The sequence below is a fragment of the Balaenoptera acutorostrata genome, chromosome 12 (genome assembly GCF_949987535.1).
Source record: "Balaenoptera acutorostrata chromosome 12, mBalAcu1.1, whole genome shotgun sequence".
NCBI classification, from domain to species: Eukaryota; Metazoa; Chordata; class Mammalia; order Artiodactyla; family Balaenopteridae; genus Balaenoptera; species Balaenoptera acutorostrata.
Window position 1 is genome coordinate 13,639,149 of NC_080075.1, and position 144,179 is coordinate 13,783,327.

Here is a 144,179-nt window from a genome sequence, read left to right on the forward strand (position 1 = left end):
ATCAATAAAAAAGAATGAACTATCGATACGTACGACAACATGGATGGACCTCAGAGCATTACACTGAGTGAAAAAAAGCCAATCTCAAAAGGTCACATACTGTATGATTCCGATTAAAAAACATTGTCAAATGACATTATAGAGATGGAGAGCAGATTAATGGTTGCCAAGGTTTAGGAGTGGTGGAAGGGAGAGTTGTGAGTGCGTGTAGTGTAAGTAACTGACTATCAGCTTTTTTGATTGTGAAATGTAAGTGTCCGACATTAAGCTTTCGATTGCTGAGGCATCTACTACAAAGGCATTCATCTTGAACAAACACACTGCTTATTACACAACCAGATAAAGAGCCAGTCTGCCCCAACCATGAAGTTCCCCTTTTGGAAAGCCCTGGCTGACCTCAACAACTGACCATTTGAGTGAGCGACCCCATTTTCCCTTCCCACACTTTAATTCCCAAAAGAGTAAACCTGAGAAACCCTAGGCAACCCATCCTCGAGCCCAGTAAAGGCAGAACCCCAGGTCCGTACTCTCTTTCTCTCTCTCTCTCTCTCTTTCCCTGTGACCTTGCTGTGTGGCCCAGGCATGCTGTGTACCTTCCAGGACTTGTGGGTAATAAACCTTGTTTTTTCAAAGTTCCCTGATGGTTGTTGATGAGGTGTGTCTTGTAATCATAATAAGAACCACAAAGGCCAGTCCAGCTGCAACACTGCTTCCAAAAGGGGAAACGTCTGAGGGGGCTTATCAAGAACATTATAGCCTAGGCATTTCTAGCCCAAAGCATCACTACCTGTAGGCTGAGAGGTACACAAAACGGCATGATTTTCAGGAGTATTTGTGGTGATGGAACAGTTCTGTCTCTTGATTGCAGTAGTGCTTACGTGAATTTTTACGTGATAAAATAAAAAGTGCACACACATGTACTGTAGCAATATCAATTTCCTGGCTTTGCTATTGTTACTGTAGTTAGGTAAGGTATAAAATGTTTGCAACTTCCTGTGAGTCTATAAGTATTACAACATAAAATGTCAAACAGATATAATTATGTTGTATGTAAACTATACTACAATCAAGTTAATTTTTAAGTGATCTTTTAATTGTTTGGCAAAATGCAGTGTAACAGCCTGAATTCATGCTTTGGAGCCAGCAAGAATTGTGCTGTACCCATTATTTTCTTGTTTAATCTTGGAGTAATGTCTTAACCTCTCTGAGTATCCATTTCATCACCTGTAAAATAGATATAATAATACTATCCATATTACAAGGTTGTTGTGAGGTGAAGAAATTTACATAGAATGTTTAGTTCACGTTAAGTGCTCCACAGATTTTAGTTTTCTTTATCTTTTCCTTTATCCCATTATGAGATTTCTTAAATAAAAGAATTCAAAAATCATTAAAACATTTGTCAGGTTTCTCTGTTTTATTGGTTAGAAATATAGTCATAGCATTGGGACTCGCCCAGCCCTTACCTTTCCTTCGGGAATTCTACGCCCAATAAATTCACCCAACACAGGAATTGTTTACCAGGGAGCAATGCTAAGAGTTACCACTAGGTGACAGACCATCCTCTGTATTAAAGGATCAATTTCGTCGCCAGAGGTGATGGTAACCCGCTATATTTCCACTCTGAAGTCTTGTTCTATTTACTGCTGTGAAGAATTTCTGGAACAGCCCAGTTTCTCCAGATTTTCTGGCCCTGCGATTTTGAATATGATCCAACCCTGTACTCAGTTAAACTTGGTTCAACAGTATATCAAATATTTATCAAGCTCATATGACAAATAATTGTGCGAAGGGCTGAGGGACCAGAGCCGTAGGCTGTATGGCACTGCTGCTTTTAGATTGTGTGTGTGCGTGTGTGTGTGTGTTTATTGCAAGGTGGTTTTCCATCAAATCCTCCTATATAAATCACACAAGGTATTGCAAAAAGCATTTGTTCTACTTTGCACCCAAATTGCTATGGCCTGGGCAAAGCTAGAAAGAATAACACCAAGTGGGCAAAAGTGATTCAGTTGGATTTCAAACCAACTATTGTACCTTCTCAAAATATCTGGGGTCGTAGAGTAAACAATCTGTCCCAGCTTTCCCAGGACCTTCCCAGCTTTAGATCTGAAAATCCCACATCCCATGAAAGCCCGCAGTTCCAGGCAAAATGGAATGGTTGCATCCCTTACCTGGGGATGACCTTGCTCTTCCTCCCAGTCTGAGGGGATTTCAGAGTGACCTTTTCCTGGGTTGTCACTAAGCTGGGCTTGTCATGAGGCCTGCCAACCAGGGTTCTACAACTAGCTGTCAGGTAGACCTAAATCTATCCTGTGCACCCTGGGATGGTGTACCCTTGCAAATCTGAGTCAGCAAAGCCTGGGGAAATATAGTCAAGTCCAAGGAAGGCCACTCTGAGGACACAGCAGCTGAACTAAGCCCCAAATGGAAAGGAAGCAGCGATGCAAAGTCTGGGGGAAAGCCTTGCAGACAGAGAGCAAATGCCAAGGCCCTGAGGTAGGGAGAAATTTAAAGTGTTGGTGAAACGACAATACACTCTGTGTGGTTGGAGGAGAGTGAAAAGGGGAAGGAGGGTAGGAGGTGAGTGTGTCAGGTGTCAGGACCAGATCAGGTGTGGTCTTACGGGCCTTGGTGCAGAGTTTGGATTTTGTTCTTAGTAAAGAGAAGCCATTGGAGAGTCTTGGAGTGGCGGGGAGCACATCATACAGTTCTTGCTGCAGAAAGATCACCCTGGCTGCTGTGGGCAGAGTGGACCATGAGGCAGCCAGAGGGAAAGCAGAGCACTTGGGAGGTGCCCACTGTTTGAATTAACTCATAGTGTCAGACTGGCAAGAACCTCCATGCCATCATCTGAGGGTCCAGGGCATGGGACGAGGGAAGAAGGCCGCCACCAAGACAGCTTCAACCAGACTGTCACCCCACTTTCCCAAGCCCAACTTTGTAGCTAAGAAGCAGCTCAGGCACCCATCCTCAGGCCTCACAGAGTCTGTGGTATGGATCCAGGATGAGCCCCCCAAAGATAGACACCTAGCCCTTAGAACACGCTTGTCTACACCGCTTCACCCTGAGAGCCAGCAGAATAAGGAAATTTGAGAGAGCGGGGAGACATGAGAGAAAAAGAAGAGAGGGACTTCCTTGGTGGTGCAGTGGTTAAGAATCCACCTGCCAATGCAGGGGACACGGATTCTAGCCCTGGTCCGGGAAGATCCCACATGCCGTGGAGCAACTAAGTCCATGCACCACAACTACTGAGCCTGAGCTCTAGAGCCCGAGAGCCACAACTACTGAAGCCTGCATGCCTAGAGCCCGTGCTCCACAACAAGAGAAGCCACCGCAATGAGAAGCCTGCGCACCACAATGAAGAGTAGCCCCTGCTTGCCACATCTAGAGAAAGCCCGCGTGCAGCAATGAAGACCCAACACGGCCAAAAATGAAAAAATAAAATAAAAATAAAGGAGAGAAACAGGAAAACAGGGAACACTTTTGAGCACCTTAATCCTGAAGGGACACTCACTGCCCAATTCCCCTAACTTGTCCCTTGCTGTCCAGCCCGATGCCAGAGCTGAGCAGAAAACCATTGGAGGTTTCTTGCAGAATCTCAGGATGCAATTGCTACCATCCTTGAAATGGATGGGAGCATGAATGTAGGACCAGACAGCCTCCCCTGGCATGGCAGGTACACATTGACCACGTGCCAGGCCACTGGGGTGGGCAGGTTCCAGCGAGGAGTGGAGCCTGGGTGCAGCCCCAGGTGCTGGGTGTTGGGGAGAATTTTGGTAGCAAAGGCTAGAGCTTTGAGAGAGAGAGAGTCCCCCAAAGGGTCACGCTGCCTGCTCTTCTGGGAACCTCATTTCACCTTTGGAATGAGCATAGGCAAACGGACAATGATTCAGGCATGAAACTTGGGGGAAGCAGAGGCAATGAATTGTTCAGCTGATGCTAATAAAAACACTCAACCACACATAGTCTTCAGCAATACCACCCACTGCAACACACACATACACAACAACCCTCTGAGGCTAATGAGTGTTTGGATTACACAGCTCTGTATTCTGCTCTGTATCCGGTTAAGCGTGGTAAGAGCAACCACCAATTACATGCTTAAAATGAGTTATGAGGATTGTGCAAACTTGGATCACCTGGGCCAAGAAAGCTGTCACCTGGAGCTGTCATTGGAAAGCTGTTCCAGTGCTGGGAACAAAGAGGGACAGTGGGGTAGACAAGCGCGCACAGCCTGTACATCAATAATGGATACGCTGCAGTGACTGCGACGGGTTTTCAAGGGAAACAAGCCTCAGGGCTCTGTGGACAATTGCCTCTGTGGCTAGTGTGTTTGATCTCGCAGGGAACCAGAGCGGGAGCAGAGAGGCATCCCATGATAATGACTCATAGCACCTGAGAACGGCAGCACCTGGGGAGGGCGGGTGAGCAACCATCCAGCAACCCTCAGGAGAACCTAAGTCTAGGCTGGGTGAATCATGAGGCACTGTCAACAGCGTCATCCCCTCCTCCAACCTCAGTGAGATGCAGTCATTTCCTGTGTCATACTTAGGCTCTGAGAGAACAGATAGAGATGTTTATAAAGATAAGTCTTCCTTTGTCTACTCTTTGGTTAGCCTGAAGTAATGTTTGTATAGGAAATGAAAGATAAATGACTGAATCTTTCTCTTTTTTTATAGATCACTGTCACTTTCAACATGGTCCTAATTGACAGTGCCCCATCCTGATACTTTTACCCCTGTATTTGGTCACCAATATATTTGCATTTCTCCCTCACTCAACTGCGAGCTTCCTGGGGGCAAAAGTGGTATCAATCATCCTCAGAGATACGAGTTCTCTACCTGCCATATAGTTGATAGCCAAGACTGTTTGTTGAATGAGTGAATGACTGTATTCCAGTCCAGGATTTTGTCTGTGTTTTTACCTTTATGCTGCTACCTCAGATACCTTCCAAGTGGGACTTCTCTCGTACTTCTCTGACCTGGAATCAGAGACAGGATGGAGCCTTCTTCTGTTTTTTTTTTTTTTAGAGATCCATTTTTTTTTAAGCATTTTTTAAAATTTATTTATTTTATTTATTTATTTTTGGCTGCGTTGGGTCTTCTTTGCTGCACACGGGCTTTCTCTAGTTGTGGCAAGCAGGGGCTACTCTTCGTTGCGGTGCGCTGGCTTCTCATTGCGGTGGCTTATCTTGTTGCGGAGCACAGGCTCTAGGCGTGCAAGCTTCAGTAGTCATGGCACGCGGCTCAGTAGTTACAGCTTGTGGGCTCTAGAGCACGGGCTCAGTAGTTGTGGCGCACGGGCTTAGTTGCTCCAAGGCATGTGGGATCTTCCTGGACCAGGGATCGAACCCGTGTCCCCTGCATTGGCAGGAGGATTCCTAACCACTGCACCACCAGGGAAGCCCTGGAGCCTTCTTAATAAAACCAAAACCCAGGTTCCAAACTGGATACTAGACCAATAATCTCCATGTGAAGTGCAGGCAGCTGGGCCCTGAGGTTGCACCCTTGTTCAGACTCCTTGGTCTTTTTCCTTGCTTGCCCAGCTGTGAACAAACTCTTCCTATTAGACCTTCTGAAACAGCTGTGAGCAAACAATCCCTACTTCAAGAAGGAGTGGGCAATGATATCAATACTTAAGTATGAGGGCTCTTTTTTTAACTTATGTAAAAAAAAAAAAAGCTTGTAGATCTCTACTTGTTAGCAGTTGTTTTTTCCAGTATTTGTGAACCAAATGAAACTCACAATGAAAAATCTGCTATAAATTCTTCAGTGATTTTAAATATCTTTGAATTTTATTAAAGATGCCATTTCTACATTTATTGGATTGTCATATATGTGTGTGACACATTGTTTATTCTACCTACAGCCAAAGGCTTGGTGATTGCATGGGTTTTCAGAAGTCTGGCAATAATTCCTTGGTCCCTGAGGATCAACATGTGAAGAAAGCGGAGGTAGCTTGGATCCAAGTTACAGCTTGATCCCAGACTCAAGAGACTCCCCCATTCACATAGGATCCTGGGAAAATAAGGGAGTTTCCCCTTCTTAATCTCTTAACGCTTCTTTCTTCGATACCAGTTATGAGTCTCCCCACCCTTCTAGAACGATGTTCCTTCAGGATCCCCCAAAGAAACATTTGATACCTCCAGGAGTTCTTAAGGGCTAGATGCCAGTTCAAAGGTCTTTGACTTTGAAAAACAAGAAACAAAAGGTGGGGGACTTTCACATATAGGGGAAGTCCATGTCCTTACAAGGATCCTGGATACCGTCAGGCTTGTCCATGGATGTCCTATGGCTCCACCACTCGTCTCCTTGTAAGCTACATCTGTTTTGACCCTGCTTTGCCTGTGTTCCAGATGTTACCCTTGGCTCATTTAGTGTTACTGGTTTGCTATCTCTTATTATAATTTTGATACCTGGTATCTGGGTCAAGGATTAAGCTCAAAGAACAGAACTGGCTTATGCAAAAAAAGGATTTAAGTTGGAATATTTTAAAGCTTACAGCATTGTTACAAGGCTTGAAGGCACAGGGTCTAGAAGGCTGGACTTTCAGGAACAGCTCCCAAATCCATGCTGAGGAAATGGACCACCAGAGACTCTGCCGCATTGGTAGCCTGCCTCACCCCCCGGCTCTAGAACACTTGCTACCATCCACAGAGCAAGATGGGTGCCTCTTATCTTGTCACCTCTCCCACTTAACTCAGTCCTGAGTTCAAATGTCACCTGAGTACTTAGGATTGGAGGAATGGGAATCAGATTCAGAGCCGTAGATGCAATGGGAAATGTGGTTTTTAGGTTTCTTGTCTCTACCATACAGGAAAGCACCCTAGAAGAGGCTGGAACTGTTGGGGAGGGACACAATTCACAGCACCCTCTGCACTTGGCCACACTTCATCTTGGCTTTTACCCCCATTGGAAGTCTGATATCCCACCCAGATTCTCTGGGACCTTGTTTTATTTATTTATTTATTTGGTTGTGCCGGGTCTTAGTTGCAGCAGGCGGGCTTCTTAGTTGCAGCAGGCGGGCTTCTTACTTGCTGTTCGCTGGCTCCTTAGTTGCGGCATATAGGCTCCTTAGTTGTGGCATGTGAACTCTTGGTTGCGGCATGCATGTGGGATCTAGTTCCCTGACCACGGATCGGACTCAGGCCCCCTGCATTGGGAGCACAGAGTCTTATCCACTGAGCCAGCAGGGAAGTCCCTGGGACCTTGTTAATCTAGTGTGAGCTGTGGACCAACATAATCAACACTGCCTGTGAGCTTTTAGAAATGCAGACTCTCAGGTCTCACCCCTACTTAATTAGAATCTACATTCTAACAAGGTCCCTAGGTGGTTTGTATGAATATTAGAGCTTGAGAAGGACTGCTCAGACACTGGTTCTCAAACTTGGCTTCATGTTGGAATTACGGGGAGAGATTTAAAAACTACCAATGCCTGGGGTGGCAGAGGGATGGATTGGGAGTTTGGGATTAGCAGATGCAAACTATTATATACAGGATGGATAAACAACAGGTCCTACTGTCTAGCACAGGGAGCTATATTCAATGTCTTGTGATAAATCATAATGGAAAAGTATATGAAAAAGAATGTGTATATATATATGTATAGAATGTGTATATATATACGTATAACTGAATCACTTTGCTGTACAGCAGAAATTAACACAACACTGTAAATCAACTATACTTCAATAAAATAAACTTTAAAAAACTACCAATGCCTGTTTCCCTTCAGATGTTCTGATTTTGTTGGTCTGGGATACAGTCCGAGAAATAGGATTTCAAAAATCTAACAAGCAGCAAAATTAGAGAACTACACACCTGGACAAAAAGAAACATTTCATCTGTGCTTTGGCCATAGTGCTAAGCATTTGCACTGGTCTCATTGAGACTGGATGCTAGGACCCTCTCTCTTAGCCTGTTAAGGGTCTCAAGCAATCAGTTAGGTTACTATCCCAAGTTCTTGCTATTTAGTTGGAGAGACTATGAAAATGAGAAAGGGGCTGAATATTAAAATTCCCAAATTACCATGAGAAATAAATTCCAAGACAAGGGAGTTGCAAACTCGACTGCGCCCTTTTCTTAAAGTCTCCTGCTTAGATGTTCAGCACAATGTACCTAGTACATTACACATGTCCATTAAACGGCCACAGAATAAAAATGGATATTGATGATGTACTATTTCTTGATGGGTACAAATGCTTTCAGACTGGTCATATTCATAAGAATATGCACTGCACAAGCAATTAAGACTTGGATTAGAACACAGTTTCGGTATGGTGGTACTCTTGGGCTCTGTGTCATGATGTCTGGTGAAGGTGTGGTCCACTGCATTCTAAAGCAGTTAAATGCCTGGCTTAGTTCCAAGATGGACCCATATTATCACAAAATTTTTTTAAACATAACGCATTCCAAAAAAAAGTGATGGTAGGGATGTATGTACAACATTATAAATTTAATGAACACTACTTTTTAACAAGGTCCCTAGGTGGTTTGTATGAATATTAGAGGTTGAGAAGGACTGGTCAGACACTGGTTCTCAAATTTGGCTTCATGTTGGAATTACGTAGGGAGATTTAAAAACTACCAGTGCCTGGGGTGGGGGAGGGATGGATTGGGAGTTTGGGATTAGCAGTTGCAAACTATTATATACAAAATGGATAAACAACAGGTCCTACTGTCTAGCACAGGGAACTATATTCAATATCCTGTGATAAACCATAATGGAAAAGAATAGGAAAAAGAATGTGTGTGTATATATATATATATATATATATATATATAATGTGTGTATATATGTATAGAATGTGTGTATATATATGTTTAGAATGTGTGTATATATGTATAGAATGTGTGTATATATGTATAGAATGGGTATATTATGTATAGAATGGGTGTATATATATGTAAAGAATGTGTATATATATGTATTGAATGTGTGTATATATATGTATCGAATGTGTGTATATATATGTGTATTGAATGTGTGTGTATATATATGTGTATCGGATGTGTGCATATATGTGTATAGAATGTGTGTATATGTGTGTATAGAATGTGTATATATATGCATAGAATTTGTATATATGTATAGAATGTGTATATATATGTACAGAATGTGTATATATATATGTATATACATATATAACTGCTGTACGTTACATATGAATGTTGCTAAGAGAGTAAACCCTAAATTCTCATCACAAGGTAAAGGATGTGTTTTCTCCTTCTTTAATTTTGTCTCTGTATGAGATGATGGATGGTCACTAAACTTATTAGGATCATCATTTCAAAATGTATGTAAGTCAAATCACGATGCTGCGTGCCTAAACTTTCACAGCGCTGTCTGTGAATGCTCTCTTAATAAAGCTAGAAGAAAAAAAGTGGTGTTCTGAGTTACAGGGTACATACATCAATACAGTGTCTTCTCCAGAAATATTTGTACAACTGGTATTTCATTCAGAGCTGGACAGATGCCACATAAGTGAACAATGTTGTTCATTTCCCAAAGTGTATCTACACCGGCCCTTCCCCACCTCTCTGGCATTAACCTCACCATGGCCTTCTTTAGTCTGTAGTGAGACCATTTTAGGTTAGACGATATAAGATTTAAGTGGTCCCACCCTCCTTAATCCCCTCTATCTACATTGTTAGTAACCAGAATTAGAAAAGTTAACATTTCACAATGGACCGATGTTGCCTGAGCTAGTTCACTGTGAAAAGTAAACAAGCAATATCAAAGTCAGTTTGGGTGACTAGTCACCAGGAACTATTTAGTGACAGAGGCCTGGCTTCCAAAAAAGTTCTAACATTGGCATCTCTGAAGAGGAAAGACTGAAAGAAAAAAAAAAAGAGAAAGAAAAGAAAAGGGTAAGGTTTTAGAATGGGAAGCGAGAAGTGAAATTTAGAGAATATTTAGTAGACGAAATCATAAAATCTCACCCCCAAAAATAGTTTGAATGAATCAGAGGTTAAGAGTCTATGTAGGTCTAACCAAATCACTATGGCTGAAAATATTCTCTGCCACATTTGGACCCACAGAGAATTACACAAGTTCCCTGGCTGTGTACCACCTATTTTTTCCCATTATACATTGATGTCCCCAAAATCTCCTGTCCTGCTCTGAACTCAGTTTTTTTGAACATCAAGGCTGTTGGATGGTGTGGCTGTCTTCCTTTATTGTCTGGTAGCCAGAAACTTACTTTCCATTTCCATGTTGTCATTCTATTGAGTTTTTAAATAAATAAACTTAAAGCTTTCAGTGTTTGAAGAATGAAGAAACTCTTTGGAAAAGGGGTTTTAATACAAAATTACAACAGATTATGCAAACCAAAGCTGGTTTGATGGGTTTAAGAGAAGGGTTCTGTCTACTTTATACACTACCTCAGCTGTACCTGAGTTAAGAGTTTAGCTGGGGTCTGGCCCCTTGGATGTCAGATGGCAGAGAGGGGCAAGCAGCCCGAAAGTCACTGCAAGTGACCCAGGAGCCTGGCAGAGTGAAACCAACTCCACATCACACCTGGTTGTGATGGTTCATTTTACATGTCAACTTGGCTACGCCATTGTACCCAGGTTTTTTGTTTGTTTGTTTTGTCAAACACCAGTCTAGATATCACAGTGAAGGTATATTTTAGATGAAATTAATATTTAAATCAGTAGACTTTGAATAAAGCAGGGTACCCTCCATAATGTGGGTGGGCCTCATTCAATCAGTTGAAGGCCTTAAGAGAAAAGACTGAGGTCTCCAGAGGAAGAAGGAATTCTGCTTCCAAACTGCCTTTGGACTTGAGACTGCAACATCAAATCTTACCTGGGTCTCCAGCCTGCCGGCCTACCCTGAAAATTTCAAACTTAGTCTCCCATATCACGTGAACCAATTCCTTAAAATAACTTTCTCTTTCTCTCTCTCTCTCTCTCTCTCCACACACACACACACACACACACACAGAGACACACCTTATTGGCTCTGTTTCTCTGGAGAACCCTGCCTAACATAGGAGGTGATTCTCCTCCCAGGTCTGATTTTCCCCATTACACATATCCAGGATGTTAGTGTGTTTAATGCTCTGAGAAGGGGAAAAGGTATAAAAAAGGGGAAAACTATGATCTGGGCACCCTGCAGTTCTCTTAGGAGCAATCCCTCTGAAATGAGCTTCCCTGCTGGCCAGAAAGGAGACAAACATGACCAAGAATCATCTATAAGGTCTCGTGAATGAGGGCAGGCAGCCTACAGAGCAGGACCATGTGAGCTGGGCGTGGGTCTGAGCATGGTCCCTCTAGCCCTTTTGTTCTCCTAAAAGAGAGGAAAAGGACCTTCACTAGAATCATAAACTGGCCAAGCCTAGAGAGCTCTGGGACTCTACCTGTAACATCCCAGGAATATTTGCATGGGAGAATCTCCAGAAACCCAAGATTTCTCTTAAGAGGCGCTGAGCATTGAGTTTTTAAAATATTACCATCATGGAACTTTATTTGGAGGTCACTTGCTGTAGGGTTTGAACATGTGAGTTATATTTGCCTGATACTAAATTGATTGGACAATATTCTGGTCCAGATAAAAAAGCTACCTATAGATTCATTGCTGTGAGATGGACTCGAAAAATTGAATCAGTTTCTCATCAATATACTCCCCCTTTTTTTTTCCTCTCCCCCTGGATTAAGCAGAATAAAATCAGTTTCTTATGACATCTCAGAGACTTTAAAACAAATGTGCTTAATGAATCTCCAGGAGATTCCAGGACTAGAGTGGACTGGCTTTCGGAAACTTATTTGTCTGTGTGACCCTTTTTTTTAAGAAGCATTTCTTGAGATTAGTGCTTCGTGGGACACATGAAATAACTGTAAAGTAATCTTCTTTAAAAGATGCTTTGGTCCGGGAAGATCCCACATGCCGCGGAGCATCTAAGCCCGTGCACCACAACTACTGAGCCTGCACTCTAGAGCCTGCGAGCCACGACTACTGAGCCCACGTGCTGCAACTACTGGAGCCTGCATGCCTACAGCCCGTGCTCTGCAACAAGGAAGCCACCGCAATGAGAAGCCCGCATGCCGCAATTAAGAGTAGCCCCAGCTCGATGCAACTAGAGAAAGCCTGTGCACAGCAATGAAGACCCAACGCAGCTAAAAATAAATAAATAAATAAAATAAATTTGTAATAATAATTAAAAAAAAAAAAAGATGCTTTGCCTATTACTCCCCAGCTTTCTGTTCTTTTTGCTTGCAGAACAAACCTCTCAGTCTGACATGAGAGGCCCTTCACAATCTGTCCCCTGCTCTATAGCTGTATCTCCCACAGTTTCTGTTCAGTGATGAAGCCAAATTCACCACTCCTGGAACCCATCAAGTCCATGCCCATCTTTTGTTCATGAAAGACGGATTTATTTGGTTTGTATGACAAGAAAGGCCTATGTACAAAGTCCTATTCTAGTATGTGCGCACAAAGGGCCTTTTGCATTTAAAAAAGAAGTAAGTAAGGCTACCAGTTCTGTGAGGCCCTTACAGCTCTGGGAAACTTAATATGAACTAAGAACCAGTCATATGAGCTGGGGTTTACATTCAAAGGGCTTTTCTGAAAGCTTCTGTCTTCGTGGTTTTGGTTATTTATATGCTTTGGTTTTGCAGAGGACCAATTAGAGTTTCCTCCTTTAACCATCACAGACAAGCAAAAGGAAAAAACAAAGTCTCTGGTGTTACCACAAGCTAAGAAATACACTCAAATGCCTGCAGAATGATACCATACCGTAGTCAAGGCTGGACCAGAGTTGAGTAGGCGCTTGTAGACGCCCTTCCATGGCAGAAGTTTGCTGTGCTTGAAAAGTTTCCCATCAGAGAGAAGATTCTCTCTCCCACCCTGAAAGAACCTTTAGTTGGGGGTTATCTCTGCTCCTCCCTGCTGAACTGCTTATGGCTGGCTACCTGGTACACATTCAAGTTCATGACGTGCTTGGCCTTTTGACTTAGAAAAACAATTCTGAGGAAATGTGGGAGGCCTGAACTCTGTGTGGAAGCCACCCTTCCTGCCTTCTTTTCAGAACTAAGATCAAGGTTTTCTTATGAAAGGGGGACTTCCCTTAACCTTCCCAGTGGTTAAGACTCCGTGCTTCCACTGCAGGGGGCATGGGTGAAGGTTTCGGGGAACTAAGATCCCACATGCCTCACAGCCAAAAAAAAAAAAAAAAGAAAAAAAGGTTTTCTTTTGAAAGGGCAGTTTTCCCCCAATTTAGCAAAGAGGGAGATGGTCATCGGAGAGGTGGTCAAAGGGATAAGGTGGAGGACAGTCTTCCACCTTACAGCCTCTCTCTGATCTCCACTTTTTAGCTTCTGCCAATTCTTCCAAAATAAACTGGTAAAGGAAGCACAGATCCTCCGCGCCCCACCCACTAGCAGCCTGGCCACAGCCCCATCTGCCTTGGGATTTCAGAAAAACAGATCCATATCTGAGTCACTGTTGGCCTCTCTGAGTGAAACAGGGGCTGGCCTCCAGGGTCAGGTGATTGTCACACTACTGAAAACATAATCACCAAGCCAATAGGAGGAGTTTATTATAAGCACACATTCCCTGCTTCTGGAGTTCAAGAGCTTTAAGGAAGCTGCTTTCAAAGTGAAAGGAGGATTTCAGGATGCTGCAGGCTGCTGGGAAAGGAAGAATAGGGAAACATCTCCTTACCTCAAAGCACACCTGCAAGAGAGGAAGCCTGAGTTTCTACAGATGGACCAGAGGAGCAAACTTAGCGGGCTGACAACCACCTACTTCGCTCAGTCGTGGTTGATCATTTCTCTCAGAATGTGGTTGTGAGGGGAAGGCTGTAAGGTGCGGGGTAGTACTGGCTGTGACTCCTCCTGTTTCTGGGGGGCTCTCTGAACTCAGCACTAAGGGAAGGGTGGAGGCGCCCAAGGTCTCAATTCCAGAACAAGTGCAGGAAAACACCACTCTTTCTAGTCATTCATTTAATCATAGGTCATTTCACATCCTTTCACCAATATTTATCATTTATTTATTTATTTATTTATTTATTTATTATAAATTAATTAATTTATTTATTATTTTTGTCCGCGTTGGGTCTTCGTTGCTGCGCGCGGACTTTCTCTAGTTGCGTCGAGCAGGCGTTACTCTTTGTTGTGGTGCGCGGGCTTCTCATCGCAGCAGCTTCTCTTGTGGAGCACAGGCTCTAGGCTCAGTAGTTGTGTCACGCGGGCTCAGTAGTTGTGGCACATGGGTTCATTGCTCCGCGGCATGTGGGATCTTCCCTGACCAGGGCTCGAACCCGTGTCCCCTGCACTGGTAGGCGGATTCTTAACCACTGCACCACCAGGGAAGCCCAGCCAAATAAATTTTTAAAAATTCAAAAAACCTGATGAATAAAGGTAACAGCCACCCATCCTCTAAATCTCAACATCCAGGCTTCAGAATGTGAGAGCCAAGAATTACACAACATGTCAGAGAGGCATCAAAATTATAATTGAAAGACACATTCTAGTTTCTATTTTTACTTTTTGGCTCTTGAGAGAATAAAAAGCCTTAGGACTGGAGGCACCCAGAAAAGACATCTTGAAGTTGATCTTTAGCTGCAAATGTATTGTATATTTACTGATATCTAAGGAAGAAAATTTCATTGCTTCCTGGATGAATCACTCTGGCGTTGAAGAACTTCTTTAGCTTTCACCTACATCTAGTCTCCTGAGTTTATCTAAGACGCTCTCGTTTTGTGATCAGGAGTGTTATTATTCTACGTTTTCACAATTCAACATCACCACCATGCAACAACCCTCAACAAGCCATATAAGCCTCTCAAACAGGGGGATTTATGTGGTCGGTGGGCTCAGGTGAACTGGGGAGACTGAAAACACAACCTTCATCCACTGGGCCAATGGGTGGAACCTTCTTTGTCGTGAGCAGGTAGCAGAGCCCTTGCCTTGAGCTACCGTGAGTCACCGCATGTCCTCCTGCCCAGGAATCTTTCGTGTTGTTTCTTCTCTGTTTTTACTTTGAAATCTGCTTTCTAATGTCCAGGTAGTTATTTATTTATTTATTTATTTATTTATTTATTTAAATTGAAGTACAATTGATTTACAATGTTGTGTTAGTTTTGAAATGGAGTAGGACCCTATGGTCCTTCCCCACCATGTCCTCAGCCTGCCTTTTGTCTATGGAAAAACTTTAGCCAAAGAATAAGTTTAGTCAGAGAAGAGAGAAAATGCAGGAGCAAAGAAAAGCAGTCAAACAGGACAAAATAATAATAGGTTAGTCAGTAAGCAAAGTCAAGGCCCTTTAGTTCCTTCTTAAGGGCTATAGATAATATTCTGAGCCATATCCTGTGAGCTGTCTTATAGATACTGTAACCCCCATCAGGTGAAAGAAGTTAACTACATGATGACCAGACTGTAGCCATGACACAAGCTGCCGCAATTCCGAGAACTGGCCTCAAGGAAATGGGAATAAATCGACCCTGGAACTGAAGATTAACCGTACTTAAAACAATCAAGAGGATGCTATCAGACCACCACGTGGCTAATTTCAAGATGACTGTCAGAGCCGACTGTGCTGTTTCTGCCCATAGCCCCCTCCCTCCATCTATAAAAGCTCTTGCTCCCTGATTGTTGGGTGGGGGCAGGAGTTGGCCTTTGGACAGGAGTCCGCCCTCCCCACCCCCTTCCCATGTTGCCAGCATCTAAAATAAAGCAAACCTTCCCTTCCACCAACCTTGCCTCTCTATTGGCTTTTGAGCAGTGAGCGGCCAGACCCAACTTTCGGTTACAGTTTCTGCTGTACAGCAAAGTAATTCAGTTATACATATATATATATATTCTTTTTCAGATTCTTTTCCATTATGGTGTATTATAGGATATTGAACATAGTTCCCTTTGTTATACAGTAGTACTCTGTTGTTTATTTTATATATAGTAGTAGTTTGTATCTGCTAATCCCAAGCTCCTAATTATCCCTCCCCCCCTGTCCTCTTTGGTAACCATAAGTTTGTTTTTCATGTCTGTGAGTCTGTTTCTGCTTTGTAAGTAAGTTCACTTGTATCATATTTTAGATTCCACATATAAGAGATATCATATGCTATTTGTCTTTCTCTTTCTGATTTACTTAGTATGGTAACCTTTAGGTCCATCCATGTTGCTGCAAATGACAGTATTTAATTCTTTTTTATGACTGAGTAGTATTCCAGTGTGTGTGTGTGTGTGTGTGTGTGTGTGTGTGTGTGTGTGTATACACCACATCTTTTTTTTAAAATATATTTATTTATTTATTTTTTGGCAGCATTCGGTCTTCATTACTGCACACAGGCTTTCTCTAGTTGCAGCAAGCGGGGGCTACTCTTTGTTGTGGTACGCAGGCTTCTCATTGCAGTGGCTTTTCTTTGCTGTAGAGCACGGGCTCTAGGCACGCGGGCTGAGTAGTTGTGGCTCGCGGGCTCTAGAGCACAAGCTCAGTAGTTGTGGCGCACCGGCTTAATTGCTCCGCGGCATGTGGGATCTTCCCAGACTAGGGCTCGAATCCGTGTCCCCTGCATTGGCAGGCGGAGTCTTAACCACTACACCACCAGGGAAGTCCCTATACTGCATCTTCTTTATCCATTCAGATGTACATGGAATGTCCAGGTAGTTTTAAAACCTCCATTGAACAGGAAAAGGCAGGACAGTCATGGGGCCTCTATTTCTCTAGTGCAGCTCTTGTTTCTCAGGTTTCATCAATGAAGAGAAAATCCAGGGCCCAAGTCATAGCCCCAGAGATTGATCCTCTAAGGCCCACTAGGTCTTCCTGGAACTCCAGCTCCACAGATGGCCATGCTAAGGCCCCATCCTAGAGTTCTTCCTCTCCTCAGTACTAGACGTTTGTTGTTTTTGTCTGCCCAGCCTCCATCCCCTCCTCGGCTGACAGAAGAACACTGATTTCCTGTAGGATCATTCCCTTCCCCCAAATTACCATATGATCCAGCAATCCCGCTTCTGGGTCCATACACAAAAGAACTGAAGGCACCTATCTTCATAGCAGCATTATTTACAATTGTTAAAATGTGGAAGCCACCCAAGTGTCCATAAATGGATGAATGGATAAGCAAAATATGTTATATACATACAATAGAAAATTACTTGGCTTAAAAAGGAAGGAAATTCTGACGTATGTTACAACATGGTTGAACCTTGAGGATATTATGCTAGGTGAAATAAACCAGACCCAAAAAGACAATACTGTATGAGTCCACTTATATGAGGTACTTAGAATAGTCAAAATCTTGGAGACAGAAAGTAGAATGGTGGTTGCCAAGGTTATTGTTTAATGAGTATAGGGTTTCAGTTTTACAAAATGAAAAGAGTTCTGGATATGAATGGTGGTGATGGTTGCACAACACTATGAATGTGTTTAATAACATTGAACTACATCCTTAAAAATGGTTAGAACATTAAATTTTATGTTATGTGTATTTTACCATAATAAAAAAAAATTGGAAAAAAGTCTCTTGGGAGCTTTTAACCAGTCTGAAGCCCAGGCTGCATCTCTGACTAATTAATTACATTAGATTCTCTGAGGGTGGGATCCAGGCAGCTATATATATATTTTTAAAGCTCCCCTGGCAATCCAAAAGCGGTTAAATCTGTATCCTAGTACACTAAAGGTATAGTATATGTCACTTCTCCCTTCTCAAACTTTTCTGGAACAACACTGAGTGGAATGTTCATTAGGACCACCTGTACATTAATAAAATATAAAAACCTGTATTATTTAAGTGGTTATTTCTCTTGTATCATCTTTCTCCACCCCCTCCCACTCTTGCTTCTTTCCCTCATCTTCTCTTCCTTTCTGCCAAGTATAATTTGTGTAAGTTCAGTGTTTATATGATGCTCTGTTCCCCCTCTATCAAGTTGTCTTCCAAAACAGAGATTCACGCCTTCACTGCCTTTCCACCTCCAGTTTGTATCTTGTCTCAAGTTCTAGTTCTAGTTCCTAACTTCCTGCCCCCCTTCTCCTTTACCTTTCATTCTGGAGGAATATAGCTCTCATCCAAATAATATGCCTGAGGACCTCCCTTGTTTTCCAGCATTCCTGAGATGGCCGTGCCCACCAAGTCCTTCTGGAATCCTCATTTTCTCATATTTATTGCATAGTGTTGGGTACTCAGGGCTTAGTAAAACACGTCCATATGTAGGAGGCAAGTTCCCTGGGGATATGAGGGGGAAGACCTGGACACCAGGGCCTTGATCTTTTGAGGAGTTCCCCTCCATCCTCTGATTATTGGCAACAAAGTTTACTCAACCAGTTGACGGCAGGGAATAAGTCTTCTTTGGGCTCTCTGTAAATGTGTGTGGGGTTAGTTGTTGCCTGGGTTGGGTGGGTGTTAAAGGCAGGACTATTAAGGGAGGTAGAAATGGGAAAGCTCCTTCTGTGCACCAGGCCCCATTAAAGGCCCTAGGGACGCAGTTTTGAAAGGTACAGTACCTGCTCTAAGGAAATCACAGTCTAAGGGGCAGGCAACTAATTAGACAGGTGATTAAAATACCTTATAAGTGCTGTGCTAGAAGTGAGCATGGGTATTATGGAAACTAACAGTGTTTTAAGGGTACCAAACCTACCATGGGGAGATGAGGGAGTAGTCAAGGAAGGCTTCCTGTAGGAGGCACCATGAGGACGGTGTTTTATTTTTAACTTAAAAAATATAGAGGTAACATAGGTTCACTGTAGAAAATTAGAGTGAATTAAGAAAGGACACTGAAGATAAACATAAACACCTTTTTAAAAATGTTCTAACTTGGGCAAAGTTGAAGGGAGTTATGAGACTAAACTTGTGATCACACATCCTGTCCTGGGATGCCATGCTTGGTGACAGGTGCCTGAAAATGCTGACAGAGTGCTGTGCACTCAGTGCTCTGCAAAGAGGCAAGTTCCCTGGGGAGACGAGAGGGGAAAGATCTGGATCCCAGGCTGTGGTCTTTTGAGGAGTTCCCCTCCATCCTCTGACAACAAAAGGTACCAACCGGTGAAAATCCTGAGGGGTCCTTTGGCCTGAAGTGTGCCTTGGGCCTTATTTTATTTTATTTTTATTTTTTAACCAAGAAATGGAAAATTTTATTCAAGCCAACCTGAGGATTATAATCTGGGAGACAGTCTTTCAGAAAGCTACCAAGGACTGTTCCTGGGCACCTACTTCAAAAGATACAAAAGGAAACACATTTTAAATTCTCCTTCCTGGTTGCACAACTCTGTCAATATATTCAATCATTGAATGCTACACTTCAAATAGGTGAATTGTATGTTATGTGAATTACATCTCAATAAAGCTGCTAAAAGAAGGAACCAGTCTTCCTCCTATCCTCCCACCCTTGTGCCTTGGCCAACCTGTTTGTTTTTCCTGAAGCAACCTTGGGACCTGTTTTCTTCTTCCAGAGAGATACAGATATAGATAGGTATAGAAATATATATTTATTTATATTGAAATACATTTATATATATAGAATGAATATATCTATCTATATATATATATCTAGATAGATAGATAGATAGATAATCATCCTCTTTTTAATACAAAATCCTAGGGCAGAGTCCTAAAAGAATTAGGGGCCATAGCCTAGGGGAGAGATTGGGTCCGACTACCAGGACAGAGAATAACAGCCACTGTGGTCACAGAAAGGAGGCGCAGGCAGGCAGCAGAGCTGTAAATTGGGTTATCAGACAGTGAGTGGAGTTGGGGCCGTGTTGAAAGGTGGGAAATACAGCAAAACAGAGACTACAAGGAAGCCTAGGGCTTATCTGTGACACACAGGATCCCTGGTCTTTTGCTGCCATAAAAGGGGACCAATATATCCTAGTTTGCCCAGAACTTTCCCTGTTTTAAAACAGAAGATCCCAAGTCCCGGAAAATCCCTCAATCACAGAACTGTTCAATCATCCTGGTGGGTTGATCCTCCCCCGCTCCCCGCCAGGAGATGGTGAGTTTTATTTTATCTTGCCTGAATAGAGGTTTGATTTGCTCTCGAATGTTCCAGGGCAGAGAGAGGCTAGGAGAAAGCAGAGGATGTAGAGGTCTATTCGTTGTAATCATCGCCCTCATTTTCATCTTCACTATCAAAGGAGAGAGTAGCATGACTGCTTGCAGAACTGAACCTGAAGGCTGGATTTTCTTCAGCTTTCTTTGGCTCAGGCGCAGATCAGGAGTCTGATCCTTTTTACCATCCTTCCCACCTGACTCCTCTGGTCGTCTTTGTTTCCTCCCTGTACTGGATTAGGGCTGGAGTTGCCACGCTGACCTTCTGGGACATTCACCCATCTATTTTCTTTTCACCTTTCCTGCTGGTCCTTCCTCAGATGGCTGAGCCAGAACTACTGTGGTTACTCTATGTCTGAGCTCTGAGATCAGCTTCCCCCAAGCATTCTCCTTTGGTGGAGGGGCTGGCATTACCTTTGGAGGCTGCTCAGGTTTTGGAGGCTTGGAAGTTGGAGTGGGACAATCTTCCTCCTTATTGAATGTTTCCTTTTCTAAAGACTTCTTTCTCTTTTCTTCGTGCATTTCTGCCAGATGCGGCTGAGGTCCGTCTGTGATGACTTACTTCCTCTCCTCAACCCTTCCCTTTCCTGAGTTTCTTCACTTGGGCAGCTTTTGTGTCTCTCCCGAGGTTGAAGTTCTAGTTTTGGGGGACGTGTCTAGCGATTGTGACAGTTAGGCTTTGCCCCTCTACAGATAGAGGCTGCTCACGTGGTCTGCAAGGTGCTAGCAGAGGAATCATCTTCCTTGGGAGTACCCTGAAGCTTTACATTCACGTTGGGTCTGTGGGTGGGAGGACCTCTATCATCATGCCTATGTTCATCTCGGGAGCTCCACGACCGGTCATCTTGTCTGTCATGTCTGTCTTCATAGTGGTCCCCTCTTTCTCTGTAGGTATCATCCTTATGGTGCCCATGACCAAATGGTCTTCCTGCCACCACCTGTCCTGTAATCACAGCCTCTGTCATAGTCTCTACTGCCTCAGTCATCATAGCAATCCCAGCCCCCATATCAATCCATATCCCGGTGTGCACCATCCGACTGCTCATCCTGACACGCATCATGATATCAGTGTGAATCACAATGATCTCAACTTTTGTGTCCAAAGCTATCATCACTTCTTCTGGGTGGGTAGTCATCAAAGCTGTCTGCAGCAGGATGGGCCCTACGGTGTATATCTGTTTTGTCAGAATACCGATTTCTGTCTTGGCCAGAAGAACGATCATTCCTGTATTCATCCTGTACTTGATCAGCAAGACCCATTCGAAATCCCCTGTTCCCTAGAAACACTTCACAGGTGCTCAGCACTCTGATCAAGGAATCCAAACTCAGGTCCTCAAACTCAGTAGAACCAAAACCTTTCAACCTCCTTGCTGGGTTCACGGGGTAAATGCATCGGGCTTGGGGTGAGAATGATGAATCAATGTAGGTTCGCTGACTGTAGCAAATGTACCACTCTGGGGGGGACGGTGCGGATTTTGATAGAGGGAGTGGCTGTGGGTATGTGGGGAGAGGAGATATTTGGGAATTCTGTTCTGCTCAATTTTGCTGTAAACCTAGAACTGCTCTTAAAAAGTACTAAAGTCTGGTTTTTAAAAATGTTAAGTCATTTTAAAAATCAGCTTTTCCAGATATAATTACATCAGCTTTCTTTTTGCTACTGTTTGCATGTACAAGTTTTGCATGTACACCTTACAGGTAAGGTGTGTCTCTTACCGTTTATCTAGTCTGATAAGCTTTGTGTTATAACAGGAGTACTTATCCCATACATGTTTAATGTAAGTACTGATATACTGGCATTTATATCTACCACTTACTGTTTTTTTTCTCTACCTGTCCCACCTGTTTCTTGTCCTCTTTTTCCTATTTTCCTGCCCACTTTGGATAAATCACATATTTTTATTATTCCATTTCCTCCCTCTGTTAGTTATACAACCTTTATTATTCTTTAAGTGATAACCCTAAAATTGTAACATGCATCCTTGACCTAATACAGTATAACATAAATTAGTACTTTACTTTCCCAGACAATGCAAAAATCTTTGACTGCATTAACTGCATTTGCCTACTTCCACATTTTGTGCTATTGTTAAGTATTTTATTTTATTTATTTATTTTTAATTAATTTATTTATTTTTTTAATTTTTGGCTGTGTTGTGTCTTCGTTGCTGTGCATGGGGCTTTCTCTAGTAGCAGCAAGCAGGGGCTACTCTTTGTTGTGGTGCACGGGCCTCTCATTGCAGTGGCTTCTCTTGTTGCAGACCACAGGCTGTAGGTGCAGAGGCTTCAGTAATTGTGGCACGAAGTCTCAGTAGCTGTGGCTCACGGGCTCTAGAGCACAGGCTCAGTAGTTGTGGCTCACGGGCTTAGTTGCTTTGTGGCATGTGGGATCCTCCGGGACCAAAGCTCATGTCCCCTGCATTGGCAGGCAGATTCTTAACCACTGGGCGACCAGGGAAGCCCATGTATATTAATATTATGTACATTTAACTCCTATGTAATACTTAAAGCTCCAAAAGACATTAGCATTATTCTACAGAACATAATTTTCATTTATATTTATCCCCAAATTTACCCTTTTCAATAAGCATTAGTTCTTGTGCCCTTCATTTTCAGATTTCCATCTTGGATCATTTTCTCTCTATCTGGAAAGCTCCCTTCAGTATTTATTTTACTCTAAGTCTGCTGACAGCCAGGTCCTTTTATTGTTTTTAATGTTTTTGTATTGCTTTCATTTTTTAAAAGACTTTTTCACTGAGTACAGTATTATAAGTTGTCAGTTCATTTCTTACACCACTTTAACATTGTCATGTCTTTGTCTAAGTAATCTGTCAATCTTACTATTGTTCCTTTGAAGGCAATGTGTATTTTTTCCTATGGTTCTTTTTAAGATGATGTCTTTAACTTTTGGTTTTCAGCAGTTTCACTATGATGGGCCTATGTGTGGTTTTCTTTTGTGTTTAAACTGCTTGGGGTTCATAAAAAATCCTCGAATCTGTAGCTTGATTTTTTTTTTTTACCAATTTTTTTGAAATTCTCAGTATTTCTTCAAATATTGCTACTATCATTTCTCTCCTGGAAAACTCCAGTTATACCTGTGCAGACTTTTTCATAATGTTCTGTGAATTTCTTAGGTTTTCCTTTTATTTTCCATTCTTTTCTCTGTTTGTTACTCAAGTTGTATATTTTTCCCCCTGAGAAAACTTCGAGTTCACTAATTCTCTCTTCTACTGTTACATCCGTGTACTAAATTCTTAATTTCAATTAATTAATTTTTCTTTTTATTAAATAATATTTTTATTGAGATACAATTCACATACCATAAAATTCACACTTTTAAAGTATACAAATCAATGGTTTTTAGTATAGTTGCAGAGTTCTACAGTGACCTCCATTATCTAATTTCAGAATATTTTCATCACCCTAAAAAGAAACTGTATACATTATCAGTCATTCTCCATTCTCTTCTGTCTCTAGCCCCTGGCAGCCACTAAACTACTTTCTGTCTTTATGGATTTTCCTATCTGGAATATTTCACATAAATGGAATAATATAATATGTGACCTTTTATGACTGGCTTCTTTCAGTTAACTTAATATTTCCAAGGTTCAACTGTGTTGCAACATGTATCAGTATTTCATTCCTTTTTTATGGCTGAATAATATTACATTTTGTGATCACATAGCACAGTTTTGTTTATCTATTTATCAGTGATGAGCATTTGGGTTCTTTCCGCTTTTTGTCTATTATGAATAAAGCTACTATGAACATCTGTATACAAGTTTTTGCATGAACATATGTTTTCAAGTCTCTTGGGTACGGACCTAGGAGTTGAATTGCTTGGTTATAAGGTAACTCTATCATTAACATTTTGAGGAAGTGCCAGACTGTTTTTCAAAGTGGCTATATCATTTTACACCCCCAGGAATGTATGCAGGCTTAAATTTTTCCATGCGGGTGTTTCACTGGACAACATCTGTTATTGTCTGTTTTGTTTTGTTTGCCATCCTAGGTATGAAGTGGTTTCTCATTGTGGTTTCAACTTGCCTTTGACCAATGACTAATAATGTTGAGCATTTTTTCAGGTATTTATTGACCATTTTTATGTCAATTAATTTATCTTTATGTTCTAAAATTTTCACTTTGTTTTTATATAGATTCCAGTTCTTTGATGAAATTCTCCATGTTGTCATCTATTTTTAGGACATTAACTATAATTATTTTATAGCCTGTGTCTGATAACTCCAATCTCAATCTCCAATGAATCTGATCTATTTCTCTTTTTTATTCTAACTTTCTGCCACTTGGTTCTGTTTATTGACATGACTTGTAGATTTTTGCTCAAATACTAGACAATATGTATGAATAATTGTAGAAGTTCTACATAACACTTTCCTTCTGCAGAGATCATTTAATTATCTTCTGGCAGAGTTGGGGCAGATCACGCTAATCCAATTAGGGAATGTGGTACTTTAAGGCTGGGTTTTATGTTTTTTGAGGCTATTTTATTTCCACTTTGTCTTTACTCCTATCTGCAGTCTATTTGAAAGCTGAAAGACCGGGGGGATTTTTCAGAGCTCCGACTCCTTGCTGGGCCTTGACTTCCCATTTTTGACTCCTCAGCACAAGAAGACTATTTCACTTTTTAGCCTTTTCTCTGCCTCTTTCTGCTTGGGCTTTTGATCTCTAACCTGCATAGCTTAGGAATCAGCAAAGGCCTTGATGGGAAAAGTGAGGTAGAATATCAGCTCACTTTTCAACAATTCCCTTTTCTCTCCAATCTGAGCCCTTCCAGTCCTGGCATTCTTCCTAGGCCTGACCACCACGTTTTGTTTTGGTAGCCCTGTGAGACTCCTAGAAGTTCGCTAAGCTGCAACTTCTGCTTGGACTCTTGTTGTTTATAATTCAGCAAATGTCTCAAGGGGAGAAATGATGGAGAGTATTATCTTGATCTCACTGCGTTTTCTTTCTTTCCCATTCTTAGCCTCTCAAGTCCTGGAAGGCTTGGCTACTTTCTGATACCTTCAAAGGATTTTTTTTTTTTAATTTAACTTTACAGTCATCCTCGGTAGAATATTTGGTCTAAAACTAACTCTTATGTCAGAGCTGGCAGCAGATGCTCAAATACTGACAGCTAAGACAGTTTTCAGTCAGGCCCACTTATAAAAACTACATGTCGTGTGAGGATCTGAGTCTCACATCACTTTTCTGTATTTGAACCACGTGGAGCACTTGCTCTCAAAGGGCAATACCTCTTTTGTGGTTTTATTTGGCAGGAATAAATCTTTCTATATAAATATGTAGCTTATTTTCTCCCTGTTGCCTGTGACAATGAAGATAGTATTACTAGGTCCTAATTTGTATTTTTTTTTACAGTAGGTCCTTGTTGGTTATCTATTTTAAAACTAGAACTGACAGTTAGTTGCCAATACTAGGTGCTAATTTGATAGACACAAATACAAGCTTGACCTTAAATGCTGAAGAGGTTTAGCTAGATGATCCTATGATTACATTTAATTTTAAAAATCATGCAAATAAAAACACAAAGTTAAATATATATACTTAATACATATATTTAATACATATAGTAAATACATATATTAAATATATATAAAATATATATATATGTATAATTCCATACTTACTAACCTTTAAGAATATACTGATGGCCCTCGTGTGAGAAATAATTTCATCTATGGTTAGTGATACAAAGCGATCCTTTGTGCTTGTGTTTACTTGTTGCTACCTAGTTATTTAGATTTTTTTTAATTGTAAACTTGTGTAAATATTCTCTGTAGAAAAAAGAGGCATAACATTATGTAAAAATGGAACTGAAATGAACAAAGAGAGTCCCTGGTGCATGTGACCACTGAGAGCTCCTGGTACAAGTGACCGCAGAAGACGCTGTGAGGCTTAGAGAGAAGCAGACTGCCCCAGAGCACACAGCGAGTCACTGGGTGTTCCAAAACTAGTGCTAATTAGTGCCTCTATTTCATCCTAAATTAGAAGCATTGTATACAACTGGAGGAATAAAATCTCTCCTTCCCCTTCGCCCAGAGAGAAAAGGAAAGCAATGAAGACCTTGAGTAAGAATTGTCCTGTGCCAGGGTTTCTGTGCATTTAAGGGAGTATGACACTTGGAGGTACAGAGGCCCGGCTCCTGGCTGCTCTCTTATTCCTGGCAGGCCCCCAGACGTTTGATGATGAAGAAGAGGTAAGGTTGAAGAAAAGGCACTGATACTTCTCAGCATAATGTAAAGTCCGCATATCCTTATGAAATGGGATTCTTTGCAATTTATAAAGCAGTCGGGAAAATCTTCTTTCTACTTAAGAATTTAGTAGAAAATCTCTGAGACTAAATTTATTTTTGGAGGAAAGGTGTGCATAACTGGACATGTCCACATGCATGTACAAATATATATTTGCCTGTGTGGGTATATATACAGGGACTTGTTTCTGCATTTCTGCATACATGCCTGCAAATCCCACTTTTAGGGAGATTTCCAAAAGGACCAGAAGGAATCATCCACATCTGTCCAGAACTGGACCAGACCGTGTAAATTCAAGAGTAATAATTATGGGCTTCCCTGGTGACGCAGTGGTTGAGAGTCTGCCTGCCAATGCAGGGGGCACGAGTTCGAGCCCTGGTCTGGGAAGATCCCACATGCCGCGGAGCAACTAGACCCGTGAGCCACAACTACCGAGCCTGCGCGTCTGGAGCCTGTGCTCTGCAACAAGAGAGGCCGCGATATTGAGAGGTCCGTGCACCGCGATGAAGAGTGGCCCCCCGCTCGCCGCAACTAGAGAAAGCCCTCGCACAGAAACAAAGACCCAACACAGCCAAAAATAAATAAATAAATAAATAAATAAATAAATAAATAAATAAATAAATTTAAAAAAAAAGAGTAATAATTATCAGTTACTGTCCTGGTGAAGCCTCAAAGCATTGCTCTGGACTCAGTCTCTCTGATAAGGGAACAAATACTCATGATGGGCGTGGGAGACTGAATGAATGGTCACAGGTCTTCTCTCCCATGTGGTAATTATACGCAACCATACTCTAGACATGGCCTCTTCCCCCACTCCTCTTTCACTTTGGACTTGGCTATGCATCATACCTTGGCTACAGGGATATAAGCAGACATATAAAAGCAGAGGTTTGAACTATGCATGTGTGGTGGGACTTGCCCTCTTACATAATAAGAGGAACATGCCCCAAGTAATCCATTCTTCCAAGGAGGATGAGAAACTAGCAGAGTAGAACTGGATCCATCAGTTTCGAGCTAACCCCCAGCTGCCATGCAGATGCATAAGGAAGAATAACTGACTATTTAGGGTGCTTAGTTATGCAGATTATGGTGACAGTAGCTGACCAACACCATGAGAAAGACAGAATCCAGTACTAAACCAATTCCTGTGTGTAGGAAGGGAAAAAGAAGCAAAAGTAGGCATACCCAAGACATGATGGGTTTAACGTTTGGGGTTCTTTCCTCTTTATTAAAAAAAATTTTAACATAAATTTCTTAAATATCCAGAAATCCATAGGATAATCCATACCTCAAACAAGTGGTCTGAATTTATTTATATCACTCATCCAACACCTAGTACACTTGGGAACCTTCTGATTTATATGACTTTAAGTATGTCCAAAACTATGTGAATTCATAGTATTCCTGAAAAAAATTACAAATTTTTACTACTAACTCAAGTCTAAAAATAGTTGGTTTAATTTTTTTTTTTTTTTTTTTTTTTTTTTTTTTTTTTGGCTGTGCTGCACGGCTTGTGGGAGCTTAGTCCCCTGACCAGGGACTGGACCCCGGCCCTCTGCAGTGAAAACATGGAGTCCTAACCACTGGACCACTAGGGAATTCCTGGTTTAAATTATTTTTAATTTTAATTTTTTATTTTTTATTGAAGTGTAATTGACTTACAACAGTATGTTGGTTCCAGGTGCACAACGGTGATTTGATATTTCTATACATTACAAAATGATCACCACTCTTTTCTTTTTTTTTTTTTTAATAAATTTGTTTATTTATTTATATTTAGTTTTGGCTGTGTTGGGTCTTTGTTTCTGTGCGAGGGCTTTCTCCAGTTGCGGCGAGCGGGGGCCACCCTTCATCGCGGTGCGCGGGCCTCTCACTGTCGCGGCCTCTCCCATTGCGGAGCACAGGCTCCAGACGCGCAGGCTCAGTAGTTGTGTCTCACGGGCCTAGTTGCTCCGCGGCAAGTGGGATCTTCCCAGACCAGGGCTCGAACCCGTGTACCCTGCACTGGCAGGCAGATTCTTAACCACTGCACCACCAGGGAAGCCCCACTCTTTTCTCTTTAATTACCCCAACCTTTTGGTAAAGTTTGATCAGCACATGCAATCTTATGTGGTGGCTGTAGAGAATAAAGTCTGAGCTGGAGGCCGGAGGTGGAGAGCAGCCTCCTATTCAGGAGCTGTGTCCAGGAGCTCCAGGCAGTGACTACGGTGAAGTGGCCGTAAACCACAGTCAAGCTGCAAGCAGCTGAGATGGACTCGCAATGGCCAGGAAGAATTTTCTAGAACACCACAAAGGAGAAATTATAGGCCCTTGAATTGGGGGTTAGTGGGAGTAGAGGTGGATGGTCAGGTAACACTTCAATGGGAAGGATCTTTGGTATAAACTAGGCACATGTAAACAAATTGTAGGTATTCAGAAAAATCATGAATTTCACAGCATCCACACTATAACAAACATATTAACTCCAAACTACCATATTCCTCAAACTTTAGTGTGTGTAAGAATGTTGTAGGGAGTTTGTTTAAAATGGAGGTGCTTGGGTAGGGGGAGGGATAAATTAGGAATTTGGGAATAACATATATATATATACTACTATATATAAAACAGGTAAACAGTAAGGACTGAGAACTTCCCTGGTGGCACAGTGGTTAGGAATCCACCTGCCAATGCAGGGGACACGGGTTCGAGCCCTGGTTGGGGAAGATCCCACGTGCTGCAGAGCAACTAAGCCCGTGTTCCACAACTATTGAGCCCGTGAGCCTAGAGCCCGTGCTCTGCAACAAGAGAAGCCACCGCAATGAGAAGCTTGCACACTGCAACAAAGAGTAGCCCCCGCTCCCTGCAACTAGAGAAAGCCCGCGCACAGCAACGAAGACCCAACACAGCCAAAAATTAATTAATTAATTAATTTAAAAAAAACAAACAAGGACCTACTGTATAGCACAGGGAGCTATCTATACTAGATATTTTATAATAACCTATATGGGAAAAGAATCTGAAAAAGAATATATATATATAAAAATATATCTGCATCACTTTGCTGTACACCTGAAACTAACACAACATTGTAAATCAATTATATTTCACTAGAAATTTTTTAAATAAAAAAAAAATAAAATGGAGATGCTTGGGCCCCCTTTCCTGAACTTCTAATTAAGTCCATCCAGGACCACACTTAGAGAAACATTGATACACTGCTTGCTCACTACAGCTGAACAACCCCTAGTCTCTAGGGGTTGGGATCCTCTTTGGGGATCCCAGTCCCTTTTTTACATAGGCCTTAAGTGTAATCATCTTTTTAAAGGTTGAAACCGTCACCAGAAACCCAGGCTTGTTATGTGCTCTGCACTTCCCAACCAGAACCTCATGAATTCCTTTTTCCATCCTTGTCATCTAACCTGCACCAAGCAACTTCTAGGGCTTAAGAAAGGTGCACCCCCAAACTGCTTATTTACACGTCATATGTCAAATCAAAGAAAGCCACATTGAGTTTTGGCTTGTCACTTAACTGGCTAAGAATCATTGGAATGTCAGTTGTCAAATCAAATCTCAGTTTTCACATCCTCTTGCCTTTTTCAGGAAAAAATGGAAGAGAAAAGGTCTATACCATTTTTTTGTTTGTTGGTCTTTAAGGTCAGATTTATTAAGGTACGATTTCACTTAGTACAATGCTTTTGAAATGCATCCATGTCATTCATGGAACTTGTTCCTTTGCATTGCTGAGTAGTATTCCATCATATGGACGTACTGCAGTTTGTTTATCCATTAGCTAGTTGATAGACATTTTCTGTGTTTCTGGTTTGGGCAATTATGAGTAAAGCTGCTACACACATTTGCATACAGGTCTTTGTGTGGACGTGTTTCCATTTCCCTTGGATAAAAACTTGGGAGTGGGATTGTTGAGTCATATGGTAAGTACATGTCTAATTATACAAAAAACTGCCAAACTGTTTCCAAAATTGTTTTACCATTTTGCATTCAGACCAGCAATGTATGAGATTTCCAATTGTTCCACATCCTCACCAGCACTTGATATTGTCTTTTTAAAAAAATAGCTGTTCTTGGGACTTCCCTCATGGTCTAATGGCTAAGACTCCACACACTCCCAATGCAGGGGGCCCAGGTTCGATCCCCGGTCAGGGAACTAGATCCCACATGCCACAACTAAGTTCCTGCATGCCGCAACTGAAGATCTGGCATGCTGCAACTAAGACCCGGTGGAGCCAAATAAATAAATAAATATTTTTAAAAATAGCTGTTCTAATAGATATGGAGTGGTGTCTCATTGTGTGTATGGCTTTGAAGCAATTGTTCATGCTTGATTCAGGTACAGATATAATTGATCACTCCCATAGCAGTTGTGATAGATTCTATTTTTGTTCTCCAAAATCATGAGTCCTGTTGTGTAATTTGCAGTTTCTCTGCAGGGCCTGTTTTCCTGCCTCACTGATGTTGGACTCAGTCATATGCTTTGCCTTAGCCTAAGAAATGTGGGTGGAAGTAATAGTACTCCTGTTCTTTTTTTTTTTTTTTTTTTTTTTTACTTTTTATTTTATATTGGAGTATAGCCAATTAACAATGTTGTGATAGTTTCAGGTGCACAGCAAAGGGACTCAGCCATACATATACATGTATCCATTCTCTCCTAAACTCCCCTCCCATCCAGGCTGCCACATAACATTGAACAGAGTTCCCTGTGCTCTACAGTAGGTCCTTGTTGATTATCCATTTTAAATATAGCAGTGTGTACATGTCGATCCCAAACTCCTAACTATCCCTTCCCCACATACTTCCTCCTGGCAACCAGAAGTTTGTTCTCTAAGTCTGTGAGTCTGTTTCTGTTTTGTAAATAAGTTCATTTGTATCATTTATTTTTAGATTCCACATACAAGGGATATCATACAATATTTCTCTTTCTCTGTCTGATTTACTTCACTCAGTATGACAATCTCTAGGTCCATCCATGTTGCTGCAAATGGCATTATTTCATTCTTTTTAATGGCTGAGTAATATTTCATTGTATATATATACCACATCTTCTTTATCCATTCCTCTGTTGATAGACATTTAGGTTGCTTCCATGTCTTGGCTATTGTAAACAGTGCTGCAGTGAACATTGGGGTGCATGTATCCTTTCGGACCATGTTTTTCTCCAGATATAGGCCCAGGAGTAGGATCGCAGGGTCATATGATAGCTCTATTTTTAGTATTTTAAGGAAGTTCCATACTGTTCTCCATAGTGGCTGTACCAATTTACATTCCCACCAACAGTGTAGGAGGGTTCCCTTCTCTCCACACCCTCTCCAGCATTTATTGTTTGTGGATTTTTTGATGATACCCATTTTGACTGGTGTGAGGTGGTATTTCATTGTAGTTTTGATTAGCATTTCTCTAATAATTAGCAATGTTGAACGTATTTTCATGTGCCTCCTGGCCACCTGTATGTCTTCTTTGGAGAAATTTATATTTAGGTCTTCTGCCCATTTTTTGATTGGGTTGCTTGTTTTGATGATATTAAGCCTCATGAGCTGTTTGTAAATTTTGGAGAATAATCCCTTGTCAGTCACATCATTTGCAAATATTTTCTCCCAATCTGTGGGTTGTCTTTTCACTTTGTTTATGGTTTCCTTTGCTGTGCAAAAGCTTTTGAGTTTAATTAGGTCCCATTTGTTTATTTTTGTTTTTATTTCCATTATTCTGGGAGACATTGAAAAAGATATTGCTGAGATTTATGTCAGAGAGTGTTCTGCGTATGTTTTCCTCTAGGAGTTTTTTAGTGTCTGGTCTCACATTTAGGTCTTTAATCCATTTTGAGCTTATTTTTGTGTATGGTGTTAAAGAATGATCTGATTTCGTTTTTTTTTTCATTTTTTTCTTTGGTCCAGTTTGCCCAACACCATTTGTTGAAGAGACTGTCTTTCCACCATTGTGTAGTCTTGCCTCCTTTGTCGTAGATTAACTGACCACAAGTGCGTGGGTTTATCTCTGGGCTTTCTATACTGTTCCATTGATCTATATTTCTATTTTTGTGCCAGTACCATACTGTTTTGATGATTATAGCTTTGTAGTATAGTCTGAAGTCAGGGATCCTGATTCCTCCAGCTCTGTTTTTCTTTCTCAAGATTGTTTTGGCTATTCAGGGTCTTTTGTGTCTCCATACAAATTTTAAGATTTTTTTGTTCTAGTTCTGTGAAAAATGACATTGGTAATTTGATAAGGATTGCACTGAACCTGTAGATTGCCTTGGGTACTATAGTCATTTTGATGATATTGATTCTTCCAATCCACGAACATGGCATATCTTTCCATCTGTTTGTATCTTCTTCAATTTTTTTCACGAGCATCTTATAGTTTTTGGAGTACATGTCTTTTGTCTCCTTAAGTAGGTTTATTCCTAGGTATTTTATTCTTTTTGATGCGATGCTAAATGGGATTGTTTCTTGAATTTCCCCTTCTGATCTTTTGTTGTTAGTGTATAGAAATGTGACAGATTTCTGTGTATTAATTTTGTAAACTGCAACTTTACCAGATTCACTGATGAGCTCTAGTAGTTTTCTGGTAGCGTCTTTAGGATCTTCTATGTATAGTATCATGTCATCTGCAAACAGTGACAGTTTAACTTCTTCTTTTCCAATTTGGATTCCTTTTATTTCTTTTTCAGTACTCTGGTTCTGACTCTAGCCTGTAAGTTTCCACCCATCTTTTTTTGTGTTTCTGCCATTGCCATAAGAATAAAGTGTTTTGGTTACATCATTCAATCCTCAGGCACAGGGTGTGAAAGCATAAATTTTTTTAAGCCACTTCATTGTTGGGATGGCTCCTTCTTCTTATTATTATTATGGCAATAGCCCACGGACACAGCATATTTCACTGTATGGCAAACTCAGCTGGGTGCCTACCTATATAAATTCTTTCGTTTATAAATGCTTTGAACAGATATTTCACAAAAGAAGATATATAAATGTCCAATAAGTACATTAAAAGATGTTCAAAATCATTAGTTATCAGGGAAATGCAAACCAAAACCACAATGAGATGCCATTGCATATCCACTAGAACAGCAGATATTAAAAGACTGACAATATCAAATGTTGGTGAGGATTTGGAACAACTTGAGCTCTCACACATGGCTGGTGGAGTGTAAAATGGTACGACCACTTTGGAAAACTATTTGGCAAATTGTCATATAGTTAAAAATACATCAATCACATGAGCCAGTAAGTTTACTTCTAGGTATTTACTCAAGGGTTATAAAAACCTATGTTTCCACAAAAGAGTTGTACATGAAAGTTCATAGCAGCTTTATTTATTTATTTTTAATAATATTTATTTATTTAGTTATCTGGCTGTGCTGGGTCTTAGTGGCGGCACATGGGATCTTCTAGTGGCGGCATGCAGGTTCTTAGTTGCGCCATGTGGGATCTAGTTCCCTGTCCAGGGATTGAACACGGGCCGCCTGCATTGGGAGCACAGAGCCTTAACCACTGGACCACCAGGGAAGTCCCAGTAGCTTTATTTGTAATAGCCAAAAATTGGAAATATCCCAATGTACGCCACTAGGTGAATGGATAAACAAATGTGGCATAGATACAATAGAACACGCCTCGGCAGTAAAAATGAACAAAGTATGGCTACATGCATGAATTTAAAAGTATAATGAGAGAGGGCTTCCCTGGTGGCGCAGTGGTTGAGAGTCTGCCTGCTAATGCAGGGGACACGGGTTCGAGCCCTGGTCCGGGAGGATCCCACATGCCGCGGAGCAACTAGGCCCGTGAGCCACAACTACTGAGCCTGCGCGTCTGGAGCCTGTGCTCCGCAACAAGAGAGGCCGCGATAGTGAGAGGCCCGCGCACCGCGATGAAGAGTGGCCCCCGCTCGCCACAACTAGAGAAAGCCCTCGCGCAGAAACGAAGACCCAACACAGCCAAAAATAAATAAATAAAGTAGTTATTAATTTAAAAAAAAAAAAAAAAGTATAATGAGTGAAAGAAGCCAGACACAAAAGAGTCTATACTGTATGATTACATTTATTAAAAATTCTAGAAAATCTATTGTGACTGAAAACAGATCAGTGATTACCTGGGGGCTAGGGAGTGAAAGGAGAGACTAACTGCAGAGGGATGTGAGGATGCCCTTGGCGGTGATGAAATATTCTGTTATCTTGACTGTGGTGTATGCATTTGTCGAAACTTATCCAAGCATGCGCTTTCAATAGGAAGAGTTCATCGTACATGTACTATACTTCGGTAAAGCAGATTACAAATTCCCTCCTCATCGTCACTAGCAGAACCCCAGTTTTGTTCAGAGTGGCAGTATGCTATCCTAGCAGACTATGTGACATGGTCTGGACCTTTGAATTGTAAGTGGAAGTCCTCTACTTGGGGTTTCCAGGAAAGTTCTTGGAAAGAGGGCAAATTCAGGTGGTAAATGTCTTCTGTTGTTCCCCTTTTCCCACCCATAGTAAAGAAATGATGCTGGGCATGCCATCCTGAAATCATGAGATGACAAGCGCGAGGGACAAAAGTCATACATGAAGAATGGAAAAACAAAAGGAGCGTAAGACTAAATAAACCAATTGTGGAACGGCCGTGTCACTAAGAAAAATAAATCCCTTCCTTGTTTCAGCCATTATGTGGCCGGTTTTTTTTTTTATTAATTACAACCAGATACAATCTCAACAGATACAGACATTCTCTGTTCACGGACTGAGCTTATGATACTAAATCTCTAACCTGTTTTCCTGACCTTCTGGACCAAGCTGTTTTAGAATCTTAATTGTTCTGGGCAGCCCTGGCTCAGGTACCGAAACACCAGCTTCTTTTCCTGGCTCAGACTCGTTGATCAGCATCATGCCTGGTCCCAACTTTTCAGACACTTCCCTGAGGTGCTCAGACTCAGTTTCCAGAGCTCCCATGAAGTCACTGTGACTCTGCACGCTGTCCTAAAACTGACAGATTCTCTTTTGCCTCCCAGTTATTTTCTTCCCACTCAGATGACCATGACTCAGGACTTTTCTTCTTTTTCCAAAATGGAAATATTTGCATGTTTTTTTTTTTTCTGAGTATGAAGCTTGACTCTCCTGACATTTTCCACCACTGCTCTTCTGCCTGTGCTTTTTTCATCATAGCACTTGTCTTGGTTTTAATAATATATTATTAAAGTAGTGTCTGTCTCCCTAACTAGATAGATATTAAGCTTCAGAAGGGCAAGGACCATGCCTGTTTTGTTCACATCTTTATTCCCATTACATGCAGGTGTCTACATGGTACTCCCTGAATGGTAAATGAATACATGAATGAACAAAACTTCCACATCATTTACAGGTGGCAAGCAGATCCCTAATTCATTAGCTCAGATTACTGCTCATGCCATGATCATTTTTTGAAAAAGTTACGAAACTGTGAGGATTAGGTCCACTAAAATATATATATCAATACTACCTAATTTCAAATGAGCCATTACAAGTAGTCAACAATCATTTTTTCACCTCAGGTTAATTTTCTGACACCTTCCTCTTATAACCTCTTACTTAGGAGATCTTATCTCCTGTTTTGAGTAGACAGTGATCAACTAGTTTGAGCTCTCTCATCTATTTTCTCTTCATTTCAAAGTAATTTATTCTCTAGGGGTACTCTCTAATCTCCACTTTCAACACGGAAGGCATAGCAGTCTCTGTTTTCTCCAGATACTCTGGGATCTTGCTTCCTTAATCGCCCCCTTCTATCTACAGCAACTACAATCTCTTCCATTTATCCCTTTCCCTTCTGTCCTCAGATATTCATTCATTCAACAAATATTTATTAAACACTTACTAAACACTTTGTATTGTTTTTAGGCTCTTTGAATATATCAGTGAGTAAATGTTCATGGAATTTATATAGGAGTGGAGGGAGACAGACAGTAAACAAGTATGTAGAGTTTTTAAGATTTAAGGAGACAAATAAAGCAGGGGAGGAGTTTAGGAAGGGTGGTCCTGAGAGGCTTCACTTGGAAGGTAACAGAGCCTTGAAGGAAGTGAGGGAACAAGTCTCACAAGTATCTGGGTGTTACGGGCTGAATTGTGTCCCCCCTCAAATTCATATGTTCAAGTCCTTACCCCCAGTACCTCCGAATGTAAACTTATTTGGAGAGAAGCCTTTCAAAGAGGAGATTAAGTTAAAATGGGGGTGGTAATGAGGGTTATGATTTGGCCTACGTGGAAGCAGGAAAACCAGTGAAAAGTGTTTTATACAGGGAAGACTGATGTGCTGGGTTAACTATAGCTGATAAAATGAAGATGGAGAATTGTCTTTTGAATTTAGCAATGGTGGCCACAGCTAGAGCAGTTTGGTGGAGTTGTGTGCCCAAAAGCCCGACTGTAGTGTGTTTGACAACGAGAGAAGAGGAATTAAAGACAAAGAGTCCAGAGTTTCACTGTACTGAGCAACAATGAAATGTGGGAGGTGGAAGGCGAAGTGGGGGGTTTTGCTTGTTTTGCTTTTGGACACAAGAAATTAAGAGCATGTTTGTATGCCGGTATCTTAAAAAAAATCTTCAGAATTTTGATGGGGTCATAGCCTCCCAGCTATAGCTGCCCAACCAGTCTTCTAATCTTTGATGCTCTTCTTTTGAAAATACTGCTGAGGAATCCACAGCAGTTGGTTGTTCCTAAACCACAACTCTTATCACTTCACTCAAAAATCTTCACGGTGTCCTTAACTTCATGAAAAGTTCTAAAGCCTTAGCCGAACATTCAAATCTTCTCCAATTTGGCCTTTTGCGGTTTTAACTCTTTCTTTGCTCTAGAGTAAGGTACAAAGCATGGCAGACCAGGATCAGAAGGCTTGGATGAAAGTCACGGTTCTGTAAATAACTACCTACGTGACTTTAGACAAATGACGTAAGTGCACAGGGCCAGGGCTCCTTCTCCTTTACAATGAGGAAGGGGCGTGTCGGGTAGACTGGATCACGTAGGTCACCAGCATCTCTAACCAGCCGTAATTCTCAACACCGTCGCGGACACACGCAGGATCGTCTCCTCAACTCACGTTACCCCTTCCACTTTCAGGAACTACATGTTTTGTGCGGTCACTTATTTTTCCTGCTCTTCTTTTGCCTATCCAAAAGAACCAGTATTTACAGCGGTAACCCCTTCAAGGTCGGCCGCCTCCCCGCCACCAGGGACTAGCCTCCCACTCCTCCTTTCACTTGAGACCTTCCTCTCCACATTCAGAATCCGCCACGTAGTAAGTGCCGCTTCCAACCAATCAAGAAGAAGTTATCTCAGACTTTTGAGGGGCATCCTCTTCCACCAATGATCTTCAAGTGTTCTCTAGCGCCTCGCTTTGAGGGGCAAGGCCAACCAGCACAATGGCCAATCTGCTCTGGGGAACGGTATTCTGGGAACTGCGGAGCTCATCAATCAGGTAAGAAGGTTGCCGGGAGGAGCGTTTCTCATTGGTAACCGCGTCCGGAAGAGGGCCGGGCCTCGGGCTAAGGGAGTACAATTTGATTGGCAGGCGTGCTGTTGACAACCAGGGAAAGCCCACCTTCTCCAACAGGACTAGCCTGGGAGCCCAGAGTGGCAGAGGCCGTAGCCAATCAAAGAGCAGATGCGCGGAAAGTTTGCTCAATGGGCGATGTCCGAGGGAGGCTGTCACTCAGGTGGCGGTGGCTGAGGCCGGGCTGAGACGTGGCCTGAGGAACGCGGCTGGACGTCCTGACCATCGGGGCGGCGGCTGGGGTCCCTAGCGCGTCCTCGCCCTGGTCCGGGGCTCCGAGCGGCGGGAGAGGCGGGCGCCGGCGGCTGCACCTCCATGCCCGCGCGCGGGGCGGGCCGCTGATGGAGCGCGCCGCCCGCCCGGGGTCGCTGGCACGGGCGCTGCTGCTGCTGCTGCTGCTGCTGCTGCCGCCGCTGCAGCTGGGGCTCGTGACGGGGACGGTGGCCGCGCGGCGCGCTTCCGACCTGCCCGCATCGACAGTGGAGGCGGCGTTCGGCCTGGGGGCCGCGGCCGCTCCAACCTCGGCCGTGCGGGTGCCGGCGGTGGGCGCCGTGACTGCGGCGGAGGTGACGGTGGAGGACGCCGAGGCGCTCCCGGCGGCCGCGGGCGAGCAGGAGCCGCGGGAGCCGGAACCGGACGACGAGGCCGATCTTCGGCCGTGCCGCAGGTGAGGGGCGCGGGCAGAGCGTCCGGACCGCTGACCCCGGGAGTCTACTTGTTTATGCGCGTGCGCCGCGGAGTATCTGGTGGCCGCGGTCCCCCCTCGGCCACGGCCTCTCGCTGGCGGAGGACTGCTGCTGACCTGGGGGAGAGCAAGGGGCCGCCTTCCCATCCCCTGGACCGGAGACTGGCCTCGCTCCGCTCCCCGGCGCCCGATTCTAGCTCCGAGGCGCAAGCAGCATCCTCGAAGGTACCTGGAGGATGCTCGGAGAATGGAGGTCGAGGTGGGAAAGAAACGTCACTTTCCCTCTTGCATTGCTTTCGAGCTTTACTAGTACCCCAAGGAACTTACAGCCCCCATGTGTTTTTTTTCGTGAATTACCTTATGTCTGTGCTGGTGTGACAGCTGTTTGGGGAAAGGACTTCACAAAGAGATTTCAACGTTTCCCTTTAACATACCCCTGTAGTGCCCACGGAGCAGGGTTGAGGTCAGTATTTCTGTAATTGAGTTCTGCGGAACACCTGCATCAGAACCACCTGGGGATGCTGGTTAACTGTACAGTTTTCTAAGTCCGACTCCAGATTTACTGAATTAGACTTTCTCAGGGTAAGAACCTGGAATCTGCAAATTTAACACGCACTCCAGACAATTCTTGAACACACTAAAGTTTAGGAGCTATGGGTGTGTTCTTGAATTTTGGTAGTTCTCTGATATTTATAGGGTTTACTATATAAACATTTAATATAGGGCTGTCTTGGTTGAGTTGTTTCATCTCCTTAAAAACGTTACTTCAAGATACATGTTTTAAAGCACTTTTCAAAGTCTGGACACAAATGTAAGGCATTTTAATGGTAAAATATTTTGCAGACGGCTAATCTTAGCACACCCAGGGAGAAAGTGATTTAATAAATGGAATGATAACAGGAGCATTCGGTAAATTAATCCAGAATCTGGATTAGAAAGTATTGTAAATTTGCAGTGTGGTAATTACTAGATTGTGACAAATTAGGTTTAAATTTTCAGTTAAATATCAGAACCTTGATATTTTGCCTGGAGACTACCATAACTAGGATAAGTACTAAAATTCTAGAAGCACCCCTTGAATGTTTATACGTAGATGTTTTTAAAGTGGCAGGCATCTGGCAAAATTTTCATAGGTTTTGCTAATGAGTTAGCTATCCAGAAAGAGTGTTTTTGTGTATCTTAAAGAAACTTCTGAAGCACTTGCTCAAAGTAAGTTACATGAAGTAGAGAAACATGTTTCATTTTTCTTAAAATACACATCCACTGCAGCAGGTATTTATTGGCACTTAAGAGGCCCCCAGGATGCCCTGGGGTTACAGAGGTTAGGCAGATAGCCCCTGCCCTCCAAGAGGTAGTGCAGTTCGGCAGTGAGGATTAAATAAGGGGACCCATAATGACTTTACAGGGCAGAAGCCATGCAAATTAAGTGCCATCAGTGTCCCAGGGTTTTTGTAGTGTTCAGTGGGTGGGGTACCCAGGTGAGGTAGAAGAGAAGATGAGAAAATGTTGTGGCAGAATGAGTTGTTTCCTGAAAAGTGGGTAGAACTGTGATGGGCAGAGGCTGGACTTGAGGAGACAGCAAGAGGCACAAAACCTGGGAAGTATGTTTAGGGAACATTATTTTGTTTGTATGCATCTGTGTGTGTGTATGTGTATGTCTGTGACCTGTGCGTACGAGAGAGATACAGACATACATACATGTGTGCTGGGCAGGGAGGGATAGAAGATTAAGGCTAGAGAAATAGTTTGGGGCATGTTGTATATATACACCATATGCTAGTAACATTGTCATCACTTGGAAACATGTTAGAAATCCAGAATCAGGTAACGCCCAGATCCACTGAAAGAGTATCTGCGTTTTAACAAGGTCAGCATCAATTCACATACACACTACAGTTTGAGAAGTCTTGGTGTAGAGTATCTCGAATGCCAGACCTGATTGAAGTTTGTGCTTAAGGAATATTTCTCCAGCAATCCCATGTCCTGAAAACTTGAGGAAAGGATACCAAAAGGAGCGTGTTATAGCGGTGCCGATGAGAGGTGTACTGTCCAGTGGATATAGAACAGAAGGGGTAGATTTGAGAGATCGGAAGCAGAACCTTGGTTCCTGGCAAATGAATTGATTCCTCCTCCCTGGGTACCGGTGTCTGAAGATGGAGACAGGGTGGCTAGAAGGTGAGAGCACAGGTGGGAAAGTGGAAAGATTTAGGGGAGCAGGGAGGAAAAGGTAAGGGGTTTGGTGTTGGACATGATGACTTGGAGGTGCTGGCAGGACATCCAGAGGGAGAGATTAGGTAGGAAACAAGCGACTGCAGTTGGAGAGACATCAGGGTAAATGGTTGCAACTGTGTGAAGAGGAGACTCGTGATAAAAATCTCAGGAAATGCCGTATGTTTTAGAGACGATGAGCCAGCAAAGGAGACAAAGATACAGCTGGCTAGGCTGGAGGCGTAGGGTGAGGACTGAGAAGATGAGGGATTTGGGATGAGCACAATTATAGAAGGAGTTAGTCATCCTTTTGGGGAATTCCCTGGTGGTCCAGTGGTTAGGACTCTGCACTTCCACTGCCCAGGGAACTAAGATCCTCCAAGCCACGCTCTGCAGCCAAAAAAAAAAAAAAAAGATTCATCCTTTTTGGCTCCACTTCCTTAGTCCCTCACTGTTAAACAACCTGATGGGACCTCTGCCTCTGATCTTCTTTATACATTCAGAAGGTGGGAGCCTATACAGACAGGTTGAAAAAGAAAGGAATAGAAGAGGAGGCGAAGGTAGTTGGCAAGCAAGAGGACCACTTCTTTCTCAGAAAGAAGAAGAGTGAAAATAGAGGAATTTTGCCTGCCAGAGAGTAAGTGATCTTTGGCAAACAGAATTGGCTGGGAAGAGATAGGCCAGGGTTTAAGGGTCTGCCTGGTAACTTAAGATAGTGTGGAAAGTTGGAGAAATCTTGAGTAAGTAAGTTGGTTGAATCAACAAGAGATGAGTATGCGTTTGTAAAACTTTTGTTTTTAAGTGCTCTTCAGAAAAAAGTCAAAAGAAAAAGAGAATATCAGTTCTATAATAATAGACCAATATCCTGTTTATATAAAGAAGGAAGATTAGGGGAACAAATTTGGATTAACCAAGCCTTTATTGCAAACAGCTGTGAAAAACCATGGTCCTTGCAAAACTTTTTAAAAGAGGGAGATGCGGAATGAAGGTCTTTGTTTTTGCATGTTGTGTTTTTTTTTTAAACTTTGGATTTATGTATGTATGTATGTATGTATGTATGTATATGTATGTATGTTTGGCTGTGTTGGGTCTTCGTTTCTGTGCGAGGGCTTTCTCCAGTTGTGGCAAGCGGGGGCCACTCTTCATCGCGGTGTGCGGGCGTCTCATTATCGCGGCCTCTCTTGTTGCGGAGCACAGGCTCCAGACGCGCAGGCTCAGTAATTGTGGCTCACGGGCCTAGTTGCTCCGCGGCATGTGGGATCTTCCCAGACCAGGGCTCGAACCCGTGTCCCCTGCATTGGCAGGCAGATTCTCAACCACTGCACCACCAGGGAAGCCCTATTGTTGTTTTTTGATGCCAAGAAGCAGAATGAGACTCGCTAGTTCATTTTTTTTTTCTCTTGATGGAATTTTCATCGGTTTCGGTCTAAATGCTTACTCTGCATCTCAAACATGTGAATGAGTGAATAAACTACTTTTTTCCCCTTTAAAAAGTAGCTAAAATAAACTTGTTTTCCTGGTAGCAGTCTTGTCAGTGCTTGTCCTGTTAAATATTACATTTAGTTGAAATTTAAATGAGATGGTCAGTGCAGAAAGTTGGGAAGAAAGTCAAAATCTCACGTCACTGTTCGGTTTTATGCACGCACCTTGGCATAAGTTATGAGTTACCAGTTTTCCAACTTCAGCACAAATAACAAGCTGCGAAGTGTCACTTGGGGTTCTTGTGATGGGATGAGCATCTTCATATGGACATCTGACAACCCCGGAAGTTGTAAAGCACTAGTTTTAACTATGATACTAATTTGTAAAGTAGGTGTTCCTTTTGCCTCTGATTTCCCTCTAACAAAAGTATTACTAAATTTGACATTCATCTATGGTGCTTCTTTAATTTGTGCATCTGTAAACTGAAATTTTTGGATTTAATGAGTTGTAACCTGAAAATACTTTGCAAATGTAAGATGATTTAATTTTATTTATTTTTTATACAGCAGGTTCTTATTAGTTATCTTTTTTATACATATTAGTGTGTATATGTCAGTTCATCTCACTGCCACACCCCCGCCACTTTCCCCACCTTGGTGTCCATACGTTCGTTCTCTACATCTGTGTCTCTATTTCTGCCTTGCAAACCGGTTCATCTGTACCATATTTCTAGATTCCATATATATGCGTTAATATATGATATTTGTTTTTCTCTTTCTGACTTACTTCACTCTGTATGACAGTCTCTAGGTCCATCCACGTCTCTACAAATGACCCAATTTCGTTTCTTTTTATGGCTGAGTAATATTCCATTGTATATATGTACCACATCTTCTTTATCCATTCGTCTGTTGATGGGCATAGAGCTTGCTTTCATGACCTGGCTATTGTAAATAGTGCTGCAGTGAACATTGGGGTGCATGTGTCTTTTTGAACTATGATTTTCTCAGGGTATATGCCCAGTAGTGGGATTGCTGCGTCATATGGTAATTCTATTTTTGGTTTTTTAAGGAACCTCCATACTGTTCTCCATAGAATTCCCTTTTCTTTCTTTCTCCTCTCTGTCCTTTTACAAATTGATCTGATCTGAATCAATGATACGTAAATCTGTGGTCTTCCTCAGATCTTCAGATTCATAATCAAGCCTTTTTTTTTTTAAACTAAAATGACCATTGAATAATAGAGTCTTAAGATACACTGTTGAAAGGGAACTCAGTTATCTGCTCACTTTTCTGACCCCAGACTTTTAAAATTGACTACAAATCACACTGAAAAAAGAATTTGTGCATAAGTATCAAGGCAGGCTGTAAGCCAAACTAAACATGCTTTAGGTGAGTAATGGATTATCCTTCCTGTCTATAATTGTCTTTTTTTTTTTTTTAATTTTTTAATATTTTTGGCTGCGTTGGGTCTCCATTGCTGTGCACGGGCTTTTCTCTGGTTGCCGCGAGTGGGGTCTACTCTTCGTTGCGGTACATGGGCTTCTCATTGCTGTGGCTTCTCTTGTTGCAGAGCATGGGCTCTAGGTGCACGGGCTTCAGTAGTTGTGACTCGCGGGCTCTAGAGCGCAGGCTCAGTAGTTGTGGCACATGGGCTTAGCTGCTCCGCAGCATGTGGGCTCTTCCCGGACCAGGGATCGAACCTGTGTCCCCTGCATTGGCAGGCAGATTCTTAACCACTGCGCCACCAGGGAAGCCCCTATAATTGTCTTTTTAGCTTAACTGACACCTGGACTCTGGATATGATTTGTGACAGGATTGAGGAAACGGTTCTGTATTCACACTCCTGGGCACAGAAGGCAACCTGTCTTTATCAGCTGCTGTGAGCTGTGGTTTCCACATGGTCCTTCATTTCCTAAATACTGCCTGGAAACTCCATCTGCTTTTTTCCCTTTTTTTGTAAGAGAGGAGCTGCCTGTACATTTTTATTACAAAACGTTTTAAAATACAGAAAGGAGAGCTGGTAGGTTTCAGAACTAAATGTGAGAGGGGAGATTAATTTTTAATTTTTTTCACCCTGCTCTGTCACTAACCATTTTATTTAAAAGGTTTCCTAGAATAAAGCAGAAAAAGTGCTGCGAAAAATGTTTTAATCTAACTGGAAAAGGATACCTGCCGCTCTCATGTGGTTTATAACATTGAAAACTTAGATTGTATTTCTTTAAGATTTAGGTGGTATGTCAAAGTTATATAGTTAGTAATTTTTGGCACTATATTTGTTTGGATTTGGGGCATGGCTAGTCTTGTGACAGGTTTAAATAAAGGAAGTTTGATTCGAAGATTTACTTAGTAGGTGAGGACTAAGAAGTAAAGTCCAATTAGTATGTTTGTTTTTCAACAAGAATATATGCTTCTTTGAGTGAGAGCATGTATTTTAGGAAGAGGATTCTTGGTTACATCAAAAGAGCAGATTTAACCCAATCACATTTTTAACTTTGTGACTTTTTTTTCCCCCACAACAGGAAATGTACAATTTCAAAATAAGCAGTTGTTACTGTAGAAACCATTTAATTGATACAATGTTCTACTGTCACCTGCATCTGTTTCACCTGGGAAATTTATACAGGCATTAAGACCCCTTCAAAGTTACTGTATGAAGGAATTCAGCCTTTACTTATCAGACTCAGATAAACTTAATTGTAAATAGCCAGGTATTCTGGGTGACAGAAGTCAGAGCAAACAAAATTTTTTAAAAATTGGGTATTCATTGTGGCCTAAGGTCATTTCTGCTCAGTTACGGGCAAAATCAAAGCAGTAACAGGATATGTGGCATCTTGATGAGACTTCTGGAAGGAATAAAAACTGCACATTATAGTAATATAAGAGTTGCCACTTATGCAGACATATAGCTAACAGAACGATAGAGTTAAAAACCCTGAAATTTATGCTTCAGAATTCTGTCCAAAACCTCTTATTTTGGTGCCTTAGGCAAGTCGCATCTTTTCACATCTTTCTTAGCTTCTTTTTTGTTTTTGTTTTATGTGAATAGTAGTATCTGCCTTAGCAAGATTTATGCATTCAACAAACATTTATTGCGTTTTATTAGGGGCTCTGCACTGTTAGATGCTGAGGGTAGATAAATGGGCCCCTGGGCTGTCCTTGAGTCCCAGGTCTGAGAGGGAGATACATGTGTTAAAGAATTAGCTGTACTAGAATGGATGAAAAGTGACATAAGAGGAGTTTGAGAGTGAAGAGAATGGAGACGTCAAGTGAGTGAGTCCTTGAAAGTGAAGTGTCAAGGACAGTCTCAGCTGCAGTGATGACGTGAGCAAGGGCTCAGAGCAGTGGTTTCTGAGCCAGGGCTCCCAGACCCCTATGCACCTGCCTATGCGGGATCCATGAGATTGTCCTTATTTTCCAAATAACCTAATGGAAATTGGACATTCACTGAGGAGAAGGCTAATTAAAAAGTCAAGTTTCTCGGTTTTGAACTGGAATTATACCAAACTGAATTAGTAATTTTAGCTACTTCTTTCCAGAAGTCTTGAATATTTTGATTGGTACTTAAATAGTTCCTCTAAAGATGGGGGGAATTCATTAGAAGTGATGTTTTAGGGGCACACGAAATCATTGAAGACATGCGACAAAAACCAAATTAACAGGGGAACTTTGTTCAAAAGGTTAGAAACCTAGGTTATGCCAGATTATGTGCTATACCAAGCAGTGTGGCCTTTATTCAGTGGGCACAGGGAGCTTCGGAAGTTTATCAGATCTCTATTATAGAGACAAAACTGTTGGGGGAAAAAACCCCCCCAAAAAAACAAAAAAAAACTGTCGGAAGAGCAAGGGGCACGAGACCAGGGGCAGAAAGTCTTTTTTTAAAAAAATTAATTAATTAATTTATTTATTATTTTTGGCTGCATTGGGTCTTCATTGCTGCCCGTGGGCTTTCTCTAGTTGCAGCAAGCGGGGGCTACTCTTTGTTACGGCGTGCAGGCTTCTCATTGCGGTGGCTTTTCTTGTTGTGGAGCACGGGCTCTTGGTGCACAGGCTTCAGTAGTTGTGCACGCGGGCTCAGTAGCTGTGGCTCACGGGCTCTAGAGTTGTGGCGCAGGGGCTTAGTTGCTCCATGGCATGTGGGATCTTCCCAGACCAGGGATCGAACCCGTGTCCCCTGCATTGGCAGGCGGATTCCCAACCACTGCGCCACCAGGGAAGCCCGGCAGAAAGTCTTTTGAAGATGTTCTAATGAGACATGTGAATCTGTTGTAGGACAAGGGCAGTGAGACTGAAGAAGAATGAAAAGATGTAAAGGAAGCTATAGAAATAGAACCCAGAGTGCATGACTGTCGTCTAAATGTAGAGGGTGAGGGAGGAGGCGGATCTGATTTCTGATTTAGATGTTCAGTGATGGGATGGATGCAGAAAGCTGGAAGAGAGAAGGGAAGTTTTCTGAAGGCTTTGTGGTGATGCCCTGCTGAAAATGCAGAACTAGTGTTCTTATATATACGTAAGACATACGCACATTTTATTGTTGGATTTTTTCTTTGTTTTGAAACTGAAAGTTAGAAGTTTACCATTCTTCTCTGTATATACCTCTAGCACAAGTAACTACATATTCAGAAAAAATACAGCTTTTGTATTTGGTTATAAGTAGCTGTCAGGTTACACATAGAGTAAGCGGCGGGCTTTGGATAAAGCTGGAACTCCTCGGCCTGCTTGTTAGAGATTGAGAGCTGTCAGGATGGCAGGTGAGGAGGGGGCGAGGACTGAGCCAGAATGGGAGGCAGCCAGTGGCCCCGCTGCCGCTGCAGGGATGACCCTGATGAGGGGATGAACCTGGCCATCGGATGAGGTCATTGCAGACCTTTCTTGAGAGGAGCTTTGAAGAATGGCGTTATGGGTGAGAGAATAGTGCTTGCTGTTGAATCATCCAAACAAATGCCTTTGTAAACAGAAGCAATGTGTTAAGTGAGAGAAGTTTCAAAAAGGTTTGCTGACAGAGTTGATCAGTAGGCCGTCTTCATCCAGGTAATGGATTATTTCTTTTACTCCTAGGCAATAGCCCTTTGAGATAAATCACTCTTTGCCAGACTGACCTTATCCTGAGACTCACCTCAGGTACTTGTTAAGCTATCGTCTCCCAACCCTGTTCTGGGGAGGGGACCTGTGAACCTTTACTGGTTTTTAACAAGCACTCCAGATTATTTTGATAATCAGGCAAATTTGAGTTATGCTGAGCTGAGTGAAATAGTCCTGTTTTACCCATGAAAAAGCAATTCGAATGGAGCCGGGAGCAGAACAAGATCAGAGCCATGGGGCTGGGCACACAGGGCTGACTTCAAAGCTCTGATTCTTTCCACAGGAAATGCTGCTTCTGCAGTTCCTTTGATCTTTAAATAAGTTAAGAGTTTTTCATCTTGCTCATAGAAACCTCCAAATAGGGCGAGTGGATTGTGGGGAGATAAAGGGCCTTAGATTCTCCCTGGTTTTTGGTGGGGGGCGGTGGCAGGCTCATTATTCAGCTCTCACTGATGTTTGTTCTAAATGCCATATCTTATTGCCACCTCTGACTGTCCTGCATACACCCCGAGGACTTTGTTTTTCAGCAGTGTCTGTCTCCTTGATGCTTCTCTCACCCAACAGTATGTCAGAGCATCTCTCTCCAAGAATGTGAGAAGGTGTAACCATCTAAATCGTTACATATCTCCTTGGCCCAGTGGAGCTGCTCAGTTCCAGCCACGGCAGAAGGGGAAATTCCCTTCCAGAGACGTGCTTGGGACAGAGCCCATAACTTGTAGCAGAGGAGAATGAAGAATTTTTTTTTTTGATACCTGACAGGGCTTGTTATGGGAGTTTCTGTTATTCCCATTAAGAGAGGTGAAAAGAATTAAGGATGCACCATTCAAATCAAAGAACCAGATTATACTAAATATCAGTAGCAGTTAAGAGGGTGATGTACTTAATTGTTCCTGCCCGCATGTTTGTCTTTCTTTCAATTATTGCTAGAATTCACACATATTCTCTAAATATAGTAGTTCATCATCTGAAAATACCTTGTTTATTTTAAAAAGCAGAATCTTTGACTCAGTTAAACGCACCTCACATTATAGGTTTTCAGTGATAGTTAGATATTAAACTCCAAATTACTTATTAAAATGTGTTTTATATATACATAAGACATATGCATACTTTATCGTTGGGTTTTTCTTTGTTTTGAAAATGAAAGTTAAAAATTTACCATTTTTCTCTGTATAAACCTCTAGCACAAATAACTACATATTCAGAAAAAGTGTAGCTTTTTCGTTGTTGTTGTTAACAGTGGAATGCCTAGCATGATTAAATGAACAACATTGGTTCTGAATTTTAAAAAAATAGCATCTGAAGTGCTCCAATGGTCTCCTTAATTCTTCATGGGTTACACTTTGCGTATACTAAATTTTGTCTCAATTAGAGGGTTTTTCATTCTACCATTTATTTATGGTTAATGATTGTTGAACAGAAAAATTGGATCTTTTTGCAGTGGGACTAGGAAAGAGTTGACTTGGCTCCAAACCCTTGATCTCTAACTGAATTAGAGTCTATTGCTTTTATTTGTAAATTGGCACGTCTAAGGTATGAGGGGTTTTTTTGGAAATTTTATTGACGTATAGTTGATATACAATGCTGTATTAATTTCTTCTGTATAGCAAAGTGACTCAGATGTGTGTGTGTGTACATATACATACATATATATGTATATATTCTTTTCATATTCTTTTCCATTCTGGTTTGTCAGGTATGAATTTTTTTATACCCTTCATCATAACATAATTTTTTGGCTTATAGTCTCCTCCTCATCCAACTCCCAGTAGATCTCTTTAGAATGCAGGGTAATGCATGGGGAAAGGAGTTGAGTTCCTTTTCTTTTGGTGTGTTATTGAAAATTACTAGTTTGTAGTGTGGCAAAAAGTCTTTATTTTCACAGTGTAGACTAAGAGTTACCATTTGAAAAATTCAAAGTGAGAATTAGTGTATAGTTGGGGAACTAAATTAACACTTTTATTCACTTGATAAGTTTATTCATTTGCTAAACAATTAAGTTCTTTGAAAGGTTTCAAATGAGTGTACTTGAACTGGTTTGTCTTAATCGACTTGTAGCTTTACTTTGAATTTGTATATATTGTATATGAAGTAGGATAGATAAAAGTTACATTTTATACAGGAACATAACTATATGTGCTTGGAATTTGCATGGTCTTTCAGAAGCAGACAGATATACCTAACAAATTCCTAGAACAATTATTCAACAAATCCTTTCATTCCACAAATATTTATTGAGAGCTTGTCATGTATCTGGGGTATATGTTCCAGGATGCAAAGGAACAGTAGCTGCAAAGTCCCTGAGGAAAAATCATGCATGATGTGTTTGAGGAATTGGGGGTATCAGTCTGGGGATATTGATTTTGGATATGTGCACTTTGAGAAGCCTGTAGGACAATCTGAATCTGGCAGGCAATGGGACTTCCCTCGTGGCGCAGTGGTTAAGAATCTGCCTGTCAAGGCAGGGGACATGGGTTCGAGCCCTGGTCCGTGAAGATCCCACATGCCGCGGAGCAGCTAAGCCCGTGCGCCACAACTACTGAGCCCATGTGCCACAACTACTGAAGCCCGTGCGCCTAGAGCCCATGCCCCACAACAAGAGAAGCCACTGCAGTGAGAAGCCTGCGCACCGCAACGAAGAGTAGCCCCCTCTCGCCGCAAATAGAGAAAGCCCGCGTGCAGCAACAAAGACCCAACACAGCCAAAAATAAATAAATAAAATAAATAAATTTATTAGGGAAAAAAATCTGGCAGGCAGTTACACATGTATGCCCAGAGTTCAGGGAAGGGGCCTGGAACCAGAGGTACAAATTTGGAAGTTGCCAGTATATAGATGATATTTTCATCTATGAGACCACCAAAGAAAAGTACGTGTAGGTAGAGAATATTTTCAGAGATAGGAGAGATGAAGAGGGACCAGGAAATGAAACTGAGACAAGGAAGCATTGAACTAAGAAAAAATAATCAGGAGAAGATGGTGCCCTGGAAGCCACGTGAAGAGTGGTTGATAGAGGATAAACAACAGGGTCCTACTGTATAGCACAGGGAACTATATTCAATATCCTGTAATAAACCATATTGGAAAAGTATATGAAAAAGAACATACACACACACACACGTATGTATAACTGAGTCACTTTTTTGTACGCCAGAGACTAACACAACACTGTAAATCAACTGTACTTTAAATTAAAAAAAAAAAAAAAACTTAAGTGAAAAAACATCAATAAAATAGAAAAAAAAAGAGTAGTTGATGGAGAGCAGGAGAAGTAACTGATCACATGCCACTGGATGGTCAAGTGAATGGGATTTGTCTGTGTGAAGGTCAGTGGTGAGTCCCACAGGAGCCTGTTCATGAAGGGGTAGAGGGAAAAACTTGACTAGAAATAGTTCAGCACAAAAAGGGGGAGAGGATTTGGAGACACAGACTACATAACAACTCTTTCAAGGAGTTTTGTTCCAAAGGGGGGCGAGCGATGGATTGGAAGCTGGAGCGGGGAGAGTGGATCATTATATTTAATCTGGTTGGGTTTTTAAGTTGGGGGATATAATGGCAGGTTTGAAGGCTGAGAGGAATGCTGTGGTAGAGGGGGAATAATTGATGGGAGAGCAAGAAGAGAGGATTTAGAGGAGTGAGTCCCTATGTATGCACAGGCAGATACCTATTGCCTAAGTGGAGTGTTGGTAGTGGATGGAGTCGTGGACAATTCACCTGCAGTAAGAGGAGGGGAGGTAGATTTCATGGGTCCAGGTGCTGATACATGGAGAGATCGGATGGTGGGATCTCTTTTGATTATTTCTGTTTTCCTTAGTAAACACCTATCTAGGAAGCATAGTCCCTGAGATGCACGAGCTTGGAAGAGCTAGGGTAGGAAGTTTGAGGGCAAAGGCAAAATGAAATAGTTAACCTAGGACAGTGGGAGAGTGGATAGACTAGGGAAACGTGTTATGATTGTGGAGCATCATTCGAGCCCTTTTGTGATGTTGATGGTCATGAGTAGAGTGACACCAGTCAGCATGGTTATATTTTTCTTCAACCGCACAGATGCAAGATTGAGTGAAGGCAGAAAATTGAACCAGGGTTGGAGTTCTGCTAGTTCAGTGTGAGATGTAAGAGAGCGGGTAGGGAGCTGAGGGCGTGAGCAAGGAAGTGCTTAACATGAAGGACTATGGGAACTTCCCTGGTGGTCTAGCGGTTAAGGCTCCGGGTTTCCACTGCAGGGGGCATGAGTTCGATCCCTGGTCGGGGAACTAAAATCCCACATGCTGCACTGTGCAGCCAAAAAGTAAAAAAAAAAAAAAAAAAAAAGGACTATGGAACTTAAACTGGATAAGAAAGAAGTGAAGGCATAATGGTAGTGAAGTTCAGGGGACCAGTGGTAGGATCAATGGCTGATAGGGTTCTGGTGGGGTCAGAGGTTTTTTGGAGTCAAGGAAGTAGAGGAGGTGAGCTGGAAAAGAGGGGTTGGTGACTGGGGTTGGAATGCTTGAAATTTCAGTGGGACAGGGAAGTTGTGATTGGTAATGACGAGGGCTTAGGGACTGAGGCGAGGTAGACAGATAATGAAAACCCACAGAACATGTTAATAGTGACAGTGAACCGGAGCCAAAATCCTCAAGGAATGGGGTTAGTGACCCAAGGGTCAGTAGACAATTATTAGGAGGAGTAATGGATGGAATGACATGATCCTGAGGATTTTTAGAGAGGAGAGAAAGAAAATAGTTCAGAAATGGTAGCGAGGCGCGAGGAGTACGCCTACACCATCACTGGGCCTGGTAAGGGTTATGGAGAAGAAAATTCTCATAGCTTCTGAAGCAGCGTCCTCAGGGAGAGCCAGGTTTCTGCCAGAGCAAGAAGGTAAGTGAACTTTCAGGGGACGCTGTTTCAGGGCAAAGGCTTTAGGAGTTGGGGAAATGGAAGAGGACAGAGCAGGGCATGTCGAATTCCATGTGGGGATTAGAGTGTGGGAAGGAGGGGTGACCTCGGAGTCTGGGGCTTTTCATAAGTGGAACAAACCCATAAAGGGCATAATGCAGTTGTCTTGGAGGGCTCAAGACAGAGAGTGGTGGAAAGACTACAAGTGTCGTGAGGAGGTACCCCCCCCCCCTTACAGATAGCGGCCTGGGGAGAGGCTGGTTCCTTTTGAGTGTATGTCTTCGATATCTTTTTAACTCTGTCCTATTAATTTTTAAATTTACAGATCCTTAGTGATTATCAGCACTTTAGATGGCCGAATTGCTGCCCTGGATCCTGAGAACCATGGTAAAAAGCAGTGGGATTTGGACGTGGGATCCGGTTCCTTGGTGTCATCCAGCCTTAGCAAACCGGAGGTAAGAATTTTCTGTTACATGTTGACTGGAAAACTTAGTTAAAATCATCAATTGCTGCTATTAATAGTAGGTATTTGCTTAGAGAGCTGTGGCTCAGGGTCCGATTGCCTAAGTGTAGGGCATGTCTGTCTCTGACAAGCTATGTCCCCTTGGGGCATTTACTTAGCTTTTCTGTTCCTTAGTTTCCCTCCTGTAAAATGAGGTGGGTAATGTCACCTACTTCTTAGGATTGTTTTGGGCATAGAAGGATTTAATGATATAAATGAGTAATTGAGGATACTATCTGCTGTATCAGTAAATCTCATTATCTGAGCTGTAACATGATCATAACTTCTTCTTCTTCCTATTATCCTCCTCCTCCTCATCATCATCGCAGGGTCCCTAGAAATAATAAAACAAATATAAATAACTGTGTTTTAATAGTTAGGAATGCATGCTGCAAAATCCCATAAATTATTCACTACATTTTCCCTCAGTTGTACATCCTAATTGTAAACATAATTCATCTGAAGTTTTCTTGGAGTGTAATTTTAGACAAGATGGATTATTTGCAAAAAAAGAGACCTTGCTTCCAAAACTACTCTGGTATGTGACTCCAAAACTTGGGCAGGTGACTTAGCCCCTCAGAGCTTTAGTGTCACCATCAGTAAAGTAAGGACACTGCCCACCTTGATGAGGGGCAGGTTGGGGGCTGTGTTTATTTATTTTTTTAAATTTATTTATTTATTTATTTATTTTTGGCTGCGTTGGGTCTTTGTTGCTACGCACAGGCTTTCTCTAGTTGCAGCGAGTGGGGACTACTCTTCGCCGTGGTGCACAGGCTTCTCATTGCAGTGGCCTCTCTTTGTTGTGGAGCACGGGCTCTAGGCACGCGGGCCCTAGAGCGCAGGCTCAGTAGTTGTGGCGCACGGGCTTAGTTGCTCCGCGGCATGTGGGATCTTCCCGGACCAGGGATCGAACCTGTGTACCCTGCATTGGCAGGCGGATTCTTAACCACTGCGCCACCAGGGAAGCCCAGGGCTGTGTTTAAATGAGGGGAGTCTAGACTTCCCTCATTTAAATACAGCCCCCAACCTGACCTTTTGTCTAGACTCTGATAGATTAAATCTCTCTCCTTTTCTGGAACTTTACCCTCTTGTTTAAATCATTTAAAATAAGTCCCTCTTTTGAGTTACGACTGCTGACATGGAAGCAGTCACCTGTTTTCCAGAATACCTTCAGCCTTCTACCTTGTCCCTATGGGATACTCCCTAGGGTACTCTTTTTTTTCCCTTTCATCATCAGTCTTTCCCTTTCAAAAAGCTTCTTAGCTGGTATCAAGTTTGGAAAAGACAAAACCTAACATGAGGGGCTTGAGAATGACCTGATTAGTGGTGATGGAATTTTCTGATGGGAAAACTGCTCCCAGTGACCCCGCTGCTGTCTAGAAAACCCAGCCTGGATTGCTTTCTGGGGCACCCGGGCAGGTACTTAGGGCGATGCCTAGCCTCCACACTCGCTGTGTGCTAAGCCTTGACTAGACTTTCAGAGTGCCTGTTGCTTACCGGACAGTATACCGGAAACATCTGTTGAGAATCGTGAACTTGTGAATTATTAATATAAATAACACTTTGATTGTAAATTGCCTTAAAAAGTTTGAATTGGATGTCATAGTCAAATGAATTACTACTCAGACCTGAATATTCATTTATTTGTGTCCTCCTGAGATTATGCTTGGGTATGCACATTTTGCTTTATTTTCAAACTAGACATGAAAGGTGATGAGCAAAATCAGAAGATTGTAAGCTGTTTACATCTGAGGTAATATTATAGTGTGTTGTAGTGGTGCAAAGCATGTGTGTTTCTATAAACTAAAATATGCACACTCACAAAAACATAAATTGCATGATATGATAAATAGTCATAATAACCTGAGTGCCATTGAGCGTGTTTAAATTATAAGCAGGTAGTCGAGCTTGAAGATTTTCTTACAATAGCAATTATATTAGCTGTTTTTTAAACTACAGTTCAATATTCTCACCATCCCCAGTCCTTACCATTTTCTGTGGTTTGTTAGGGCTCTCTTGTTTTAAGTGTCCTCCTTCCCACTCACCCCCAACCCTTGATCCTTTGGGTAGAATGCTTTGAAATATTGAATTGCAAGCATATTTTAAAAGTTTGTGTCACCTTTACACAATAAATGAAAAGCTCACTGACCACTTTCCATTTCAGAAAAAGAATTCTGAGACCTCTTTGCATTATCTAGGTTTTTTTTGTTTTGTTTTGTTTTGTTTATATATAAATTTATTTTATCTATTTATTTTGGCTGCTTTTGTTCTTTGTTGTGGTGCGCGGGCTTCTCATTGCGGTGGCTTCTCTTGTTACAGAGCACCGGCTATAGGCGCGCAGGCTTCAGTAGTTGTGGCTCGCGGGCTCTAGAGTGCAGGCTCAGTAGTTGTGGCTCGCGGGGTTGGTTGCCCAGCGGCATGTCGATTTTCCTGGACCAGGGCTTGAACCCGTGTCCCTTGCATTGGCAGGCAGATTCTTAACCACTGCGCCACCAGGGAAGCCCCTATCTAGGTTTTAATTTCCTACTTTACACACAAACAAATTTACTAGACCACTACTGCCCCAAGTTCTTGGGACCATTTCTTGAGACTGTGTGTTTACTGTGTAGATATGCTAATGACAGCATTGTTCCCAGAGCTGTAATATACACACAGTGTACTTTACACACACTGTAATCCTCACAGCCATCCTCCTGAGGTGGATATGCTGGTGTCATTTTACAGAAGAGGAATACGAAGCTCAGAGAAGTTACTTGCTTGAAGTCACAGACCGACTAGATGGTAGAGCTGGGATTAAACCAGGCTTGCCTGACTGTACTCCACTCCACCTGCTCTGGAGCCCTTTCTACGTCTTGTATGTTCCTCCCATTTACAACTCAGGCTGTTCATCCAGTACAGTGAATCTCAGACTTTATGGTTTCAGGACTCTTTACATTCTTAAAAATTAAGAAGAGATCCAAAGAGCTTTCTTCCCCATGGGTTATATCTATCTAAACTTAAGCCATATTAAAAATTAAAACAGAAATTTTAAAAACACTTATCATTAGATTATTTTTAAGAATGAACCCCGTTGCATTGCACGTAGCATAAATAATACATTTTTATGAAGAATAAGTGGGGACTTCCCTGGCGGTCCAGTGGTTAAGAATTCACCTTCCAGTGCAGGAAGTGTGGGTTTGATCTCTGGTCAGGGAGCTAAGATCCCACATGCCTTGGGGCCAGAAAACCAGAACGGAAGCAATATTGTAACAATTCAATGAAGACTTTAAAAACGGCCCACATCAAAAAATCTTTAGGAAAAAAAAAAAGAAAAAGTGTATTTCCCCAAAAAATAATTTAATGAGAAAAATGGCATTGTTTTATATTTTTGCAAATCTCTTTAATTTCCAGTTTAATAGAAGACAACTTGATTTTCCTGTATGCGTCTGCATTCGATATGTTGCATTGTTGTTTTGGTTGAACTGTATGAAGAATAAAATCCATATGTAGGTGGAGAAAGGGAGTATTTTAGTAGCCTTTTCAGTTGATTGTGATCATTCTTTTTTGGTTCTACACGAGAACAAGTTGAAGTTTCTGAAATGTTAGTTGCACCGTGGAATCTGAAACCATATCAATGAACTGTTGTACTCTGTACCAGTAACATCCAGTGGTCTGTCTTGCCTTTTACTCGTGCATGATTTTCTAACATCATTTGGAAAATATTGATTCATAGAGTTACACAGATCTTCCAAATGTTGACATATTTCCTTATAGAATATTTTGTAAACTCAAATTTTTTACTGTCACCACTGATCTCATCAGAAAAGTCTTCCGGTACTGGGAAGCTGTCAAGCTCACATGGGTAGATACAGCTATTCCAAAATTCTAATTTTCGCTTGAAAACTTGGATTTTATCATTAACACAGTAAATTGTTTTCCTTGAAGTGAGAGGTTCACTTTATTTTTGAGAAAACGTCTGCCGAATACCCAAATCTCATCACTGTAGCTTTTCTCTCAGTTTTTCAAGTAAAAATGGAGCTTTGTGAGCAATGCCGCTAGTTTCAGCTCAAAACTCAGTCACACAAGTGCTTTTCCTCAAAACATGCTTCAGTTCGTGGCAGAAGTCCTTAATGCACACCTCCTGCTTAGTCGGGTAGAATAGTAAAAAGATACGTACTCAGGTCACAATTTAATGAAATTAATTTTTACTGTTTCATCAGAACATTCTCGAGTGAAACTTTTTTCTTCTTTTTTTTTCTGTGAGTGTGTGACTGTGAAGATGCCAAGACTATGAGTTTGGTACCTTATTCATGCTTTAGTCACCATTGCTTTTATACCATCAATGCAAATAGCACCCCAGGGAAAGGCAAATAGCACCTTCTTATGAAAACCATTTGACCCTCTGCACCTCAAACAGAGTCCACAGACCACATTTTGAGAACGACTGATCTAGTATATAATAGAAATATCACCATTATGAGAGTATTCGTAAGGTTATAAACATTAACAAGGAGAGAGGACTGTATTTCGAGCTTGGGTCACCTGTTATTCAGCAAGGTGTGTATCTCTCAGTATCTAGAAGTTATGTTCGGAAGCTGGACAAAACACCACCAAAAGAGGAACAAAAACTGCTATTTGAAATGCCCCGGATTGGATGCCATAGCCTTCTAAATGCATCTGATAGACAATTTTATGACGGTCCCTAACTTTTTGGGAGAAACAGTTAATTTTCTCTGTCTGAAGCTCAGCGTTTGCTAGGACAGGTAGTGTGCAGAGGAGAGCTGGGTACAGCAGGCAGGAACTGGTGGGGAGATGTGGCAGGAGGCACCCAGGTGACAAGTGGAGGCTCCGTTTGGAGACTCCTCTATTAGAATGTCAGTTTCTCCACCCTTTCATCAAGAGTGGTACGAAGATGAAGCCAATTAAACCCAGAAGGCCAGGGAAGATGTATTCTCTGTGCAGTGATTCTTAAAGTGACTTATCTAATGAGAAGCTGAAGGCTAAAGGATTTGATAGACTGTATAATAATTTTTAAGTTATTAATGATAGAGGAATTGGTTATGGATCACGTGTACTTTTGCTAGAATAATAAAGTAAAAGCATCACAGGAACTTTGTAGGCCGTGTGGTGTGGAGGAGGCACTGGGATTCAGAGGCTTCAGTTCTAGTCATGGTGCTGCTGTTAACTGGCTGTGTGACCCGGCTAATTATTCCAGTAGAGCTTTAATTTCCTTCTCCGTAAAATTATGAATTGAACTAAATTTCTTCTCCTTGTTTTTAAAAATTTTTTTGGCTGCGCTGTGCAGCATGTGGGATCTTAGTTCCTTGACCAGGGATCGAACCCATGCCCCCTGCAGCAGAAGCGCGGAGTTTTAATCACTGGACCACCAGGGACTAAATTTCTAAAGATTGTCCTAACTTCAGAACTCAGGTACCATCAAATACATGAAACACTCACATAAACTATCTAGAGGAATTTTTTAACTTCCCCTTTTACTACATTTAAGGATTCTTTTAAAAATGGCACAAATTCATTACCATTAGGTACATATCTCATTGCCTCTCAGCCTGCTTTCATGATGTCCTTAGCCTTTTCTGATCAAAAAGCATATAAAATAGTTTATTGTGTTGCTTTAGTCATGTTTTGATTATGTTAAGGAAAAAATAAGTTCCCAAAGGATAAGAGAGATTGACAGTTCCATTAAAAGCAAGTGTTTCACATTATTTTTAGACTGCATTGTATGCTGCAGGAAGGTAGAGGTGCCTTGGGACACAGATCTGACTTGCCACTCTTTCCTCTTGACTAGGTATTTATAAGCTTCCTCAAAAGAATACTGATATAAACCAAGCTAAAACTGTGTGTGTGTATGTGTGTGTGTTAGAATAAATGATGAACCTAAGGTTTACTCTGTTACCTTTAACATGTGCCCCTAGGTTCTAAATCTGATACTTTTGATCGTAGCTAAGAATTTTGTTTTTAATTTTCAGAAGGACCACCTGAGGTAGAATCTGATCTGCTTTCCACTGTTAATTTATATGCAGATTCAACCTTGAAAAAGCACTAAGGAGATTTGGCAGTGGTTCCTCATTGATTGTCTTAAAATTCTGTTTTGTGACATATTAGCATAGGTTTTCTTTGGGGTCTCTGGGTGGCATTTGGATCACCGTTCACCAAATCTAAGTAGACATAATATCCTTGAACTGTCTACTTCTCTGTGTCTTGGAACACATTTATAAAAACGAAGACCTTCTTCCTTATCTGTGTTTAGAATGCATATTATAATTGTGTATATATAACTAGTCTGTCCTTAGACAATACCTTTACCTTTTCTTTATTTAGAGATACCATGTTTGTTTTTTTTGTTTCAGTTTTCTGTTAAAATGTCCTTTTTGTTTTTGTTTTTTTCTCTTAAAAAGAACAAACAACTCTCTCATAAGTCTATAGTTAGAGTTCGGGGTTTTGTTTTATTTTATTTTAGGCATGTTTCTCCCCAAGGGACACACCGCCTTTCTGTTTCAGGCAGGTGCAGAAACAGACAACTCTGAAAGCTGAAGCTTTCCAGCCTGCGCACTGCAGAGTCAGCCTGCAGTCATGAAGAAGGGCCTTCATCGGTTGGGGGGGATCTTTTGGAAAGAGTACATTTTTAACGGCTACTTGATTTGTTCACCAAGGGTCCATTAGTAGACCGTTTTGAGTATTGCTTTATTAAAAGAGGATCTGTAATCTGTTTTAAAGATAGTCTAATTTATACTGAAAGATGTCTGGTCATTTGGCAGTTTTTCATTTGTACATAAACTAGCACAATTTGAGCCTTAGATGAACACCGTCTAAGATGGTGGTTTATTTGGAAAAGTCACTGTCAATCACGGAGCAAGCCAATATTTAAATAATTGCTTAGGTTAATTGCTTTTCTTTTAATTATAGAAATGAAACAGTTTTTTGTTTTAATTGTGTTTTATTAATCCCTTAGCATGGCTGAAAACAGTGCTGTGAACTAAATCGATTTATTCCAGCACGCATGTTGCCAAGTGAGAAATTGGTTTGACTCTGTTTTGTAGGAAATTGACTTCTCGTGCACATTATTTATCTCCTTTATGAATGTACAGTAATCTAAGTGAAGGCAAAGATAGGTACTTAAATCTGTATTTTTCACTGTGAATGCAAAAAGTATACTTCAGAAGTTAACCTGGTAGTTTTCCTTGAGGTATTTTGTTTTGTAGGTTGACTATAGGTTAAGGAAAGAAAGAATGAAATAATAATTATCTACTTGGTATCTCACTGCTCTTGGTCAATAATTCAAAATCTTTGATGTTCATAAATACCAACTCACTTCAGGATTTCTTTTTTCTTTTGCATTTTCTTTCTTTTTTTTTTTAAACCTACATTTCCTTTTAAGCATATCACATGGGATGCCTTCTTCGACTAATATCCAGATCTACTGAAAGATCTCATAATCCCTCATGTTTAGATCACGTAACTACTTGTTAACCATGATGCCTCCTCCTTAGTCTTTGAGGTATGATTTCTGGGAACACTTTACTTTCAGCAGATAAGCTTCCTTTACTTTCCCCGTCATGGTAATTTCAATGTTTTCCTTGAAATTTAGGGAAATGTTTAAAAAATTGTTTCCTCAACACAACAATGCTGGAACATCTTTTTTTTTTTTTTTTTTTCTCATAAAGTCACAAATAGTCAATTTTGTCAACTAGTAGTCTGGTCAGTTGCTCATTTTACTTTATTAAGATTTACCATTTTGTGTTCGATATATAGTGTAACATTTTTTAAGAATTAAAATATATAGGGCTTCCCTGGTGGCGCAGTTGTTGAGAATCTGCCTGCCAATGCAGGGGACACGGGTTCGAGCCCTGGTCTGGGAAGATCCCACATGCCGCGGAGCAACTGGGCCCGTGAGCCACAACTACTGAGCCTGCGCATCTGGAGCCTGTGCTCCGCAACAAGAGAGGCCGCGATAGTGAGAGGCCTGCGCACTGCGATGAAGAGTGGCCCCCGCTCGCCGCAACTAGAGAAAGCCCTCGCACAGAAACGAAGACCCAACACAGCTAAAAATAAATAAATAAATTTATTAAAAAAAAAAAAATTAAAATATATAAAAATATGCCTGTTAACTTCTCTTTAATATTGTTTATCTTTTTGGTCAATAAAGTACTTTATGAACCTTCAGAACTTCTATATTCAAAGGAGAATTTTAGGGCTGATAGAGACTTCTGGTGAGTCAAAGACTGGTCGCAGTTTGATGTATTTAATTCTTGTATCGAACTCATCTTTATATAGTTTTAAGACTTTGTTTTTAGATGGGTGTTGTGAATTCAGGGTTGGGAAAGAGATACAGTTGGCTCTTGGACAATGTTGGGGATAGGGGTGCCAACCCTTCATGCAGTGGAAGATCCTACATAACTTTTCCGTGGGCCTCTGTATCCACGGTTCCATGTTCGCAAATTCAACCATGGATCGTGGAGTACTGGAGTATGTATTTAGTGACAAAAATTCACTTGTAAGTGCATTCATGCAGTGCAAACACATATTCAAGGGTCAACTGTTATTGACATGGCATAATTAAGCTTTCTGCTCTCTCCTTGAATTTACTTTTGGAGCGACTATTTGAATTCTAAAAGCTCTTTTGCAATATGTGAAATTTAGTGTTAACGAACCATAGTCATTTCTGAAGTTTCCTTATGGAGACTAAAAGAAGGCTCATGATGAATTTATAGATAGTCAGATTAAGAGTTTGTATTTTCGTTTTTAACTTTTTCCTTTAACAAGTATATGTATATATGCACTCACACACGAATTACCTTAGAGGTTCAAAATAGCAGCCCTGGATCATTACATCTACTTAACAGGTATTGCTTGACTAGTACTTTATAATTTGCAAAGTGACATCAAATCCATTCTTATTTATTCCTTAACATAGCCTTATAAAATACTCTTATTAACCCCCATTTTCCAGATGAGAAAATTGGGGCTCAAAATGGTTCAGAGGTTTGTCTGGTGTAGTAAAGCAGAGACTCAGCCCTAGATCCTTGTGCTTATTTCTTGCCCCCTTTCCAATATTTCATGCCTTTTGAAATACCTCAATACTTAGCAATGTGTTTGCATTTTCTGTTCTAATAATTCTTAATGTGCTTTATCAGGAATAATCACTCAAAGACCTCATATAGAGAGCAGACTTAGCATGGCGCTCAGCACATTGTGAGCACTTAACTGCTTCTTTTCTAAACTTATTTTTTAAATTTATTTATTTATTTATGGCTGTGTTGCGTCTTCGTTTCTGTGCGAGGGCTTTCTCTAGTTGTGGCAAGCAGGGGCCACTCTTCATCGCGGTGCGCGGGCCCCCCACTATCGGGACCTCTCTTGTTGCGGAGCACAGGCTCCAGACACGCAGGCTCAGTAATTGTGGCTCACGGGCCCAGTTGCTTCGCGGCATGTGGGATCTTCCCGGACCAGGGCTCGAACCCATGTCTCCTGCATTGGCAGGTGGATTCTTGACCACTGCGCCACCAGGGATGTCCCTCCCTAACATTTTAAAATTCAGGTAGAGAGTGATAAGTCAGAGAGAAGAAAGGGTTTCAAGGAGAGATTGGCTTTAGTAGGATTTTAGGGATTTTCCTGCTTTCTTCCACATTTCGCCAATGGTTAGTTGGTGTGAATTCTTTATAAATATTTTCTAAATATAGATACTTAACAATGCAGATGCCTCATTCAGAGAACCCTGTGATTCATCAAAGTCTCATTGAAAGTCTTACAGCAAAAGAAAATGTTAAAAACCCTTTCTGTTTTGACTCTGGAAGGATTGAGGGGGACAGGGGAAGGAGTGAGAAAAGCAGGAGGCCTGTGGGTCCCCAGAGTGGTAGAAACATTCATTAGTAGTTTAGGGACCAGAGACATACCTTTTCAAAAAGCTGTGGAGAGTGCTTTTGAGGATCCAGTGCAGTAAGTTAATTTGAGGAATTTTGTAAAAGAGTAGGGTGTTAGTTTTTGTCCAAGGTCACATTAGTGAGTGGCTGGTGGAGTCAGGGACCCAGGGATGGGGCTTCCATTTCATAAGTTGGATGCCTGCTGTTGCCTCGCCCTGCCTCGGTTTCCAAAACAGCTAGCATGGCAAGGAAAGTAATTGTTCTGGGCAAAGGGGATTTCCAGGTATCAAAAAAAGTCAACAATTTAACACTTTCAATGAAATGTTTTTCATGTATTTTACATCTTCCCAATCTTGGTGACTTTTATCTTTTAACTAATTCCTTGAGGTCATCATTGGAAGCATCATTTGTTGTATTATACCAGAGATGCTTGGAGTTCCTGAGGTAGGACGGAGAAAGGGTGTCCCTTTCATGAATACTCTAGAGTAGTTGGTTTTTTTCCATCCTTTTCCCAGATAGTCTGTGTCCATTTTTCCTTATCTCTGTCTCATGGATCTGCATCTTTCCACATGCTTTTTCACCCTGTTTCTTCCCCCTTCCTCCCTTTTAACTCTTACTGCTGCTTAGCTTGTACTTGGGACTTGGCTTTTATAACTGTCAGGGCCAGTGTGATCCTTTTCCCTCTCTCTTGGTTAGGGTACACACTGGATACAACTTTGTGGATTTGAAAGTGTTTAATGTGAGTCACTACTTGAGAAAACGCTAGTGTATACAAATCCAGCTTCCAAAGCCGAATGAGGAAAGTTCTTCTTTATAGAAAAATTCTAGCTAATAAATGTGGAAAGAATGATAGAATTAGAAGTCATTATTTTATTGTTTTATTGAAGTAGTAGATCATCAGTTGATACTAAAATGGTGAAAAGTTGGTGGGACACTTTAAAATGGAGGGATCAGGCTGACTCCCTTGAATCCACTGATGAATAGTAACAAATACGACAACTCAGGGGTTGGCAAACTTTTTCTGTAAAGGGCTAGATAGTAAATACCTTGGGCTTTGTGGGCCATACGGTCTCTGTAGTTGTAGTGGGAAAGCAGTCATAGACAATACAGAAATGAATAAGCATACCTGTGTTCCAATAAAACTTTGCTTACAGAAACACGCACTGGGTCAGATTTGGCCCGTGAGCTGTCGTTTGCTGACCTCTGTTATAATAGGAAGTATATAGCACCACCTGTAGAAGTAATCTTGTCCAAAAAAATCAAACCTGCATCAGATCAAAGCTCCAGTTCTAATTACACTTTTCTAGGAAATACCGGGAATAAAGGAACAAGTTAAGTGACATGCAAAATCCAAACTGTGGGACATTCTGTAGGGTGAATAATCTGGTTTCTCAAGTAAATCAATGCATGGAAAAAGGAGCGAAAGGGGCCCTTACAGGGGAAAAAAAGAATCAAATATAATATGTGGAGTTTAAATTCCTTGTGGAAGCAAACCAATTATATAGTATGTCTTGCAATATCAGGGAAATTTGAATATTAGATGATTTTAAGGAATTACTCTTAATTCTGTTAGATGTAACATTGGCATGGTAGTTACTTCTCAGCAATGAATACTGAAGTGTGTATAGGTGAAATGACATGATGCCTGTGATTGACTTTCAAATACTCTCATTAACAAATATATGTAGTGGATGGGTGGAGAGTCGCAAAATGTCGATGATTGTTGAAACTGGGTGACAGATACATAGGGGTTTATTATATTCATCTCTTTACATTTTATGTTTCAAAACTTTCGTATTAAGTTAAAATAAAGTTGAATATACCCCCAAAAGTGTATGTGTTGATGGTGGGAGGTTGGGGATGGGTGGGTGGGGAGGTGGTTGCGTAGAAAAAGGAGAAACTGAATGAAAAAATATTTTTGCATATTAGAAGAATTTTTGTTTTTATTGCTGGTTATATTCATTTTAGTAGTAGTACTTCCTTTATTTTCTCAGTTGAAGTTCCTTCTGCCACTTGAAAATAGAGTTCTTATCTCACATTCTGATTTCAAATAAAGTCCTTGATTACATGTGCCACTGGTGTTCATTATGCCAGTGAGAGTTTGTTCAGAAATGGTAATTGAATTACTTTACTAAACTGCTTTGTGATTGCGTGGTTAAAGACCTTGATTGGATCTTAGGTACCTGAGTTGGCCAGCTGATGTGACAAACCTTTTATTTTGAAATTATTAACAGGAAAAGACAAATAGAGGAAAAAACCCCAAATAGCAAGCGTTTGTATTTTTAAAATGACTGAAGTGGGAAGCAAGTCACATAATTAATTTGAAATGCAGAGCAGCAAATCAGGACAAATAGCTGCTTCCAGAGACAAATCAGTGGAATGTGAAAATGCATCACCATAACCTACATTTTTTTATACCAAGAGATTTGCAGTTGACTCTCCGGGTGACTCATTCCTATGCTGGGAGGGTGAGGTAATGCTCTTCTGAGGGCTGATGTCATCTCTCTACCTGAACTGCAGGCATATATCTCTTCTTGTGGCTCTCAAGGAAAACACACCATCTGCTTTCACAGATGCAGCCTGAAAGACTTCACAACGATTGGTGCAGAGGTTAGCAGCCGTGGGTATGAGTCATAAGCGGCCAGTTAGTGAAGAGCAGCTATTTAAAAGTGAACTTTAAAATCAGAGTCCAGGAATATGACATGATTGAGTATTGAATCATAATGCTTTTTTGTTTTGGGTTTTGCACTCTTCTTTTAAAATAAGGCCGTTTTTCTTAACATGGTCAATAACGTGAAATCTTCTTGGTTGTTTAAGCCATATTTTTAATTGCAGATAAGTTTGCTTTCTTTTACATTTGGAAGCAATGATGAATTTTAGCTCCTATCTGTTTGATGGATTTTCTGGTTTGTTTTTTTGTTGGGGGGATTGGGGCCGGTTGCACTTAGAAGCCATTGTGTTCCCTAAGGACCTGCTACTTCTTTAGGGGAAAAGAAGTTGTTTAATGGAAAAGGAAACAAGTAAAAATAAGTGGTATTTGTTTACTAGAGACCCACTAACCGCTCTTCCTCTTTCTTGTAGCGACGCACACCTGCTCTCCCTATTTGTACTCAACCAGTACTACTGTTGACATTACCAGACAATACCTATTTTTTAATTTTATCACAATTTGAATTTATTGTTCTAGTAAATGGAATAGAGAATACCTAACATAATATGGATGGTAGAGAACAGTAAACACTTGATTTTCTAACTGATATGTAACTTAAAATGGGAGATCACATTGGCTAAATACTACAATACTGTTACTGTAGGGTATATAAACTATGACCTAAATCTGTTCTTAATGACAACCTCAAGTTGGACATTCTACAAAAGATAAAAATAAAAAGTTTTAATTTTTGAAAATATAGTCTTTTGTTTGTTATTATCAAGAAATATAAGATAGCAAAGAATAAAATAGTAATGTTAAAATTCTAAGATAATATGAGGTGGTGTATACCACCTCATATGTATGGTATACATACATACTGATGTCATTTGAGAGCTTACTAAAAATCAAATTTTTTTTAATAAAAGTAGTAGTTGGAGATCTTTAAATATCCAGAATTATGATGAGCCTTCAGTTTAATGGTCTAGCCTTCTGAGTTTAATTACAGAGCCCCTTCAAGGCTCTTGAGTATCTTTCTTTTCTTTTTAACCTCTTATTTGGAAATAATTTCACACTACAAAAAGTTGCACACTTTTTGATATGAAAAAAACCCAACCCATATACCCAGATTTATCTGCTCAAAACGTGTTTGCTTTATCATCTGAGTTGTGTCTCTCTCTCTCATCTCCCAAACCCCCATACATACTCTTTTTTTCTTGAAACATCTAAAGATAATTATCCATTGTAGCCCTTTACTCCTAAATGCTTCAGTGTGCAGTTCCTAATAGAAATAGGAAATTTCTCTATTCTCTTACATAATCACAGTACAGTTATCAACTTCATAAATTTATATTGACACTTTACCGTCCATATCCCAGTTTCATCAGTTGACCTAAATAATGTCTTTTATAGCGTTCTCCTCTCCCAGTACAGCATCTCGTCTAGGGTCAGGTAATACATTTACTTGTTACATTAGCCTCTTTTAATCTGGATTTTTTTCCCCACAGACTTTATCTTGTATGACATTGACATTTTTTTTTTTAACATCTTTATTGGAGTATAATCGCTTTACAATGCTGTGTTAGTTTCTGCTGTATAACAAAGTGAATCAGCTATATGTATATATATATCCCCATATCCCCTCCCTCTTGAGCCTCCCTCCCACCCTCCCTATCCCACCCCTCTAGGTGGTCACAAAGCACTGAGCTGATCTCCCTGTGCTATGCAGCTGCTTCCCACTAGCTATCTATTTTACATTTGGTAGTGTATATATGGACGTTGACATTTTTGAAGAATATAGTCTCTCTGATTTTTTACTGATATTTAAAAATAATAGAACTTTCTTCATTTTGTGCTTGTCTGATGTTTCCTGGTGATTAGATCCAGGCTGTGTATGCTGGGCTCAGAATGCTGCATGGCTGATATTGCATCCTCTCTCAGGGTATCATGTCTGTCACTCATTTGATCATTCAGTCAAGGCATTGTCTGAATTCTCCACTATATAATGACTGTTTCTGTTTTGTTTTGTTTTTTAACTTTTTGTAACTAATAAGCAGTCTGTGGGAAGATACTTTAAGACCGTGCAAATATCCTGCTCCTCATCAAAATTTTCACCTAGATTTAACACCATGGCTGATTTTTGCCTGATGCAGTCTTTACTGTGATGTCTGCAAGATGCTAATTTTTCCAACTCCAGTCCTCCCTTCATATTTACCAGTAGACACTTGGCATTTCATTGCAGTAAAAGCCCTCTCTTCTCCCCCATATGTTGTTTATTTTATCTATTTGTTATCAGTGCGGATACATAAATTCCTTATTTTATTTTTCAATGTTTTATAATTCGGTACTTAATCATTCTGGTGCTTAAATTCCAGATGTGGTCAGTGACACGTTTCCGTCTTTTTTTGTCCATATCTTTACTTTCTAGACTAATAAGAAGTTAAAGGCTCATCTTGAACCTGCCCTGCCCCAGCCCTGGAGTCAGCCGTTTCTCTCAGGAGCCTTTGTTCTTTCGGTGGGGAATGGAATTAGATAACAAAATCTGGGCACCAGGTTTGAGTGCATTACTTTCACAGCCACTGAATAAACATAAATGTATACACATTAGTATACCTGATAAATATTTGTTAGAGGTACAATAAACAATTTTTGAGACTGTAATGGTGTCTCAGTTTACAGTTACAGCAAAAAGTGCAGAATTAAGACTTTTGTCAGCGAAAAGTCTTTTCTAAAATTTTCTTGGATTTCACAGCAAAAACATAAGTGATGCTAGCTTGAAGGCCAGATGGGGTTTCAGTGGGCAGGGTTGGTACAGGAGGGTGTTCCAGGGAGAAGAAATGACATTGACAATGACATAACTGAACAATAGCAGTAAAAACATTAAATATCCTGCTTAAGTAATGACACCTGATTTCCACCCACGTGGGGAAAAGTGAAAGACAACAAGGAAAAGGTTGTTTGAGGTCACGTTTAGAGGACTTTGAATGTATGTCAGAGTTAGGATTTGGGGTCTTTAGTAAGAAGATAATGGAGAGCTGTTGAGGATTTTTGAATAGTGTCATAATAAGCTTAACTCTGATTCAGGGATTAATCTAGAAGATATGCAGAGGTTAGATTGAGGAAATTCCCAGTTAAGAACTGTAAGGAGGCTGTAATAATAGTTCAGGCAGGAGATACGAGGATTTGAACTACAAAATGAAGGAAAGAAGTGGATTAGAGTCGTGTTTTTCAACCTGTTTTCTAGAACCCCAGAGGTGTGGGGCAAAGCTGGGGTGGGTGAGGGGGGGAAGAATATATTAGCTGAGCATCGACGGAGAACTCTTTGTGACTGAAAAGGATCTCTTTAAAATATCCCTGTAAGTATCCCTTTAAAGAAAGGAATTCTGGGCTTCCCTGGTGGCGCAGTGGTTGAGAGTCTGCCTGCCAGTGCAGGGGACACGGGTTCGAGCCCTGGTCTGGGAGGATCCCACATGCCGCGGAGCAACTGGGCCCGTGAGCCACAATTACTGAACCTGCGCGTCTGGAGCCTGTGCTCCACAACAGGAGAGGCCGTGATAGTGAGAGGCCTGCGCACCGCGATGAAGAGTGGCCCCCGCTCGCCGCAACTGGGGAAGGCCCTCGCACAGGCGAAGACCCAACACAGCCATAGATAAATAAAAAATAAATAAATAAATAAAACCAAAAAAAACTTATTGGTTTATACTAGATATCCTTTAAAAAAAAAAAAAAAAAAAAAAGAAAGGAATTCTGCTGCTTAAGGAACAAAGAAGTCCATAGAGAAATTTTGTTTAAAAAACAAATCGACATTTGTCTGGAGGTTTATAAACTCATGCTTCTTTCATAGTCTCTTTTTCCAGATTTTTGAGCCTTGACGATCAGGAAAATAATCGTGTCATTAGCTGAAATAAGTCAAGTTGTGTCTGTTTTGTTTTTTTTTGGCGCGCTGTGCGGCTTGTGGGATCTTAGTTCCTCGACCAGGGATTGAACCCGGGCCACCACAGTGACAGCACCGAGTCCTAATCACTGGATCACTAGGGAGTTCCCGAGTTGTGTCTATTTTGAAATGCCAGAAGGCCAGTGTCACAAAGTCATGTACTAATTTAACTCTTTCTCAAGAAACAAGATTTCCTTGGCCAAAATCTTTAGCGCCATCCTGAGCGCTTTTCTTCCGCTCATTCCATACAGGGAATCCACCATGAAATCCTGTTGGCTTTACCTTCCAGTTATATCCCAAGTCTAACCACAGGCAGCAGCTCCACTGTAGCCCACCACCAGCACCACCATTATCATCTCCGGCCTTCTGCTTGCTCTCCCCACCTCCGTCCTTGCCTCTACAACCTGTTCCCTTTCCTCATCACAATGCACTTCCCCCTTAAGGCCTTTGCAAAGGCTGTTCCGCAGGTATCAGCAGGGGTAACGCTTGTGTTTAGATTTTGCTCAAATATTACTTTCTCAATGGGGCCTACCCTGAACTTAACCGTTACTGATAAGTCCTGTCCCCTCCCATGCAGACATTTATCCATTCCCCCTTTATCTTGTTCTGTTTTTTTCACTATGGCATTTAACACCTAACATACTCTGTAATTATTTATTACGTTGTTTATTTCCCGATACCAGAGTTTGAGCTCCACAAATGGCAGGGTTTGTTTGTTTTGTTTTGTTTTGTTTTAATTTGTTTTGTTCCCTGGTGTATCCTAAGCCACAGAATAGTCCCTAGCATGTAGTAGGCCCTCAGTTAACATTGATAGAAGAAGGAAGGGCAACCAAGAGCATGAAATCAGTAAGCTTGGTTACCAGGCTTCTGGCTCATAGCAGATCTGAGAAAGTGAATAAAAGAAAGAATGGGCTGCTGCGTAAATCAACCTGTGTTCCTTGGATCTGAACCTACGATGGTAATTGGCCTGGATAAAATAGACTTGGGAAGTGCTGCATAAGCTGTCCCTTTACTAGAAAATCATATTATTACGTTAACATAGTAATCACTATAAGAACTCCCACAGTAACCTCTTCTTGAACTCACTTGGTCACAGAACTCTCCTTAGTAATTCCCTTATTGTTACGGAACACGCTTGGCTCGTGGCAAACAGAGTTTGAGGAGAACCAGACTGGAGGGTGCCTGTGGATCCCAGGAGAGATGGGTGGTTCTTTTAAGTTGCTTTTGGTGGATGAACTGTGCAGTTTCGTGTGCTGCTCAGGAGGCCTGAGTACCTCAGGTGAGAGACTACGGCTCTTAGTTCCTACCTTGCAGTTCAGATCCTTTTATTAATTTATTTTTTAAGATTTATTTTATTGAAGTATAGTCGATTTACAGTGTTGTGTTCATTTCTACTGTACAGCAAAGTGATTCAGTTATACATGTATATATTCTTTTTCATATTCTCTTCCACTGTGGTTTATCACAGGATATTGAATATAGTTCCCTGGGCTATACAGTGGGACCTTGTTGTTTATCCATCCTATGTACACTAGTTTGCATTTGCTAATCCCAAACTCCCAAACCATTCCTCCCCACCCACTCTCCCCCTTGGCAACCACAAGTCTATTCTCTATGTCTGTGAGTCTGTTTCTGTTTCGCAGATAAGTTCATTTGGGTCGTGTTTTCGATTCCACATACAAGTGATAGTATATGATATTAGTCTTTCTCTTTCTGTCTTACTTTGCTTAGTATGATAATCTCTAGTATGGTAGTATTTCATTCTTTTTTATGGCTGAGTAGTATTCTGTTGTTTATATGACCCACATCTTCTTTATCCATTCATAAAATCCTTTTAAAAGTTAGCTTTTTATTTTAGGTATTTGGGAATAAGATGATCATTCCTTCCCTGGATGGAGACCTCTTCCAGTGGGACCGGGACCGTGAGAGCATGGAAACAGTTCCGTTTACAGTTGAATCACTTCTTGAATCTTCTTATAAATTTGGAGATGATGTTGTCTTGGTTGGAGGAAAGTCTCTCACTACATATGGACTCAGTGCATATAGTGGAAAGGTGAGTAAAAATGTTCAGTTTGGGGAGAAATCAGAATCAATAGGAATAGAAGAGATAATTTCTTAAACTATACTATTACTGGTTGAGCTCTGTAATAATTTTCCCCTGAGGATATCATTTCTTTTGATAAAAGAACTGTGAAGTGGAAAGGGGGAATACTATTAAGAGAAACTAAATTTATCCAAGATAACAGAATGAACAGCAGAGCCAGGAATAGCAGGGGGAAGAGAATGAATAACTGTGGTGTACTGTATGTCAGGTGCATTTTTCATGCCTTATTTTGAAATCATCACAATATTTCTAATGGTTACATTTTACAATTTTCATTTGGATAGATGAGGAACCCTCCAAAGAATAATAATAATCCTGATGATAAGAATAATTGCTACTACTTATTTATCTAGTTTGAGCCTATCATAAGAGGATCCAAGAGGCAAGTTTGTACTCATTTTACAGATGAGAAAACCAAGACTTTCAAAGGTTCAGAAACTTCCAAGGTCAGATTTGACTTAGATCTGTGTGAAGAAAAAGTCATACTGTTAATGACCTAGACTTTCTCTATTATTAGCTCTTAGGAGATGATCTGCTTCTAAGATTGGGTCTTATAACTCCATTATGGGGGATAACTAATTAAAACCATGCTTTTTGGAAAGGTGAAAATCTCTTTAACCCCTTAATACGTTGATACTTGAATATTTGTATATAGACTTAAGATGAAAATAAGGAAGAATAGAAAAAAGATCTTTGGCCCTCAAGTTTTTCAAACTTTAAGGATCCCTTGTCTGAGTGTTAGGCCCATAGGCCCTTTGCAAGCTTCTCTGCCCTCTCCAGCCACCTGCATGTGTATTGTATTTAGGCGGCCTTGTGATCCTTGGTTTCCTTCAGTATTCTCATCTGTTAAACAATGGGATTGAACCCCGTCACCTGGTTCTCTGATTTGATGTGCTGCTCCAAAATTCTGGTATTCTAGCAGGTATGCTTCTTTCTGTGAGGATTTTGGTCACATCATCCAAAGAATCTTCCTTTTCCTTTGAGTGAAGTTTTGAAGGAAGTACTTGAAAATACTGCAGCTGTTAGAAAAGGTTCAGATTTTTTAAAACTAAATATTTCCGTCTTATGGAAATTCTGAGGTGTTTTTAATTCACCTAGAATTTTATTAATGATATTATTACTAAGAGATCACAACTAGTTATCCATTTCTTCCATGGAAATGCGCAAACTAAGACTCATTCCCCGAAATAAATATTCATTTGTACTTTTATGGTTCAAAATGTTTCATTTTAGGAGTTGGTGGTAATCTAGCTGTTGCTTTTTTTTTCTTTTTCAGGTTATTTATTTATTTAAAAAAATTTCATTGCAGTACAGTTGATTTACCATGTTTTGTTAGTTTCAGGTGTACAGCAAAGTGAATCAGTTATACATACACATATATCCATCCACTCTGTTTTAGATTCTTTTCCCACATAGGCCATTACAGAGTATTGAGTGGCGTTCCCTGTGCTATACAGTATAGCTGTTGCTTCCTTTTTTTTTTTTTTTTAACAGAAGCTGTGCATTTTTTATTTTATTTATGTATTTTTGGCTGCATTGGGTCTTTGTTGCTGCGCACGGGCTTCCTCTGGTTGCGGTGAGCGGGGGCTGCTCTTTGTTGCAGTGCACGGGCTTCTCATTGTGGTGGCTTCTCTTGTTGTGGAGCATGGGCTCTAGGCATGTGGGCTTCAGTAGTTGCAGCACGCAGGCTCAGTAGTTGTGGCTCGTGGGCTCTAGAGCACAGGCTCAGTAGTTGTGGCACATGGGCTTAGTTGCTCTGCGGCAAGTGGGATCTTCCCGGACCAGGGCTCGAACCCGTGTCCCCTGCATTGGCAGGTGGATTCTTAACCACTGAGCCACCAGGGAAGCCCCCTAGCGGTTGCTTCTTTTTTTTTTAGCTGTTGCTTCTTAATGTTTGGCTACTTTTTACACATTTCCTCAATTTCCTTTCACTTTTTATAAAACTGTTGAGTCTTTTACTGTCTCTGATCTCCTGTAACTTGTTCTCTTTACTAATTTTACATCTGTTTTTTCAGGTGAGGTACATCTGTTCAGCTTTGGGTTGTCGCCAGTGGGATAATGATGAAATGGAACAAGAAGAAGATATCCTGCTTCTGCAGCGCACCCAGAAAACCGTTAGAGCCGTCGGCCCTCGTAGTGGCAGTGAGAAGTGTGTATTCAGATAATGTTGCTGTTGATGTTTAGAAGTACAACAAGACCAGAATTCATCAGCTTTTTCTTTGTGGAGATTTTCTGAACTATTTTGTTTCCCCAAAAGCATACTACTCTTTTAAGAGAAATGAACCCCCTAAATTTAAAACAGCTTCATGATTATTAACAGATCCTGAACTGAACTTCTCACCATGTGCTTCAGGATATGGTAACAAAGAGGAGTCCCATACAGTGACTATATATTAGCTTAGTCTTAGGTTAATGATATTTTTCATAGCAATCTCACTGATCAAAGTTCTCTGAATGCAGAAGACTCTTAAGACAAAGCTGATGTGCTTTGTTTCACTTGAGTCTGTTTGACCCTGCAGTTCTCTCTAGTAGGTAGTTTCATGGTTTGTCTGACTACCGCCTCCATTATAAAATAATATTTTAGTGTATTTTCTTAAAAGTGTTAAAGTATAATTTATGTGGTCAAATACTGTTTTGTTTCCTTTTTCAAATAATGTAAATTTTTACATTTAAAGTAATGTGATTGAATTAGATATGCTGGTGGTAAATCACATGCTTGACTTTTCAAAACCTAATATTTAAATTTTAAATTGCTGCGCAGTAAAAAGAATTTGAGATCCCATCTTTATCGTTTGAAAGTGAACCAGACTTTCAGATGTTGTCTAATCTGATGCAGTATAATTCAGTTTCCTTTCCTGAAAACTTTTCTCAAATTCAGTGAAGAATGTATTTTTTCTACATTCCCTGGACTGTAGAGCTTTGCATCTGCTGGCAACCCGACCTTCTTTATCCTGATGGGATTTTGTTTCCTTAAGTGTTTGAGTGCTTGCTGGGTGCTCAGCTACCATAGGAGCAGATGTTCAACTTAACAGAATTTGAGTTATCAGGATGGTAAGAGTCTGGCATCTAAGATCCATATTCCTTAAGTATCTATCTTTTAACAGATGTCGGAATTCTAGGGCCATTTTATATCTTAGTGTCAAGACCATTATAGTGTCAACAGATAAGTGATTTGAGGCTGTATTTTCATAAAATCTAAAATCAGTAGCTTTCGTCTTGCCTTTTGCATTGGTTTACTGGGATATGTTAATTTCTCTGCACTTGAACGAAATGTGTCAGGCTTTAATTAAGAAGTAAGGCAGACTGCAAGCTACCTTATTTTAGGGTGACTTTGATGTGTTTTGAGAAAATTACCCTGATTTGGAAATGAGAACATTTGTTAATTTCAGGAGAAAAATCTGTCCTGTAGCTGTTGTCAGGTCACAACTCTCAGAACCACTGTTTCTAAAGGGTCAGGACCAAGTTACGCCCTCTTGTGGCATAAATCAGCAGCATGCTCCTTTCCAGAAGATTGTGTTGAGTTGTTCCTTTTCTCATCACCAAATTTTAGTGTTTGCTTCTTCACTCTAGAAGAGTTCTTAATTATTTGGTCCCTTTATTTAAATGTAAATTTCTAAAACACACCTTTGTAAATTTAAGGTGGAATTTCAGTGTTGGCCACTTTGAACTTCGGTATATTCCAGACATGGAAACTAGAGCGGGATTTATTGAAAGCACCTTAAAGCCCAGTGGAAACAAAGAACAGTCTAAAATTATTTCAGACGTGGAAGAACAGGAAGCTGCCGTGATGGACACAGTGATAAAGGTCTCCGTTGCTGATTGGAAAGTTATGGCCTTTAGTAAGAAAGGAGGACATCTGGAGTGGGAATACCAGGTACCTAGAACCACTGAGAATTTATAATATGTTTCTTTCCTTCTCAGTTTGACCAAACATGTTGGGTAGAAGGAAGTGACTGCCATTTTGGATTTTCAACTTGTTCTCTGTGCTCTAAGAAATTTGTGATTTTACATCTGTTAGATTGAGTATTAAGAAAAAGTCAAAAGGTTGGTGAAGATGTTGGTGAATAGTGTACAACCGTGTATCTTCGTGCAGTGTTGGTGAGAATGTAAATTGGCATAGATGTTATGGAAAACATCATGGAGTTTCCTCAGAATATTAAACAAAAATGAAGAGAATAGATCTGAAATGTTCTTAAAACACATACATACAAAATAACTGTGAGATGGTGGATATATCAATTAGCTTGATTGTGCTGATTATTTCACAATGTATACATATATCAAAATATCACACTGTACACCATAAATACATACATTTATTACTTGTCAATTATACCTCAGTAAAGCTGGAAAAGTGAAAATTTGTAAAGAAATTTGTGGTTTTAAAGGGTATTTCGGGAGTTGGGATACATAGAAATACTGCTTGAAATTGTTTAAAATTTCGTTTCCATTTTTGTTTAGTTTTGTACTCCCATTGCATCTGCCTGGTTGGTTAAGGATGGCAAAGTCATTCCCATCAGTCTTTTTGATGATACAAGTTACGCCACTAATGATGGAGTTTTAGAAGATGAAGAAGACATCGTAGAAGCTGCCCGAGGAGCCACAGAAAACAGTGTTTACTTGGGTGAGTGGATATCTCTCATCTAGCAATAGTACAAGTTGACATCTAGATTTTATTCCTACATTGTCTCTCCCTACTTCAGGTGTGTCTGTAGTAGTTTTAATTCCTAAGTACATTCTCTGGCCTTAAGATTTGTACTTTGATTTCTTTTCCTGCAATTTTCTTTCATTTATCCAATTCTGAAACTTTTAATTACTATAGCGTGTTCTTTTTCTCTGAGACCTATATTTAAAAGGCTTAAAAATGTTGCCATTACATAGCATGATTTCACATTACTTATGTATCCTCAAAGTCTAAAACTTTCTACATTTGTATTTGCATCTATATCAATTTGCTCCCCGTTAAAGGTATGTTTATTTTTTCCTGTGCATCTATACAACTTATCTGAAAAACTAAAACAAAATTCTGGTGTGCTGCTTTGGCAGTTGAAAGCCTTCAACGTATACATTTTGAAAACCCGCGTATCTAATTATTTGAACTAGTTTTGTGGTCAAATACACATAAAATTATTTAAGCTCTATCAATGTGCTACCCGCCCCTCAATCTCAGTGAAATGCAAGATTTTGAAAGAATGACATGTCACACGTGTTATGATAGTATTTAATAGAATTGTTAGCAGTATCTCTTGAAGGATAGGTGTTTACATTTTCTTAAGGAAAAGGTTACCTCATCTAAAATGTTACTTTCATAAGAGTACCACAATTTCTTTTGTTTGAATTTTCCTACTGGAAGAGTTTTTCAGTAATTACCAAAAATTATATAGTGAGAAACATTGTAACTTGTGTGTAACTTTCCTCCCCTGTTGTTGTTGAATAACCTTTGGGTCAAATTTGAGTGCTTCAGGCATGATTCTTTGAAAAGAGCTATGTAGCACATGAATAAATAACTGGAATTCATCTAATTTTATTAAATCAAAATGAACCTTTTAAAAAAAAAATCATCAGTGCTTGATTCTAAACCTAACTGACAGTGTTCTGGTTGATTCAGGAATGTACAGAGGCCAGCTGTATCTGCAGTCATCAGTCAGAATTTCAGAAAAGTTTCCTACGAGTCCCAAGGCCTTGGAATCTGTCAACAGTGAAAATGCAATTATTCCTTTGCCAACAATCAAATGGAAACCCTTAATTCGTAAGTGAATTATGAACTTTTATAAATGTTATTAAGATGTTCAGAGGCCTAATCATGACTGTCTTTGACCTAGTTTTGAATATCACAGAGATCACAACTATTATATACTCTATATTTTCTGATAAACTGGGAAGGTATTTCAGACGTTAATGAATTTTAATTATCCTTTAGAACATGATTTCATTGAAACAGCAGCTACTTCTATAGAAATCAATGTCAATAAAATATTTCTCTAGACAGCTTAGAAAAACTCTTAACCATTCTCTGACCATGCCTTGATATCATTTCGCTCTTAACATATTTATATTAAGAATATTTATGGGACTTCCCTGGTGGTGCAGTGGTTAAGAATCTGCCTGCCAATGCAGGGGACACAGGTTTGAGCCCTGGTCCGGGAAGATTCCCACATGCCACGGAGCAACTAAGCCCGCGAGCCACAACTACTGAGCCCACGTGCTGCAACTATTGAAGCTCGCGGGCCTAGAGTCCATGCTCAGTAACCAGAGAAGCCACCACAATGAGAAGCTCGCGCACTGCAGTGAAGAGTAGCCCCCGCTCACCGCAACTAGAGAAAGCCTGCGCGCAGCAATGAAGACCAAAAGCAGCCTAAAATAAATAAATTTATTTTTTTAAAAAAAAGAATATTTATGAAACATCTGGTTATCACATCATATTCTTTGAGACACTCAAATTGAATTGAATTCAAATACTAAACCATCTATTTCCTTCAGCTATCTTTCTGTACCTTGTATATGTTTTTTATCACATCACATCATATTTTAATTACTCGTTTAAATGACTCATCTCTCTACAAGACTGCTTTTCAAGAGAAAGAACGTTGGGCCATTTGTTTGACTTACATATTTGAACTGAGCTGTGCTATTTGAATGTCTGTTTTTAGGATGAATGAGGCACACACATTTTCATTAAAGTCATAACAGTTAAGATTTTACCATTTTCTTTTAGATTCTCCTTCCAGAACTCCTGTCTTGGTGGGGTCTGATGAATTTGACAAATGTCTCAGTAACGATAAGTTTTCTCATGAAGAGTACAGTAATGGTGCACTTTCAATCTTGCAGTATCCATATGGTAAGTGTGATTCCACTTGGATTGAAAATGCTGGGTTTTTTTCTGTTTATTTTATTAATTTGAAATTAATTAATAGAATTCAAATGCAAAGCAGTCAGTTGGAGGGTAGAAAATAAATATCTTGGGAGGCAGATATTGTGAATGGTGGCCAAGGGTACAAGGCTTCAAAGACAGATTGCCAGTGTTTTGCCACATGCTAGGCTGGGCACACCTAACTTACCTGTGTCTCTGTTTCTTCATCTGTAAAACAAAGATATAGTAATCCTAATATCTATTTATTGGGTTGTTGTAAGGTCTAAATGAGATAATGCACAGTCTTAATTAGCACCATGCCTGGCAAACAATAGTGTTCAATAAGCATTAGTTCTTGTTATTAGCTCTCATTTGATTATGAGCTTATATAATATAGTCTGTATAATATCAGTCTGTGTAATGAAGAAAATAGGTGTTTCCCATAGAGCTATGTGAAAATGCTGTAAAATGGGGTTATTTTAATTTTGTTTTCAGACGAGGAAAATTAGTACAAAAGTCAAGAATAGGTGAAATTTGGCGTGAGACACATTCCTGTGTATTTAAAGTTAGGATATATTCAGATATGAAAGTCTTTTGAACAGTTGGATATAAAAAAAAAAATTGCTCAGATCTGCATTAGGCAAAAACATAGACTCCTCGTCAGTTACCCTAGATGATAAAACTGGGAAATTATTGTAGAATTTAAATTGATTTAACAAAAATCAGAGAGCTCTGAACTACAAACAGCTGTCTATCTGATACTGATCAAAATACAAGGTAAAAGAGAATTGTGTAATGTGCCCATGTGGTATAAAATAGAAGGTAAAAAGGACAGGCTGCTTTCTAGGACAAATTCATTTGGACAGCCTGAAAGGAACCAGAGAGCACGGTGGAGATGTTTTCCTCGTCATGGTAAAATTTGATATTTTATTGATGCTAAATGAAAGTAAAGTTTCAAATCCTCCAAGGAGGTTTGAGTACTGTCTAATTTTTTTTTCTTTTTTGCATTTAAAGGATTGAATTATTAATGAGATAATGAATGGAGTAGCCCTTAAGGGTTGTTTTTAGTCTTATTATTCAATAGAAAGAAAATGTATGATGCTTATGGAATAAAGGAAAATATATTTGTGTAGAAAGAAGAAAAAGTAGGGTAAATGAGGCTGTCGAAATGTGCTAAAGAAGAGATGAAACTTTAGAAAAAGGAATTAGTGTTAAAAGTCATAGGAAATTAGATAATTTTTAGCAATTAAAGGTGGAACTATATTGGTTTATCTTTTAAAAAAAAACACTTTTAATGTTTGTTTTTGAAGATAATGGTTATTACCTGCCATACTACAAGAGAGAAAGAAACAAACGGAGCACACAGATCACAGTCAGATTTCTCGACAACCCGAGTTACAACAAGAATATCCGCAAAAAGGATCCCGTTCTCCTCTTACACTGGTGGAAAGAAATAGTTGGAACCATTCTGTTTTGTATCGTAGCAACAACTTTCATTGTGCGCAGACTCTTCCATCCTCATCCTCACAGAGTAAGACATTTTTTAGGATCTCATCTTTTTCAAAGTGTTGGGACTATAGAAAACTTAGGGTGTGTGTGCGCGTGTGCGTGTGCGCACGTGATGGGCAAGGGGTCCATTTCCTTAAGTTTTACCCTAAAATCATTGTTGCCCATACTCTTGCTTCCACGTCCTTGTCCGCTTCACTCCTCAACCCATTGCAGTCTGGCTCCACCCTGATCATTCCCTTTCCCTTTGACAAAGGAAATGCTGTTGTTTTATGTTCTTATAATACATTTATTTTTCTCAATATTATTTATTCTTCAGTGTTATTTTATAGCCTAATATTGTTAGCTAACTTCAATTCAGCTTTGTACTGAGAGTGATTTTTTTTCTCCCCCACCTTATCAGCAAAGGAAAGAATCTGAAACTCAGTGTCAAACTGAAAATAAATATGATTCTGTCAGTGGAGAAGCTAATGACAGTAGCTGGAATGACATAAAAAATTCTGGATATGTATCACGGTATGAGTCTTTTCATAAAATGCATGTGTGCTGTAGCTTCTGGTGCTAACTGTTCAAATCCAGGAAGAAATGGCCTTAGATACAGAGGACGAATGGATGGTTCAGAAGGGAGAGGGGGAGTGGTGGGTGAAATAGATGAAGAATGGAATAGTTGTTCATTCAGCATCTGCTTCTAAACCTCCAGTTATATGATAAATAACAGGGATTGTAATATACAACATAAGGAATATGGTTAATAATATTGCAGTAACTTTCTATGGGGACAGATGATTACTAGACTTATCGTGGTGATCATTTCATAATGTATACAAATATCAAATCATTATGTAGTACACCTGAAACTTACATAATATTGTATGCTGACTGTATTTCACTTAAGAAAGAAGAAACAACCTCTAAACTAAGATATTGTTTAATTTTTTTTAAAAAAAATGTATGACTAGGTAAATAAAACAGACATATCCCTCAAGTTACTTAAACTGATTCAAGGTGGTATAGAAGAGGGGTAGAAGTAGAGTGTTATAAAAGTTTAGAATTATAGCCACCATGTATGTCAATTATTTCTCAGTAAAACTGGAAGGAAAAGAAAAAAAAGAATTACAGCCACCAAATTGAGTTGTTATTCAGATGACATAGTTATTGAGGGTATACCATATAGTGGGCTTGGCATTAATACCAAATAATAATTTGTATGTTATTGGAATATGACATAAATCTCCTGTGTTACTTAATCCTCAATTATTTATTTCATCCTTATTCTATCTAAAACAAGAAGCAGAAAACTGGGGAGAAAATAGATCATTTTTAAAAACAGAAGAGGGAGTTGCGTTACTTAAAAAGCAGCCAATTCAAATAATTTAAAAGTAAAATAAAAGTAGAAAATCTGTAAGCAACTCTGTCAGGTGTACAGATTTTGATGCTTTGTGGGACAAGAAGTGGTGCTGCAGTTCAATTTTCTTACATGGATTATTGCTACTTTTCCCCTTTGTTTTGATATCATGCTTAGACTTTCATGATACAGGGACAAGGAGAAGCTCTATATGAAACTTACTGCTTAATATCTAGGGAAATGGCTTTATGACAGAAAAGATTGAAAATTACAGCTAAAATGTGGGTTATTTTGATTATCTATGGACTTAATCTAAGCTGCATTCATACCGTCTTCTCAAAAATTGAGAATTGGCTGTAATCCGTATGTTTTAGCAAAACGTACTAGGTGACTAGCAAGTGATAAGGGCTTTAATACCCTTGCTAATAAAGATGCTGACTTATATGTCAGTGGCCAACACCACCAGCAGGCAGTGAGTGAGGGAGAGGAGAGGGGCCCATCAACTCCATGGGCAGTTCACTACCCAAGCCATTCATTGTTCATTCAGCATCTTTCTGAACAACTGTGTGCAGTATCTCAGGCTTTGGGAGAAATAAAAAGACTGGTCCTATCCCCTGGAGGAGCTTAAAGTCTACAGGGGAAGGTGATACTCGAGAAAACATAAACATATAAGGAAAAAAGCCATGAGCTAAGTAACTAACTCTGGCTGTGATGATTCAAGAGGGCGTCATAATAAATCATGAGTAAGTAAGAGACAGGTGGAGATGGGAGGGTGAGTGGGGTATGGTGAATAAGCATATATTTGTAAGGCTGTTGTGAAGAGAATTGGAATAATATACTCTAAAATTGAATTAGACTCAATTTTCCTTCCATTTTATTCACTATGACGAGAACAGCTGATTGTTTTTAAAAATACAGGAGCTCTGTATAATACCTGATGTATATTGAGTGCCTACTATATTCTAGGCATGATGAAGAACATGAGCTCTGGATTCAGTCATGAATTTAAGTCCTAAGTTGGGACCTGAGGCAAGATGATACTTATATTTATAAAATCTGTAATCATATATAAGATGTTTCTCCTTTCAAAAGATATATCCATTTTCATATGAGTGTTTTCTTTAATGTAGGAAGATAATTCAATTGGCTCTCCAGGAATAGGACAAGAACTTCATGGGCTTTTGCAGTTGGGGAGATGGATTTGTACTCAAGTACCTTGACTAGCTATTCTTAGGGATACAGATCATTACTCTTCATTCTCTGTGAAGGTAATTGGCCCATGGAGGGTTGGGATCTATTGTCTCTCCTCCTTAACACCACGCTCTAACCAGCTGAGCCAACCGCTAAATTAATATGAGTGTGCAAGTCATAAAGTAATAAAGTTAGCCTTGTAAGGGGCACCAAAGATCATCTAATTCAACTCCCCCTCACATGGCTGGAAGAATATCTTCCACAGCACACATGCATGCATTCATTCATTTATTAATTCATGCATTATTCGATAGATATTTGTTAGACCTTCTATTTGCCAGGTGATCCCAGGCTTTGGAAATACAAAGAGAAAAAAGAATTCTTTCCTGCAGTCAGGGTCCCTACAATTCAGTAGCAGTGGAGAGAGAAAGCTGCTTATAAATAACTGCAGAATATTGAGACTAAGTTTAAACAGTTCCAAGTAGTATGTGCAAAGTGCTATAAGAACATTAAGATAGGGGTCTAGGAAGGCCTTATAGAGGTGGTGAGATGAGCAGAATGAAAGAAAAATAGAGTTTTATTAAGTCCAAAGAAGTAGGGCATCCCACTGGAGCAAACAGCAGAAGCAAAAGCCCTGAAGTTGTGAGAGAGCCTGGTGCAAGTTGGCTGGAATATACAGAGCAGATCAGAGAGGTCAACAGGGGAAGTAGGCTACAAAGTGGAGGTCCATCTGTAAGTGCCAGATGGTGAGTTAGCTTCTGTCCAAATACCTTTGGTGATGAACGCACTGACTCCTGAGGCACCCCAGCGAATTTCAGATAGCTTTGGTTCCTAGAGAGATTCTGGCTAAAAACGTACATAAATGTAATAGGACTGATTAAATCTTTTCCATAAAATATACAGGCACTGGCATAAGATTAAAATACATTTTCTACTTGAATACAGAATGCCACAAGAGGTAAAAGGTTAGAGAATTAAGGATAAACTGTTTTTGTTTTTTTATTTTTTATTTTTTTAATTTTTATTTATTTATTTATGTATGGCTGTGTTGGGTCTTCGTTTCTGTGCAAGGGCTTTCTCTAGTTGCGGCAAGTGGGGGCCACTCTTCATCGCGGTGCGCGGGCTTCTCACTATCGCGGCCTCTCTTGTTGCGGAGCACAGGCTCCAGACGCGCAGGCTCAGTAATTGTGGCTCACGGGCCCAGTTGCTCCGCGGCATGTGGGATCCTCCCAGACCAGGGCTCGAACCCGTGTCCCCTGCACTGGCAGGCAGATTCTCAACCACTGCGCCACCAGGGAAGCCCAGGATAAACTGTTTTGATGGATGATGGAAAGTATTGGATAAGACAGAACAGAACTAAAATTGCTGAAAAATAAGTGATTAACAAGTGATTCCCCATTAAGCAGAAGTTTTAAATTTTTTGTAAAATTCCCAGAGGCAAAATTAAAATGTGTATGCTTCATTTATACAGACAGAAAAGCAAAGAATGCTATAGAATTTAAACTACACTCTATTAAAATAAGTTCTAGGAAACTTAGTTTATACATTTTTACATATCATAAAATAAGATTGAACTATTAGTACACAATGTAAAACTATTACAAACTTTTTAAAATTTACTTTTTTTTTTTTTTTTTTTTTTTTAAGATATCTAACAGATTTTGAACCGATTCAGTGCATGGGTCGTGGAGGGTTTGGAGTTGTCTTTGAAGCTAGAAACAAAGTTGATGACTGCAATTATGCTATCAAGAGAATCCGTCTCCCCAACAGGTAATGGATGGTACTTTTAGTAAACTTGGAGTTAGGACTATATTATCTAATCTCATGGGCAATATGTCCTTACACTATACTGCATAGAGACTATAGAAAACATAGTTTCTGACCTTCTGAATCTTATGTTCTCAGTGCTACCAGGTAACTAGCTATCTTTTAAAAATGTCATCTACTTTGACCGCTTTGTATCTACTTAAAAAATATGCCCTTGTTTTTGATTCTTAACAACTCAGGGCATTCCCATAGTGAATTTTAATAACTATAGACTTTAATACATAGCACCATTTTAAAATAATCTATATTTATTGTGGAAAATAAGGAACAGTATTAAAACAAAAACCAATCCGTGTCTACTCTACCCAGTAATAAACACTTTTAACATTTTAGGGTATTTTCTTTTGATTTTTTTTTTTTTTTCTGGTCATAAATTTACCTAGTTGGTAGCACGGTTATCAATACAATACAGTTTTATCTATTGCTTCCTTCATTGTATTCTCAGTATTTTCCTTACTATTAAGAGTATGTTATTGAAATGCTAAAATATATTGAAAGTGTTTTATGACTGGAAAATAGTCCAATTAATACTTGTGCCATATCTTATTTAACCATTTCTTATTTTTAAATATTTAGGTTTCCAGCTTGTTGCAATTAAAAATAACTTTGGAGACTTCCCTGGCAGTCCATTAGTTAGGACTCCATGCTTCCACTGCAGGGGGCATGGGTTTGATCCCTGGTCAGGGAACTAAGATCCCGCATGCCTCTCGGCGTGGCCAAAAAAAACCCCAAAACTTGGCACCGTTCATCTTTTATATAAAATTTTGATCACATCTGTTTCCTTAGGATAGATTCCTAGAAGTGGAATTTTGGGCTCAGAACAGTGTGATGCTTAAGATGATGGGCTTTCGGTAATACCGTCCTTTTCATCTATTGTGGAAGCCTCCTGTGGATTCTTGATTAAATGTGCACTGACTTCTGGGCTGTCTTCCTAATTAGTAGTTAAACATGCTGTCCAACAGGTAGGGACATAGGAATGGGACAGTCTGAGTACTATGAGACTAATTCTTTTCTTTGGTATGTAATTTTTGAGCAGTTTAAATATTCATATGTACAAGGTACCACATAGGATATAAAATTAAGAAAGGCTTCTGCCCTCAAGAATCTATAACTATTTGAGGCCTTTGTATATATACTCAAATAACTGCAAAGCCAGGAAGATCGTGACTTGTGGTTTAGTTTAGTAAATAGCTTCTCATGAAGGAAGTGCAGAGGTAGCCGAAAGGCAGTCAAGGAAAAGCAAGCCTTGTGGTGGTAGTGTTGTCTGTGCCGTGTTCAAGGGTAGCCTGTCCCTTGGTGGACACACATGTAGGGGAGGGATGGCCAAGTACGTGAAATGGCCTGAGCATAGGCTCTAGGCAAACATTCGCAGGGGATGTAGAGGTTAATGAGGATTCTGGCACAAGTGGAGCAAGGGTAAGAATGGAGGGGAGGGACTTCCCTGGCAGTCCAGTGGTTAAGACTGCCCTTCCAACGCAGCGGGCATGGGTTCAGTCCCTGGTTGGGGAACTAAGATCCCACAAGCCACACTGTGCAGCCCAAAAAAAAAAAAAAAAAAAAAAAAGAGAATGAAGGGGAGTATGGAGGAAAGATGGCAAAGATGGGTTCCAGCACCTTAAATGCCAAGCAGAGGAGTTTAGATTTTATTCCATAGGCAGTTGTGCCTTTGAGCAGAAGAATGACGTGATCAAAGTGGAGGTGGTACGTAGTAAGAGACAAGCTTGTTCATTAGGAGATTTTTTTTTTTTTTTTTTTTTTTTTGCAGAAGTTCAGTCCTAAGATACAGAGCATTAGTGCAGCAGAAGTGGAGACGGATGAGAAAGGAATGAGTATCAGGAATTAGCTGATAGGATTTGGTCACTGAATATGGAACATTCAGAAACCTACCAGGATTCTCAGGGTGGGACCATTAACAGTAATGAAACACAGAGAGAAAAGTGGGAGTAGCTGACTGTCTCTTGGGGATGGAAGAGGATATAACTTATATTTATTATGTTGTTTCAGGTGATGGTGGGATCCCTAGAATGTGAGCTTAGATCCGTCAGAAAAGCTGTCAAAGCAGAAGATCAAATCCAGATGCTTTTCTGGTTAAACATCATTGCCTATGATATTCAGTAGTTGAGGCTTTAAACAGACAAAGGTGCTCGTACAAGCCTTTTGGTTTGTTGTATGTGCCTTGTTGGGCTGGTCCTTCTCCATCCTCCTGAGCTGCCAGGCTGAGCTCTCTTTTCTGAATACTTCACTTCTACCTCTTCATCCCCCTATTAATTAACAAGCATTAAGCAATTATCTTCAAGGGTCTGTAGTCATTCATTTTTAGTCAGCTAAGAACTCTTTATTTGAATGGATAGATGTACTTGTAAGCATTTATTTCTAGAAGAAAAAAGAAATACTATAAATACATATTTTTTTCTAATACAAGACTTATTTACTCTTTGGCTTATTAGAATTATGCCACTAGGTTGACTCGTCTGTTTCCAATTTTAGAACAAGGGAGAGTTTTATTTTATTGTTTTGTACTGTCTTTGGATATGATTGCTTCTTCAGATCAGAGCAGCCTTCAGTGTCTTCATTGTTTCTCTGTTTCAGGGAATTGGCTCGGGAAAAGGTAATGCGAGAAGTTAAAGCCTTAGCCAAGCTTGAACACCCAGGAATTGTTAGATATTTCAATGCTTGGTTGGAAGCACCACCAGAGAAGTGGCAAGAAAAAATGGATGAAATTTGGCTGAAAGATGAAAGGTAACTTGGTTAGACATAGACTTAAAAACTAGTATTTATTTCAGGCTAGTTTTTGGCTTACATGAACAAAATATCCTTTCTATAACTTTAGAGATGATTTTTTTTAAAGAAAAATAACAGCAGATTACTGTTTCTGTCATCATGTTTTGGAACATTCTCTAGTCACTTGTTAAGTGAAAAGTTGATTTAGTTTTTAGAACATGAACTTTTTTTTCTTTTTTGTCCAGAACATGAATTTCTAAAATCATTGGTAGATAGAGCTCTATGACTTATAATTCACTGAAGGATTTACAGTAGCCTTTCTCAATAAGAGATATTGTCTGCTTTTGTCTCCATTTTTTATTTTAAATTTTCATTCAGTTTCTTAGTATTTAGCAATTTACAACTCCTTTCTAAAGTAGTATTAAACTATTTGCAGTTAAAACTACAAGAACTTGGGACTTCCCTGGTGGTCCAGTGGTTAAGACTTTGCCTTCCAATGCAAGAGGTGTGAGTTCAATCCCTGGTCCGGGAGCTAAGATTCCACATGCCTTGCAGTCAAAAAAAAAAAAAAAAAAAAAACCCCAAAAAACATAAAACAGAAGCAATATTGTAACAAATTCAATAAAGACTTTAAAGAAATGGTCCACATCAAAAAAAAAAAAAAGAAAAATACATGAACTTATGGGAATTCCCTGGTGGTCCAGTGGTTAGGACTCCTCGCTTTCACTGCCGAGGGCACAGGTTCGATCCCTGGTCGGGAAACTAAGGTCTCGCAAGCCGCACGGCGAGGCCAAAAACCAAAAAGAAAGAAACAAACCATGACCTTAGGCAACCTGAAGATAATTCCCATGTTAAATATGCTATTCTGTGGGAAGGAAGGCCCTTTTAAAAACTACTAAATGAGAACATAAAGGAAGCAGGCTACAAATAGACTATTTAGTAAAGAGCTGGGGTAAAATTCCTGCCTGAAAGTACCAAACACAGCCCTAGATCCACGTGAGGTACCTAGTTACAGTGACACTTATATACACAGCCAGTAGCCAAACCACAGAAGGACCAGGTGAAGTGACCCTGTGTCTCAAGCCCTAATTTGGATGGGGGCTTCCGAATCACCGCCACCAAGGGGTTCTGGCCTTGGTCTTCCTTTGTGCTTTGTGTTTTGCACATAGGCCTCAGCTGTTCTGGGCATGACAGTCCCAGATAACCGTTTCCAGTTTAAAACCAAGGTTTCCAGTTAAGGAATGGATGGACGGTGCTGTTCTTTGTCTCCTGTGGCATGTTTTTCATTGAATTTCCATGTTGTCATTTGGTAACTGGCTTTATTATAGTTGAAGCTTTGGAGACAGAGCATGTAGTGACAACACTGTAAGTCAACTATACTTCAATAAAAATCAATCAGTCAATCAACAAGCAAACAAAGGATGTAGTTCACGTAGTTTAATCAACACATATTCACTCTCATCCCTTTGTACTTCTCCCACTCTTAGCACAGACTGGCCGCTCAGCTCTCCTAGTCCCGCGGATGCGCCGTCCGTTAAAATATGCAGAATGGATCCTTTCTCTACAAAGGAACGCATTGAAATCATAGCCCCTTCTCCACGAAGCAGTAGGTCTTTTTCGGTCGGGATTTCCTGTGTCCAGACAGGTTCATCCAAGAGCCAGTTCTCTCCGCTGGAATTTTCCGGGATGGACCACAGAGACACGAGTGAGTCGGTGGACGCGGTGTGCAACCTCCAGGACAGCTGCCTTACAGACTGCGAGGGGGAAGACGGTACTAGGGATGGCAATGACGAGGGACACTCCTTTGAACTTTGTCCTTCTGAAGCTTCCCCTTATGTAAGGTCAAGGGAGCGAACCTCCTCTTCTATAGTATTTGAAGATTCCGGCTGTGATAACGCATCCAGCAAAGAAGAGCCCAAAACGAACCGACCGCCTATTGGCAACCATTGTGCTGATAAACTAACCGCAGTCCAGCATTCCAGTAGCAAGTCTTCCTCGGAACCTACTTTGTCTGTTTCTCCTTCAAGACCAACCACTTTAAGTTTAGCTCTCGCTAAAAACTCTGTGGAAAAACTCCAACCCAGTTCACCGAAGGTGTATCTTTACATCCAGATGCAGCTGTGCCGAAAGGAAAACCTCAAGGACTGGCTGAACAGCCGCTGCACCATTGAGGAAAGAGAGAGGAACGTGTGTCTGCACATCTTCCTGCAGATCGTGGAGGCGGTGGAGTTTCTGCACGGCAAAGGGCTCATGCACAGGGACCTCAAGGTCTGTTTTTGTGGAACATCACCCAAGGGTTTCAATGGGGTTTTTTTTTCTATTAAAGTCATTTATTTATTTACTTATTATTTTTATTGAAGTACAGTTGATTTACAGTGTTGTGTTAGTTTCAGGTGAACAGCAAAGTGATTCAGTTTTTTATATATATACATATTCCCAGTTGAAAAGCTGTGTATTCTGTTCATTCTGACCTATCATTGAGCCTAATGTTAAACCTTCTAGGCCCTCTAACCTTTTTGTATTTTGGTCACGTGTTTGTCATGTATCAGTCTCAACATAGCTGCCAGAAGTTCTCAGGGCTCCATGTTTTAAGTCTTTTGGAGGTGTTGGGGAGAAAAGTATCACTTTCCCCCGCTATTGATCAGAAGTCCTGGGTTTTCTTCTTTTTTTTTCATTTAAATGAGCTTTTTTTTAAAATTAATTTTTATTGGAGTATAGTTGATTTACCTGGTTTTCTTCTAATCGATAAGCCAGGAACACATATGCATCCCTAAACCAGTCGTCTGGCCAGAGGCTGGGATTATGCTGATTGGTGGATGCAAGTTCTGGATGCAACCTCCAGATAACATCCCGTATGAACCACGGACTTGCTGCCCAGAAGAAGAGAGTTCCCAAAGTCACATCAGGCTACTTCTGGTAGAAGCGTAGGGGTATGGAAAGATGCTGGAGAACCAAAAAAAAAAAAAAAAAAAATCTGTTAGTGTTGGGTAAATAACAGCTGACAGCAGAGCACGGAGAGGGGAGGAAAGATGAAATTTAAGGCAGTCTAATCCTGTCTCTCTTACAAGGTTATTTGAGGGAGAGTAGGAGGATATCACTATAGATGTTGGTTATATGCAATAACTTCATTGTTTCAAAGTCCAAACTGTGTGATGGCACTTAGGAGTTTTGAAATAAAATGTTTTTTTGTCTGGCAGTATTTGAAGCCCAGTGAAAGTCAATTTTGTGAGCTAAAAGGCTTCCTTTTCCCTTATTTCAAGGGCTATGAGTGGTGGTCATGTGAGCTGAGAGTAGGCTCTAGGGAAAGACGATATATTTCACGTAGGGGATTTTGAGTTTGAGGAGCCCGTGGTTAGATGTATCTTATGAACAGTTGCATATGAGAGTTTAGAACTCGGGACGGGGGTTGTGGGGTATATGGGAGCCTGTGAGTATTAGAAGAGGCAACACAAGATTGTAGTTAAGAGCTCTTATTCTCCTTGACAGCCTACATTCCTCTCTCAGACACAAGCCCGAAGATCAGTCTGTTTCGTTCATTCACCAAATAGTAGTGATTAGCTACCGTAGGGCAAGAATTGGACACGTGGCAGTGGAGCAGAAGTCCTTTTCTCATGGAACCAGACTGCCTGGGTTTGAATCCCTGCTCCACCCCTTACTAGCGGGGTAACCATGGGCAACTTACTTAACTTCTCTGGGCCTCAGTTTTCACATCTGTGAAATGGGGGACCATTTCATGAGAGACCAATAGGACTAAAAACGTTGTATTACATGAGTTAATAGTAATGAACTACTTAGATCAGCTTCTGGCTCATTGCAAGTGCTATATATGCATTTGCTATTATTATTATTATTATTATTATTATTATTATTATTATTATTATTATCATGGCTTAGGTCATAAATGTAGAGGAGCTTGCCAAGGGAGAGTATATAGAATAATGAGATTGAGGTTTAAGTACCATAGACCCTAGGGAATGTGAATCTCTAAGGATTTATTTAAATAGATGTTCAGGGACTTCCCTGGTGGCACAGTGGTTAAGAATTCACCTGCCAATGCAGGGGACACGGGTTCGAGCCCTGGTCCGGGAAGATCCCACATGCCGCGGAGCAGCTAAGCCCGTGCGCCACAACTACTGAGCCTGCGCTCTAGATCCTGCGAGCCACAGCTACTGAAGCCCTTGTGCCTAGAGCCTAGAGCCGCAACAAGAGAAGCCACCGCAATGAGAAGCCCGGCACCACAACAAAGAGTAGCCCCCGCTTGCCGCAACTAGAGAAAGCTCGTGCACAGCAACGAAGACCCAACGCAGCCAAAAAATTAATAAATAAAATTTAAATGAATAAATAGATAGATAGATGTTCAATAAATACTCACTCCCTTTGCTACCCTTGCCTCTTCTTTACTCACAGTTTTTGTCTAACATCGAAGGATAGTTTTTATTTTCATATTAGCCCATTGTAAAGAGAAATATGCTTGAGAATATCTCGTGTCTTGTATTTATTTTCTGTAGTCATTTAAATAATTCTCTTCACTTTCTCTCTTTCTCCATACACACCCACCATGCTTTTGTCTGTTTCATTTTTTTCCAGCCTTCCAACATATTCTTTACAATGGATGATGTGGTCAAGGTTGGAGACTTTGGATTGGTGACTGCAATGGACCAGGATGAAGAAGACCAGCTGGTTCTGACCCCAATGCCAGGGTACGCCAGACACACAGGACAAGTGGGGACCAAGCTGTATATGAGCCCAGAACAGGTGAGCCTTTCGTTTTCCTTCTGAGGAATAAATAGGTTTTTAATCAGGATGGCAGCAAGCTAGATGTGCGCCATGAATCTCCATCCGTGCCGTGTTTAAAATACCCAATAGGGCTTCCCTGGTGGCACAGTGGTTGAGAATCTGCCTGCTAATGCAGGGGACACGGGTTCGAGCCCTGGTCTGGGAAGATCCCACATGCCACGGAGCGGCTGGGCCCGTGAGCCACAACTACTGAGCCTGCGCGTCTGGAGCCTGTGCCCCGCAACGGGAGGGGCCGCGATAGTGAAAGGCCCGCGCACTGCGATGAAGAGCAGTCCCCGCACCGCGATGAAGCGTGGCCCCCGCGTGTCGCAACTAGAGAAAGCCCTCGCACGAACCGAAGACCCAACACAGCCAAAAATGAATAAATAAATAAAGTAGCTATAAAAAAAAAAAAAATTAAAAAAAATAAAAATAAAAAATAAAATACCCAATAAAATAAAAGCTGAAAATGATGAAAACTGGCAGAAGTGCTCCACAGGCAACACAGCTAGGGTACAATTCCGCAACCTGGATTGGGGTGTGGAGGAAGAAAAATACTAAAAACGCATGAAGTGTGCTCACCCTCTGAACCGGAACCTGACAGCAACCAGAAACTTAGAATGAGATTTTGAATGTCCTCCTCCCAAACTTAATTGTCATTCACCCTGTGTGAACTATGCAGGAACTGTTTTCAGAGCCAGCTGGAGGTAGTGTTCTAAGCTGTTCTCTACAATAATCCACAGGCAGCTTCCAGAACGTACCATGGCAGGAAATAAAGGTGGACAGGCTGCGCTGTGTTGCCTTGTGGGACGCTTAGTCTTCCAAGGAAAAGCTCCATAAACTGAACAGAGACTGGAAGAGTGGAGGGACGCAGGGCATGCTGGGAGCTCCAGCACAGCATCCCTGGCCACCACTGCGCTGACAGTGTTCACAAGCTTACATATGCTTAGATCGGCAGTTCTCAGACTTCCTGATCAATGCCTGTTTATACTTGTAAACATGATCAAGAGCTCAAGAATTTTTCTTAAGGAATTTTATCCATCAGTATTTGCCGTATTAGAGACTGAAACAGAAATTTGTAAAATTTTTAATTCAGTTAAAAATGACAATATTAAGTCTATCACATCTTCAAGATATTTTCTGAAAAATAAATATTTTCCAAAAGAAAACTAGTGAGAAGAGTGGCATTTACTTACATTTTTGTAAAGCTCTTTACTGTCTGACTTAAAAGAGTTAGATTTCATATCTGCTTTTGCATTTAATCCCTTGCACTATGTTATTTTGGTTGAAGTATATGAAGAAAATCTGACTTCACATAGATAGGCAGTTGGAAAAGGAGGAATATTTTAATACCATTTTCAGGTAGTTGTGGGCATTCTTCTTTGACAGCACATCAAAATACAATAAGCAAAAGTTTCTGGAGTCATTTGCCCTGAATCTAAAACCATAGCAGTGAACATTTTGTATTCTGTTACTTTAACATCCCTTGGTCCATTTTGCACATTGAATGGACCTTTGACCCACGCATGGTTTTATAAAACTGTGCATTGGTCATTTGGAAACTATTGGTTCCCTAAGTTATGCAACTTTTCCAAAAGTTGTCACAATTCACTCTACAGTATTAAAAAAATCACTCTGGTGAATATCACCGCCAATCTCACCAGAAAAGGCTTTAAGTATTAGGAAGCTGTCAGGTTCCCAGTGATGGACACAAATTTTCCAAAATTCTGACATTCACTTCAAAGCTCAACTTTTATTTTTGGCAACAAATACTGTCAGTCTTCCTTGAAGTTCCATTCTCACTTTGTTCATCTTTAAGATCAAGTATCCAAGTATGAATGACCACAGTTTGTCTACCAGTTGTTCTTTCAAGTCAAAATGGTGCTCTATGAAAAAAGAGCATCTGGTTCATATAGTAACTCAAACAATTGCACAAATGCTTTCTCTTGAGACAACCATTGTACTTCGGTGTGGAGCGGAAATGCTTTATGGATACTGCCCATTTTGTCACACAGAATATTAAAAAAATGCATACCTAAGGGGGAAGATATAATAAAATTAATAATTTTTACTGCTTCAGCAAGGACATTTTAAGTGAACCCGTCTTCCTTCCTCCCTTCCTTTTTCCCTTCCTTCCTGCCTCCCTCCCTCCCTCCCTCCCTTTCTTCCTTCCTTTCATTGAAGAACATAATTACTACTAGTATGGTTTGGTGCTGCTGCCTTGGTTCATGCTAAGGTTCAGCAGTACAAATGTCAGCACAGTGAAAAGACAAATCATGTCTTAGAATTATTATGAAAACAGTCTTGACTTTGTAGACCTCCTGAAAGGGTGTTGGGGTCCCCAGGGATCCATAGACCACACTTTGAGAACTGATGGATTAGTTTATCTTTGGAAGGTTATATCAGAGACCAGTCATAGGAACTGGCCTTTATTTTACTGTTGTACAGTATCCTTTTAGACTTCTTGAGTTGTTTGCATTATTCAAATGTTTTCTTTTTTATGTTTAAATTTTATTTTTTTATTTAATTAAAGAAAAATTTTAATAGACCCCTATACTTAGACATCTTGAATTTCAAGATAAGGGAAAAATAGTGTAAGTATTTAGGTAGGAAGAAAAAGCACGTTACAGCTTAAAGAGCTTGTTTTCTATAACACTCAACCCTGGAGGACAATAAATCAATATTTACAGTTTGGATGAAAAATAGCTGTGACGCACAAATCATGTTTCTGGCTGTAAAGTTATTCGTATAAAAGAAATTAGGCATTTTTAGATAGGTAAGAGTTAAAAAAGAATGTCTTAAGTGGAAAAAGCCAGGGGCAGAAATGTGTGTATAGTGTGTAAAGGAGGGAAAGATAGCTATATATTTGCTTACGTTTATATAAAGAGCTCTGGAAGGATGTACAGGAAACAGATAGTTTTGGGGGCGGTAGGTAGAGGGGAAGTGACTGGTGAGGACTGGGCAGATAAGGGATGGGCAGGAGGGCAGCTTGACTGTACACTTCTTTTTTTTTTTTTTTTTTTTTAAATTTTATTTATTTATTTATTTATTTATTTATTTTTGGCTGTGCTGGGTCTTCGGTTCGTGCGAGGGCTTTCTCCAGTTGCGGCAAGTGGGGGCCACTCTTCATCGCGGTGCGGGGACCGCTCTTCATCGCGGTGCGCGGGCCTTTCACTATCGCGGCCCCTCCCGTTGCGGGGCACAGGCTCCAGACGCGCAGGCTCAGCAGCTGTGGCTCACGGGCCCAGCTGCTCCGTGGCATGTGGGATCTTCCCAGACCAGGGCTCGAACCCGTGTCTCCTGCATTAGCAGGCAGATTCTCAACCACTGCGCCACCAGGGAAGCCCTGTACACTTCTTTTTGAATCATGTGAATGTGTTACCTATTAAAAGTGAGTTTAAGAAGGGAAACATTTGTTTTGGATGTTTTAGTGACTTAGACATTTTGCTGTTAGGAATATCGCTGTGATAACCATCCCTGTGTACAAATCTCTGTCTGCATTTCCATCTACCCTGGGGTGGATGAAATTTAAATAGAACCATTAAGTGGTAGACAACATTTATTGCCAGGTTGCTTTCATGAAGGTGTGTTAATTAATATTCTCCAGATAGTGTATGAGGTGTCCTTTTCACTGTACCCCTGTAAACTCTGTTTTGAACATATTTTCTTTGAATACTTCCCAGACCCCAGTAACAGCTAAGGGAAGGGAGGAAGATGGTGCAGCCTGATGCAGTCACTGGAACTTCCCAGCTGATAGTCTATAAGCAGAAAGGCAGGCTGGGTCTCAGAAGGAACCAGGGAGACAGGTATCAAGTGTAGTTTAGAGAGGAGGTTGACAAATACCTTGTGATCCCCCAACAAGAAATGCTGGTGTGAGTATTCCCAAAGTGAGGGCTTCCTTGGCCTTTGCCAAATGTCGTTATGTGCCTAGAGTCATTTTCCCAAATAAAAGGGTTCTTCTGAGTCCCCAGGAGGTCACTTTTAATTTGAATGAGGCTTTGTTTAATAGAGTAGTTGGGTTGTAATTCATTTGTTCATTTTAACAAGTAAGTATTTATTGAGGGCCTTCTCTGTACTTAGCCCAGTGCTGGATGGTGAGAATTCAAAAGAAGCAGTTCCCTTCCCTCCAGGACTTTATAATCTAGTTGTGAAGAATAAGAAATAACACACATGAAAAATACAACCAAGAATGCAGTGAAGTCCATAATTAAGTACTGTAATGAGGGCTAACCACAGTTGATTAGTGGTTTGGAGTAATGAAGATATTCTCATAAAAATAGGTGAGGACTAAGATGGTTAGAAATGAGAGATTTGCTTTAGATAGTGCTTGCTTTGAAAAACTTCACCCCAGGGGTAGGGGAGCAGCTTTTCCTGGCTCCTGGCTCCAGGTTTCCGCTGGGCCGATTTTACTGATGCATATCTCAGAGCTATACCTGGGCTTCCTTCTGTAATGCTGAGTACTTTAATTACTCTTGCTGTGGTGAATTGAAGAAAAGAGGCTTGAGAGATGATTAACTCTTTGCTAACATTTCTACATATGCTTAAACCAAGAAGAGACTGAGTCAACGTCTGGATTCACTGATGCCGTATTATCCATTGTACTATCTCCGTGAATGTTTTCCTAATATTTCTTCTTTATTTGGGATTTCAGATTCATGGCAACAACTACTCTCATAAAGTGGACATCTTTTCTTTAGGCCTCATTCTGTTTGAATTGCTGTACCCATTCGGCACTCATATGGAGAGGGTCAGGGTAAGTGTTTCCCCCTCAAAAAAGGTAGAAAAAGAAAATACTCTTAAATTCACAAAAGAAAGAGTTTTAGAAGAAGAGTAACTTACTCCTAATACCAGCAGACTGGTTGACGTAGAAGAGGTCACGTGAGTGACACAGAAAGGATTTGTAGACTATTTGCTTCCACAGAAAGCCCAGTCTTCAAAAATTGTTGAGTCGAGTTGTCTGTTCCTTGTTGTTGCTTAAATTCATCATAACTTAACGATATCTCGCACTCAGATTTGTAATAAGTGCAAAGCACAAGGTAAGGGAGTGGCGGTGACGGTGTTGGTTGGTCAGAGAAGAATTTTCCAGAGGACAAGTGGCCATACACTCATACACTTAAAAGGTGGCAAACTAAGCATGATTAGGTTTTTTTCCCTCTCAAAATAAACCAAGATGATGGCCTTTAAGGAAAACAGTACTGGAAGTCTTTTAAAAGTAGACCTCTGTCGCATTCTTCCCCATACTTCATAAGCGGTTACCCTCCACTTTTCCAGCTGTTGTCCCTGTACTTACGTCCGTATTTCCAAAGTTTATGTCCTTATCACCATTTCTTAATTTATCAGTGTTAGACCTTATCTATTGACTCGTGGCCATGGTAGAACAGGATGTAGTTCTCATATAGAACCAAAAGGACCTACCAAGTGTTCTATACAATGAATAGGAAAAAAAGAAAATAATTTAAAAATCAAAGTGGCTAAATTTCAGAATACCAGAGGTAAAGGCACTAAAAGCTTCCAGAAAGGAAAATAAAACAGGCCCAACGTATGTTAAAGCATCAGGAATCATATGGCATCAAAATTTAAGTAGTTATGGGGAATTCGCTGATGGTCCAGTGGTTAGGACTCCACGCTTCCACTGTAGGGGACACGAGTTCGATTTCGATCCCTGGTCAGGGAACTGAGATCCCACATGCCTCACGGTGTGGCCAAAAATAAATAAATTAAAATAAATTTTAAAAACAAAATATTTAAAGAAAAATTTTTGTAGTTATAAGGACATCAAAAGACACTATCAAGAAAGTGAAAATAGGGCTGCCCTGGTGGCGCAGTGGTTAAGAATCCGCCTGCCAAAAAAAAAAAAAAAGAATCCGCCTGCTAATGCAGGGGACACGGGTTCGAGCCCTGGTCTGGGAAGATCCCACATGCCACGGAGCAACTAAGCCCATGTGCCACAACTACTGAGCCTGCACTCTAGAGCCCGCGAGCCACAACTACTGAAGCCTGCGCACCTAGAGCCCGTGCTCCACAACAAGAGAAGCCACCGCAATGAGAAGCCCGCGCACCAGAACAAAGAGTAACCCCCGCTCGCCACAACTAGAGAAAGACCGCTCTCAGCAACGAAGACCCAACGCAGCCAAAAATAAATAAAATAAATACATTTATTTAAAAAAAGAAAGTGAAAATACAAGCCACAGAAAATATTTGTGAATCATATATCTGAGAAGGTTCTAGTATCCAGAATATATAAAGAACTATTGCAGTTCAACAACAAAAAGACAACCCCATTAAAAAATGGGCAGAGGACTTCAACAGACATTTCTCTGCAGAAGATTACAAATGACCAATAAGCACAACACCATTATTCATCAGGGAAATGCCAATCAAAATCACAGTGAGATACCATTTCACACCATCTAGGATGGCTATAATAAAACAAAACAAAACAAAAATGGAAAAGAAGTGTTGGCGAGGAGATGGAGAAATTAGAACCCTCATGCATTGCTGGTAAGAATGTAAAATGATGCAGCCACTGTGGAAAACAATTTGACAGTTCCTCAAAAAGTTAAACATGGAATTACCATATGACCCAGCAGTTCTACTTCTAGGTATATACCCAAGAGAAATGAAAACATAGGTCCACACAAAAACTTGTACACAGATGTTCATAGTAGCATTTTCATAATAGTCAGAAAGTAGAAACAACCCAAATGTCAATCAGCTGATGAATGGCAAAGCAAATGTGGTTTACCCATACAGTGAAATATTATTCAGCCATGAAAAAGAAATGAAATACTGATACATACTACAGCACAGGTGAACCTTGGAAACATCACACTAAGTGAAAGAAGCGGTTGTAAAAGACCACATACTGTATGATTCCATTTATGCAAAATGTCCAGAATAGGCAAATCCATAGAGACAAGGTAGATTAGTAGTTGCCAGGAGCTGGGGGTAGAAGGGGATGGAGAGTGATTGCTTAATAAGTACAAGGTTTTTCTTTGGGTGATGAAAATGTTCCAGAATTAGAGAGTGGTGATGGTTGTACAACGTTGTGAATAGAATAAAAATCACAGAATCATACACTTTAAAATGGTTAAAATGGTGAATTTTATTTCAATAAACACATTTTCTAAAATATGTAGTTATGTAAAAATTTTTTGGTTAAATTAAGCCATGCAAATATTGTTCTATGCTAGACCAAGTAATGTACCCTGACTTTCTTTTCTTTCTGATACAATCCTTTTTTTCAGAATTGCCTTTTCTCAATTGCTTAGTTTTCTATGAACCTTTGCTGTAATTTTTAACAGATGTGCAAAGGTCTGTCACATATCAAACAATATTTTCTCTGTGCTTCAGTATAGCTTATCCAGGTAGATAGATAGATTGATTGATTTAATTTGCTTTCCCCTGGAGTCTTTCTTCTCAAAGCTTTGTTCTCCAGTCTGGACCAGTTACCCCCTAGACCTTCTGTAAGCTGTCATCCAAGGATGCACTTCCCTACTCTCCTGGCTTGGATCCCTTGTTTCCTAGCTTCCATGTTTTGCTTTGTTTTATTTTCTTGCACTACTCTCTTATTTTGCTGGAGCACATTCTGCAGTAAATTCCTCAGAAACAATGTATGAGAAAGAAATTTTTAGAGTCCTCAGGTATCTGAAAATGTACCTTTTTTTCCATTTTCATACATAACTGATAAATTGGCCAGGTTCCAATTCTAGATGGAAAATAACTTTCCTTCAGAACTTTGAGAGCATTGCTCCATTTCCTTACAGCTTCCAGTGCTGCTGTTGAAAAGCAGATACCATTCTGATGCCTGATTTTTTAATATAGGGTATCTTGGACCTGTTACATTTTCGTTTCTGGAATCTTTAGGGCTTTAGTTTTATCAGTGCTGTTATAAAATTTAGTCCTTTCACTGATCTTCTCCCCCTGCCGCCATTGTACTTAGCACTTGGTAGATTCAGTTAGAAGAGGTGAATCCTTCAGTTCTAGTAAATTTCTTATATTATTTTTGATAAATTCTCCAATTTTTCTGGTTTTTTTTCTTTTCCTGGAACTCCTGACTTAATCCTAAAAATGCCTAATTTTTTTTCCCTCCTATTTTCCATCTTTGTCTTTTTGTACTTTTTTTAAAAATTTATTTTATTTTTTCCTTTGTTGGGTCTTTGTTGCTGCACGTGCGCTTTTCTCTAGTTGCGGCGAGCGGGGGCTACTCTTCATTGTGGTGCACGGGCTTCTCATTGCAGTGGCTTCTCTTATTGCAGAGCACGGGCTCTAGGCACGTGGGCTTCAGTAGTTATGGCACATGGCCTCAGTAGTTGTGGCTCGCAGGCTGTAGAGCGCAGGCTCAGTAGTTGTGGTGCACAGGCTTAGTTGCTCCATGGCATGTGGGATCTTCCCGGACCAGGGCTTGAACCCATGTCCCCTGCATTGGCAGGCGGATTCTTAACCACTGCGCCACCAGGGAAGCCCTGTGCTATTTTTTGCAAGAGTTCCTTAACTTGTTATTCTGACTTTCCTAAGTCCTTTATTTTGACAATCCAATTTTCTTTGTCCAAGATTGTTCCGTTTTTATAGTATTTCACTCTGTTTACATGAATTCAGTATCTTCACATTGCTGAGAATCTCAATGACGTGTATGTATTTATTTTAAGTTTTCTTCCCCCTATATTGTCTCTTTCCTCTGTTTTTTTTTTTTTTAACTTTCTGTTTTGAAATTATTATAGATCCACAGGAAGTTGCAAAGACAGAGAGATACCCTCCACCCACTTTCTGCTGACAGTTACATTTGACATAATTACAGTACAACATAAACTTGACATTGGTATAATGTATGTATATAGTTCCATGTTATTTTATTTCAGTATAGGTTTTTGTAACCACCACTGCAATCTAGATACAGAACTGTTACATCAACACAGAAAACTCCGTCTTGCTACCCCCTTATAGTCACACTACTTCCCTCCCTACCAACATCTCTGAGTCTTTTAATGATTTGTGTGTGTGTGTGTTTCTCATGCTGATAATCCTTAGCTGTCCATTCATATTTAAGAATAGGGCTCTTGGAGAATTCCCTGGTGGTCCAGTGGTTAGGACTCGGCGCTTTCCCTCCCAGGTCCCGGGTTCGATCCCTGGTCGGGGAACTAAGATTCCTGCAAGCCGCGCAGCACAGCCAAAAAGAACAGGAAAAAAAAAAAAAGGAAGAAGAATAAGGCTCTAAAATGGTGACTAGACGTGGACATCACTGTAAGGGTTACGATCCAGTTCTTACTTTGGGGTGGGGGGCGCAAAACTCCCACATGTCAGCATCTATAGGCCTTTCCTCATTTTCTCCAGAGAAGAAGCTCTCATTCTCCTGCCTGAGAAAGCCTCGGGATGGGGTGTGGAGAGTTCTTACTGTTTCACATGCAGATCGTCACCGCATACTTCTGTGTTCCATGCCCACCCCCGACTCATCCTCGTTCTATCAACCCTAAGTCTGGAATGCCTTGGTTCCGTTTCTCCAGAGAGCAAACCTTATGTGTTATATGGGGATATATCATTCCGTCCGTATACAGACCTTTCGACAGCTGTCCTGCTGCCATCCTTGAGCCTCACCCCCATGCCCAGCAGGTTCTGCGCAGCTAATCAGTTCCCTCTCTGTTGGCTTTATCCCTCACAGGCACCCTGGTTTACCTTCCTCTGTTCTGCTAAAGAAGTTGCTATGCTTCCACTGCTTTCTCTCTTTCAAAAATTGTAATCTATTCTTCCATTGCAGTCATCCTTATAGACTTAAACAGTACGTTTTACCTTCCTTGGCAGTTGTTTTAGTGAAAATGCTTACTAGAAATATAGTAGAAAATCTGCCATGTTTAGCCAGAACCCCTCTGAAATTCCATTAGTAAATGTAAAAGAGACTATTCAATGATTTGACCAAGATCTTTTTTTTTTAATTAATTTTATTGAGGTATAATTTACATACATACAACATACCCACTTTGTACATTTTTATAAGTTTTGACACATTTATACATCCACATAATCACCACTACATTCAAAATAGAGAACATTTGTATCACCCCAGAAAGTTGCCTTTTGCTCCTTCCCAGTCAGTCCCCTGTCTTTCCAGGCTCCACCTGGACCCCAGGCAACTGCTGATCTGTTTTCTGTCTTTTCTAAAGTTTCGTATAAATTGAATCATGCATGTCTATCCTCTTTTGTGTCTGCCTTCTTTGACTCACTATAAAGTCAGTAGTTCCTTCCCTTTTATTAATATTCCGTGGTATGTATACCACAGTTCATGTGTCCAGTTACCTGTTGAGAAACATTTACGACTAAAGTTGCTGTGAACATTTGTGAACAAGTCTCTTTGTAGACATACATATGTATCCTTAGTCTCGGGTAATTACAAGGTAGGATTGATAAGCTCTGTGGTAAGTGGTTTAACTTTATAAGAAAGTGTCATTTTATATACTCACCAGCAGTGTAGGAGAGATCTAGGTCCTCCACATCCTCAACACTTATGTTTCAGTCTTTACATTTTTAGACATTCTAATAGGGGTATAATGGAATCATACTGTGGTTTAAGTTTGCATTTCTCTGATAACTAATGACCTTGACCGTCTTTTCAAGTCCTTTGCCAAGTATATGTATTGTGACTAATTTATTCCAGTCTGTGGCTTGCCATTTCATTTTCTTAATGGTGTCTTTCACAGGGTAGCAGATTTTAATTTTAAAGTTCAGCTTACCATTCTTTTATGCTTATGCTTTTTGTTGAAAAGACTCTCTGTTTCCCCATTGAGTTATGGCCAAGGTCTCTTTTAAATTCTAAGTTATAAAATAAAAACTTTAAGAATGTTATGGGATTAAAAATTAATTCCATGAGTCCAGACTCAAGCATTTATCTGCACTTAGTTTGGTACGACCTACCTATTAGCAGGTGAAACCCTCCCTTCTAGGGCCTGCAGCATAGATTCTTCTAGTGAAGCATCTGTTTTCCTTTAGTGGGAAGTGACAAATGCCAACCCAGTTCATATTTTTGTTCAGGTACACTCCAGCTTATTTCTCAAGAAATATGAAGACATATTTAATTTATTTCATTTCTCAAAACTGGTTTTTGTCATCATTACAAAAGGAATATCAGGCACTGTGCTAAGTAGTTTGCCTGAATTACCTAATTTAAGTCTCAGAGCAATCACACATGGTGGGCCCTGTTATCCTGTTTGTATGAAAATTTCCCAAATAACTAGTTTAGTTTTATATTCAGAATTTAGCATAATTGACTTGGTTTTCTTCACTCAAAAAAAAAAAGAAGAAAGACTATGTCTTTTTATATCAAATACAAGAGGTTAGTGACTAGTAGAAAAACTTACCCACTTAAGAACACAAATGTGGGCTTCCCAGGTGGCGCAGTGGTTAAGAATCCACCTGCCAGTGCAGGGGACACGGGTTCGAGCCCTGGTCCGGGAAGATCCCACATGCCGCGGAGCAGCTAAGCCCGTGCACCACAACTACTGAGCCTGCACTCTAGAGCCTGTGAGCCACAACTACTGAAGCCTACGCGCCTAGAGCCCGTGCTCCTCAACAAGAGAAGCCACCACACTGAGAAGCCCGTGCACCACAACGAAGAGTAGCTCCTCTCGCCGCAACTAAAGAAAGCCCACACGCAACACCTAAGACCCAACGCAGCCAAAAATAAATAAATAAAATAAATAAATTTTTAAAAAAATCTCTCTATGTTTAAATAGATCCACATATCAAAATAGATTTAAAGATAAGTAACACTTTTCTTTCTTTTCAGATCTTAACTGATGTAAGAGATCTCAAATTTCCACCACTATTTACTCAGAAATATCCTCGTGAGGTTGGTATTAATTCTCATCTTTTATTTTCTTTAGAATCTTACTTAGAACGTGAAGCGTCCTTAGCAGTCAGCTCATCAGTTTCCCCGTTTTACAGATGAGGGAGCCTAAGGTCTAGAGAGGAAAGGGACCTGATCCCAAGAACACACAACTTGTTAAAACCAAAGGCCGTGACTCGGTCCCAGGTCCTGGGCCCAGTGCTCTGTGCTCCAAGCTGCATGACAGCCCATCTGGGAATTGTAGCAACCTTGCGTTTTGATGAGGCTGAACTCCTAGCTCGCCCTCACAGCCGTAGAGTTGCCATTATGATCATGCCATTAATTTCTTTATCTTAGTGAATTTGGGAGAGATCTTAAAAACTGGCTTCTTTTTAAAAAAAAGTCACTAATTTCCACTGATTTTGTGTGTTGGAGTTATGCCCCTCAGAGTGACACAGTAAATGGTTCAGAAGAGTGGGAAGGGAAAATTAAGCTGGTCTTGATGGTGAAAACTGTGTGTAATGAATTTTTGAAGTTTCTTTTTGCAGCTTTTGTTTACTTCATAATATGTCCACAAACATATCACTTTAAAATGTATGTGTTGATAAATCTTGAATTTTCTTAGTAAATTAAGTTTAGGTAAATTAGACTGTGTGGCTAATCATGAAGTTGGAAAAAGTCTAATTGATCTTTCAATATTATAAGTATAACGAAGGGTTACATTAAAAATGAACTTTATAACAATATAGAGGTATGCCGGCCTAAAGTGAAATATATTTTACAAAAACTATTCTGTTATGTATTTTGCAAAGTCGATGAATCAATCCCTGGGGGGCTCATCAGAATCCATGTTACATTAAAGGGGTTCAAAAAATCAGTAAAAGGGGCTAGGTACTGATCACTGGCATGGTTATTTTTTAATTGAAATCTTTGAGATAATTGTACATTCACATACAATTGTAAGATGAATTTATTTTAAAAGTCAGAGTATGTCTGCGTTTCAGAGATGTGATTGAAGACCTTTTATTATATGTTAGAAAACAACCAATTACCCCAAAATGGTCCATGTGTATTTGGAGCAGGGGTTGGGCAAACTGTGACCCACAGACCAAATCCAGCCTGCTGCCTATTTTGGTAATAGAATTTTATGGGAACACAGCCAGGCCCACCTGTTTATATATGGTCTGTGGCTGCTTTTGTATTTCAGTAGCAGAGTTGAGAAGTTGTGTCAGAAACTGGCTCGCAAACTTAATATAGTTATAGAGACATTTGGCTGACTCCTGAATTAGGCAGCTGGTTAGTGGCCCTTTTATTACCACACAATTTTTATCTTTCAGTATGTAATGGTGCAAGACATGCTCTCCCCATCCCCTACGGAACGGCCTGAAGCTGCAAACATTATTGAAAATGCTATATTCGAGGACTTGGAGTTTCCAGGAAAAACAGTTCTCAGACAGAGGTCTCGCTCCATGAGCTCATCAGGAACAAAGCAGTCAAGACACTCCAGCAGCTCCCATAGCCCTTTGCCAAGCAATTAGCCTTAAGCTCTGCTCGCCTCCCTAACAGGTGACACGGAATAGCCCACTTCGAAGGAATGTTGCTTTCCAAAATCGTGAACTTGAAAATTTCGTTCTTTGCTCGATTTCATTTTGGACTACTTTTTCTAAATCAAATTTAAACTGGATTTTGGAGCTCAAACCTTTGAGCCACCTCTTGATTTTTGCTCTGCTCAAGGAGAGGGCTGTCACTAACTCACACGTGGTCCTCTTCCTTCGTTGGTCTCTTGAAATCGGCCGGCCAAGCATCCTAACCCTCACGTTTTGTCTAAGGAGGTGGAAGCAACCCCTAAAATGTATAGAGAGAATTAGAAAATGGAAATATTTTTATAGTACAGAAAAACGAAAGTCCCTACATGTAGTAACTATACTGTTCTAGAAATACACTTTCTAGAGATATAGTGGTGATTTTGAAACTGATTTCCAAAAAAGCTGACTCCATTTTTGTCCCTGGTGGGTAAATGAGGAATCTGCATTATTTTGGAGGAAAAATAGCACAAATTGTATAGTGGTTTATGTCCATATAGTTTTCTAGTGACATTCGTAGCATTAAATAGCTTTATTCCTTAGATGGTTCTAGGGGGAGTTTAAGAGCTTTTTGTACTTTTACCTCCAGTAAAGGGAAAATGAAGCTTTTTGTGTAAATTGGTCAAAAGTTCTGGTTTGGGGAGGAAAAAAGCCGTAGTAAGAAATGAATCATATATTACAACTAACTTCTTCAATTATGGACTTTGAAAATCTAATGAAATCTTAAGTGTCTTAAATATAATACTGTAGGTTGGTATTTTCCCAAAACTGATTGTAGATAACAGTTTAATCATCTAACTTGCTAACATGTTTTTATTTTTCACTGTAAATATGTTTATTTTTTATTTATAAAAATTCTGAACTCAATCCATTTGGGTTGGTGGTGTATAGAACGCACTTAAGTGCGTTAACTATTGTGACTTCTTTCAAGTCTAAATGATTTAATAAAACTTTAAAAAATGATTTATGGTTAATTCTTATTTTGGGGGGAACTAACCCTGAAATGGTAGTTTCTCGAATTTATAAAATGGGATCATAGGTCTAAGAACAGTCATAACCCTACTCTCAAGAAAACTTACTCCTAACCTGCTCTAAACAGGCATCTTCCCGTCATTCCCCAAGGACTTGACAGGACCAAGTCCTTTTCACAATTCACTGGACTCATAATCCAGGGACATTAGCTCAGTTCCTACTCGGTGCCAGGGACATAAAGAACACCCTGCCCTAAAGGGAGACCTGGAAGCGCCAAGGCTCTGGCGATGCCAGTTGTGTTGGGATCACAGTGTGTCTGACGCGTACCATGGGGAGGCATGTGGCATGAGGGCACAAACCAGCCAGACACAACCTTTAAGGGTCAAATGCATGATTATTTCCATCTTACAGATACGTAATGTCTGACGCACCAAGTTTGAGCAATTCATAAGCTGGACACACATGTCACAGATCTTTGTGTGCTCTGTCCTCACTCTGACTTCGCAGTGAGGCTCTAACTTTGTCTTCCTTCCCCGTTCTGCTTGGCTCCTGGCCAGCCCATCTCTCTTCTTCATCTCTTGGTCCACCTGCTTCAGTTACTTTTTTCCTCTTCACCCCAGCGAAGATTTCTTCTGTTGATTTCTTCCCAGTCTGCCTACTCAGTCCCAGCTGTGGACCCTTTGACCCTCACAACCACCCTTAGAGCTAGCTATGAAAATGCTATAATAACGCCATGGTGGGTGTTATTATTGCCATTCTTCTTATGGTGAAACTCCGGTCCCGAAAGGTTCGTGATTTGCCCAAGATCACAAAGCTAATCAGAGCAGAACTGGGACCAGATCCCAGGAATTCCAATTCCTAGTCAGGGTTTTGTCTATTCCCTTGCACCAAGTTGTCTAAAGGTTTGCAAATATCTTACATGATATAATCAGGCCTTTCATTTTAATTCTGCCTGTGCCTTTGCTGGCTACTAGGACGAAAGCAGCCATAGGAGAAGTTCAGGGTCTGGGCCAGCAGGACCTAGCAACTCCTCAGTGGTAGCCAGAATGGAGTCTCCTGCGTTCTCACCCAGAGCCCTTTCTCCCGACTCCAAACCCTACCTCCCTTCAAGTTGTTGCTTTTCTGGCATCTTTCCAAGTTCCCTCCCTCCACACTTGCCTCTCCCTTTAACACTTTGTACTTAATAACACTTAACCATTGTCAGACCGCAGATGAGCCAGTAACTGGTGTAAGTCAATCTCCTAAATAGCTGAGGTCCCAGAGGGTAGGGACATACCTTCTTGTAATCCCAGTAACATCTATCATAATGTCTGGTACTTGATTACATATTTGTCAAATTGAATTTGGAAAACATAAAGTGTAACTCACATAGCTGCAGCCCTCAGGAAATAGCCAAATAAGGAGGAAAAGAAATGTAACAGTCACTGCAATAAATATTTGGCAAAGTGAAGGAGAAGAGATGGCTGAACAATGCTGATGTTAAAAACATAAATTATTATGAACTTTCATCAGATCTTTAACTGTGGCCATTTTTAAGTCTTTTGTCATTTACAGACAGTTCTGGGTGTACTCTGATGCTTTTGCAAAAATGTTCCTATAAAAGGGTTTCATCTTCAAGGAATTCATGGAAAAGACTCTGACAAGTACAGGTTTCTGGTAACTGACTACTGCTGAACTGAATGAATAAGCATTTTCAGAACTCTAATGGAAAACTGATGAATTCATAAAAATGCTAACAAAAGATCAAGATGAAAAAAAAATTACATGGGACTGAGTGAACTGATGAGGATGACTATAATTTTTGTGACTTTCTGTTTGAATAAAAAATAAATAAAATTTTTTAAAAAAACATAAAAATCTCAAATCCTGGAAGTTTTCTAAAGGAAGGGGACCTTAGGGTTTAATTTAAATGATAGGAGAAGTGGGCTGAGACACTCAGCATCCATGTGGCTCTGTCTGATGCTGTCTGCTTTAGCCTACCTCCCTCTCCATCTTTTACTGGAGTGCGTTACATCCCCGGCCGCCAGCCTGGCCTGCAGGGGAGGGATCCCGATGGGGGAGCTACGCAAGCCCGCAAGGCTTCTAGTTTCCAGGTTCCCTCATTCAGGAAGGCAACAGCACGGGAGTGCTGGTCCAGAGGTCAGGAAGACTGTGAGAAATTCTGAAAACGAGCTACCAAGCCTGCCCTTTGCCTCCTAGGAGAACAGAAAAGCAGACATTTAGGATGTTCGGGACAGTTTTCTTCTTCCAGATTGTTTCTCAGTGATACTTTGGATGCATTTACACCAAAAGTGATTCTATTTCTCCGAGTAAATGGGGACAGAACAAGCTTCCAATCCAACCACCGGCCATAGAGCGACTCAGCCTTACTCCTGGAGTAAGTCAAGGGCGAAGCAGGAACTCTGGACGTTTTCTGGCTTATGTCTGGTGACGTTTACTCTTTCTAGAACTCGATTTGCAAGGGACTGCTTAAGGAGACTTCCCCCTTCAGGTTCTAGCCCTGCAACTACTGCAGCTGCCACCAGGGGGCTCATTTTCACCTTTTCCCCTAGAAGTAAATACAGAAGTTCCCCACCTATGATTTTCCGGATTGACAGTGGTGCAAAAATGATACACATTTGGTAGAAACTGTACTTTGAATTTTAAATTTTGATCTTTTCCCGGGCGAATGGTAAACTATCATGATGCTGGACAGCGGAAGTCAGCCAGCCAATCCGGAGGGGAAACAATGATACACTTAAAACAGTGCTGTACCCAGACAGCCATCCTGTTTTTCACTTCAGTACTGTATTCAATAAACTACATGTGGGACTTACCTGGTGGCGCACTGGTTAAGAGTCCGCCTGCCAATGCAGGGGACAGGGGTTCGAGCCCCGGTCCGGGAAGATCCCACATGCCACGGAGCAACAACTGAGCCTGCATTCTAGAGCCCGCAAGCCACAACTACTGAGTCTGCCAGCTGCAACTACTGAAGCCTGCGAGCCTAGAGCCCATGCTCCACAAGAGAAGCCACTGTAATGAGAAGCCCGGGCACCGCAACGAAGAGTAGCACCCGCTTCCCTCAACTAGAGAAAGCTTGAGCGTAGCAACGAAGACACAAAATGCAGCCAAATGAATAAATAAATAAGTTACACGAGCTATTCAACAATTTATTATAAAATAGGCGTTGTGTTAGAAGATTTTGCCCAACTGTAGGCTAATATTCTGAGCTTTTTTTTTTTTTAACTTATTTTTTATTTATTTATTTTTGGCTGTGTTGGGTCTTTGCTGCTGCGTGTGGGCTTTCTCTAGTTGCAGCTAGCGGGGACTGCTCTTCGTTGCAGTGCACGGGCTTCTCATTACGGTGGCTTCTCTTGTTGCGGAGCACAGGCTCTAGACACATGGGCTTCAGTAGTTGTGGCACGTGGGCTCAGGAGTTGTGGCTCACGGGCTGTAGAGCGCAGGCTCAGTAGTTGTGGTGCACGGGCTTAGTTGCTCCACGGCATGTGGGATCTTCCCGGACCAGGGCTCGAACCCGTGCCCCCTGCACTGGCAGGAGGATTCTTAACCACTGCACCACCGGGGAAGTCCCCTGAGCATGTTTAAGGTAGGTGAGGCTATGATATTCAGTAGGTTAGCTGTATTAAATGCATTTCCAACTTCTGGGTTTATTGGGATGTTATGCCATCCTAAGTCAAGGAAGATCTGTAGCTGAGGGCTGGGATAGAAAACACTCTTCCATACCCATGAATTGCTTTATCAGTAGTGATCTACCCATTAAGATGCACCATAAGAAATAAATATGGATCCATACTGTGTATCAAATAGATGGCAATAAAAATGCACTGTAAATTTTAAAAAAGAAAACACTCTTCCACCTGTAAAGGTATTCCCCTCCTCCAGACATCACGAGAACAACATAACAAGCAGGTCCACGGTGACTGACAAAAACATACCAGATACGAAAAAATTCAACCATACCAAGTCCCATAATGCTTTTGCCATGAGAGTCTTTTAAATTCCGCAAGTGGGCAGTGACTTAAAACAATAAACCTAGGGCATTATGCGCCTGGCTACTTCCAACAGCCTTAGCATCCCTCATCCCTGGCTCAGCACGGCTTCTTGGATCAGCAGAGTAGCTTCCTTCTCTGATTCCCCTGCACGGGCTGGTGCGCTAAGAAAAGATGGACTTGTAAACCCTTTGGAGGTCATGAGGAATATTTTCATCAACCATATCATAATCTCTAGTGGAATAAAATAAGACTGTTTTAGTTCTTCTTTGCAATTTCCTGCAGTTAAATTAATTGGATCCATGTGTTTCTGTAATAGCGAATATTAAGTCATTGACAGCATGAACCAAAAGTAGTTCTATTGATGTATGTCTTGCTATTTACTGTCAGACAATATGGCTCAACATTCATCTGGTGAAAAAATAAAATTATCTTTGACAGGAAAAAAAAGACAAAGATGGGGAAGGCAGTGGGAACAGCCCCAGCGAAGGCTTGCTGGGGAAGGGTAGGAATGAGAAAGAGAGCTGTCAGTAGTGGGAGTGGAGAGAATTAGAGCAACCTGAGAATTATTTTTGAGGCAGGAAGGCCAGGACACTGGAATTAAGTGAATAATAGGTAAAGGAGAAGATAACTCTTGAATTTCTGGTGTGGAAACTTCCATAGAATCTAGAAGAAGGAGGGTGTGGTTTGGGGACAGATGTTGCCCTTCGAAAATGATGAATTTCCTAGGTCTCTGTGGTTAAAAAATTGGGGCTTTAGTTGGGGAGAAAATGGGAAGCCATTGAAAGTTTCTGAGCTGAGGAAGGATGTGATGAGATTTTAGGATCTCTGCAGCAAGTGAGGGAGAGGGTAGACTGGAGGGAAAAGTGGCTGGAGATAGAGAGGGCTTCACCCAGCAGAGGGGGCAGAGGGCCTGAGCCTGGTCTGTGGGAGCCAGAAGACACCCCCTGTCCAGCGACTAAAGGTGTGCTGGCCCCCAGGAACCCAGGGGAGGCTCCTCTGTCACCACCCTTTAGTGTTGAGTTTGGAAGGATTTCTTCAGGGGCTGCTGCAGTGCGAGTCTCCCTGTCTACTACCTCCTGAAAAGACGGGAGCTTTTAGAGCTCGCCTAGAGAGCATGTCAGGAAAGATGACAGTGACGTTGGGATCAGCCCATCTCTTGCTAGCAGCCAGAACGTGGGCAAGGAAGAGGAGCCCAGACAATGCAGAGTTCGCTGGCCCAGAGTTCAGACGCCTCCAGGAAGAGCCTGAGGGAATTTGCACTTCCCAGAAAGGTCACAAGTGTGTCCAGAGGCAGGGAAAGGCTTTGATACTGAGAAGTAATGAAGGGGAAAGTGTGTTCTCTCTCCAAAAGGAGCTTTTGAAGAAATACTCACAGTAATGACTGAATAGATAAATGGCTGGATATTATGCAAATGAGTCAGCAGCCTCATGGAATGATTAAAATGTCTATTCATCAGATAAATGACAAATTTGCAAGTTGCAGAGGAGTGGGAATAGTATGATTGCAAACAAATGTAATGGCTTCTATATCTGTTTATTAAATAAACCCACAACTCTGGGGGTTTTTCTTTTTTTTTTTTTTTTTAAAGATTTATTGATTGATTGCTATGTTGGGTCTTCATTTCTGTGCTAGGGCTTTCTCTAGTTGCGGCAAGCGGGGGCCACTCTTCATCGCGGTGCGCAGGCCTCTCACTATCGCGGCCTCTCTTGTTGCGGAGCACAGGCTCCAGACGCGCAGGCTCAGTAGTTGTGGCTCACGGGCCTACCTGCTCCGCGGCATGTGGGATCTTCCCAGACCAGGGCTCGAACCCGTGTCCCCTGCATTAGCAGGCAGATTCTCAACCACTGCGCCACCAGGGAAGCCCTATATCTGTTTATTTTTATTTTTTGCTGCACCCCACGCCTTGAGGGATCTTAGTTCCCCGATCAGGGATCGAACCCACACCCTCGGCAATAAAAGCACAAAGTCCTAACCACTGGGCAGCCAGGGAATTCTCTGTATCTGTTTAAATATTTTCATGGGCATAAAGTTTAGGAATATCCACACCGGTTATCTTAGGAGAGAGGAGTGGGAGAGGAGGGTCGAGGGAGATTTTTTTTTTTTCCCATAAATTTATTTATTTATTTTTGGCTGCGTTGGGTCTCCATTGCTGCACGCGGGCTTTCTCTAGTTGCGGCGAGCGAGGGCTATGCTTTGTTGCGGTGCACGGGCTTCTCATTGCGGTGGCTTCTCTTGTTGCGGAGCACGGGCTCTAGGCGCATGGGCTTCAGTAGTTGTGGCTCACAGGCTCAGTAGTTGTGTCTCGCGGGCTCTAGAGCGCAGGCTCAGTAGTTGTGGCGCACGGGCTTAGTTGCTATGCAGCATGTGGGATCTTCCCGGACCAGAGCTCGACCCCGTGTCCCCTGTGTTGGCAGGCAAATTCTTAATCACTGTGCCACCAGGGAAGCCCGAGGGAGATTATTAACTCCAACCTGCATCTCACTATGGTTTGACCTCTTCCAGCTACTGATGTACTACTCTCAGGATTAATAATATTAAATTAATAAAACAAGAAAAAGGAAACCAATAAACCATATTTACAGCATTTTAATTGATGTCATCTTTGTATCTTGCTCTATAGTTTAGAAGGATGTAATGTGGTCTGCAACTTGGATACTTTCATTGCTGTTTTATCTGTGAGCAAACAACACAATTATTAAAATAACACAATAGCATAACAGGAAGCTCGTAATAATCCACTTATCCCACCACCCTCTTAACATAACAATTTCACTTCTCTGAATGCCCTTCAATCCAGAGGGCATTTTGAGGAGTGATGTGTGACAAGACACTGCGCTTTGGAGTCACAATCAGCTGTATTACTGTTTACTTGTTTATAATTTTCCTTGAGGCTTCTAATCTTGTTTCCTCAACTGCAAGTAACACGTTGTGAAGATTAAGGGATAAAATATATAACATTTAGTGTAGAATCCCATAAGTAGTAAGCACTCAATAAACAGAGGCTTAAAATGAATCATAACCTCAGTTTCCTCAACTCTAATATGGGCATAATTTGTCGCAGAGTCGTTGTGAGGATTAAGTGACATAATTTGGGTTAAAGAGTCATACAAATATGTGCATATATGCAAATCTACGATTACAGGATGGGGGGGGTGGGGAGGTATAGAAAGAACCCCTGGCTGTTACTGTCCTCAAGGAGTAGAAAGGAAGGAAACTGTAGGTGAAGGAAGAAGGAAAGATCACATAGCAAAATGTGTAGCTTATAAAACTTTATAATGTTTCGGCAAAAATACAGACATTGAATATGCATGTGACAAGGACCAGAGGCTGACAGTTGATTATATGAGGGTAACGTGTTAGGTTAAGATGAAAGTATGATTATTATTAAAGTTAACAAGAGACGTCTTTTGTTAGCTGAGGGGTGTAGGGCCGGGCAGGTGGGGGTGATGCTGAGAATTCCCTTTCTTTCAGGACTTTGACGCTAAGCTGCGGGTCAACAGGGTAGCCTGTGAGTCTTACCCCACCCCCACCCCACCCCCACCCGGCTGACTCCGCGGGGAGCCGGGGCGCAGGGTGGCCAGAGGGTTTGGAGATCAAAGATACGTGGATGAGACATCATTCTCTGGCCCGGGGCCGGATGTCTGGCTCGGGCGCAGCCGGGAGCGGCGCCAGGAATTATTGATGCAAAGACCGGTCTGGGAGAAAGAAGAGCTCCGACTGGCCACGTGGGGGCGACAAGACACCGAGGGAAGGCGGGGGGCTTCGCGGGCCTTGGGGTTTGCCTGGGTGTCGTCGAGAGGGTCCAGTGACCCGTCCCTTAGAGGGGCAGATGCAGGAGGACGGCCTGGGCAGCGGGCACCTCGGCTGCGCGGGTGTGATGCGGCCCGGATGCTGCGCGCGGGGAGCCGGGCTACCGCCCGTTGTGAATTACCAGGCACCGCCCGCCCACCTTCCCTGGGGTTGAATGGACCCGCCTTGGCAAGTTTCAAAGGCAAACATTTCTGGAACGCCTGCTGTTTACCAAGTCCTCTCCTAGGCACTGTATATTCGTGAAATCTCATCTAATCTTCACAACCACCTTGGGAGATATTATCGCCTCCATTTTATAGAGGAGGAAACTGAAACTAAGTCAGAGGATTTAGCCCTAATAGGTATAATCAGGCAAAGGAGGAGAATTGTAAATCTTTTCATTTATTTAGTTTACTTATTTTATTTTTGTCTGCGCGTGGGCTTTCTCTAGTTGCGGCGAGCGGGGGCTACCATTTGTTGCGGTGCGTGGGCTTCTCATTGCGGTGGCTTTTCTTGTTTCGGAGCACGGACTCTAGACGCGGGGGCTTCAGTAGTTGTGGCTCGCAGCCTCGAGAGCCCAGGCTCAGTAGTTGTGGCGCACAGGCTTAGTTGCTCTGCAGCATGTGGGATCTTCCCCGACCAGGGCTCGAACCCGTGTTCCCTGCCTTGGCAGGCGGATTCTTAACCACTGCGCCACCGGGGAAGCCCTGTAAATATTTTAAAATAAATATATGAATGAAAAGAACTGAACCCCGCTGCTCATCAGGGAAATGCAAATGAGAGCAACAACGGGTATCCCATTTTTCCACTACTAGATGGCAAGAATTTGAAAGATTTACCTGTGTGGGTGCAAGTGTTATAAAAAAGAATTCTCCTCCACACAGTTAGGAATGCAAAGAGGAATGCATTTCAGTGAGTTTTTGGTATCTGTCAAAATTTGCAAGCAAACTCCTCCTGATACAGAAATTCTCCTTGTGGAATCTATTTTACAGAAATAACCACACAAGTATATTAATCTTAGTGGGAAAGGCAAATAAAGTTTTCTTGTTTGTTTTGTTTTGTTTTTTTAAAGTGATTTACCTGCAATTATGCAGCTATTGACTGAGCCTGGGGGTCCAATCCCACTGTATCTGATTCTGATAATCTCTGCCTTTGGGCAACATCGGAGGAGGGGTGAGGGGAGGGTTCCAGTGTGAGCATTGTTCACTGGCAGCTGAATCTCTAGGGATGCTTGCTAAAATGCACATTTCTTTGGAGGCCTTTTCCAAGATTTAAAGAAACAAAAGCTTTAGGAGTGGTTGTCCTAGAACGTACACTAAAAAAAAAAAAACAACAGCTCCCTGGGTGATTTTGAAAGCTCTGCTTCTCCATCTTTGCAGCAGGTTAGAATACTGGGACCTTTAAAAATACCAATATCCAGGCCACACTCTAGCCGTATAAAACCACACCCTCTGTCTGTGAGGCCCAGGCATCAGGATTTTTTTTAAAGCTCCCAGGTAATTCCCAGATGCAGTCAAGGCAGAGAACCACAGGCCTTGCCACTCATAGTATAGCTGCTGGCCCAAGAGTATTGGCAGAACTGCAGAATCTCAGGTTCAACACCTCAGACCGGCTGGATCAGAATCCACATTTTAACAGGAGTCCCCAGTGATTCATATGCAAATTAATGTTTGAGGTAGATGTGGGTGAGTTTGGTTTTTTTCTAATTAATTTTTATTGGAGTATGGTTGCTTTGGGGTGAGGTTTTAGATTTATTTCAACATTCCTCCTGTAGCCTGACCTCATTCTGATAGCTTGGAGAGCAGATTGGAACTCTGGGCTGCCACCTACTAGATCAAAACCAACTGGGCCATGGTTAATTCTGCCAACATCTCCTGATCAGCTCCTAAGGGGAAAGGCAGTTCTGGAGGGAGCTATACCTTTTTGTCCAGATCCCTAAAGTCTGGCCAAGCATAGGCTGAGGAAGGACTGGCCTGGAAGCAGTGTAAGTGCAGACGATCCGAACTCCAGGTGGATTAAAAGCATAAAGTAAATCAACCATGTGAGGCATCTAGTGAAACTTCAGATTCAAGTCTCCGTCGTTCACTGGTCTCCATCACCTCTCACCAGATCCCAAAACTGGTCTCCTGACCTCCAATCTTGAACCAATTCACGGTGACACGACAGAGAATGTTTTACAGCACAAATCTGGCTATGCTATTTATTCCCTGCTTACCATCCTTGACAGGTTTTGGGCATCCTCACTTTAAAAGTCAAACTCATGATCCTGGCATACTAAGCCCTCCACCAACTGACCCAGCTAAGCCTCAACTCTGGAGAACCGCCATGTGCCAACTCTGTTCAGGAATAATGACTGAACCACTGGGCTTCCCTCAAGCCGCTATGTCCCCAGCTTCTGTATTAGCCCCCCCACTCCCTTCACCCACACTGCCCTCAGCCCCTGGAAAGTCCTCCTCCCAGATTAAGTCTCAGGATTTCAGTCTGTGACTCTTCTCCTGATCAGTCCTCTTCCCAGCAAAGAGCTGAACATGATGTCATTAGGAGGAGTGTTAACCTGATTTCAGATTTGAAGGCCTGTCCAGTGAGAGCAGTGGGACCGTCTTAACAGGCACAGCTTTTAAGAGCCAACCCTCCTTGGACGTATCAGGATAGAGGTTCAGGTGTGTGTCACACAAACCCAGATCAACATAAAACAAGGGTTCTCAACTTTGGCTGGGGAGCTTTTTGAAATATCGAAAGCTCAGGGTACACCCCAGACCAATTACATCAGAAATGGAGGAAGAGGGGGCAGTCATCAGTATTTTTATAAAGCCCCCCACCTTTGATTCTAATGTGCAACCAAGGTGGAGAACCACTGGTGATTTATTTCCCTCCCATGAGACATTCCAGAGCTGATGTGACTGCTGTGTACCACTCAGGAATCCAGCCTCCTTCTCATCCCACCCACGTGGTCCAGCTGGCTCACAGTTTGTCCAAACTACAGGGTGGAGGAGGGGAAGATGCACGCATCACTTCTGGGTATGGCCCATTGGCTGGATGTAGTCAGAGGGCCACGTTTTATCCAAGGGAAGCTGGGAAATGTAGTCTTTATTCTAGGTAGCCGTGTCCCAGCTAGGAAACTTGGGGGCTCTGTTAATACAGAGGAGAAAATGGCTATTGGAGGAAATCAACCCAAGGAAGGATCTCCTAAAGAACAGAACGGTTGTGTAATGGAAGAGGCAGTATGCTCCCTGCCACCTGAAGAAGGAATCACACCAGTGGAAAAGTGCTGCTCTAGAGTGACCAGGTACTCAGTCTGTCCTTTAATTACTCCTTCTCAGCCACCACAGTCACACTGGCCTTCTTCCTGCTCCATGAGTGCACCCAGCTGTCTTCCCCATCAGACAGCCTTGAGTTTGCCATGCGTCTCTCCTGTCCTTTGAGTCTCAGAGGGGTCCACTCTGAGCACCAGACCCAGAGGTCTGCTCCCACTGCCCCCGCCCCTGTCAGTCCACATACTTTCTATTTCATCGTGTTTATAACCTTAAGAGTTAGACTGCTGGGTTTGGTCCCAGCTCAGCTCCTCACTGGCTGTGTGACTTTTCTGTGCCTCTGTTTTCTCATCTATAAAATGGGGATAAGAATAGTGCCTATCATTATAAGGTTGTTAAGCGCCTAAGTGATTTCCGTAAAACAGTTAATATTAGCTATTGTATCACTGTATCAGGTGTCTCTTCGGATGGGCAGGGAAGCTCCCTGAGATCTTTTTGCCTTCTTGCCTGGCTCTTCACTGTGGGGAAAACAGCCCCCAGAACAGGGCTTGACACTTGTAAGGCCCTCAGTTTCTTCAGGGAATTGTACACGGTGGTGAGTGCACTGCCCACTGCATTGTCCTGCCTGTGTTTCAGAACAGCCTGAGGAATGCAATCCAGATCCCCAGATACTGACTCTGCACATCAGTTCTGCATCTTAACAAGCCCCTAGGTGATCCGGATGCAGCCCAGCCATGCATGGGGGTGGGGGAGCAGGGGGAGGGGGAACCACTGGGCTAGACAACCTGCAAGTCCCTTCCAAATCTACCTGATGTGACCCCACTGTGTACGTTTTTATTTTAAATTTAATTCTTAAGGCAGTACATGTGTGCGGTTAAAATTTCCAACAGTGCAAAAGGATAAGAAGTCCTTATGGATGGGAGGAGATGATACGCACACACTTTCCTGTTTCCTAGTCCGTCTCTACTTGTGTTCCATTGATGGCCACTTGGTGGACATTTGGATTTCTTCCGGGGCTTTGCTATTATAAATAATAATGCTGTGATTATGCCTGTACGTAATCACTGAGCATCCGTGTGACTCTGTCCATTGGGACAAATTCCTAAGAGCAGAATTACTGGGTCGAATTCTAAATTTACTGACCAGAAAGGCTGTACTAATACCAAGTCCTAACAGCGATGGGTGACAGTTGGCTTCTCTGGGTTTCCACAGTATAGTATCAATTTTTTAATCTCTCCTGATCTGATAGATGTAAAAAGAATTCCTCCCGTTGTTTATTTTTTGTTTTTTGGCACGTGGCTTGCGGGATCTTAGTTCCCCAACTAAGGAATCAAACCCGGGCCCTCGGCAGTGAAAGTGCGGAGTCTTTACCACTGGACCACCAGGGAATTCCCTCTGTTGTTTGATTATGAAGTTCAGTATCTTTTCATTGTTTAAAAGCCATGCATATTTCTTTTTCTGTGAACTTTCCATGTCTTTGCCCATTTCCCCCCCCCCCCCCCACATTTCTTCTGCCTCATTCCCTCTTGCCCACCCTCTCTTCTCCCCCATTCACGCCCAGGCTCCTTGCCAGGTCACCATAAACTTGTGACTGCGCCCAGAGTTTCGTCCTCAGGCCTCATGCTTCCAGGCCCAGCGGCAGCATCTGGCCCAGCGGGTCCACTGATAGCTCCCTCCTCCCTGACACCTCTCTTCTTGTGGTTTCCAGAACACCCACTCCCCTGGTTTTCCTCCCACCTCTCAGTTCCTCCCCATCTCCGTGACTTCTCAACCTGGACCTGCCCTAGACCTCAGTCCCTGGACTACTTCCATGCCTTGCCAATGGGGTCAGGTGCCCTGGTTTGCAGTACCATCCGTAGGCTCTTAACTGCCACTTTTCTGTCTCCAGCCGCCCCGATCTCTGTGCTGACCTCTCCCCCAGCGTAGCCGACCGCATCCTCAAGTCCACAATCGGATGTCCCCCTGGAGTTTCAAACTTAACATTTCCAAAGCCAGACTAACCTTCCCTCCAAACCCATTCTGACTGCTGTCCTCTCCAACTCAATGAGCAGCCGCTCAACTTTCCAGTTGGCACAAACCAAAAACTGGAGTCACCACTGCTGCCTCTCTTGCTCTCACACGCCCTCCGCACCCCCGATCTGTTGGAAATCCTGTTGGCTGGACCTTCACACACCCCCAAGACCCACCTCTTCCCACCATCTCCACCTGGCAACTGCCACTCTGGTCCAAGTCGCCACCAACTCTTGCCTGGATTATCGACTTCCCGGCTTCTGCCTTTGCCCTCCCAGGGTTTTCTCAACCCAGCGGCCGAAGTCATCCTTTTATTTTTTATTTTTAATTATTATTGTTATTTTTTTGGCCGCTCTGTGCCGGCATGCGGGATGCGGGATCTTAGTTCCCCGACCAGGGATCGAACCGTGCCCCCTGCATCGGGAGCGCGGAGTCTTAACCACCGGACCACCAGGGAAGTCCCTAAAGTCATCCTTTTAAAACAGAAATCGGGTTATGTCATCCCTTTGCTCGTTACTTCCCTGTGGCCCCCGGCTCGTTTGGAATAAGGCTCAGAGCCTTTGCAACGGCTCAGCGGTCTGTGGACGGTCCTTACCTGTCTTCTCTGACCTCATTCTGCTGCCCTGACTGGCCTCCCAGGCCCGTCCCCCTCAGGGCCTTGGCCTGGTCAGTAGGTCCCACTCATCCCGGTGAGAAGGTCTCTCTCCTCTTCCCTGCTTTGCTCAAAAGTTGCCTTCTCAGTGAGCTCTGCTCTGACGAACCTATTTAACCTGTGCCCAGGTCGCAGCCCTCTTACCCTCTGTGCTTGCTTTACTTTTCTCCAGGTCACTTGTTACTTTCCAACATATTATATACTTCCCTTATTTAGTTTATTGTCATTTTTCCCATCTGGTTTGGAATCTCTTTGTCTTATTATTATTTTTATTGTTGCTGTATTCCCAGCATTTAGATGTGTGCCTGGCATATACCGTGAAAAAATATTTGTTAACTGAGTAAATCGTTGATTTCAAAAATAATTTTTCTCCAAATATCGTATATTAACGCATATATGTGGAACCTAGAAAAATGGTACAGATGAACCGGTTTGCAGGGCAGAAATAGAGACACAGATGTAGAGAACAAACGTATGGACACCAAGGGGGGGAAAGTGGAGGGGGTGGTGGTGGTGGTGGTGGGATGAATTGGGAGATTGGGATTGGCATGTAGGCACTGATGTGTATAAAATGGATAACTAATAAGAACCTGCTGTATAAAAAATAAATAAAATTCAAAATAATAATAATAATAATTTTTCTCCTGCATTTTTGGCCTTTTTCTTCTTGGTGTATAAGGGACTCGGATGCTTTTGTCATTTGTTTTACAAATATTTTCCCAGTTTGTTCTTTGCCTTTTGATTTTGTTTATGGTATTTTTCCCATGCAGAAATTTTAATTATTATATAGGCAATGGGCTAATTTTTTACATTTATAGTTTCCAGGTTTTATGTCACAGCTTCGCTTTCATATATATTGATATATAGATATATAGATATATATATATATACATAGTGTGTGTGTGTGTGTGATGAAATATACACATAACATAAAATTTACCGTTTCAACCACTTTTAAGGGTATAGTTCAGTAGCATTAAGTATATTCACATTTTGTACAACCATCACCTCCATCCATCTCTCGAACTTTTTCATCATCACCTTCCCCCCTCCTCCCAGCCCTGGGCAACCACCATACTGCTTTCTGTCTCTATGGGTCTAACTACACTAAGTACTTCTTATAAGTGAAATATACATATTTTTTGATGTTTGGAAATTAATGCACACTTTCTGGCTTGTTGCTTAGCCAAGACACTCTTGAGATATTTAAATAAGTGTTGGAATTCCCTGGCCGTCCAGTGGTTAGGACTTGGCGTTTTCACTGCCAAGGGCCCGGGTTCAATCCCTGGTGGCGGAACAAAGATCCCACAAGCCTGGTAGTGCAGCCAAAAAAAATAGGTGTTGCTCTGATCCACCCTCACCCCCTCCATGCCAACCCCTGCACTCCCACTTCATAATTTATCTCCAGCAGAGATTTACTACTGTCTACCCCTGAGACATCTGCATCCTCTTCTGTTGCTTCTCAGAGACCAGCGACCCAACCTCCAGGTGAACTGGATAAAAATGCAGATGCTTGGAGTTTGCTCCAGACCTAGTGACTCTCCATCCACACCTGGTGGGGCTGAGGAATCAGCATTTTATCAAGGTGCTCAGATGTGATCGCCCGCTAGGCACGTCTTCAGAGTTCACGATCAGCAGTGGGTGGCCACTTGATCCAGAAGAGGGCACACTGCAATATAAGCCTGGGCTCTGCATCCCCACCTCGCCTTAGTTACCTATCCTTCTGTGAAATGGGGGTAAGAATTCCTAGAGATGAAATGAGCATCGCAGGAGATAGCATCTGCGGCTGTGTTTTGTAAACTCTGAAGAATATACACATGTAAGGGCTGTTAGCATTATCTCGGAGCCTCCCAGTTCTGTTTCTGAAGCCTCATCACCAGGGCCCCTCCCCAGGCCAAGGAATGACAAAACATCCCATCAGGTTGACATCATGGTGGGGATGGGGGACACAGTGCCGGGCAGTGGCAAGTCTTCAAGAAAGTGCAGCAAAACACTTTATTAACTTTTTCCAAAAAATTTTAAAAGTCCATTCATGTACATTCTTTTTTTTTCCTCTTAAGTACACCTGTTTATTTATTTATTTTTAATTGAGGTATAGCTGACTTACAATGTTGTGTTAGTTTCAGGTGTACAGCAAAGTGATTCGGTTATACATACATATATATATATTCTTTTTCAGATTCTTTTCCCTTATAAATTATAGCAAGATATTGAGTATAGTCCCCTGTGCTATCATGTACATTCTCATTTGTATCTTGTAAGATGGGTGTGATTATCCTCATTTAACTGATGAGAAAACTGAAGGTTTTCACGGAACTGAGATTTCACGGAAGGAAGAAGCCAAGCTTCATGTCCTGTGACATTTGGCCAAATCACCTGATCCCTCAGTTTCCTCTGCTATAAAGTGGGGTGACGGCTGGATTATTTCAATGGTTATGATGGGTATTTGGTAAGATAGGGCATGTGCCTGGCTTGACACTGGGTCCACCTCCACAGCCCCTGCTCCGGGTTCTGTGCTCTACCCTTATGCTCAGGGACCTCAGGGAGCTCTAAAAACACAGATCGATGAAGACAGATGGGGTGGCTGCTGGCATCCAGGCGTGTTCTGCCCCAGGAATAACCAGGCAAGGAGCTAAGAGTCTTCTGCTGAGAATATTGAAATGTCTGTTGACCCATAGCAGGCTTCTCCTGGGTCCGCTGGTCAGACAGTCCAGTCTAGCTTCAGGACTGGGAAGGCATGGGGTGGGGGTGGAGGGGGGCACCTAACCCAGTCGGGAGTTCCCACCATCCTGCTCTTCCCAAAGACGACTCTGATTGGTCGAGAGTAGAATTCAGTGGGCAAAGTTGTGGGCCATCCTTGGGAATGTCTGCCCAGGTAACCACCTGACATGGCCAGGGGCAGAGAGCTTCCCTGGCTGAAGGTGGGCGCACGAGGTCGCCTGGAGCCTGACGCTGCTGGAGGCCAGAGGCTGGTGAGCAGCTGCTGAAATGCCCGGAGGTCAGGCACCTCACTCCTGTGCCTCCCCTTGGAAAGCCCCGGTCTCCACCATTCATCCCTTCAATGTTTATCGAGCACCTGCTATGTGCCAGGCGCCAGGAGCCACCAAGATAAATAAAATACTCTCAGGGATAAATAAGACAGTAACAATTCTAAAGAGAATAAAAATGAAAAATATCTTACAGTTATTGAGCCTTCGCTGTTTGCCAGGCTCTAGGTGTTCATTCATGGAATTCCCACAGCACTTCTCTAAGGGATGGAGGAATGAAGGGACTTGGGAACCCAAATTGCTGGGGACAGGAGGTTATCAAGACAGGCTTTTTGGAAGAGACAGAAATGCAGCTGGGGGAAAACAGAAGGGCTTTCTAGCAGACAGACAGCAAGTGCAAAGGCACAGAGGTGGGAAGTGTGTGTGTGTGTGTGTGTGTGTGTGTGTGTGTGTGTGTTGGAAAGGTTGATGCCACATACGAAGGGCCTTTGCAGTGGCAACCCCATAGGGGCGGTTATGCAGGGAGATGAGAAATAATCTGTCGTGTGTTCTGATTCCTCTGGGGGGAATACGGGGAGGACCTGCAGGGGGCGCTCCTGGGTGCTAGCTGGATGCTTCTGCAGTGGCCTCTGGACAGAGGGCCAGCTCAGAGATTTATGAGGCAGGATCTTGGGACTCTAGTGGCTGTTGTCGAGACAGAGACCAGTTTATCAGCCTTCGGGCCTCTCTGTGGGAAGATGGGGCAGGCACCTCAAATGCAGCCTGTTGGGGGTCTCATCCTCCTCTCTTGAGCAGTTCCCTCCTGGGCTCCCCTCCACTGTCCTCTCCTGCTCCAAGGGACCCAGGGCCCAGCTAACCTTCTTGCCCTGTCCACTCCCATGGTGCTGTCCAGGCCTGTCTGGGTGATCCATTTTCTGTCTTAAGCACGGCCACTCACACCCCTTGTAAGGCTGAGATAAAGGCTATGACCTCCTGAACACCTCGGATTAAGAACTCCTGAAAGACCACTCGCATTGGCCCATCTTCTTGGTCCAGGCAGTTATTCACACCAATGGGTGGTTTATCAAGGAAATATGGACATAAAGGAGCAAGACAACTATGGTATTAAGGGGCTTTCCATCATTTATTCAGAAAAAAGAATGACACATGACATTCCCAAAATGAAACCTTGGGGTTAGACTCAGATAAATCTGGGATTCACATTCTGGCTTTGCCATGTGTGGCCTTGGGCCGGGCACTTAACCTACTTCCCTGAACCTTTGTTTCTTTATTTGTGTGTGAGGATGAAATAATGCCTGTGATGTGTGTAGCACAGAGCCTGGCGTATGATAAGTGATTGATAAAGGGTAGCTATTGTTATTAATGTTTTTACCTTAACTAAGTCATTTTGTGGAAGTAACTATGTTTTAAAATGGTCAGCTGATCTACCTGACTCAACACTGGAAAGAAAATATTATTTATTAACAAGTATTGAGAAGTAGTGAAATTTCATTCGCAGATACTTTTTTTCTGGACATCTTGGAAGGCATCATGGATAAAAGAGATTCACTAAGGGACCTCTCTGGTGACACAGTGGTTAAGAATCCTCCTGCCAATGCAGGGGACACGGGTTCGAGCCCTGGTCCGGGAAGATCCCACATGCTGTGGAGCAACTAAGCTTGTGCACCACAACTACTGAGCCTGTGCTCTGGAGCCCGCAAGCCACAACTACTGAGCCCACGTGCCACAGCTACTGAAGCCCAGGCACCTAGAGCCCATGCTCCACAACAAGAGAAGCCAGCAGAATGAGAAGTCCGCGCACTGCAACGAAGAGTAATCCCTACTCGCCGCAACTAGAGAAAGTCCGTGCACAGAAATGAAGACCCATCACAGCCAAAAAAATTAAAAATATAAAAAAATAAATTTATTTAAAAAAAAAGAAATAGCACAGTTTAAAAAAAAAAAGGAGATTCACTAAGGATTGTAACAGATAAAGGAGATGGGAACACACAGGCAAGAAAGCATTTTACAACTGATGAAGAGATAAAGATCTGTGAGTCTGTTTGTTTTCTTATATTCATGCATTTGTATGTTTTTTAGATTCCACATATAAGTGATAACATACGGTATTTGTTTTTCTCTGTCTGACTTATTTCACTAAGCATAATACCCTCCAGGTCCATCCATGTTGTTGCAAATGGCAAATTTCATTCTTTTTTATGGCTGAGTAATATTCCATTGTATCCATATACACACAAACCACACAGACATAGGGCACAAACCACACAGACATAGGGAACAAACCAGTGGCTACCTGTGGGGAGAGGAAAGGGGGAGTGGCAAGAGGCAGGAGTAAGGGATTAAGAGGTACAAACTATTATGTATAAAATAAGTGAGCTACAAGGATGTAATGTACAGCACAAGGAGTATAGCCAACATTGTATAATAACTTTAAATGGAGTCTAATCTATAAAAATATTGAATCACTATGCTGTACACCCGAAATCAACTATAATATTGTAGATCAACTATACTTCAATAGAGAGATAAAGATCATTTGCAAAACTGTTCAACCTCACCATAGATCAAAAAGGCTATACTGGGCTTCCCTGGTGGCGCAGTGGTTGAGAATCTGCCTGCTAATGCAGGGGACACGGGTTCGAGCCCTGGTCTGGGAAGATCCCACATGCCGCGGAGCAAGTGGGCCCGTGAGCCACAACTACAGAGCCTGCGCGTCTGGAACCTGTGCCCCGTAACAAGAGAGGCCACGATAGTGAGAGGCCCGCGCACCGCGATGAAGAGCGGCCCCCACTCGCCGCAACTAGAGAAAGCCCTCGCACAGAAACGAAGACCCAACACAGCCATAAATAAATAAATAAAATTAAAAAAAAAAAAAAAAAAGGCTATACTATCAAACTAACAGACTTTTTTTCTCTTTCTTTATTTCAGTCTTTCTCTCTCTTTCCTTCCTCCTTTCCTTCTTTTCTTTCCCTTTCTTCCTTCCTCTTTCTTTTTTTCTCTCTTTTATTCTTTCTTTCATTCTTTTTTTCGTTCTTTCTTTTTCTTTCTTAATGAGAATAGCGAGGATGACAAGAATATTATAAATTAGATACACTTATAAATGGCTAGGGGTGCATCCCTCTTTTTTCCTTCTTTCCTTTATTTTCTTCCTTTTCCTCCACCTTCCCTCCCTTCCTTTCTAATCTAATGTTTTATAATGGAAAAGTTCAAACATAAAAGTAGAGAGAGTAGGATAATGAACTCCCACACACCCATCACCCAGGTCAACTTTTATCTTGTCACTAAAATTGTTTCAGTGATTATTCTTCATTCTACTAATGCTGTTTCTTTTGCTAGAGCATTTTAAAGTAAATTTTAGATATCATCTCTCCCGTAAATATTTCAAAACGAAGTATCTCTAACATAATCAAAATGCCATGATCACACCTAACAAAATTAGTAATGATCCCTTAATATTAAAAATACCCCTTTTTAGACATAGAGAACAAACTTGTGGTCGTCAAGAGGATAGGGGAAGGGGAAGGATGGATTGGGAGTCTGGGATTAGCAGTGCAAACTATTATATATAGGATGGATAAACAACAAGGTCCTACTGTATAGCACAGGGAACTATATTCAGTATCCTGTGATAAACCATAATGGAAAAGAATATGAAAAGGATATATATAAGTATAATGGAATTACTTTGCTGTACAGCAGAAATTAGCACAACATTGTAATCAACTATATACTTCAATAAAATTTAAAAAATACACCTGTTTAGAAAGTGGTTCGGTAATATATATCAAGAACATATTCATACACTTTGACCCAGTAGCTTTATCTCTCTTTTTCTACCTAATTGGAGAAAAAAGTTTATTCTGCAGCTTTATTTGTAAGAGAAAATACATCATTGGAAACTTGGATGTTGAACAATAGTAATTATGGTATGTTCATTCAATAATATTTATAAGGTTTTAAGGTTGAGTAGCAATGTTTATAGTTAATGCAACAATTACGTATTCAATGTGAGATTTGTAAATATGCATATAAATAAGTAAAATATACATATAAAAGATCTCACTGAGCACGAACTATATCATAGGCGCTGTGTTCATTCAAAGATATGACCATTATTAATACTTCTTACAGATGAGGAAATTGCTGTTCAGAGAGATGAAATAACTTTCTAGAATACCCCTCACCTGGTAAGTTGTAAATGTAGGTGTGGGTGGAACTCCAGTTTTGTCTGGCTCCACAGCCCAAGAATTTAACTGTTACCCTGCCACCCTGGGCATCAAAATGTCAACAGAAGTTGTCACTGACTGAACAGCGTGATTATACGCAGTTTCTTTTTCTTCTTCACACCTTTCTTCACGTTACAACATTTTCTAATGCAGGTATTATGAATTTTATATTAGAGAAAAATACATTCAGATTAAACATTTAAATGTTTATATTTAAAACTCAAGAGAGAATGTATTTGAAGCATGTGCTAGATAAAGGGTTATTGTGGCCAATGTGCAGAAAGCTCCTCTAAATTGATGAGAAAAAAGATAACTCAAGGGAGAAAGATCCAATAGCTAATGATATAAAAAAGATCCTTTACCTCACTAGTAGCCAAATTAAAACCATGATGAGATACCATTTTCCATCTTGTCAAACTGGCAAAAATTTTAAAGATCCGTAATATCCATATGCTGGTGAGGAGATGGGAGACGAGGCACTCTTACTCAGTGCTGATAGGAAGGGGGCTGTTCTGGGGGTATCTATTAACACTACATACCCATATGGTTTGACCCAGAAATCCCACTCGTATGATCCTGCCTTACAGAAATCAAAGCATCATTTGTAAAGATATATGTTCACGAATAGTTAGTGCAGCATTATTTGTTGGGAGGAAATTGGATAAGCATGACTATCCACCAATAAGAAAATAGTTTAATAAATAAAATCCATCAATTCAATGGAATATCAGGCAGTCATTAAAAATAATTAGATCTATAAGTAATGATGTGTGAAAAGGAAGATGCAGAGTATTGCATATAACGTCACTACTCAAGCGTGAACTATCTCCTAGCAGCACTGGCTTCACCTGGGAGCTCGTTGGAAACGCAGATCTCCTCCCCATCCTTGACTTAACAAGAGTCTGCATTGTAACACGATTCCCTACGGAAGCACTGGTGTTTAGCGTGATCCTATAAAGGGAAAGCTTTCTCATGTATCGTGGCAAAAATGGTAATCATCTACCAAAATCCAATCTTTCCTTCTGCACTAACTTCTCACTTTTAGCTGGGCGCGTGGCCACCCAGGATAAAGATGACATTTCCCAGCCTTCCTTGTAGTTGGGTGGGACCATGTGGCTGAGCTCTGGCCAAGAGGACAAGACTGGAAGTGAAGGGTATCATTTCTGCATTGTTCCCCTAAAAGGGAAATGACCTGAATCCCCCTGGTTGTTTCTTGCTTTCTGCTAACTAAAAAATATCAATAATGGAGTCAGTCACTGTATGAGTCCGTTCAGCTGCCATAACAAAATACCACAGGCTGGGTGACTGAAACAACAGAAATTTATTTTCTCACAGTTCTGGAGGCTGGAAGGTTCAAGATTAAGGTCTGGCAGGGTTTGGTTTCTGGTGAGACCTCTTTTCATGGCTTGCAGGCTACCTTTTTGCTATGTCCTCACATAGCCTTTCCTTGGAGTGTGTGTGTGTGTGTGTGTGTGTGTGCATGTGTGTGTGTGTAGAGCTCTCTTTCTCTTCCTCTTTTTAGAAGGCCATCAATCCTATTAGATTAGGGCCCCACCCTTATGACCTCATTTAACTTTAATTACCTCCTACAGGCCCCATGTCCAAATACAATCATATTGGGGGTTAGGGTTTCAACATATGAATTCGGGTGTGGGACACAATTTAGTCCATAGCAGCCACCTTGGACACAGAGCTGGAAGCCACTGCAAAGAATGCCCATCCCCCTTCTCACCTGCCTACCTCTGAACTGTTAGATGAGAGAGAAACTAGTATGTTGTTCAAGTCTCTGTACTTTGGTTCCCTTTGTTACAGCAGCTTAGCCTGTTTCTTAACTGACTCATACATTGTGTGTTCACCAAGGTCCACTGAGCAAGAAGAAAAATATGAAATGATGCCCTCTGAATGGTTACCATTGATTGTCACAAGGGTGAGAGTGGTGAATAAATAAGAGTATTGAGGTGAAAAGTTATCCAATAGCATTTCAAGTTTCACAAGCACACCCACCATTCAGATGACTATGCGAAACATGATTTTTCCCATTTTGTAAGTAAATGACTAAAACAGTAAGACTCCTTAGAGCAGGGCTCTTAAAATGAAACATCACACATATTCTGGCCCTCCATACATACTAGTTTTCCTTCTTCCCTCCCTCCCTTTCTCCTCCTATGGTGGGGATGCTGCCCCCCGGGGCAGGCCAGGGAGTAAGGTCGGACAAGCACAGTCCTGGTGCTGCTGCAACATCTTTCCAGAGTTTTATTTTTAGTTCTCCAATCTGTACTCCAAGGGTGGAGCAGGGATTTCCTTGTGAGAGGGAGGAATTTCCACAGTGCCCTTGGAAGGTGTTCTCAGCCTACCTACTGGTAAAATGGCATCAAGGGTCCCCATCAGTTCAAGATGGGGACCTTGACTGTACAGTGATAAGGACAGGCACAGCCAAGCAGTAGAAAGTAGCCTTTGCTCACCTCTGCAGCAGGCTGGCGCTCGGGCTCCAAAAGGCAGGCGAAGTCGGCACTCTGGTGAATCTGGTTGGCATCGCCGTGGGCCAGGTCAGGGTGTGGGAAGCTGGGTACACGGAAGGAAAGATGTTGACAAACCTGCATTCATCCTCCTCTGGATCCACATGGTCCTGTGGTGGGAAGAAGCCGGGTTGCCCCAGGTCTTCGGCGGTCATGTCGGGTCATTTGAAGGCAGGGTATCCATCTTGTAGCTTGGGATTGGGGCTGGGGGTAGGCCTGTAAAAGTCTTTGTTCTGGAGTTGGGTATCCAGCTTTGCTTGCTGTGGAAACAAATCATACATGATGGCAGGGCTGAGGGAGGTGACAATGGGGCGTCTTCCTTAGAAGTATCCAAGACAGAGCACACTTTTTTTAATTGGGTTGGCCAAAAAGTTCATTCATGCTTTTCTGTAGGATGTTACAGAAAAACCCACACGAACTTTTTGGCCAACCCAATATTTTTCAGAAACTTAATAGTTTTTGAATGGTAATATGGACAACAGAGAGATATACTGAAATAGTACAAAAGGGTTTATAGTGAAAAGTACGTTTATTTCCTACTCTCCTCCTCTCTCTGTTCCCATCTCCAGAGGCAACCACTGTCGTCAGTGTGTTTTGTATCTTTCTAGAAATATTTTATGTACATATAAACATATATATATATGTTTATGTATATCCACACCCCTTCAGTTTGTACACCAGTGACACGTGTTATATAATTCGACTCTGCTCTTTGCTTCTCCTAAATAATGTATCTCAAAAACTGTTCCACTTTCGTCTGTATAGACCTTATTAATTTTAGTGGGGCTACCTCAAGATAGGAAAAGATTTCTTAAACAAGTCTTAAGGGACTTCCCTGGTGTCACAGTGGTTAGGAATCTGCCTGCCAATGCAGGGGACACAGGTTCGATCCCTGGTCCAGGAAGATCCCACATGCTGCAGAGCAACTAAGCCCGTGTGCCACAACTACTGAGCCTGCGCTCTAGAGGCTGTGAGCCACAACTACTGAAGCCCACGTGCCTAGAGCCCATGCTCCGCAACAACAGAAGCCACTGCAATGAGAAGCATGCACACCACAATGAAGAGGAGCCCCCACTCGCTGCAACTAGAGAAAGCCCGTGCACACCAGCGAAGACCCAATGCAGCCAAAAATTTAAAAAATTAAACAAAAAAGAGTTAAAAAGAGCAAATGATACAGGAAAGGACTGATACATCTGGCTATATTAAAATAAGAATTTCTATTCAGTGAAAGAAAGTGAAAAGACAAGCCACAGACTGGAATTTTACCACTTATATAACTGACAAATGAAAACTGTCCAGAATATTTAAAGAACTCTTACGAATTAATAAGAAAAAGACAAGCAACCCAATTGAAAAATGGGCAAAAGACAAACAGAATAATTACTATCCATGAACAAATGAAAAGATGCTGAACCTCATTAATTATCAGTGAAATGAAAATTATGACCACAAGAGAATATTATTTCAAACCCACCATGTCAGCAAAAATGAAAAGGCCTGACAGTATCAAGGACTGGCAAGATTGGAGAGCTAGCTACAGGACTGTGCTGGTGAGAACTGTGATGAACCCACTTTGGAAAATAGTAATGTCACCTACGAAGAGCAATTCTACTCCCAGGATGGGTGGACTCCTGCATGGGAGGCTGTGCCTCATCTCCACTGCAGCATTTGGGGGTGGCGGAACTAACAAGAAAAAGTAAATAACCCCAACGTCCACCGACAGGAGAGGGGAAAAATATGTCGCAGCATCTTCATGCAATACAATAATATACAGCAGAAAACGAACAACAACGTGCCGTAATGTTCAGCAAAACAACAAAAGTCACAGAAGAGGACAAATATTATGATCCAATATGTAATAAAGTTCAAAAAAGGAAACCCTAAATAATTTATTTAAAGAGATACATACATACAGGGTAAAACCATTTTAAACACACACACACACACACACACACACACACACACACACACATACACACACACACAAGGGAGTGTTTAACCCAAAACTCAGAAGTGGAAGTGGGGGAGGGGTATGAACAGGGAAGGGCAGACGGGGCTCTAATGTGTTGTATTTTAAGCTGGCTGATAATAGAGACACTGGCGTTTATCGATGTCATTTAAACTGTAAATGTTTATTATTTACTCTCTTTTGTATGCATGACTTATACTTGATATATATTTTTAAAATGTACACACACATACACATAAAAGACCTATTTAGATCTCCTGGTTTCGGATATTGTTCTCAATAAGGGCCCCCAATGTCCAGACTCATAATAAAAATGGAAAAAAGGATGATTTCAGTGGGCAATTCAACGGAAGACAGGACTCAGTGACTTCTTACCTCTTCCAGTGTGACGCTGGCATATTTGTGTTTCCCGTAGAGTTTGTAGTCGACCATGTAGGAGCTCTGATGTATGTCTAAATCCACAGGCGCCTAAAGGGTAAGGGAGAATGCGAAACAAGGGAGCGCATCCTGTCATTCTTCCACTTAAAGGCTTTCAATGGCTTCTCATTGTAGGACAAAGGCTAATTTTGGGGCCTACAGACAACAAGGACCTGATCTGGTTTCTACTCACCTTTACCATTTCATCCGCCTTGGCCCACATCCATGCCCATTACTCCAGCCTCACTACTTTTGACTCTTCCCAGGTGCCTGGCACATGCTCTTACCTCCTGCTGGAAACACGAGCCATCTTCTTCACCCACTGGCAAACTCCTACGCATCCTCTAAAACCCATATTAAATCCCTCCTCCCAAACATTTCTCCCCCCCTTTTATTCTCCACCTCCCAACAATTAAACTCTTCCTCCTCTGCTTCTACAGCACATTTTACATGCCTCACTACAGTGGTTATCATTAACTTAGTGAAGGACACTAGATTAGGACATAATCTTAGGCATCTCTGCAGTCTCAAAGCCCAGCACACTTCCTGACACACCGAGGGTGCCTAATAAATGCACACTGAGTAAATAAATGAAGCCCCAGAAAATTGTAAACCCTTAGCTTTCTTCTGCTTGTTTGAAAAAAACAAAAAAAACAAAAAAACCCAACGTATTCCAGGATGATGGCCAGAGGGAGTCCCAAGGAGCCTGGCCCTCCCTGAGGCTGTTTGCCAAAGCTGCCCAACCTTGAGATGGTCACAGCAGGCAGAAACCCACAACACTCACCTGTCCAGGGTACACTGCACCTGCCATAGCAGGTGACCTAGACACAGACAAGTTGGTTAGCCCTGCTTCTGCCACCGGCAGGGAAAACAGCCACTGTCCCTAAAGCTGCGTCAACCAAGCACATTACTGAATCACCAGGGGTTAGTGGTGGCAGCAGGGATAAATGGGCTGGTAGACAGGGGTCCTGGGACAAAGGGGCTGGAGCAGGACTCAGAAGGAATTACAGCTATTGAGAACATCAGATTTACCACTCGAGCAGAGGTGGATCTGATAGCAGGGCAAATGGTGTGCTGGTAAATGCTTCACAATCACCTTTTGGGGGGCAAATAAACCCCAGTTTATAGCCTTTTGCCAACTTCTGCTAAACTGCTCACACCCTGGCCCACTTCGAGCTATCAGTATAATGTTGTTGACACCGAGTTGTGAAGATGTGCACGGAATGGGCTCCCAGAGCCGGGGTCAGCTGACTGCAGCACACAGGTCCCCGGGAGCCAGGGCTCTGAACAGCCCTGAGGAAGCAAGGTTCAGCCCTGGGACTTAGAGTCGCCCGAAAGCAGAAGCACATACCATGTTCCTAGTGGAGATGGAGGGGATCCAGGGTGAAGAAAACTGTGAGGCTCTGCATTCTCAGTTAACGATAGCAGCGTGTGGGTCCAACTCTGCCCCTGGCCACCCCCAACCCTGAAGTCTTAGTGGGGATGCCTTTCTGCCCGGGCTTGGGGGATCTCTCTGAGCCCACCCCGTCTTGTGGCTCTCTAGGTTCTGGATCAGTGCTCCATTTCATTCCCATGCAACCCTGCCCTAAACCCCACTCCCTTTAGGGGCTGTGGACCAACAGGGTGGTTGGCAGACCTCAGATGGCCCCTGTATCCCTTCCTTTTCGTGCATAGACAGCTCCTGTCCCGGGTTGGGGACCAGCTTCAGTGCAAACAGCACCCACCCTTCCTCCTGCCAAGAGGACCATGATGCTTCAGCCCTTCCATCTCCGAGTGCCCCTGCCACCTGGAGAGTCCTGTTGCTGTGTCCCATAGCCACAGCTGTCCGTGAGGTGAACCCTGACCTACATAATGCAGGCTATTTTGGTCGCAGTCCTTGGGCACCATGATGGGGTGACTGGCCAACCTTCTGCATGTCCGTGCCCCACCCTCTCTCACAGGAAGCTGCTGGTGTCCCAGCACACCTGAGCCAACATGAAGCCTGGCAGCCTCAGAAGGTACCGGGAGGCAGGGCTTTCCAATGCTCTACCGAATCGGTCTATTTCCAGGAGAAGGGGGTAAACAGAACCCCACGGGGATTATGACATCAGACTGTGTGTGACTGAATCCACCTCATACCATAGCCCCTCCAAGCGTCTGTTGCCTGAAAGGCTGGCTTATCCCTCCTCTGTCTGTCAAAATTCCACCCTCCTTCACACTCATTTGGATGGCTGTAATCCAAAACAGAAACTAACAGGTGTAGACAAGGCTGTGGAGAAACTAGAATGGTTGTGCATGGCTGGTGGGAATGTAAAATGGTGCAGCCGCTGTAGAAAAGAGTGACGGTTCCTCCAAAAATTAAGCATAGATTTGCCATAGGATCCTGCAATGCCACTTCTGGGTATATACCCAAAAGAATTGAGAGCAGGGATTCAAACAGATATTTGCACACCCATGTTTCTAGCAGCATTATTCACAATAGCCAAAGGATGGCAACAACCCAATTGTCCATCAGTGGATGAGTGGATAAGGAAATTGTGATATATACATACAGTGGAATATTATTCAACCTTCAAAAGGAAGGAAATTCTGGCACATGTTACAACATGGATGAACCTTGAAAACATTAAGTTAAGTGAAATAAGCTAGACCATAAAGGACAAATATTGTATGATTCCACTTATATAAAATACCTGGGTCATCAAATTCATAGACACAGAAAGTAGAATGGTGGTTGCCAGGGGGCTGGGAGGAATGGGTATTGAGTTTCAGTTTGGGAAGAGGAAAGAGTTCTGGAAATGGATAGTGGTGATGATTGCACAACATTGTGAAAGTATTTAATGCCACTAAATAGTACACTTAAAATGGTTAAAATGATAAATTTTATATATATCTACCATTTGCATAAATGTTAATACATTTAACACACACACACACACAAATTCCACTCTCTCTAAGGGGCACCTCTTCCACAAAGCTTTCCTTAGTTTCTCACTAGATGCCACCATAGACTCCTTTCATTTACCCAACCAATATCTATTGAGCACTTGTTTTGTGTTGGGCACTGTTCTGAACCTTGCAGTTTCAACAGTAAACAAAATAGATGGAAATTCCTGCTTGCACAGGGCTTACATTCTGGTGCCAACAAAACACAGAGTAAACAAAGTAATAAGCATTTCAGCCTCTATTAGATCCAGCAAAGAAGCAAGATGAGTGTGGGAGAATGACTGAGGCACTTCAGATAGGGGGGTCTAAGAAGGAGGGAGACATTAGAGCAGAGATCTAAGTGTAGAAAGAACCAGCCATGCAAAGATCTGGATGAAAGGGCTTCCCAGCACAGGGGTCAGGAGGGCAAAGCCTGTAATATAGGAAAAACATGGAACAAGAAGAGCCAAGGAAAGTAGTGGGTGAGGGCACAAAGCCAAGAGAGGGAACCTGTTGTGCATCTCTGACTTTCCCTTCTTTCATGCCAATTTCCCTTTAGAAAGCTGTTTCTCTCCCCTTTAGGAATCATGTAGTTTGTGTGGTCTGATCCTACCCCAGCTCTAAATGGGCATGTTGTCCCCAGAATATTCCATCCTCTAGGCCACCATAATTGATTCAGGGAGAGGCTCATGACCCAAGGTAGGCTCGTGAGCGTCATCCCCAGCTCTTGGGAAAGAGGCTCTCTCTTTCTGAGATAGCGGGCATGGGAGCCTGGAGATGCCTGAGGTCATCTTTGCCACCATGTGGAGGGAGCCTCGCTGAGAATAAATCAGCAGAGCAAGGAAGATCCAAGAGATGGAGACAGAGAGTGACTGCATCATGAGGGCACTGAGCCCCTGGATACAACCATGCCTGAAGCTGGACTACATCTAGGTTTTGCAGTTTATGTGAGTCGATATATTCCTTACAGCTGAAGTAGTCCCAACAAATTCAAGGTTGGAGAGGTAAAGTAGTTATTCTAACAAACTGTGGGATCCTTGAGGCAAAGAACTGGGTCTTACCTTTTATCACTCAGTGCCCTGCCACTTAAGTGTAGGGATTTGAGACATGCTTGTGAATTTAATAAAACTGGCAAAGAACAGGGTAAAGAATAGGATGGCTGTAGAGATGGATAGCTAGATTATAACAAGTGATTTGTGTGCATCAGGGATATATATTTTTCAGGAGAATATTACCAAGTAGATTTTGGAGTCCTGACTTCAAGTCCTGATACTTTCTATCCTCATGTCCTTGGGTAAATCATGTAAGTTCAATAGAAGCCAGTTGGATCATCTGTAATTCAGGGAGGTAATATCTGCCTGAAATGAATGTAGGAAGTCAAACGGATATAGTTGGTGTTCTTCATACTAATATTCACCCATATTTTCTGAGTTTCTGCTCTATGCCAGACACTGTGCAAGGTCCTGTGATTATAGTAGTGAAATAAAACAGAACAGTAAATAAAACAGAACAGTCTCTGCCTTTACGAAGTTACAGCATAATGATAGACAAGTATATCAATAATCAAGTGGGTCTTTAATTACAATTGTGAAGGAGAAATACGGGATGCAGGGACCTAATCCAGTCTTGGGGGCTGGTTAGGGAGGACTTGCCTTAAGTAGTGACATCCTAAGGGTTCCTAAAGAAGAAGGAGAATTCTCAGGCCTGTGTCACCACCGTAAGGTTGAAGGGAGACTGGTCTTGTGGGGGAAGGAGGCTGTCCTGCTACAGCAGAGTGAGGTCGTACAAGTGCAGGTCCAGGCTGGAGAGGATGGTGGGGCTTCGGCTGCTGGGGTACAGGAGGGCAGTTGCTTTAATCCTGAGACTCATGGGAGGTACTGGGGAGATCGAGTGGACAGATGATGCAATGGGATGGGCATGTCAAAAAGATCTCTGGTGGACCCTGGCCCGCGGGGAGGGGAAGAGGGGACACGTGGAGATGAGTTCGCAGACCACTGGATGATGATGGTTGCTGGGACAGGTTGGAGGAGATGGTGGTAGATCCTGAGAAGAGTGGGTAGATTCAAGAGGCACTTTGTACACCTAAAACGAACACAACATTGTAAATCAACTATACTCCAATTTTAAAAAAAAAGAGGCATTTTGGAAATAAACTCTTTAGGATTTAACCGTTATTAGGAAGTGACAAGCAATACAGAGGTATTGTATACAAAGATACAGAGGTATCTTTGATACCTTTGAGACGTATCAAAGATGAGTCCCAGAGTGTTGGAATGAGTCTTTGGGGGTTGATGGTCCTTTGATGAGATGGGAAAGACTGGAGGAGGAGTCGATCTGGTGAGTAGGACCATCGTATTGCAGTTGTGCAGCCTGTGTGGCATCCAAGTGGCTACAACGATGTATAGCTCAGGGGAGAAAGCTCTGGACGTGTGACACACACTCTGAAATTGCTGGTGGTATAGGTGGTATCTGAAGCTTATAGAGACGATTTATCGTATTCAGGGACCACACAGACCTGGGAGGTGACACTGCCCTAAGAAGCATCCCGCTGCCTCCCTAAACAAGTGTCAAGGGCAGCAGGAGGGGAAATTAGGCCAGAAGAGTGGGAAGGGGACAGGGTCCATGCACTCAGTCTTCTTTTGGGTCCCCTGTGTTTTCCATGTTCGCTGTGGTCAGGTTTCTGCAGAATCTCTTGGCTTCAGAGTTAATGCGGCAGCATTAACGGAACAACGTGTAGAGCCCAGCCGGGCCCTCAGCTGGGCCACCCACGGTCACTGTTCCACAGCAGCCAATGTGGGCAAATTCACTCCCAAAGCCTCGGGGTCCCCGTTTCTTCACTGAGAATTGAAATGCTGTGTTGTGCTTCAGACTTCCTCCAACTAGACTTCAAATAGTTATGAACTTTTGTAAAGCTTGCACTGAACCGTCACAAAATGTCACATTGTACCAATTTTTAAGTTTTTACAGTGCGATGCACGTTACTTTTCTGCAGTACAAAGCATAGGTAAGTTTCCTGTGGTTCTTGCCATCTCAGCAGCACATGAGAGGACATCTTTTCAACCCTTAAGAAACCAGAAAACAAATCTTTTTTTTTTTTTTTTTTAAGCCTAAATCACATACAAGTGCTGGGTTCAAATTGTGTGGGCTAAGATAAACTAAATTCCATAAGAGAAACCAATATGAGTGTATTTCTAAAAGCATGGTTAGGGTGAAGTAAACGTTATTTAAAAAGCACACACAAATAGATTATCTGGACAGGATTCAATAAATAGTGTATACAAAGCACAGGGCACACCAAAGGCTCTCAAAAAATCCTCCCCTCCTTCCTCCGTGAGGATATTCACCTCTACATCTTTATTTCCCTTTCTTTCTTTCTTTTTTTTTTTGAAGTATAGTTGATTTACAATGTTTCAGGTGTACAGCAAAGTGATTCAGTTATACACACACACACACACACACACACACACATTCTTTTTCAGATTCTTTTCCATTTTAGGTTATTACAAGATATTGCATATAGTTCCCTGTGCTATACAGTAGGTCCTTGTTTTTTTATATATATATTTAGCAGTGTGTATCTGTTAATCCCAAATTCCCAATTTATCCCACCCCCCCCCCCCTTTCCCTTGGGTAACCATGAATTGTTTTCTGTGTCTGTGAGTCTATTTCTGTTTTGTAAAGTTCATTTGTATCTTTTCTTTTTTTCGATTCCACGTATAAGTGATATCATATGATATTCCTCTTTCTCTGTCGGACTTACTTCACTTAGTATGATAATCTCTAGGTCCATCCATGTTGCTGCAAATCATCTTTATTTCCTTATTGATAAAATACATATTCACAGATTGGATGGGAAACTAAAGGAGAAAGACATGCACAATGCTCTGGTATGTTGTAGGAGCTTAATTATTGCAACCTTCATTCATCTGAAACTCCTCTTGGCTTTCCCTGAAGGGAAAGCTGGGCCCCAAGTTTCTGTCTATGCAAATTCTGCATGTTAATATTGTTAAATCACAGGAGGAAATTCTTCTCCCAAACCAGAAGCCCTCGAGTTCCTCCAGGCTGATATTAAAGGGATTACAATCCATTTCCTTCCTAATTCGGCTAATGCGCTCTGGGAAGCCCTCAGGCCGGGGATTAAAGCATTTACGCCTTTAATTAGGAGCAAACCTTCCCTCAGAGCCTGAAGCACAAACAGCAAGTCGACACTACAAAGGCCTCCTTCTAGAGCGGTGGGGATATTGATCCCCCTCCGGGAGCCGGGAGCCTTGGAGGGCTTAGCAAACGCTGCTTTTCCCAAACGGGGTATCTGAGCCGGGAAGGCCCTCAGCAGAAATAGAAACCCCTTCGCGCAAAGAACAAACAAACAAAAGCAGATCCGCGGAGTTCATCGGAATCGGAAGCATCTTCAGGAGGGGGTGGGGACGCTGGAAGCTCCCACCGCCTGGCTCTTCTAGATTTTCCCTGTGGGCTCACAACCGGGTCATTAGCTTTCAAGTGGATGGCTCTGAAAATTAAGTCGTGTTTGTGCATCAGAGAGGTCTGTCCCCGCATGGATGCCTTCACCAGCCCTCAAAACAGGGTCTCCAAGGGCAGTGCCGTGACCGGCTGCTTCAGAGTCCCCTGGGATGCGCATTGAAACCCAGATTTCTGCTGCCACCTTCTGTGTCAGAATCTCTGGGAGAGGGAGGGAGCCAACCCGGGAATCTACCTTTTAGCAAGCTTCATGGGTAATTCTTAGGATTCTCATGCTCCTCTGGAAGGAAATCCCGGCTGGGCTACCCCCCAGCTCTTTGTAGAGGAGAGAGCTGAAGCCCAGAGGCTTCCAGGGACTTGTACAAGGGCAGACGGCCAATCGGCCGGCCTGGGATTGGTACACAGTGGTGAACGTGCACAGTACATGAGGAAAGATGCCAAAAGAGCCAGGGAAGTTGTTAAACTGGGATAAGAATGCAGGACCTTTGGCTTCATACATGACTGTCTTAGGTGAGTGAGGCATGTATTAGACGCTGTGTGTGTGTGTGTCTGTGTGTTGTGTGTATAGTAGTAGGAAGGGCATGTCGTTGGAGTGATGATAGAAGATGACAAGCGCAAGGTTCCTGCCGTCTAGCACTTTATAACCTGGTGAGGGGAGGAAAGAGGAAGAATGAACCAGCACACGTAGGGGTTCAGAGGCAGGACCATCTGGTACCGAGCGGGGCCTGAAGACATGGCAGAGATGTGACCATGGAACCAAGTCTTAACTGAAGAGCCTCCTTTTGCCCAAATCTGGCCCTTCTCTGAAGGTTCAGCCACTCTCTGGCCTCTGGTGGGAACCACTTCCTGCCCGCCCGTGCTTGCCCACATCCCTTTTCTCTGAACGTTTATGACATTCCAGCAGACATCTGTCACTTAATTGATACCATTTCCATTAGCTATGCATTTTTTACTTCCTCAAAAGGTTTGAACTGCCTTTTGCCTCTCGACGTTCTCTGAACCTTCCAGAATAGACCTGTGGATGCTGGATCCTCCACAATGCTCTTTGGTTGTTTGGGGGATTTTGCAAGGTCAAGCTGGAAGCGCAGGCTGGGGCAGGACGCTGAAGGCCTACAGTGCTCAAGAGTGTGGACGTTCAGATGGGAGCCCAAGTGCAAAGAGTTTAAGGGCCAGATGATTTTGCATTTGAACCCAGCTCTACCACTTACGAACCTTGTGTCCTTGGGTAAGTTCCTTATATTCTCCAGTGGTCAGATGGGGGTTGAAAATGCCTGGCTGGCAGGAGAAAGGAGTAATATGCTGCTCAGCACGATGCCTGACACATAGTACAAACAGGGATGTACTCAACGAATGAGAGTGAGTGTGGAACACGCCACTCAACAGCAACACGATGGAAGGGACTTCTTAAGGAGACCAGTGCGGACGAGCGTGCAGCACAGACAGGGAATGGGACGCAGCACTAGAAATGACGGCAGCTGGAGGCTCTACAGTCAGCCAGGCACTTGAGAATTGGCTGGACAGTTGGGGATGCTGGTAACAACAGAGCACGTCCTCTGTGCTCCTTACCGTCCTGACAGCGTCACCGTAACCCTACAACCCAGATCCTTTTTATTCCCCCCCCCCATTCCGTAAATGAGGAAAATGAGGCACAGAATGGTTAAGTGACTTGCTTAGGGTCTCACGTGGCTAATAAGTGGCAGAGGCAGGATTCCAGCCCCAGCTGCCTGGGGCCAGAGTCCACGTTCTCCATTACAGGGCCGTATGGCCTCTCCACACCTGGAGAGAAAGAGAATGGGGTTCTAAAGAGGGCAGACCTATATGCTGCAGTTCAGGAGATGGTCTTCTTTTCAATGTCCTGAAATTGCCCGAGAAAGTGAAAAGCGGCCCCTGGTCTGGAGGCTGGCGCCCACGGCTGGGCTGTGGTGTCGTCCTGTTAAACGTGAATAGTTTCACACAGCACACACATTGGACAAGACTCCTGTGACCACAATGGATCAAGACAGAGACAAGACCACTCTGTAATTATGTTTGAACACAAACAAAGCAAGAACATTGGCCAAGACACAAAAATGACCAAACACCTCCATCCTGGCTAATGAGTGACTCCTGTTTTTTAGTCTCAACTTAATCCTCCTGCCTGATAGACAAGAATTATCAAGATACCCAATCACAGGGTTACACCTGCTTCCTGACAGCGTCCAATCTGGAGCGAAGCCCCGCTTCCTTGGACTCTCCCTCAAATCACCTAACACAAGCCCAAATTCTATGATCAATACTTCCTGACACCCCATTCTGACAGCTCCCCCTTGTGTGTCTTCTCCCTCTTTGCAACTGGACACAAACCCAATTTGTCCAATCCCAAGCGGGTTCCTGATGGTCTTTGGATGGAAGTCACTGACAAGTCATTAGAAATCCCAGTGTTTCAGTATCCAAGCTGTTTCCCAGACTGCCTCTCCCAGTCAGAAGCGGGATCTTGGTCAGGCTGTACCATGGTTGGGATTCTCAGAAAGAATCACTATAATCGTCTTTGTGTTTCCCTAATCTCCTCGGTAGAAAAGGGAAAGAATTCTCCGTTAAAGTGAGGGTGAAATGTTCATATCAACATCAAAGAATTGTTAGGAAGAGTCAATACTAGAACATGCAGCAATGTCTAGCATGGTGACTAGCAGAAAGAGCTCAGACTGCAATTCTTAATTTGTTTAATTTATTGTTATTTCAGCAGTGCTCAAATCATTTAAAAAATTCATCCAGATTATTGGCTTCTATTCTATTAAAATAAGACTCAAATTATAGGATATAGGTGAAAAATGAGGTATTCAGTGCCCTCATAGCATACATTTTCCCCAGTAATGAAGCTTACTATTCTAAGAATTAAATATTATAAAAATCAACCTGTGTAACATTTTTAAAAAATTGTCTTATGTTTAACACAGGATTAGGCATTTCTCAGAATACAAATACACAAATGACTAATCAACACATCACTGCAAATCAAAGGAATGCAAATAAACATGAAGTTTTCTACCTATCAGAGTGCCAAAAACAGTTTTAAGTATAATCTCCAGTAGTGGCATGAGGAAACAGGCACTTCTTCATACACTATCGTCATGAGTATAAACTGCCATAACTTTTTCGAAGGCTATTAGAGGTACCTACCAAAAGTTTAAATGGCCATACCCTTTGACCTAGCAATTACACTTCTAGATGTTGATCTCACATCAATGATCACTCAGCTGTGCCAAGGTAGGCATGGCTTGGTTCATTATGGAATTGCTTGAAATGGCAAAAACCTGCAACAAATGAAATCTACATTGGCAGGGACTGATTAAATAAATATGGATAAATCCGCATTGAAATACTAGTACGTCTTTAAAGGAAATACGACAGATCTTCAGATGAATTGAAATGGAAGGACGTTCATGTCCATGAGAAGGAGATATCATTTCTGTGAAGATACTAAAGAATAATTTTGATACCCTTAGAGATGGCTCGATAAAATCCTTTTGCCCAAAGGCCTGGAAATGCGATGGAAAATTATACCTCTCTGGGTCTCTTTCCCATAATAAATCTAAGACGTATCTTACGAGTGCTCAGTAACTGTTGATTATTGTGATGGTTGATGATGACAATGAAGATAGAAATGGTGAAGATTCTATGCCCCCAAAGAATTAGAAGACTATTATCCCTAAAAGATCTTCCTTTGCCTAACAGTTACTTCTGTTAGGCAACAAATTAGCAGTGCTTATTTTGTCTCCTTGTACCTCTGTCAACTTTCCTAAATTCCTTCAAATGCTTTTTGGGCCATGGGTCTGGGGTCAGTGGTGGGTCGGGCCATTAGATGTTGAAAGGGCAAGGTGATCAGTAAGTCACACTCCCATCCCCTCCCTGCCTGACCTGGCACTGGCGGTGTAATCTGTGAGAGGATCTGCCTTTGTGCCATCACATTGGAATGAGGTGCCGAGAGGAGAATCTTCCCAAGGAATCGTGTTGACAGATCGGTCAGTCACCTTGAGGTCAGCCCCCTCATACTTCATAACGCAAACCTGGCAGCGAGAGGGTGGGGAAAAGACTGACTTTTTTGATCACAGACGCTTTCAAGATAAGTTGGTGGATCTTAAAGTGTGGTCCTTGGACCTTCACAAGTAATTGCTAAGAATACAGAGTCTCAAGACCCCATTCCCTACCTCCAAATCAGAATTTGATGGGGGAAGCTGGAGTCAGGCATGGGAGCCAGCATGTTAAACAAGCACTCAAGAAGATTCCTCTGTGCCCTGAAGCTTGGGGACAACTGAGGAAGACCTTGGTGATATGTTGCCCATAGGCAAGTCTTTCAGGATCCCTTGATGACTGATTATATCTTTGCGTGAAGCATTTTTGCGAAGTCAAGTAAACTTATGTCTCCATTACTCTGGTGTAGAGAATAATTAGAAATAAATGAAGCTTTCTTCTGGCACTATCAGACAGAAGACAACTCCAAAAACAACATGAGGAAGAGAAATAAGAAAATTTCAAGGCATAGTGTGTAGATACATGCCATTTACTGATACTTAGTTAGTAAACATTTATTAAACAGCTCAGATATATAGATATATATATAAGAATTTATCCAAAAAAATTTTTAAACTTGAAAAAAATTGCCCTTAGTTCCGAGATTTCCTCTCTATTTATATTTATTTGTAACATATCATAGACACCGGCTCCAAGCCCTCAGTGATGACTTTTCATTCTTCCAGGCTTCACGTACCAGAAAGTCCCAGTCAAGGAAGGCCTTCTCCCAGCTCCAGAATAGCGTGTCTGAAGCATCCCTCGACTGCCCGTGTAGACGGCCCCTGCTCATGGAGGTCAGTAGCACCTGGCTCTACCTCTCAAAGCCCCAATGTGCCTGAGACACCTGCCCAGCTCCTGACTTCCATCAGACTTGAGCACAGGTTTTCCTCTCTATCCCTCTCCATCCAAGTCAGGCACGATTCTAGGTCCCTGCAAGGTCCATCCCACAGCCCAGCCTCAGCGTTGCACCAGCTCCTCTACTTCAGTGACGTTCTCCTCTCCTCCACGTCAGCTTCAAGTTTCCCTCTGTCTTCTCGCACCCCTTCGAAACCCTAAACACCAATACTGCACCCCAACCATGAACTCAATGCCTTCAGGCTTCCTCCTCCTTTGAAAAACACTGCACTTTCCATCAGTTCCACGGCAGTCCTCACCCATGTCATTTTCAGCCTCCTCCTGTTTCTGTCTCTCCCCTCCCGGCCTCACCCCCATGGTCCATCACTACAGCCGCTCTCTTACGCTCAAGCTCCCTCACCACGGTCACCTATTGCAATGGCTCAACAAAATCCAATTTTATTTATTTATTTATGACA

At 41.7% G+C, this 144,179-nt stretch overlaps 2 protein-coding genes and 1 pseudogene across 4 annotated transcripts; 1 reads left to right on the forward strand and 2 right to left on the reverse strand.

Annotated features, from left to right (window-relative positions):
- Nucleotides 1–20,024: 20,024 nt before the first annotated feature.
- Nucleotides 20,025–21,377, reverse strand: LOC103012199 (eukaryotic translation initiation factor 4B-like; annotated as a pseudogene).
- Nucleotides 21,378–37,844: 16,467 nt separating this feature from the next.
- EIF2AK3 (eukaryotic translation initiation factor 2 alpha kinase 3) lies at nt 37,845–105,620 on the forward strand. 3 transcript variants are annotated; one of them, XM_007175315.2, is made up of 17 exons: nt 37,845–38,397; nt 52,328–52,457; nt 70,801–70,995; nt 73,062–73,195; nt 74,686–74,920; nt 75,508–75,670; nt 76,655–76,795; nt 77,762–77,884; nt 79,207–79,427; nt 79,806–79,918; nt 83,586–83,708; nt 86,355–86,504; nt 87,974–88,754; nt 91,074–91,241; nt 95,914–96,015; nt 103,036–103,098; nt 104,412–105,620. In XM_007175315.2, the coding sequence occupies exons 1-17, from the start codon at nt 38,072–38,074 to the stop codon at nt 104,610–104,612; spliced, it is 3,369 nt and encodes a 1,122-aa protein (XP_007175377.2). In that variant the 5' UTR covers nt 37,845–38,071; the 3' UTR covers nt 104,613–105,620. The 3 variants fall into 3 exon arrangements, with proteins under 3 accessions (XP_007175377.2, XP_057414240.1, XP_007175374.2); XM_057558257.1 differs by lacking the exons at nt 37,845–38,397; nt 52,328–52,457 and adding an exon at nt 67,504–67,523; XM_007175312.2 differs by lacking the exons at nt 37,845–38,397; nt 52,328–52,457 and adding an exon at nt 70,111–70,221.
- Nucleotides 105,621–128,891: 23,271 nt separating this feature from the next.
- SPMIP9 (sperm microtubule inner protein 9) lies at nt 128,892–132,250 on the reverse strand. Its single transcript, XM_007175311.2, is given in 4 exon segments — nt 128,892–129,085; nt 129,088–129,313; nt 131,398–131,490; nt 132,224–132,250. Coding segments are annotated over 4 exon segments (540 nt in total).
- Nucleotides 132,251–144,179: the final 11,929 nt, after the last annotated feature.

Excerpts from the sequence above, each read along its gene's own strand:
- EIF2AK3 (XM_007175315.2), top strand. The coding sequence starts at position 38,072 with ATGGAGCGCGCCGCCCGCCCGGGGTCGCTGGCACGGGCGCTGCTGCTG. Across the intron at positions 75,671-76,654 it reads AGAAAACAGTGTTTACTTGG|GAATGTACAGAGGCCAGCTG; the intron begins GTGAGTGGATAT and ends TGGTTGATTCAG. Across the intron at positions 79,428-79,805 it reads TCCATCCTCATCCTCACAGA|CAAAGGAAAGAATCTGAAAC; the intron begins GTAAGACATTTT and ends CCACCTTATCAG.